We start from the raw sequence: 144,179 nt of genomic DNA on the forward strand, positions 1-144,179 counted from the left end.
CTCTCCATGTGACCAAACCATTTCAAAGCACCTTCTTCTGCTCTCTCAACCACACTCTTTTTACCACATTTCTCTCTTACCCTTTCATTACTTACTCAGTCAAACCACCTAACACCACATATTGTCCTCAAACATGTCATTTCCAGCACATCCACCCTCCCAACTCTATCTATACCCCACGCCTCACTGTTCCTTCAAACCTACCAATTTTTGCTTTCCAAGAGAAAGTTCTCGTCTTCCACACAGTTTTCAGCACTCCCAGAAGTTTCGCCCCCTACCCCACCCTATGATTCACTTCACTTCCATGGTTCCATCTGCTGCCAGATCCACTCCCAGATATCTAAAACACTTTACTTCCTCCAGTTTTTCTCCATTCAAACTTACCTCCCAATTGACTTGACCCTCAACCCTACTGTACCTAATAACCTTACTCTTATTCACATTTAGTCTCAACTTTCTTCTTTCACACACTTTATCAACCTCAGTCACCAGCTTTTATAGTTTCTCACATGAATCAGCCACCAGTGCTGTATCATCAGCGAACAACAACTGACTCACTTCCCAAGCTCTCTCATCCACATCAGACTGCATATTTGCCCCTCTTTCCAGAACTCTTGCGTTCACCTCCCTAACAACCCGATCCATAAACAAATTAAACAACCATGGAGACATCACACACCCCTGCCGCAAACCAACATTCACTGAGAACCAATCACTTTCCTCTCTTCCTACACGTACACATGCTTTACATCCTCGATAAAAACTTTGCACTGCTTCTAACAACTTGCCTCCCACACCATATATTCTTAATACCTTCCACAGAGCATCTCTATCAACTCTATCATATGCCTTCTTCAGATCCATAAATGCTACATACAAATCCATTTGCTTTTCTAAGTATTTCTCACATACATTCTTCAAAGCAAACACCTGATCCACACATCCTCTACCACTTCTGAAACCACACTGCTCTTCCCCAATCTGATGCTCTGTACATGCCTTCACCCTCTCAATCAATACCCTACCAGGAATACTCAACAGACTTATACCTCTGTAATTTGAGCACTCACTCTTATCCCCTTTGCCTTTGTACAATGGCACTATGCATGCATTCCGCCAATCCTCAGGCACTTCACCATGAATCATACATACATTAAATAACCTTACCAACCAGTCAACAATACAGTCACCCCCTTTTTTAATAAATTCCACTGCAATACCATCCACACCTGCTGCCTTGCCGGCTTTCATCTTCCGCAAAGCTTTTACTACCTCTTCTCTGTTTACCAAATCATTTTCCCTAACCCTCTCACTTTGCACACCACCTCAACCAAAACACCCTGTATCTGCCACTCTATCATCAAATACATTCAACAAACCTTCAAAATACTCACTCCATCTCCTTCTCACATTACCACTACTTGTTATCACCTCCCCATTTGCCCCGGGGGCTTCACTGAAGTTCCCATTTGCTCCCTTGTCTTATGCACTTTATTTACCTCCTTCCAAAACATCTTTTTATTCTCCCTAGAATTTAATGATACTCTCTCACCCCAACTCTCATTTGCCCTCTTTTTCACCTGTTTCATCTTTCTCTTGACCTCCTGCCTCTTTCTTTTATACATCTCCTGCCTCTTTCTTTTATACATCTCCCACTCATTTGTATTTTTTCCCTGCAAAAATCGTCCAAATGCCTCTCTCTTCTCTTTCACTAATAATCATACTTCTTTATCCCACTACTCACTACCCTTTCTAATCAACCCACCTCCCATGCTTCTCATGCCACAAGCATCTTTTGCACAAGCCATCACTGCTTTCGTAAATACATCCCATTCCTCCCCACTCCCCTTACCTCCTTTGTTCTCACCTTTTTCCATTCTGTACTCAGTCTCTCCTGGTACTTCCTCACACAAGTCTCCTTCCCAAGCTCACTTACTCTCACCACTCTCTTCACCCCAACATTCTCTCTTCTTTTCTGAAACCCCTACAAATCTTCACCTTCACCTCCACAAGATAATGATCAGACATCCCTCCAGTTGCACCTCTCAGGACGTTAACATCCAAAAGCCTCTCTTTAACACGTAATCCAATAACGCTCTCTGGCCGTCTCTCCTCCTTACATACGTATACTTATGTATATCTCACTTTTTAAACCAGGTATTCCCAATCACCAGTACTTTTTCAGCACATAAATCTACAAGCTCTTCACCATTTCCATTTACAACACTGAACACCCCATGTATACCAATTATTCCCTCAACTGCCACATTACTCACCTTTGCATTCAAATCACCCATCACTATAACCCGGTCTTGTGCATCAAAACCAATAACACACTCATTCAGCTGCTCCCAAAACACTTGCGTCTCATGATCTTTCTTCTCATACCCAGGTGAATATGCACCAATAATCACCCATCTCTCTCCATCCACTTTCAGTTTTACCCATATCAATCTAGAATTTACTTTCTTACACTCTATCACATACTCCCACAACTCCTGATTCAGGAGTAGTGCTACTCCTTCCCTTGCTCTTGTCCTCTCACTGACCCCTGACTTTACTCCCAAGACATTCCCAAACCACTCTTCCCCTTTACCCTTTAGCTTCGTTTCACTCAGAGCCCAAAACATCCAGGTTCCTTTCCTCAAACATACTACCTATCTCTCCTTTTTTCTCATCTTGGTTACATCCACACACATTTAGACACCCCATCTTCTGTTTCCCCTTTTAGAAAGTTAAAATATATATATATATATATATATATATATATATATATATATATATATATATATATATATATATATATATATTTTTTTTTTTTTTTTTTTTTTTTTTTTTTTTTTTTTTTTTGCCGCTGTCTCCCGCGTTTCCGAGGTAGCGCAAGGAAACAGACAAAAGAAATGGCCCAACCCACCCCATACACATGTATATACATACGTCCACACACGCAAATATACATACCTACACAGCTTTCCATGGTTTACCCCAGACGCTTCACATGCCTTGATTCAATCCACTGACAGCACGTCAACCCCGGTATACCACATCGCTCAAATTCACTCTATTCCTTGCCCTCCTTTCACCCTCCTGCATGTTCAGGCCCCGATCACACAAAATCTTTTTCACTCCATCTTTCCATCTCCAATTTGGTCTCCCTCTTCTCCTCGTTCCCTCCACCTCCGACACATATATTCTCTTGGTCAATCTTTCCTCTCATTCTCTCCATGTGCCCGAACCATTTCAAAACACCCTCTTCTGCTCTCTCAACCACGCTCTTTTTATTTCCACACATCTCTCTTACCCTTACGTTACTTACTCGATCAAACCACCTCACACCACACATTGTCCTCAAACATCTCATTTCCAGCACATCCATCCTCCTGCGCACAACTCTATCCATAGCCCACGCCTCGCAACCATACAACATTGTTGGAAGCACTATTCCTTCAAACATACCCATTTTTTGCTTTCCGAGATACTGTTCTCGACTTCCACACATTCTTCAAGGCTCCCAGAATTTTCGCCCCCTCCCCCACCCTATGATCCACTTCCGCTTCCATGGTTCCATCCACTGCCAGATCCACTCCCAAATATCTAAAACACTTTACTTCCTCCAGTTTTTCTCCATTCAAACTCACCTCCCAATTGACTTGACCCTCAATCCTACTGTACCTAATAACCTTGCTCTTATTCACATTTACTCTTAACTTTCTTCTTTCACACACTTTACCAAACTCAGTCACCAGCTTCTGCAGTTTCTCACATGAATCAGCCACCAGCGCTGTATCATCAGCGAACAACAACTGACTCACTTCCCAAGCTCTCTCATCCACAACAGACTTCATACTTGCCCCTCTTTCCAAAACTCTTGCATTCACCTCCCTAACAACCCCATCCATAAACAAATTAAACAACCATGGAGACATCACACACCCCTGCCGCAAACCTACATTCACTGAGAACCAATCACTTTCCTCTCTTCCTACACGTACACATGCCTTACATCCTCGATAAAAACTTTTCACTGCTTCTAACAACTTGCCTCCCACACCATATATTCTTAATACCTTCCACAGAGCATCTCTATCAACTCTATCATATGCCTTCTCCAGATCCATAAATGCTACATACATATCCATTTGTTTTTCTAAGTATTTCTCACATACATTCTTCAAAGCAAACACCTGATCCACACATCCTCTACCACTTCTGAAACCACACTGCTATATATATATATATATATATATATATATATATATATATATATATATATATATATATATATATAAATTGATGAGAACTACTATTGACGTTTGTGTAAATAAATTATACATTTCCTTTTTCCATAGCCAGAGGTTGAACCAGTATATGACATTCATTTTTCATTTCATTTCAAGCTAGAAGTTTCAGTTTTCTAAATTGTTTCTTACATTTTTCATATGTATATATATGTATGTGTGTGTGTGTGTATATGTGCGTTTGTGTGTGTATGTGTGTGTATGTGTATATATATATATATATATATATATATATATATATATATATATATATATATATATATATATATATATATATATATAATTTGTTTATGGATGGGGTTGTTAGGGAGGTAAATGCAAGAGTTTTGGAAAGAGGGGCAAGTATGAAGTCTGTTGGGGATGAGAGAGCTTGGGAAGTGAGTCAGTTGTTGTTCGCTGATGATACAGCGCTGGTGGCTGATTCATGTGAGAAACTGCAGAAGCTGGTGACTGAGTTTGGTAAAGTGTGTGGAAGAAGAAAGTTAAGAGTAACTGTGAATAAGAGCAAGGTTATTAGGTACAGTAGGGTTGAGGGTCAAGTCAATTGGGAGGTGAGTTTGAATGGAGAAAAACTGGAGGAAGTGAAGTGTTTTAGATATCTGGGAGTGGATCTGGCAGCGGATGGAACCATGGAAGCGGAAGTGGATCATAGGGTGGGGGAGGGGGCAAAAATTCTGGGGGCCTTGAAGAATGTGTGGAAGTCGAGAACATTATCTCGGAAAGCAAAAATGGGTATGTTTGAAGGAATAGTGGTTCCAACAATGTTGTATGGTTGCGAGGCGTGGGCTATGGATAGAGTTGTGCGCAGGAGGATGGATGTGCTGGAAATGAGATGTTTGAGGACAATGTGTGGTGTGAGGTGGTTTGATCGAGTGAGTAACATAAGGGTAAGAGAGATGTGTGGAAATAAAAAGAGCGTGGTTGAGAGAGCAGAAGAGGGTGTTTTGAAGTGGTTTGGGCACATGGAGAGGATGAGTGAGGAATGATTGACCAAGAGGATATATGTGTCGGAGGTGGAGGGAACAAGGAGAAGAGGGAGACCAAATTGGAGGTGGAAAGATGGAGTGAAAAAGATTTTGTGTGATCGGGGCCTGAACATGCAGGAGGGTGAAAGGAGGGCAAGGAATAGAGTGAATTGGAGCGATGTGGTATACCGGGGTTGACGTGCTGTCAGTGGATTGAATCAAGGCATGTGAAGCGTCTGGGGTAAGCTATGGAAAGCTGTGTAGGTATGTATATTTGCGTGTGTGGACGTATGTATATACATGTGTATGGGGGGGGGTTGGGCCATTTCTTTCGTCTGTTTCCTTGCGCTACCTCGCAAATGCGGGAGACAGCGACAAAGTATAATAAAAATATAAAAAAAAATATATATATATATTATCCCTGGGGATAGGGGTGAAAGAATACTTCCCACGCATTCCTCGCGTGTCATAGAAAGCGACTAGAGAGGACGGGAGCGGGGGGCCAGAAATCCTCCCCTCCTTGTACTTTTTTAACTTTCTAAAATGGGAAACAGAAGGAGTCACGCGGGGAGTGCTCATCCTCCTCGAAGGCTCAGAGTGGGGTGCCTAAATGTGTGTGGATGTAACCAAGATGTGAAAAAAGGAGAGATAGGTAGTATGTTTGAGGAAAGGAACCTGGATGTTTTGGCTCTGAGTGAAACGAAGCTCAAGGATAAAGGGGAAGAGTGGTTTGGGAAGGTCTTGGGAGTAAAGTCAGGGGTTAGTGAGAAGACAAGAGCGAGGGAAGGAGTAGCAATACTCCTGAAACAGGAGTTGTGGGAGTATGTGATAGAATGTAAGAAAGTAAATTCTCGATTAATATGGGTAAAACTGAAAGTTGATGGAGAGAGATGGGTGATTATTGGTGCATATGCACCTGGGCATGAGAAGAAAGATCATGAGAGGCAAGTGTTTTGGGAGCAGCTGAATGAGTGTGTTAGTGGTTTTGATGCACGAGACTGGGTTATAGTGATGGGTGATTTGAATGCAAAGGTGAGTAATGTGGCAGTTGAGGGAATAATTGGTATACATGGGGTGTTCAGTGTTGTAAATGGAAATGGTGAAGAGCTTGTAGATTTATGTGCTGAAAAAGGACTGATGATTGGGAATACCTGGTTTAAAAAGTGAGATATACATAAGTATACTTATGTAACTTGGAGAGATGGCCAGAGAGCGTTATTGGATTACGTGTTAATTGACAGGTGCGCGAAAGAGAGACTTTTGGATGTTAATGTGCTGAGAGGTGCAACTGGAGGGATGTCTGATCATTATCTTGTGGAGGCAAAGGTGAAGATTTGTATGGGTTTTCAGAAAAGAAGAGTGAATGTTGGGGTGAAGAGGGTGGTGAGAGTAAGTGAGCTTGGGAAGGAGACTTGTGTGAGGAAGTACCAGGAGAGACTGAGTACAGAATGGAAAAAGGTGAGAACAATGGAAGTAAGGGGAGTGGGGGAGGAATGGGATGTATTTAGGGAATCAGTGATGGATTGCGCAAAAGATGCTTGTGGCATGAGAAGAGTGGGAGATGGGTTGATTAGAAAGGGTAGTGAGTGGTGGGATGAAGAAGTAAGAGTATTAGTGAAAGAGAAGAGAGAGGCATTTGGACGATTTTTGCAGGGAAAAAATGCAATTGAGTGGGAGATGTATAAAAGAAAGAGACAGGAGGTCAAGAGAAAGGTGCAAGAGGTGAAAAAAAGGGCAAATGAGAGTTGGGGTGAGAGAGTATCATTAAATTTTAGGGAGAATAAAAAGATGTTCTGGAAGGAGGTAAACAAAGTGCGTAAGACAAGGGAGCAAATGGGAACTTCAGTGAAGGGGCAAATGGGGAGGTGATAACAAGTAGTGGTGATGTGAGAAGGAGATGGAGTGAGTATTTTGAAGGTTTGTTGAATGTGTTTGATGATAGAGTGGCAGATATAGGGTGTTTTGGTCGAGGTGGTGTGCAAAGTGAGAGGGTTAGGGAAAATGATTTGGTAAACAGAGAAGAGGTAGTAAAAGCTTTGCGGAAGATGAAAGCCGGCAAGGCAGCAGGTTTGGATGGTATTGCAGTGGAATTTATTAAAAAAGGGGGTGACTGTATTGTTGACTGGTTGGTAAGGTTATTTAATGTATATATGACTCATGGTGAGGTGCCTGAGGATTGGCGGAATGCGTGCATAGTGCCATTGTACAAAGGCAAAGGGGATAAGAGTGAGTGCTCAAATTACAGAGGTATAAGTTTGTTGAGTATTCCTGGTAAATTATATGGGAGGGTATTGATTGAGAGGGTGAAGGCATGTACAGAGCATCAGATTGGGGAAGAGCAGTGTGGTTTCAGAAGTGGTAGAGGATGTGTGGATCAGGTGTTTGCTTTGAAGAATGTATGTGAGAAATACTTAGAAAAACAAATGGATTTGTATGTAGCATTTATGGATCTGGAGAAGGAATATGATAGAGTTGATAGAGATGCTCTGTGGAAGGTATTAAGAATATATGGTGTGGGAGGCAAGTTGTTAGAAGCAGTGAAAAGTTTTTATCGAGGATATAAGGCATGTGTACGTGTAGGAAGAGAGGAAAGTGATTGGTTCTCAGTGAATGTAGGTTTGCGGCAGGGGTGTGTGATGTCTCTATGGTTGTTTAATTTGTTTATGGATGTGGTTGTTAGGGAGGTGAATGCAAGAGTTTTGGAAAGAGGGGCAAGTATGAAGTCTGTTGGGGATCAGAGAGCTTGGGAAGTGAGTCAGTTGTTGTTTGCTGATGATACAGTGCTGGTGGCTGATTCATGTGAGAAACTGTAGAAGCTGGTGACTGAGTTTGGTAAAGTGTGTGAAAGAAGAAAGTTAAGAGTAAATGTGAATAAGAGCAAGGTTATTAGGTACAGTAGGGTTGAGGGTCAAGTCAATTGGGAGGTGAGTTTGAATGGAGAAAAACTGGAGGAAGTAAAGTGTTTTAGATATCTGGGAGTGGATTTGGCAGCGGATGGAACCATGGAAGCGGAAGTGGATCATAGGGTGGGGGAGGGGGCGAAAATTCTGGGAGCCTTGAAGAATGTGTGGAAGTCGAGAACATTATCTCGGAAAGCAAAAATGGGATGTTTGAAGGAATAGTGGTTCCAACAATGTTGTATGGTTGCGAGGTGTGGGCTATGGATAGAGTGGTGCGCAGGAGGATGGATGTGCTGGAAATGAGATGTTTGAGGACAATGTGTGGTGTGAGGTGGTTTGATCGAGTAAGTAACGTAAGGGTAAGAGAGATGTGTGGAAATAAAAAGAGCGTGGTTGAGAGAGCAGAAGAGGGTGTTTTGAAATGGTTTGGGCACATGGAGAGAATGAGTGAGGAAAGGTTGACCAAGAGGATATATGTGTCGGAGGTGGAGGGAACGAGGAGAAGAGGGAGACCAAATTGGAGGTGGAAAGATGGAGTGAAAAAGATTTTGTGTGATCGGAGCCTGAACATGCAGGAGGGTGAAAGGAGGGCAAGGAATAGAGTGAATTGGAGCGATGTGGTATACCGGGGTTGACGTGCTGTCAGTGGATTGAATCAGGGCATGTGAAGCGTCTGGGGTAAACCATGGAAAGCTGTGTAGGTATGTATATTTGCATGTGTGGACGTATGTATATACATGTGTATGGGGGTCGGTTGGGCTATTTCTTTCGTCTGTTTCCTTGCGCTACCTCGCAAACGCGGGAGACAGCGACAAAGCAAAAAAACAAAAAAAAAATATATATATATATATGCATGTACAGAGCATCAGATTGGGGAAGAGCAGTGTGGTTTCAGAAGTGGTAGAGGATGTGTGGATCAGGTGTTTGCTTTGAAGAATGTATGTGAGAAATACTTAGAAAAGCAAATGGATTTGTAAGTAGCATTTATGGATCTGGAGAAGGCATATGATAGAGTTGATAGAGATGCTCTGTGGAAGGTATTAAGAATATATGGTGTGGGTTGCAAGTTGTTAGAAGCAGTGAAAGGTTTTTATCGAGGATGTAAGGCATGTGTACGTGTACGGAGAGAGGAAAGGGATTGGTTCTCAGTGAATGTAGGTTTGCGGCAGGGGTGTGTGATGTCTCCATGGTTGTTTAATTTGTTTATGGATGTGGTTGTTAGGGAGGTGAATGCAAGAGTTTTGGAAAGAGGGGCAAGAATGAAGTCTGTTGTGGATGAGAGAGCTTGGGAAGTGAGTCAGGTGTTGTTCGCTGATGATACAGCGCTGGTGGCTGATTCATGTGAGAAACTGCAGAAGCTGGTGACTGAGTTTGGTAAAGCGTGTAAAAGGAGAAAGGTAAGAGTAAATGTGAATAAGAGCAAGGTTATTAGGTACAGTAGGGTTGAGGGTCAAGTCAATTGGGAGGTAAGTTTGAAAGGAGAAAAACTGGAGGAAGTGAAGTGTTTTAGATATCTAGGAGTGGATCTGGCAGCAGGATGGAACCATGGAAGCGGAAGTAAATCATAGGGTGGGGGAGGGGGCGAAAATCCTGGGAGCCTTGAAGAATGTGTCGAAGTCGAGAACATTATCTCGGAAAGCAGAAATGGGTGTTTGAAGGAATAGTGGTTCCAACAATGTTGTTTGGTTGTGAGGCGTGGTTTATGGATAGAGTTGTGTGCAGGAGGGTGGATGTGCTGGAAATGAGATGTTTGAGGACAATGTGTGGTGTGAGGTGGTTTGATCGAGCAAGTAATGTAAGGGTAAGAGAGATGTGTGGAAATAAAAAGAGAGTGGTTGAGAGAGCAGAAGAGGGTGTTTTGAAGTGGTTTGGGCACATGGAGAGAATGAGTGAGGAAAGATTGACCAAGAGGATATATGTGTCGGAGGTGGAGGGAACGAGGAGAAGTGGGAGACCAAATTGGAGGTGGAAAGATGGAGTGAAAAAGATTTTGAGTGATCGGGGCCTGAACATACAGGAGCGTGAAAGGCGGGCAAGGAATAGAGTGAATTGGATCGATGTGGTATACCGGGGTTGACGTGCTGTCTGTGGATTGAATCGGGCATGTGAAGCATCTGGGGTAAACCATGGAAAGCTGTGTGGGGCCTGGATGTGGAAAGGGAGCTGTGGTTTCAGGCATTATTGCATGACAGCTAGAGACTGAGTGTGAACGAATGAGGCCTTTGTTGTCTTTTCCTAGCGCTACCCCACACACATGACAGGGGAGGGGGACGGTATTCCATGTGTGGTGAGGTGGCAATGGGAATGAATAAAGGCAGACAGTATGAATTGTGTGCATGGGTATATATGTATGTGTCTGTGTGTATATATATTTGTACATTGAGATGTATAGGTATGTATATTTGCGTGTGTGGACATGTGTGTATATACATGTGTATGGGGGTGGGTTTGGCCATTTCTTTCGTCTTTTTCCTTTCGCTACCTTGCAAACGCGGGAGACAGCGCCAAAGCAAAATAAATAATAAATAAATAAATAAATATATATATATATATATATATATATATATATATATATATATATATATATATATATATATATATATATACATATATATATATATATATATTCTTAATACCTTCCACAGAGCATCTCTATCAACTCTATCATATGCCTTCTCCAGATCCATAAATGCTACATACAAATCCATTTGCTTTTCTAAGTCTTTCTCACATACATTCTTCAAAGCAAACACCTGATCCACACATCCTCTACCACTTCTGAAACCACACTGCTCTTCCCCAATCTGATGCTCTGTACATGCCTTCACCCTCTCAATCAATACCCTCCCATACTGATTTGCCAGGAATACTCAACAAACTTATACCTCTGTAATTTGAGCACTCACTCTTATTCCCTTTGCCTTTGTACAATGGCACTATGCACACATTCCGCCAATCCTCAGGCACCTCACCATGAGTCATACATACATTAAATAACCTTACCAACCAGTCAACAATACAGTCACCCCCTTTTTTAATAAATTCCACTGCAATACCATCCAAACCTGCTGCCTTGCCGGCTTTCATCTTCCGTAAAGCTTTTACTACCTCTTCTCTGTTTACCAAATCATTTTCCCTAACCCTCGCACTTTGCACACCACCTCGACCAAAACACCCTATATCTGCCACTCTATCATCAAACACATTCAACAAATCTTCAAAATACTCACTCCATCTCCTTCTCACATCACCACTACTTGTTATCAACTCCCCATTTGCGCCCTTCACTGAAGTTCCCATTTGCTCCCTTGTCTTACGCACTTTATTTACCTCCTTCCAGAACATCTTTTTATTCTCCCTAAAATTTAATGATTCTCTATATGGTGTGGGAGGGCAAGTTGTTAGAAGCAGTGAAAAGTTTTTATCGAGGATGTAAGGCATGTGTACGTGTAGGAAGAGAGGAAAGTGATTGGTTCTCAGTGAATGTAGGTTTGCGGCAGGGGTGTGTGATGTCTCCATGGTTGTTTAATTTGTTTATGGATGGGATTGTTAGGGAGGTGAATGCAAGAGTTTTGGAAAGAGGGGCAAGGATGAAGTCTGTTGGGGATGAGAGAGCTTGGGAAGTGAGTCAGTTGTTGTTCGCTGATGATACAGCGCTGGTGGCTGATTCATGTGAGAAACTGCAGAAGCTGGTGACTGAGTTTGGTAAAGTGTGTGAAAGAAGAAAGTTAAGAGTAAATGTGAATAAGAGCAAGGTTATTAGGTACAGTAGGGTTGAGGGTCAAGTCAATTGGGAGGTGAGTTTGAATGGAGAAAAACTGGAGGAAGTGAAGTGTTTTAGATATCTGGGAGTGGATCTGGCAGCGGATGGAAACATGGAAGCGGAAGTGGATCATAGGGTGGGGGAGGGGGGCGAAAATTCTGGGAGCCTTGAAGAATGTGTGGAAGTCGAGAACATTATCTCGGAAAGCAAAAATGGGTATGTTTGAAGGAATAGTGGTTCCAACAATGTTGTATGTTTGCGAGGCGTGGACTATGGATAGAGTTGTGCGCAGGAGGATGGATGTGCTGGAAATGAGATGTTTGAGGACAATGTGTGGTGTGAGGTGGTTTGATCGAGTAAGTAACGTAAGGGTAAGAGAGATGTGTGGAAATAAAAAGAGCGTGGTTGAGAGAGCAGAAGAGGGTGTTTTGAAATGGTTTGGTCACATGGAGAGAATGAGTGAGGAAAGATTGACCAAGAGGATATATGTGTCGGAGGTGGAGGGAACGAGGAGAAGAGGGAGACCAAATTGGAGGTGGAAAGATGGAGTGAAAAAGATTTTGTGTGATCGGGGCCTGAACATGCAGGAGGGTGAAAGGAGGGCAAGGAATAGAGTGAATTGGAGCGATGTGGTATACCGGGGTTGACGTGCTGTCAGTGGATTGAATCAAGGCATGTGAAGCGTCTGGGGTAAACCATGGAAAGCTGTGTAGGTATGTATATTTGCGTGTGTGGACGTATGTATATACATGTGTATGGGGGTGGGTTGGGCCATTTCTTTCGTCTGTTTCCTTGCGCTACCTCGCAAACGCGGGAGACAGCGACAAAGCAAAAAAAAAAAAAAAATATATATATATATATATATATATATATATATATATATATATATATATATATATATATATATATATAGATTTTTTTTATAGATATATAGATATATAGATATCTAAAAAAAAAAAAAATATATATATATATATATACATATATATATATGTATATATATATTTTTTTTTCATACTATTTGCCATTTCCCGCATTAGCAAGGTAGCGTTAAGAACATAGAACTGGCCCTTAGAGGGAATATCCTCATCTGACCCCCTTCTCTGTTCCTTCTTTTGGAAAATTAAAAAAAACAAGAAAGGGGAGGATTTCCAGCCACCCGCTCCCTCCCCTTTTAGTCGCCTTCTACGACACGCAGGGAATACTTGGGATGTATTCTTTCTCCCCTATCCCCAGGGATAATATATATATATATATATATATATATATATATATATATATATATATATATATATATATATATATATATATATATACATATATTGGAAAGGATCACAATTTTTTCACCACTGCATGTCTAAGAGTCGAACCTGGATCATATATATGTCAGTGGCATCGTATCCACTGCTCCATGATCAACTATGAGCCACCTGTCCTCATTCATATTCATTGTCCATTTTCCTCACGCCTTCATCCGTTTTCTCTAATGAGGTGGGTGTCGCCCGCCCACACCCGGGTCTCGCCTAAGCCTTTTTCCGTAACCCTAAAGCCACTACGATAATGTCCATAAAACATGTAATGTCTACATTCATATAGACGTTAATCTAGCAGCCCCCCCCCCCACACACCCACCTTTTTTGGGGGGGGGAGGGGTTAGTAAAGAATAAACTCTCACAAAGGCGAGTGAGTGAGTGAGTGAGTGAGTGAGGGTTACCTGACCTCATTAAGTCGACAGCTGGAGCATATATATATATATATATATATATATATATATATATATATATATATATATAGGTGTGTGTGTGTGTGTGTGTGTGTGTGTGTGTGTGTCTGTGTGTGTGTGTGTGTGTGTGTGTGTGTGTGACTTCCCACTCCAATGGAAGTGGATGTGATGTTTTGATTTGCACACACTTATGATGGAAGTGCTAAGGGAAGGGCATAAGGGTAATTTGAGGGTTGATAGTCTTATCTGTGTCATTACCCAATCAACAAGCGGCACTAAAGGTCAAGTGTAATTAGCACTTAACTGAGCTGAACTTCCTGGAAGAAGGCACTAACTACAGGACTCCTGGAGTGGTTAGACCATTCACTTGTGGCTGTTATACCCCCTATATATATATATATATATATATATATATATATATATATATATATATATATATATATATATATATATTTTTTTTTTTTTTTTTTTATACTATTCGCTATTTCCCGCGATAGCGAGGTAGCGTTAAGAACAGAGGACTGGGCCTTTGAGGGAATATCCTCACCTGGACCTCTCCTCTGTTCCTTCTTCTGGAAAAAAAAAAAACGAGAGGGGAGGATTTCCAGCCCCCCGCTCCCTTCCCTTTTAGTCGCCTTCTACGACACGCAGGGAATACGTGGAAAGTATTCTTTCTCCCCTATCCCCAGGGAATATATATATATATATATATATATATATATATATATATTTTTTTTCTTTCAAACTATTCGCCATTTCCCGCATTAGCGAGGTAATGTTAAGAACAGAGGACTGGGCCTTTGAGGGAATATCCTCACCTGGCCCCCTTCTCTGTCCCCTCTTTTGGAAAATAAAAGAAAAAAAAAACGAGAGGGGAGGATTTCCAGCCCCCCGCTCTCTCCCCTTTTAGTCGCCTTCTACGACACGCAGGGAATACGTGGGAAGTATTCTTTCTCCCCAATCCCCAGGGATATAATCTACAATTCAACAATCATCACCTCTCACTTGTGAACATAAGTATGATATAAGAATTAAGAGACAAAGGGAAATGCTCAATAAATTTAAGAATGAGTTTATAATTCTCATAAATATGAAAGACTGCTGAGGCCTTTCAGATAAGAACAGCAACACCCTGAAAAGACTATACCTAATGGACCTCAACAAAAGATGCACTTACAATGTGCCCTACTGTACTGAATAATTTAATAATAACCCAATTGCAGTCCCAGGCAAGCAAATTTTTGTTGACTTTCTTTTCCTACATTTTTGTGCATGTCAGGTATACTGCACATGGAACATTACATATTTACAATCCCTGATGGCTTACAGCACAGCAAGAGATGTGGCTGTTACCTGATGTCATTATATCTAGGAAATGGGGCCTTGTGTACATCAAATATAATTGATGAAGAACCTGTTACCTTTCATTAATTCTACTGAAATTCTCCATATTAATACTGAACCTTGAAAATAATATAAGGATGTACCACAAACTTTGGATACCGTTTTGAAACTATATATAACTAAGAACTGAAATCAGTTTTCTAATCTTCTCCCAAAGTCTCATAATGTTCTTCAATTATTTAATACATGTTTCATGACATTCCTACACTTTTTTACAGTTTAAAAGACTTTGTAATAATTTCTACATATGCATGTTTAACAGCATGAAAACTAACAAACTCTTTGTGTAAAAATGTCCTATAAGAGCAACGAAACACCATACTCTAAGAGGCAACAGAGACAGCATGATCAACAAATAGTCTCTGGACTTCTGAAAGTATGAGACAATGGTGCAAGATGCTCAAGGGATGATTCATTTGCTTTCTTACAATTGAGAGATTTGTGCATTTCCTAAAATTAGCTATCTATGGCTCTGACTTCAACATATAAATTATATTTTGTATGTTTTGGATAAAAAAGGTCAATGCAAGAGAAACAAAATGCAAATGCATCTAATAATGAAAAACTGAATTAAATACAAACTGGATTTCTTATAAGAATCTTTGTTTGCTATCATACACTTTAAATTTCTGTAAATATGATAATGAATGAAGGAATATACTTTAATCAACACTGTTTGATTTTTTCTGAAAATACTAATTAACTTTAATATACAGTAAAACCTCTAAATACTATCAGAAAAGGACGGTTCATTCATGTGTTGCAGGAAGCCAGCTAACTTGAATTATGTTCATACAATAAATATAGTTTACCAAATCACACTATTCTGAATCCCTTAGTGTGGAGAACTCCCAGTAGTGGCAGGAATGTATGCAAATACCTTGTCAGAATGAAAAGCAGTCAACCACAAAGTGGAGATGTGCACAAGGTAAAAAAGTATCTCCCTGGATGGGCCCAATGAATTTTGAAAAGATCAATGCACCCCATGTTGTCCAGATAAAGTTGGCAGGTGTGAACTGGGCAAATTTCCTTATAATCATGATAGCCCCACATATTAGTTTTTCTACTAAAATATGAAAGAAATAAAATATTTATTTTAGCAAATAACAGGAAATGTTGCTAACAATCAATATATTACAATATCATGACAGCAGGGCTACCAATGTGAGGTAGACCAATGGGCATTTCCCAAAATCCTTCATCCATGGCGTCATATTGTTTCACACAAAAAGTGGAAAGATACTTTTCTTCCTGTATGTACAAACACAGAACAACAGAAGATGAGTCCACATAAATTTATCATTCAAAAGATAACAAAGTGACATGCCTTATAACATCTATTTCCTTCCACACAAGGCAGCTATTGTTATAGCATGATTTGTTTTAGACCCTTAAAGACAAAGATTACATTTTACAGTTAATATATAAGAACAAAATTGATATATATCTAGGTAAGATTAATATGAATGAATCAAGACTAACTGAACAGGCATGTATTCATCCATGCTTGGCTATGAAAACTTTGGCATGAATTCTGAAACATATTTTGTCAAGCCTCTTCAGCTATTATAGTTTTAAGAGGTTTTACTGTGAACCTACAAAAGGCAGAACTAAAGAGGATTCTCAGTAAGTCCAATAAATTCTTGGCTCTCCTGCAGGTGAGAGAATATACAAACACTGACAACTATGTCTCTTCCATTTATGAAACTCTAATTCAAATCACAAAATAAAAAGGAAACCTATATAAACATATTCATCAAATGTAGATTCTTAAACCTAAATGTGCATGCTGGTCCAACAGCCTGTAATTAATTAATTAGTTGAAGCCACAACTTTAAAAGTAATTATAACATAAAATAACAAGGAAGCAACCATATATTCATGGTTTCAGAACAATGAGGCTTAAAAAGCTAAAGCTGAGGCCCAATATAATCCTATCAACATTACCCCATTAATGCTACTTTGACACCTTTTTAAACTTATTTCCCTAAAGCAACTCTCTACAACTTTGATGTCAATTCATTGTAACAACTATCACAAACTCTAACAGACTTTTTGTTAGCCTCTAATGGTGCCTGCTTACTAGAGCAATCATTACAAAATATTTGCCGACAGTTACGACAGTGATGGCGTCATATATATATATATATATATATATATATATATATATATATATATATATATATATATATATATATATATATGTATAGATATATATATGTATGGAAAGGGAGCTATGGTTTCGGTGCAATATACATGACAGCTAGAGACTGAGTGTGAATGAATGTGGCCTTTGTTGTCTTTTCCTAGCGCTACCTCGCGCACATGAGGGGGGAAGGGGTTGGTATTTCATGTGTGGCGGTGTGGCGATGGGAATGAATAAAGGCAGACTATGACTTATGTACATGTGTATATATGTATATGTCTGTGTGTGTATATATATGTATATGTTGAGATGTATAGGTATGTATATTTGCGTGTGTGGACGTGTATGTATATACATGTGCATGTGAGTGGGTTGGGCCATTCTTTCGTCTGTTTCCTTGCGCTACCTCGCTAACGCGAGAGACAGCGACAAAGCAAAATACTAATGATAGATATATACACAGGCCCCACAAAACTTTCCATGGTTTACACCAGACGCTTCACATGCCCTGGTTCAATCCATTGACAGCACATCAACCCCAGTATACCACATCATTGTAATTCACTCTTTTCCTTTTGCACCTTTCACCCTCCTGCATGTTCAGGCCCCAATCGCTCAGAATCTTTTTCCCTCCATCCTTCCACCTCCAATTTGGTCTCCCACACATTCCCAAGAGGGTGAAAGGCATGCAAGGAATAGAGTGAATTGGAATGATGTGGTATACCAGGGCCAACGTGCTGTCAATGGATTGAATCAGGCCATGTGAAGCGTCTGGGGTAAATCATGGAAAGTTGTGTGGGGCCTGGATGTGGAAAGGGAGCTGTGTTTTCAGTGCATTATTACATGACAGCTAGAGACTGAGTGTGAAAGAATGTGGCCTTTGTTGTCTTTTCCTAACGCAACCTCGCGCACATGATGGGGGAGGGGGTTGGTATTTCATGTGTGGCGGGGTGGCGATGGAAATGAATTAGGGCAGACAGTATGTATTATGTACGTGTGTATATATGTATATGTTTGTGTGTGTATATATATGTATACATTGAGATGTACAGGTATGTATATTTGCGTGTGTGGACGTGTAGGTATATACATGTGTAAGTGGGTGGGTTGGGCCATTCTTTCGTCTGTTTCCTTACGCTACCTCACTAATGCAGGAGACAGCGACAAAGCAAAATGAATAAATAGATATATATCCCTGGGGATAGGGGAGAAAGAATACTTCCCACGTATTCCCTGCGTGTCGTAGAAGGCGACTGAAAGGGGAGGGAGTGGGTGGCTGGAAATCCTCCCCTTTTGCTTTTTTTTTTAATTTTCCAAAAGAAGGAACAGAGAAAGGGGCCAGGTGAGGATATTCCCTCAAAGGCTCAGTCCTCTGATCTTAACACTACCTCACTAACACGGGAAATGGCGAATAGTATGAAAGAAATATATATTTTTTTTTTTTTTTTTTTTTTAGCTTTGTCGCTGTCTCCCGCGTTTGCGAGGTAGCGCAAGGAAACAGACGAAAGAAATGGCCCAACCCCCCCCCATACACATGTATATACATACGTCCACACACGCAAATATACATACCTACACAGCTTTCCATAGCTTACCCCAGACGCTTCACATGCCTTGATTCAATCCACTGACAGCACGTCAACCCCGGTATACCACATCGCTCCAATCCACTCTATTCCTTGCCCTCCTTTCACCCTCCTGCATGTTCAGGCCCCGATCACACAAAATCTTTTTCACTCCATCTTTCCACCTCCAATTTGGTCTCCCTCTTCTCCTTGCTCCCTCCACCTCCGACACATATATCCTCTTGGTCAATCTTTCCTCACTCATCCTCTCCATGTGCCCAAACCACTTCAAAACACCCTCTTCTGCTCTCTCAACCACGCTCTTTTTATTTCCACACATCTCTCTTACCCTTACGTTACTCACTCGATCAAACCACCTCACACCACACATTGTCCTCAAACATCTCATTTCCAGCACATCCATCCTCCTGCGCACAACTCTATCCATAGCCCACGCCTCGCAACCATACAACATTGTTGGAACCACTATTCCTTCAAACATACCCATTTTTGCTTTCCGAGATAATGTTCTCGACTTCCACATATTCTTCAAGGCCCCCAGAATTTTCGCCCCCTCCCCCACCCTATGATCCACTTCCGCTTCCATGGTTCCATCCGCTGCCAGATCCACTCCCAGATATATATATATATATGTATTATCCCTGGGGATAGGGGAGAAAGAATACTTCCCACGTATTCCCTGCGTGTCGTAGAAGGCGACTAAAAGGGAAGGGAGCGGGGGGGCTGGAAATCTTCCCCTCATTTTTTCTTTAATTTTCCAAAGGAAGGAACAGAGAAGGGGGCCGGGTGAGGATGTTTCCTCAGAGGCCCAGTCCTCTGTTCTTAATGCTACCTCGCTGAGGCGGGAAATGGCGAATAGCATGAAAAAAAGAAATGAAAAAACTGGAGGAAGTGAAGTGTTTTAGATATCTGGGAGTGGATCTGGCAGCGGATGGAACCATGGAAGTGGAAGTGGATCATAGGGTGGGGGAGGGGGCGAAAATTCTGGGAGCCTTGAAGAATGTGTGGAAATCGAGAACATTATCTCGGAAAGCAAAAATGGGTATGTTTGAAGGAATAGTGGTTCCAACAATATTGTATGGTTGCGAGGCGTGGACTATGGATAGAGTTGTGCGCAGGAGGATGGATGTGCTGGAAATGAGATGTTTGAGGACAATGTGTGGTGTGAGGTGGTTTGATCGAGTAAGTAACGTAAGGGTAAGAGAGATGTGTGGAAATAAAAAGAGCGTGGTTGAGAGAGCAGAAGAGGGTGTTTTGAAATGGTTTGGGCACATGGAGAGAATGAGTGAGGAAAGATTGACCAAGAGGATATATGTGTCGGAGGTGGAGGGAACGAGGAGAAGAGGGAGACCAAATTGGAGGTGGAAAGATGGAGTGAAAAAGATTTTGTGTGATCAGGGCCTGAACATGCAGGAGGGTGAAAGGAGGGCAAGGAATAGAGTGAATTGGAGCGATGTGGTATACCGGGGTTGACGTGCTGTCAGTGGATTGAATCAGGGCATGTGAAGCGTCTGGGGTAAACCATGGAAAGCTGTGTAGGTGTGTATATTTGCGTGTGTGGACGTATGTATATACATGTGTATGGGGGTGGGTTGGGCCATTTATTTATATTTATTATATTTATTATATATTTATATATATACACACATATATATTCTTTTCCATGTACGCTCACCTTTTCCATCATGAGTAAGGTAGTGTCAAGAACAGATGACAGAGCCTTGGACTCTTAGGGGGAAAATTCCTCACTTGGTTCCTTGCTCTGTTCCAGCTTTTGGAAAGTGATACAGGAAGAGTGGATTTCTAGCCATCATCTTCTACCCCTCTTAGATGTCTTTTGCAACATGCAAGGAATATGTGGACAGCATTCTTTCATTCCTATCCCAAGAGATGCTTTTTGGAAGGTCTTAAGAATAAATGGTGTGGGAGGTAAGCTGTTGGAAGCAGTGAAAAGTTTTTGTCAATGATGCAAATCATGTGTATGAGTAGGAAGAGTGACTGGATTCCATTGAAGGTCGGTCTGTGGTAGGGGTGTGTGATGTCTCCATGGTTGTTAAATTTGTTTATTGATGGAGTGGATAGGGAGGTAAATGCAAGAGTTTAGGAGAGAGGGGTGAGTATGCAGTCCAATTGGGATGAGAGGGCCTGGGAAGTAAGTCCATTTTTGTTTGCCGATGATGCAGCACTGGAGGCTAATTCGAGTGAGAAACTGCAGAAGTTGGTGACTGAGTTTGGAAATGTGTTTGAAAGGAGAAAGTTGAGAATGAATGTGAATAAGAGCAAGGTTATTAGGTTCAGCAGGGTTGAGGGACAAGTTAGTTGGGATGTAAGTTTGAGTGGAGAAAAACTGGAGGAAGTGAGGTGTTTTAGATATCTGGGAGTAGACTTAGCAGAGAATGGAATCATGGAAGTTAATCACAGGGTGGGGGAGGGGGCAAAGGTTCTGGGAACAATGAAGAATGTGTGGAAAGAGAGAACATTATCTCATAGAGCAAAAATGGGTATGTTTGAAGGAATGCTAGTTCCAACAATATTATAAGATTGTAAGGCTTGGATTATGGATAGGGTTGTACGGATGAGTTTGAATATTTGAAATAAAATGTTTGAGGACAATATGTAGTGTGAGCTATTTGATTAAGTAATGAAAGGGTAAGAGAGATGTGTGGAAATAAAAAAAGTGTGGTTGAGAGAGAAGAAGAGGTTGTGTTGAAATGGTTTGGACATATGGAGAGAATGAGTGTGGAAAGATTGACAAAGAAGATTTATGTGTCAGAGGTGGAGAGAACAAGGAGAAGTGGAAAACCAAATTGGAGGTAAGGATGGAGTAAAAAAGATTTTGAGTGATCGGGGCTTGAACATACAGGAGGGTGAGAGACATGCAAGGAATAGAGTGAATTGGAATGATGTGGTATATTGTGGCTGACGTGATGTCAGTGGACTGAGCCACAGCATGTGAAACATCTGGAGCAAACCATGGAAAGGTCTTTGGGGCCTGGATTCGATAGGGATCTGTGGTTTTGGTACATTACACATGACAGCTAGAGACTGAGTGTGAATGAATGCTTTTTTTTTCTGGTTTTCCTAGCACTACCTTGCTGAAGCAGGGGGTAGCAATGTTATTTCCTGTGGAGCTGGGTGGCACCATGTGTGTGTGTAGGTGTGTGTGTTTGTTTGTGTATACACATACATCATTCTCCAGGAGTCACTTTTATCCTTGTAAGGCTCCTGCAGCTCCTAGGAAGCTGGCCGCATTTAGTGTCATAAAGAGTTGTGATGTTGTGTGTGCGTGTCTGTGCAAAGTGTGCAGGGCAATTGAGTGGAAAGTTCATGGTGTTATCTTTGTGGTAATTGCTTCATGGGCATGAAGGGCCTTGGGATATGTTGAAACATTGTGCGTAATGTTGTAGTGATGGTTGATGTCTAGAGCATTAAGTGGTAGAGGATGACTCTTGTTTGGATGTAGTCTAGTTTCTTGCAGTTTAAGACTGAGTTAGGAGGTTGGTTGCTTTCTGATTATCAGATTATTTTGAGTATATATGCATTTGTCAGTGTCATATTTGTTAGGGGTGGGGAATCTGTAAGTAGGGGTAAAAGAAGTGTCAGGCATAGGTAAGCTTTTTATTTCTACTTGGTGGTTGTTAGTGAGTTATAAAGTAGTTAGGGTGGGAGCAGTCATGTGCTGTTGCATAGAAATGAGTATGAAGCATATCGAAGATGAGATTCTCTGGGAGGATCTTTGTTTCATTATACAGGTGTGGAGTGTTTGTGGTTGTTTGGCAGAAAGTGATTGTTCTAAACACTATTTTGTGTGTTGTTTCCACCCTTGTTATATTTGGTTTTGTAAGAGTGGGAAACCAGACATGTGAGGCATAATTTGAATGGAGGTGAATGAATTGTTTCATAGCAGTCATTCACATCACAGAGGTATATCAAGAAACTCATTTCTTCTTAGAAGAAAAATTCTCCCCTGGCTCTTCCCGTAAAGGGTGGTCCAGTACTGTAACAGAATGTAAGAAAGTTAATGGATTTGCACTTCAAAAGAGAAAAGGTGCATTTTTTTATATCTTCTGTATTTTTATAACTAGATTTAGTGATATTATGTTGTTTATGTTCTCAAAATGGGATGAACACAAGTGGATCATTGTCTCAAGTAATTGTTTTAACAAGTAATGTATATCCTTTACAATAATATTTGTTAATACAATAAGTAAACTGTCCCATGTGTGGATGCAGTTAAGCTGTGAACTCCTATACCACTTATATTGTGATATAAACATTACTCATACATATTATACCAAACTGAAAATATCATGTGGGTAAGAATCTCATTGCAATAATGAACTGTTGCAGGGACAATAAATCATCCATGATGGATTTATTGTCCCATGTGTGGATGCCAATTAAGCTGTGAACTCCTATACCACTTATATTGTGATATAAACATTACTCATACATATTATACCAAACTGAAAATATCATGTGGGTAAGAATCTCATTGCAATAATGAACTGTTGCAGGGACAATAAATCATCCATGATGGATTTATCAAACACATTTTCAGTCTTTTGAGGAATATCCAAGGATTTTTCTTCTGAACTTGTATCTTTCCATGAAATGAAGTTCTTTGAAGCATTCATGGGAGTTTGAGTGGCAACAAACCAATCTGTAACAGCAAGCAAGTCCAGTTGAGGAAATTGTCTCAATCTTGCTCTTTCTCAAACTTTATACTAATGTGATAACTCTTTGTGATTACTATTTGTGTGTGTAGGGGAGAGAGTTTTACACTTGTGTTGCCCCAACTCTTGACCATGTAAACATGTACCTTGTCTTTACTCCACTGTATGTGCACACACAAGCACACACACTCACTCCAGCCTAAGATGAATACCCATTTATCAACCACCTCTGAAGGGAAGATGAACACCTGAGTTGGGTGAAGGCCTACTGCCATGTCCAGAATTTGAACCCATGTGGGTCTGGGCTCTCCCATGCTGACTCATGGTCAGTGATGCTAACCACTACATCACAGAGGCCTGTGGTGCTTAACTCAGTTCCATTCTGCACTAATGTGGCCCATAAAAGCTTAAAGAAAATTTAAAACACAGAGTATAGAATTTGCTGAACTAAACTCAATGTGGATTTGAGCCTGATGCAGGTAGTATCCTCATCCTGATCTTGTTTTTGAATTTGAGCAAAGAAATCATGTGAAGTTCTTAAGGTGGCCAGCTACGGTCATCTTTAATATGAATTATTACTGGAATCATTAGGTTTCATATGGTTCCCCTTCAGGAGCACATAATGCACTTTCAGATGGGCATCTCATGCCCATTGACAACTCTCCTTTTTTTGGCATAACATGACTTTTACACTGCATCTGTACCTCTGAAAAGCTTTTTTCATCTGTTTTCCATGAACCTTAATTACTTGATTGTTATTACCTCTTTGTATAATATGGGAAGAGAATTTTATAATGATGAGACCTATTTCTTGAATTTTCTTTATCATCAAAAAGCTTTTGATTACGAGAGTACTTTGTGCAAATGTTACCTACTTTGAATGTAATCCTTTGCCTTTGGAGTATCTTACTCTTTGAGTTTTACTCTTTTACAGTAAACTTAAACTGTAATAATGTTTCGTCATTGAGTTTATGTCTAATTCATCAGTTGTGAAAGATCCAATCTGATGGTTGGTTGGTTGTTTAGGCTTCAGGCCAACGTAAGGTACACCCACCAACTGAAAAATCTTTAACACCTTCTTCAGGGGTTAATTATAATTCTAAGACCACTTACACTCTCATGATACATGTGGCCCATGCCAGTTGAAACATTTATAGTCCAAAAACATTCAAAATTTGAATGAATGCACATTTAAGATGTCCATCAAAATGGAACATGTTGATCCAAAGGTTGCCACTCCTTTGTCAGTTTGTTACCATAGCCCACACCACTGCTTCATCATTCAGTTCAGGATGGTAGTGCTGCATGCCCTTATTCTGTCCCTATGATGACTTTCAGCAAGCATTCAAGTGACACTGCTGAGTGTACTTGTGCAAAGACCACTTATTTCATGCTTACTGTTACACAGAAAGTTGAAAATCTAAAGAAATTAGATAAGTGAAAGTTTGTGTATACCCTGTGGGACATTATGTTGCTTTTGACACAATCTTATACAGTATTGACAAGCAGCAAAAGAAAGTTTTAAAACTCTTATACTACGGTATGCAGAATAATTTACAAAGCTAGATCAGTTGACTTTAGTAAGCTGTGTACATGTATTTAAAGCAACATTGCTGTACATGTTTGTGTGTTTGGTTGGAGTGTTTTGAAGGATGGCATTTGGGCACTTGAGAGGGCATTGGAGTCAGACATACAATATTGAAAAAAATGCGCAGAATATATCAAACCTAGTATCCATTTCTTATGGCAACTGTGAAGGCTGGAAACGTTTAAGTGAAAAGACACAAACAGCAGAAGTATTGCAGTATGCAGTGGGTATGGAAAGTAAAATGATGCAGTGAACTGAAAGACCTACCAAGATGAAGCATATGTGGTCTATCACATTATGAATAAAGAGATTATCACCATTGTATTGAACCCCACTGAAGAAATTCATGATGACAGGAATAGTAAAAGTGAAGAACCATAGGAGAAGATCAGAAAGTACCTGCAGGTAAAACTGGGAAATCCATACATAAGATTCTTGAAACAGAAGAGTTTCATTGTCTGAAAAAAAATAAGTGTGTATGATATCCAAGGGAAACTGTTGTTGTAGAAGCCAAACTTTATGCAGCAAATGACCCCCATGAAATCTTTAAGAAGGCTTTAAAGCATTGTACATACCTATAAACTCCAACTCCAACCTTTTCACAGAGCCTATTGCTTTACATGATGCTACCAAACTAGAGTTATGCTTTAGTGAACCTCTATGCACATCAACACAGTTCCTGTACTGTGGATGAAATGCAAGAACTGCTCTCTTACTTTCTTTTAGCCTCAACCTAAGTTGTGCTTGATGCTATCCCAGCACTTCATCTATTTAATCACTATATTCCACTTAGTCCACACTGCACTTGTTAGAAGCAGACAAGGAAACATTTTGGGTAAGTACAATAAATGTATGTTTCTTAAATGCTTTCTATAGCATATCTATACATATATTGCATACAAATAACATTTAAAACTATTTTGGGTATACAAAAACATAGGTAAAAAATATCAGTGTCTTAATATAGGCCCACTGGAAAGATTGGTATCTGAAATATATAAAAAAAAATCCATAATCTGAACACTGCTCAGTTCAAATGAGTTTGGACTCGAGATCTTTTACTGGATTGTATCACTTTAAAAGAGTCCTTAAATAATGTAAGGCTACAAGATTCAGAATAATGAAGTTCACTGAATAACTTTATTTTGTAATGAGTTCCAGATTTATTTCATTTATGTATTATACATAATCACTGTTTCCCACGTCAGCGAGGTAGCGCCAGGAAACAGATTAAGAATGGCCCATCCACTCACATACACATTTTTTTTTTTTTTTTTTTTTTTTTTTACTTTGTCGCTGTCTCCCGCGTTTGCGAGGTAGCGCAAGGAAACAGACGAAAGAAATGGCCCAACCCCCCCCATACACATGTATATACATATGTCCACACACGCAAATATACATACCTACACAGCTTTCCATGGTTTACCCCAGACGCTTCACATGCCTTGCTTCAATCCACTGACAGCACGTCAACCCCGGTATACCACATCGCTCCAATTCACTCTATTCCTTGCCCTCCTTTCACCCTCCTGCATGTTCAGGCCCCGATCACACAAAATCTTTTTCACTCCATCTTTCCACCTCCAATTTGGTCTCCCTCTTCTCCTCGTTCCCTCCACCTCCGACACATATATCCTCTTGGTCAATCTTTCCTCACTCATTCTCTCCATGTGTCCAAACCACTTCAAAACACCCTCTTCTGCTCTCTCAACCACGCTCTTTTTATTTCCACACATCTCTCTTACCCTTACGTTACTCACTCGATCAAACCACCTCACACCACACATTGTCCTCAAACATCTCATTTCCAGCACATCCATCCTCCTGTGCATAACTCTATCCATAGCCCACGCCTCGCAACCATACAACATTGTTGGAACCACTATTCCTTCAAACATACCCATTTTTGCTTTCCGAGATAATGTTCTCGACTTCCACACATTCTTCAAGGCCCCCAGAATTTTCGCTCCCTCCCCCACCCTATGATCCACTTCCGCTTCCATGGTTCCATCCGCTGACAGATCCACTCCCAGATATCTAAAACACTTCACTTCCTCCAGTTTTTCTCCATTCAAACTCACCTCCCAATTGACTTGACCCTCAACCCTACTGTACCTAATAACCTTGCTCTTATTCACATTTACTCTTAACTTTCTTCTTCCACACACTTTACCAAACTCAGTCACCAGCTTCTGCAGTTTCTCACATGAATCAGCCACCAGCGCTGTATCATCAGCGAACAACAACTGACTCACTTCCCAAGCTCTCTCATCCCCAACAGACTTCATACTTGCCCCTCTTTCCAAAACTCTTGCATTTACCTCCCTAACAACCCCATCCATAAACAAATTAAACAACCATGGAGACATCACACACCCCTGCCGCAAACCTACATTCACTGAGAACCAATCACTTTCCTCTCTTCCTACACGTACACATATATATACATAAACACCCACATACGCACATATACATACTCATATGCAGACAGTTACATACATACACATGCACATATTCATGCTTGCTTTCATCCATTCCTGCCACTACCCCTCCCCACAGGAAAACAGCATTGCTGTCCCCTGCTTCAGTGAGGTAGTGCCAAAAATAGACAAAAAGGCTACATTCATTCATAATCACTCTCTAGCTGTCATGTGTAATCCACCAAAACCACAGCTCCCTATCCATATCCAGGCCCCATAGACCTTTCCGTGGTTTACCCCAGATGCTTCTCATTCCCTGGTTCAGTCCATTGACAGCATGTCGACCCTTTTATACCATATCATTCCTATTAACTCTATTCCTTGCATGCCTCTAACCCTCCTGTATATTCAGGCCCCGACTGCTCAAAATCTTTTTCACTCCATCCTTTCACCTCTAATTTGGTCTCCCGTTTCTCCTTGTTCCCTCCACCTCGGACACATATATCCCCTTTGTAGATCTTTCCTCACTCATTCTCTTCACATGTCCAAACCATCAACCATCTCAGCACACCCTCTTCTGCTCTCTCAACCATACCCTTTTTATCTCCACGCAACTTTCTTACCCTTACAGTACTTACTTGATCAAACCACCTCACACCACATATTGTCCTCAAACATTTCCTTTCCAACACATCCACCTTCCTTTACAACCCTATCTATAGCCCATGCCTTGCAACCATATAACATTGTTGGAGCAACTATTCCTTCAAACATACCCATTTTTGCTCTCCGAAATAGCATTCTCTCCTTCCACACTCCCAGAACCTTTGCCCCCTCCCCAACCCTGTGACTCACTTCTGCTTCCATGGTTCCGTCTGCTGCTAAGTCCGCTCCCAGATATCTAAAACACTTCACTTCCTCAAATTTTTCTCCATTCAAACTTACATCTCAATTAACTTGTCCCTCAACCCTACTGAACCTAATAATCTTGCTCTTATTCACAGTTACTCTCAACTTTTTCCTTTCACACACTTTCCCAAACTCAGCCATCAACCTCTGCAGTTTCTCACACGAATCAGCCACTAGAGCTGTATCATCGACGAACAACAACTGACTCATTTCCCAGGCCCTCTCATTCAAAACAGACTGCATACTTGCCCCTCTCTCCATAACTCTTGCATTTGCCTCCCTAACCACCCCATCCTTTAACAAATTAAACAACCATGGAGACATCACACACCTCTATTGCAGACCGACATTCAGTAGGAACCAATTACTCTCCTCTCTTCGTACTTGTACACATGCTCTACATCCTTGGTAAAACTTTTCACTGCTTCTAGTAACTTACCTACCACACCATATACTCTTAAAACCTTCCACAATGCATCTCTATAAACCCTATCATATGCCTTCTCCAGATCCATAAATGCTGCTTACAAACCCATTTGTGTTTCTAAGTATTTCTCACATCAATTCTTCAAAGCAAACGCCTGATCCACACATCCTCTACCACTTCTGAAACCATACTGCTTTTCCCCAAGCTGATGCTCTGTACATGCCTTTACCCTCTCAGTCAATACTCTCCCATGTAATTTCCCAGGAATACTCATCAAACTTATGCCTCTGTGGTTTGCACACTCACCTTTATCCCCTTTGCCTTTGTATACTTATAATTGGTTGTTATGTGTTCAGAACCTGTTTTTCATTAGAACCTATTCTAACCAATATATTCTGTCTGCAGCACACCTGAAACGTTGGCCAATCGTGACCGTTGTCAAGTGGGTCAGATTTCTCTGTATGATGGTCCACTGGGTCAGTTTGGTGAAGGTGGCAAGTATGGTGACCTCTTCTGTGCAGCTCTGCGGAACTATGGCATGCTATGTATTGGTCTCTACAGGTGAGTAGGCACCACAATTCCCCACCTGCACCTCACTGACTTTGAATCCATTGCTACTCCTTGTATGTACAAAGGGCTGGCAGTGTCGGCCATTGCTACTCCAATTTGTGTGTGAGGAGTAACAGGGAATAAGGCTTAAACCATATACTATGTTGTTGGGACTCATTTTTCTTTAGTTTCACAACAAAGATAAATGAACCCAAAGACAATGATATTAAAGGTTTTAAGTCATGCTCATGTTACCTCTACCTTTATTCACAGAGTAATTTTCCTTCCTCCCTCCTTCCTGTACTTATATATCAGCTTTTATGCACTTCATCACCCTTCTACTATATTCAGTAATGATTAAGAGCAGACCTCTTAATAAAGAGAGCCTTTTGCATCATCAGGATATGGTTTGTTAAAATAAGCTATTGTAATGTATCACAACAGTGTGTATGCACCTGGCTTGTTAAAATCCTGTAATAATTTATTCAAGCCTGCTAAAGTAGGCTTTGTAAAGTATGTAAACCTGCTTTTAAACACACAGCTTATGAGACATTTCTGCACTTCCTGTACAGTAGCATGGCCAGTGGGCAAGCTTGTAAACTGTTTTCGAGGTGCGGCAGGAACTCTTGTTTAATGAAATATTATTTTCGTTATGCTCGTGAGATATGAAATTGATTTACAGAACACTCCGTATGGTTCCTCAATCTGCCGTTGGTTTGGACTGCAGATTCCGCGACACATCAAGTTCGTGTGATGCTTCATCCAAGCGGTATGTGATAACCAATCCACCAGATGACTTCACGCTGCTGCCTACCGACCAGGTGTTTGTTCTTATGCAGTTTGACCCTGGCCTGGAGTACAAGCCTAACCGGGGAGACATGACCAAAGAAGATAACTCCTGACTCCTCCTCTGTAGCGCCCTCACTGATGGACCCTACTCCTACATCTAAAGAGTCCAGCGCTGCACCAACACCACACCAACACCGCAACACATCACCTGCTCATCAGCTGCTGCTGCCGACCGCCCACTGCTCCCAGAGTGCAGCAGCGTGCGGCAGCTGCCCTGTGCTGTGCCTCAGCCGTCCTCCCCATTACAGTTCCCTCACCTGATCTCCTCTCAGTACAGATCCACATCCCTCGTAGCCGCCCCGTCTCCTATAGTGGATTTTTGGTCTGTTGTGTTTCGGATGGTCCCAGCACAAGGAGAGGTGTTGTACACCTCACTACACAAGCAGGTGGCCCATGTGTGCTTTGTCACTTTTAGTTCATATGTGTTCATACTGTTTTTGTGTATGTTCATTTCAGTTATGAGAATGAAATAAAACAAATTTTATGATCATCATCTTTGAAATGTACATATTGATGCTTGAAAGATCATTCTTTGTGTGTTATCTCTATGTTTGTGTGGGATCGCGGACTTTCGAGATAGGGAAATTCACAGTTGTAATAGGATGTTCCAACTATGCAAAGTTGCTACCGTGACTCACTCGCTAGTGTCCCAGGTGGTTTGGGCGTAGCTCCATTGTCAACCCTGAGTTTAGTTGCCCATTGTAAGTCAGCCTGCACATGCCCGGCTCACAGACACATCGGCCAATGTCGCCGTACAAGTCACACCTGCAGCAAGTGCTCACATATTCAGGGTCCTTCAAACTCTCTTGGACACTTGTCACAGACCAGTTTGAATTACAGCAGGAATTTCAAAGGTGTTCAAACTTGCCTTGCATAGAAGTAGACACCTAGTACCTGGTCTTTTGACATGAAAGGTCCAGGTCTGTTTGAGAGTGAGGATGCTACAATAGAAAGTTAAATATTAAGCAGATCTTCTTAATGATGTATTTTCTTTAGTCATCTGTGCAAAACTATTGATAGTAAAACTGGTTCTATTGAATTTGTAACTATTCTTTCTGTCTTTCTTTTTTGTTTTCATAAGATATAGCTTTCTTTTATCATTTAGTATATATGATTTTGGGGTACTCTTGATTTTAAAAGTCATTGACAGTTTTTTCTCAGAGTATCAAAATTCTGGCACAGAGGACAACCACATTTTCACAAGCACCGTATTGCCAGGGATAGTTGTTCAGTGAGATATAGGCCCAGAAATGTATTTACCTGCGATTTGTTTAGAGAAGAGTTTGAAAAAGATATTACATGTTATAGTTTTTTACTTAGTTGTGTAAAATTACAAAGTTTACAAAATAATACATCAGTGTGAACAAAGTTCTTAGTCCTGCAAGTTAAAGTTGTCAAAAGGTGTAAAGAACTGCATTTCACAAATCAAAATTGTTGTTGGTGCCATGTCCGTGGAGCACTAAGGTGCTGGGTTCCACAGCCCCAGTGAGGTCAAATGTGGCCAGCAATACCTACCCCCAGCAAGGCAGCAGCAGTAGGAACTAAGAGCCTTACACACACTAGACATGCTGCAAACTCAATGTTTGAAAATTTTACAAAAAAATGAAACAGGTCATACCAGTGCAAAATGCTCTAGGCCTCAAGTGGCCATGTTAAACTAACCCATGGGTGTACATATGTTGGCTTTGTCCACTAATGTTTTGCAAATATCAGTGCACCCATGGTCTCTATTGGGGCCTAGTCCACTGTGGCTTACTGGTATGTGGCCTCTCAGGTTCTTTTTTGTGGTGGCCATGTCCACTGGGGGCTCACCACAGCTGGGGATTGGAAGACCTGATATTCTGCTGAGCCACATTGACTCATGTGATCATATCCTAGTTTGTATGGTATGCCATTCCACATTTCTGATGTTTACAATATCCTGTTTTGATCCACAGTGTGTGATGATGTATAATCTTTGTTCCTACATCCAGTAACCATGGGAACTTGGCCCATAATGACCCTTATTGTTGGTGGTTAAGACCACTGATTAATGCTTGAGTGTTCATATTCACCAGAGTGTTGTTTATATCTACTCATGCATATTTTCTTGAGTCCTGATAAGGTGTGCTGCACTGAATTACCTATGAACACAGACAGTTGCTCAGCTAAGATGTGGAGCTAAGCTTCCATCACATGCTGAAGTGGAGTAAATAGTGCGCAAGCTGACCCCAGGGGCTCACTAAGCACAGCTCCAGTTGCAACCGTGTTGTTATTGCCTTACAAATGCCAAGAGCTTAATAAGTTTTCATCTTTATTCAATCATGGCTTATCTTTTCATAATATCACGGATCAATAGATGGTGCAGGGGTATGTCAGCTAACTGGTTAAAAGGTGGGAACAAGTGATCAAAAGTGATAGTTTAGAGTTTATATACCCCACAGTGTTATAAAGCAAAAATATATTCAAATTTAATACCTCATCATTATTTTATCAGTGCAACTGTTTATTAGAGCAACGTAATGTAAGTGGAGCACAGGCTTTGGAAATTGCTCAGAAATCCAAACAAACATCACCAGGTGACTGTCAGAATTGTCAGACAACTGCCCAGACTGCCAGCCAACTGACTGCACTATGCCCTAGCTGTTTGCCTGCCTCACACCTACCAGGCTATGTGAGGGTAAGGTCAGGACATGATAGAAGGGGAGTTCTTTTACAAGTGGGCACTTCTCTAAGGACCCAAGCTTGTTGTTTTGCATAATTTTGAAAGACAGATGGTGAACACTCATAATGGAAATTGCTTTCTTAACAAGGTACTGACTCTGCCCCTTTTTAGACCTTTAATGGTCATGCAGTAAAATGCCTAGATTGAACTAAGCTGGAAAATTTACCCAGTAGATTCATAATGAAATGTGATATGTAATATAGATCCAGGTGTCATATACTGCATGATAATTGTGCTTCTTTTGAAAAAGTTTATAAAAATCACTGTGTACTATTCATCCTTGTATTTCATCTTCATGTTACTGATTTTTTTTTATATATATTTTGTGTCCACTTGAGTTTCCCTACCTTCTGCTCTGGCCTCATCAGTGCATAATAGTGACCATATGACCTAATTTTTCCTTAGAATCACACTGTATAATACTCATTATCTTGTCAGCAAAACATAGAGATGAGCCTTAAACACTGAACCCTAAAGTTAAAATTAGGTCATTTGGGTTACAGTGGGTTTTCTGTCATGAAGGAAAAATATTTGGAATCATGCACCATTGGATATCCGTGTACCATAATGACTCTGATGAGACGGTGATCATGAACTTAAGTTGCCCATTCTGTTAGGGTCATTTTCTTTATTATGAATCTTAAAGGTGAGTGATATAGAGGGTATTTACAGATCATGATTAACACTCTCATCAATTTTCATACTTCTTTGTTCTGAATCAGTCGTAATGCAACTGGTATCTCTTACCTTGGGCTCTGATCTGCTTTAACCTCAGATCTGTTCACCTAACTGCTCTGTTTGAGCTCTCTTGTCTTACTTGGTCTTTGCTCTGCAAACCTGCCTTACTGAGTCTCATTTATTTGCAGAAGCAATAAGGCAAAAAAGTTAAAAGATTTTCAGGATTGCTTGTTATGCAAACTGGCCGTAGTGATAATGCAGCAATCTAAACGCAACATGAATTTCAGATTATTGTAAGCTGCTCTACATGTGATAAATGCCATAAAGCGGAGGAACCTCTTCCGAGGTTCGGGGTGTAAATCTGTGTGTGCTATTCCTTTTTTGTTACAAAGAATAGTTATGTAGGTTCTTAAAATCCGAATACCTCCTGACACACTAAAAGGAGTAATTAACAAAACATCAAGATCTGGGTTTTAGTGGGGTTGATATTTTCTAATGAGATTTACAACCTGGACCTGAGATGGTTCTTCTTAAGTACTACCATCCAGTAACTTGGGCCATTTGTTCTAACCTAGTTGTGACATATTAAGTGCTCTGATAAAAGAGGAAAGGATTGGTTATTTCCAGTGAGAAATGCTTGTCAGATCATAAGGTCACTGGTATGTTTGTTTTGAGTCACATGGGTGTTAGGACCTTTAGCCTTATTGTGGGTGTACCTGTTACCTCAGGCCACCACAGAGAACTCATGGATTGGACAAGGTTAAAATTGCCAGCATAATATCAAAATGCATTCAATGAAGAATATATTAGACCAATGCAACATACCTTAGTTGAGATTGGTGTCATGTTATCCTTATGGTCTGCATTTTTGTATTTTCAAAGATTTTCTGATTGCCAGTTTTAGCCTGGCCCATGGTCATTGTTGCTTGCCAATCTCTGGTGTCCTGGAGCCATGCCTACAAACCCATTACTGCACCCACTGGTCATTCAAAGATTGTCACATATAAAAACACTGTAAATTCTAGTTTTATATGATTGAACTAATATATGCAAGCTCCTAAATATCAGATCATTATCATGAAGTGCAGCTTTACAGAGTTCATTCCAAAAATAATACCAGTATAATCATGAAGTTATGCTTTTAATTTGAAGACATTATGCCCTATATGAGTTTTTAGCAAGTAAGTGTGGGTATTACTTGCTTAATTTAGTTCATTACTTTATTCTCTTTCAGGAAAACAGATACTAAACAATTTGTGGTAATCCATAATTTGAAGCTTCTTCATTTTCAGAAATAATGGAATAAACTATTACTATTAATTCACACATGATATTGGTTTAGGTAAAATGCTAAGAAATTCAGTTTTAAAAAGTCAAAGCATAAAATGTAAACAGAACTAACAAGTGAAATAATTATGTGGGTCTGGTTTTGCAGTGGATAGGACATCAGATTTGGGAAATGTTGTGTTGATATTTGTTTAATGTAAGGATTACACTACTGGTTCAGAACTGTTTTTATTTGAATATTTGAACAGCAATAGAATAAATGCACCTCTGTTGTTCTGACTTTCGAACTGACCTTATTGAATCTATACTTAGACTATCAGCAATTATTATCTGCACCCATTGATATTCAGGTAAGGTGGCCACATTAAGAAGATGTAAACTCTTCACTCATAATACTTCTTACACCAATATTCTTTTAGAAAACTCAGTGGCAACAGTTGACATTCCTTGAACATTTCTGCATTTTGGTGTAGCCATAGCAGAAATGAGGCATTTCCATTTCATTCTTATTAGTTTCCCACTTTAGTGAGGTATTGCCAGGAACAGATAAAGAATACGCCTCATTCACTCATGTCCATTCTTCAGTTGTTGTGTGTAATGTACCGAAATCACAGCCTCCTGTCCACAACCAGTCACTACTGACCTTTCCATGGTTTTCCCCAGCTGCTTCATATGCTCTCGTTCAGTCCATTGACAGCATGTCACCCCCTGTATACCACATTGCTTTAGCTCACCCTGACCCATGCATCCCTTTCACCCTCCTGTATGTTCAGATCCCGAGCACTTAATACCTTTTTCACTCCATCCTTCTATCTCCAGTTTGACCTTCCACTTCTGCTTTTCTCCTCCACTTCTGACACATATATCCTCTTTGTCAACTTCACATCACTCATTTTCTCTTATATCTAACCACTTCAGCTCACCCTCTTCTCCACTTTCAACCATGATCTTCTTATTACCACACCTCTCTCTTACCCTCTAAATTACATATTTGATCAAACATACTCACACCACTTATTGTCCTCATATAGTTCATGTTAAGCACATCCACACATTTGATCTATAGCTCATGACACATCCATACAACAATGTTGGAACTACTATACCTTTGAATATTTTTGCCCTCCCTGATAATGACACCTTTCCACACATGCTCCCAGAACCTTTGTCATATCACCCACTTTATGACTCATTTCTGCTTCCATGGTTCCATTTGCTGCCATGTCCACTCCTAGTTATATAAAACACTCCACATCCATCAAATTTTCTCAGTTTAAACTCGCACCCCAACTAACCTGATCCCCTGCTAAACTTAACATGTGCTTTATAAGTCCTCTCAGATAAACAAAGTTATGGAAATATGGCAAATATTGAGTGTCCTAACTATTTACATAACGGATGGAGTACCAAGTAGGAAAAGTGTTGAATAAAATAGTTAAGGAGTAAGAGAATGGAGAAAAGAAAGAAAATGTGGCATAAGAGAAGGCAGAAAATAAAGTGTGGTATATGTAAATGTTGTAAAAAAAAAACAGAATACCATGAATTAGAGCCATGATATAAACAAAGAAAGTCACCATCAGTCAGCAAAAAGCAGTTTTAAGATTCGAAAACTTATTTTCAAACTTAAACTGGGTTAAATGAGAATATTAGTAGCCTTTGACATTCATCCAAATCTCATTTGAAAAGTTTATCACATGGAAAACTCACTACATAATGAACTACAGCATCTCTACCACTGTCAGTGACTACATAATGGTTGTTTGCAAGTGGCAAACATAAACAAATTACCACTATGCAAGTTAAATTCCCTAGTTGTCATTTCATGTGTGGCGGGGTGGCGACAGGAATGAATAAGGGCAGACAGTATGAATTATGTACATGTGTATACATGTATATGTCTGTGTGTGTATATATATAAAGATTGACCAAGAGGATATATGTGTCGGAGGTGGAGGGAGCAAGGAGAAGAGGGAGACCAAATTGGAGGTGGAAAGATGGAGTGAAAAAGATTTTGTGTGATCGGGGCCTGAACATGCAGGAGGGTGCAAGGAGGGCAAGGAATAGAGTGAATTGGAGCGATGTTGTATACCGGGGTTGACGTGCTGTCAGTGGATTGAATCAAGGCATGTGAAGCGTCTGGGATAAACCATGGAAAGCTGTGTAGGTATGTATATTTGCATGTGTGGACGTATGTATATACATGTGTATGGGGGGGGTTGGGCCATTTCTTTCGTCTGTTTCCTTGCGCTACCTCGCAAACGCGGGAGACAGCGACAAAGTATAAAAAAAAAAAAAAATATATGTATACGTTGAGATGTATAGGTACATATATATGCATGTGTGGATGTTTATGTATATACATGTGTATGTGGGTGGGTTGGGCCATTCTTTTGTCTGCTTCCTTGCGCTACCTCGCTTATGCGGGAGACAGCGACAAAGTCAGGGGTTAGTAAGAGGACAAGAGCAAGGGAAGGAGTAGCACTACTCCTGAAACAGGCGTGGTGGGAGTATGGGATAGAGTGTAAGAAAGTAAACTCTAGATTGATATGGGTACAACTGAAAGTGGATGGAGAGAGATGGGTTGGTGTATATGCACCTGGGCATGAGAAGAAAGATCATGAGAGGCAAGTGTTTTGGGAGCAGCTGAGTGAGTGTGTTAGTAGTTTTGATGCACGAGACTGGGTTATAGTGATGGGTGATTTGAATACAAAGGTGAGTAATGTGGCAGTTGAGGGAATAATTGCTGTACATAGGGTGTTCAGTGTTGTAAATGGAAATGGTGAAGAGCTTGTAGATTTATGTGCTGAAAAAGGACTGGTGATTGGGAATACCTGGTTCAAAAAGAGAGATATACATAAGTATACGTATGTAAGTAGGAGAGATGGCCAGAGAGCATTATTGGAGTACGTGTTAATTGATAGGTGCACGAAAGAGAGACTTTTGGATGTTAATGTGCTGAAAGGTGCAACTGGAAGGATGTCTGATCATTATCTTGTGGAGGCGAAGGTGAAGATTTGTAGAGGTTTTCAGAAAAGAAGAGAGAATGTTGGGGTGAAGAGAGTGGTGAACTTGGGAAGGAGACTTGTGAGAGGAAGTACCAGGAGAAAATGAGTACAGAATGGAAAAAGGTGAGAACAAAGGACATAAGGGGAGTGGGGGAGGAATGGGTTGTATTTAGGGAAGCAGTGATGGCTTGCGCAAAAGATGCTTGTGGCAGATAAGAAAGGGTAGTGAGTGGCGGGATGAAGAAGTAAGATTGTTAGTGAAAGAGAAGAGAGAGGCATATGGACGATTCTTGTACGGAAATAATGCAAATGAGTGGGAGATGTATAAAAGAAAGAGGCAGGAGGTCAAGAGAAAAGTGCAAGAGGTGAAAAAGAGGGCAAATGAGAGTTGGGGTGAGAGAGTACCATTAAATTTTAGGGAGAATAAAAAGATGTTTTGGAAGGACGTAAATAAAGTGTGTAAGAAAAGGGAATCAATGGGAACTTCAGTGAAGGGGGCAATTGGGGAGGTGATAACAAGTAGTGGTGATGTGAGGAGATGGAGTGAGTATTTTGAAGGTTTGTTGAATGTGTTTGATGATAGAGTGGCAGGCATAGGGTGTTTTGGTCGAGGTGGTGTGCAAAGTGAGAGGGTTAGGGAGAATGATTTGGTAAGCAGAGAAGAGGTAGTAAAAGCTTTACGAAAGATGAAAGCCGGCATGGCAGCGGGTTTGGATGGTAATTGCAGTGGAATTTATTAAAAAAGGGGGTGACACTATTGTTGACTGGTTGGTAAGGTTATTTAATGTATGTATGACTCATGGTGAGGTGCCAAAGGATTGGCGGAATGCTTGCATAGTGCCATTGTACAAAGGCAAAGGGGATAAAAATGAGTGCTCAAATTACAGAGGTATAAGTTTGTTAAGTATTCCTGGGAAATTATATGGGAGGGTATTAACTGAGAGGGTGAAGGCATGTACAGAACATCAGATTGGGGAAGAGCAGTGTGGTTTCAGAAGTGGTAGAGGATGTGTGGATCAGGTGTTTGCTTTGAAGAATGTATGTGAGAAATACTTAGAAAAGCAAATGGATTTGTATGTAGCATTTATGGATCTGGAGAAGGTATATGACAGAGTTGATAGAGATGCTCTGTGGAAGGTATTAAGAATATATGGTGTGGGAGGCAAGTTGTTAGAAGCAGTGAAAAGTTTTTATCGAGAATGTAAGGCATGTGTACGTGTAGGAAGAGAGGAAAGTGATTGGTTCTCAGTGAATGTTGGTTTGCGGCAGGGGTGGGTGATATCTCCATGGTTGTTTAATTTGTTTATGGATGGGGTTGTTAGGGAGATGAATGCAAGAGTTTTGGAAAGGGAGCAAGTATGCAGTCTGTTCTGGATCAGATAGTTTGGGAAGTGAGTCAGTCGTTGTTTCCTGATGATACAGCACTGGGGGCTGATTCATGTGAGGAACTGCAGAAGATGGTGACTGAGTTTGGTAAAGTGTGTGAAAGAAGAAAGCTGAGAGTAAATGTGAATAAGAGCAAGGTTATTAGGTACTGTAGGGTTGATGGACAAGTCAACTGGGAGGTAAGTTTGAATGGAGAAAAACTGGAGGAAGTGAAGTGTTTTAGATATCTGGGAGTGGATTTGGCAGTGGATGGAACCATGGAAGTGGAAGTGAGTCATAGGGTTGGGGGAGGGGGTGAAAGTTCTGAGAGCGTTGAAGAATGTGTGGAAGTCGAGAACATTATCTCGGAAAGCAAAAATGGGTATGTTTGAAGGAATAGTGGTTCCAACAATGTTATATGGTTGTGAGGCATGGACTTTAGATTGAGTTGTGTGGAAGAGGGTGGATGTGCTGGAAATGAGATGTTTGAGGACAATATGTGGTGTGAGGTGGTTTGATCGAGTAAGTAATGAAAGGGTAAGAGAGATGTGTGGTAATAAAAAGAGTGTGGTTGAGAGAGCAGAAGAGGGTGTTTTGAAATGGTTTGGTCACATGGAGAGAATGAGTGAGGAAAGATTGACCAAGAGGATATATGTGTCGGAGGTGGAGGGAACGAGGAGAAGTTGGAGACCAAATTGGAGGTGGAAAGATGGAGTGAAAAAGATTTTGAGTGATCGGGGCCTGAACACGCAGGAGGGAGAAAGGCGTGCAAGGAATAGAGTGAATTAGAATGATGTGATATACCGGGGTCGACGTGCTGTCAATGGACTGAACCAGGGCATGTGAAGCATCTGGGGTAAACCATGGAAAGTTCTGTGGGGGCCTGGTTGTGGAAAAGGAGCTGTGGTTTCAGTGCATTATTACATGACAGCTAGAGACTGAGTGTGAATGAATGTGGCCTTTGTGTCTTTTCCTAGCGCTACCTCGCACACATGAGGGGGGAGGGGGTTTTTATTTCATGTGTGGCGGGGTGGCGATTGGAATGAATAAAGGCAGACAGTAGAGCTAGTAGATTTATGTGCTGAAAAAGGATTCGTGATTGGGAATACCTGGTTTAAGAAGAGAGATATACATAAGTATACGTATGTAAGTAGGAGAGATGGCCAGAGAGCGTTATTGGATTACGTGTTAATTGATAGGCGTGCAAAAGAGAGACTTTTGGATGTTAATGTGCTGAGAGGTGCAACTGGAAGGATGTCTGACCATTATCTTGTGGAGCCAAAAGTAAAGATTTGTAGAGGTTTTCAGAAAAGAAGAAATATGTTGGGGTGAAGAGAGTGGTGAGAGTAAGTGAGCTTGGGAAGGAGACTTGTGTGAGGAAGTACCAGGAGAGACTGAGTACAGAATGGAAAAAAGTGAAAACAAAGGACGTAAGGGGAGTGGGGGAGGAATGGGATGTATTTAGGGAAGCAGTGATGGCTTGTGCAAAAGATGCTTGTGGCATGAGAAGCATGGGAGGTGGGCAGTTTAGGAAGGGTGGTGAGTGGTGCGATGAAGAAGTAAGATTATTAGTGAAAGAGAAGAGAGAGGCATTTGGATGATTTTTGCAGGGAAATAATGCAAATGAGTGGGAGATGCATAAAAGAAAGAGGCAGGAGGTCAAGAGAAAGGTGCAAGAGGTGAAAAAGAGGGCAAATGAGAGTTGGGATGAGAGAGTATCATTAAATTATAAGAATAAAAAGATGTTTTGAAAGGAGGTAAATAAAGTACATAAGACAAGGGAACAAATGGGAACATTAGTGAAGGGTGCTAATGGGGAGGTGATAACAAGTAGTGGTGATATGACAAGGAGATGGAGTGAGTATTTTGAAGGATTGTTGAATGTGTTTGATGATAGAGTGGCAGATATGGGGTGTTTTGGTCGAGGTGGTGTGCAAACTGAGAGGGTTAGGGAGAATGATTTGGTAAAGAGAGAAGAGGTAGTAAAAGCTTTGCGGAAAATGAAAGCCGGCAAGGCAGTGGGTTTGGATGGTAATTGCAGTGGAATTTATTAAAAAGGGGGTGACACTATTGTTGACTGGTTGGTAAGGTTATTTAATGTATGTATGACTCATGGTGAGGTGCCTAAGGATTGGCGGAATGCTTGCATAGTGCCATTGTACAAAGGCAAAGGGGATAAAAGTGAGTGCTCAAATTACAGAGGTATAAGTTTGTTAAGTATTCCTGGGAAATTATATGGGAGGGTATTAACTGAGAGGGTGAAGGCATGTACAGAACATCAGATCGGGGAAGAGCAGTGTGGTTTCAGAAGTGGTAGAGGATGTGTGGATCAGGTGTTTGCTTTGAAGAATGTATGTGAGAAATACTTAGAAAAGCAAATGGATTTGTATGTAGCATTTATGGATCTGGAGAAGGTATATGACAGAGTTGATAGAGATGCTCTGTGGAAGGTATTAAGAATATATGGTGTGGGAGGCAAGTTGTTAGAAGCAGTGAAAAGTTTTTATCGAGAATGTAAGGCATGTGTACGTGTAGAAGAGAGGAAAGTGATTGGTTCTCAGTGAATGTTGTTTGCGGCAGGGGTGGGTGATATCTCCATGGTTGTTTAATTTGTTTATGGATGGGGTTGTTAGGGAGATGAATGCAAGAGTTTTGGAAAGGGAGCAAGTATGCAGTCTGTTCTGGATCAGAGAGCTTGGGAAGTGAGTCAGTCGTTGTTTCCTGATGATACAGCACTGGGGGCTGATTCATGTGAGGAACTGCAGAAGATGGTGACTGAGTTTGGTAAAGTGTGTGAAAGAAGAAAGCTGAGAGTAAATGTGAATAAGAGCAAGGTTATTAGGTACTGTAGGGTTGAGGGACAAGTCAACTGGGAGGTAAGTTTGAATGGAGAAAAACTGGAGGAAGTGAAGTGTTTTAGATATCTGGGAGTGGATTTGGCAGCGGATGGAACCATGGAAGTGGAAGTGAGTCATAGGGTTGGGGGAGGGGGGTGAAAGTTCTGAGAGCGTTGAAGAATGTGTGGAAGTCGAGAACATTATCTCGGAAAGCAAAAATGGGTATGTTTGAAGGAATAGTGGTTCCAACAATGTTATATGGTTGCGAGGCGTGGGCTATAGATAGAGTTCTGTGGAAGAGGGTGGATGCGTGGAAATGAGATGTTTGAGGACAATATGTGGTGTGAGGTGGTTTGATCGAGTAAGTAATGAAAGGGTAAGAGAGATGTGTGGTAATAAAAAGAGTGTGGTTGAGAGAGCAGAAGAGGGTGTTTTGAAATGGTTTGGTCACATGGAGAGAATGAGTGAGGAAAGATTGACAAAGAGGATATATGTGTCAGAGGTGGAGGGAATGAGGAGAAGTTGGAGACCAAATTGGAGGTGGAAAGATGAGTGAAAAAGATTTTGAGTGATCGGGGCCTGAACATGCAGGAGGGAGAAAGGCGTGCAAGGAATAGAGTGAATTAGGAATGATGTGATATACCGGGGTCGACGTGCTGTCAATGGACTGAACCAGGGCATGTGAAGCATCTGGGGTAAACCATGGAAAGTTCTGTGGGGGCCTGGTTGTGGAAAAGGAGCTGTGGTTTCGGTGCATTATTACATGACAGCTAGAGACTGAGTGTGAATGAATGTGGCCTTTGTGTCTTTTCCTAGCGCTACCTCGCACACATGAGGGGGGAGGGGGTTTTTATTTCATGTGTGGCGGGGTGGCGATTGGAATGAATAAAGGCAGACAGTAGAGCTAGTAGATTTATGTGCTGAAAAAGGATTGGTGATTGGGAATACCTGGTTTAAAAAGAGAGATATACATAAGTATACATATGTAAGTAGGAGAGATTGCCAGAGAGCGTTATTGGATTACGTGTTAATTGATAGGCGTGCAAAAGAGAGACTTTTGGATGTTAATGTGCTGAGAGGTGCAACTGGAAGGATGTCTGACCATTATCTTGTGGAGCCAAAAGTAAAGATTTGTAGAGGTTTTCAGAAAAGAAGAAATATGTTGGGGTGAAGAGAGTGGTGAGAGTAAGTGAGCTTGGGAAGGAGACTTGTGTGAGGAAGTACCAGGAGAGACTGAGTACAGAATGGAAAAAAGTGAAAACAAAGGACGTAAGGGGAGTGGGGGAGGAATGGGATGTATTTAGGGAAGCAGTGATGGCTTGTGCAAAAGATGCTTGTGGCATGAGAAGCATGGGAGGTGGGCAGATTAGGAAGGGTGGTGAGTGGTGCGATGAAGAAGTAAGATTATTAGTGAAAGAGAAGAGAGAGGCATTTGGATGATTTTTGCAGGGAAATAATGCAAATGAGTGGGAGATGCATAAAAGAAAGAGGCAGGAGGTCAAGAGAAAGGTGCAAGAGGTGAAAAAGAGGGCAAATGAGAGTTGGGATGAGAGAGTATCATTAAATTATAAGAATAAAAAGATGTTTTGAAAGGAGGTAAATAAAGTGCATAAGACAAGGGAACAAATGGGAACATTAGTGAAGGGTGCTAATGGGGAGGTGATAACAAGTAGTGGTGATGTGACAAGGAGATGGAGTGAGTATTTTGAAGGATTGTTGAATGTGTTTGATGATAGAGTGGCAGATATGGGGTGTTTTGGTCGAGGTGGTGTGCAAACTGAGAGGGTTAGGGAGAATGATTTGGTAAAGAGAGAAGAGGTAGTAAAAGCTTTGCGGAAAATGAAAGCCGGCAAGGCAGTGGGTTTGGATGGTATTGCAGTGGAATTTATTGAAAAAGGGAGTGAGTGGTTGGTAAGATTATTTGATGTATGTATGACTCATGGTGAGGTGCCTGAGGATTGGCGGAATGCATGCATAGTGCCATTGTACAAAGGCAAAGGGGATAAAAGTGAGTGCTCAAATTACAGAGGTATAAGTTTGTTGAGTATTCCTGGGAAATTATATGGGAGGGTATTGATTGAGAGGGTGAAGGCATGTACAGAGCATCAGATTGGGGAAGAGCAGTGTGGTTTCAGAAGTGGTAGAGGATGTGTGGATCAGGTGTTTGCTTTCAAGAACGTATGTGAGAAATACTTAAAGCAAATGGATTTGTATTTAGCATTTATTGATCTGGAGAAGGCATATGATAGAGTTGACAGAGATGCTTTGTGGAAGGTATTGAAAATATATGGTGTGGGAGGCGAGTTGTTAGAAGCAGTGAAAAGTTTTTATCGAGGAGGTAAGGCATGTGTACGTGTAGAAAGAGAGGAAAGTGATTGGTTCTCAGTGAATGTTGTTTGCGGCAAGGGTGTGTGATGTCTCCATGGTTGTTTAATTTGTTTATGGATGGGGTTGTTAGAGAGGTGAATGCAAAAATTTTGGAAAGAGGGGCAAGTATGCAGTCTGTTGTGGATGAGAGAGCTTGGGAAGTGAGTCAGTTGTTGTTCACTGATGATACAGCGCTGGTGGCTGATTCATGTGAGAAACTGCAGAAGAGGGTGACTGAGTTTGGTAAAGTGTGTGAAAGAAGAAAGCTGAGAGTAAATGTGAATAAGAGCAAGGTTATTAGGTACAGTAGAGTAGAGGGACAAGTCAATTGGGAGGTAAGTTTGAATGGAGAAAAACTGGAGGAAGTAAAGTGTTTTAGATATCTGGGAGTGGATTTGGCAGCGGATGGAACCATGGAAGCGAAAGTGAATCATAGGGTTGGGGAGGGGGGCGAAAGTTCTGGGAGCGTTAAAGAATGTGTGGAAGTCGAGAACATTATCTTGGAAAGCAAAAATGGTTATGTTTGATGGAATAGTGGTTCCAACAATGATATATGGTTGCGAGGCGTGGGCTATAGATAGAATTCTGCGGAAGAGGGTGGATGCGTTGGAAATGAGATGTTTGAGGACAATATGTGGTGTGAGGTGGTTTGATTGAATAAGTAATGAAAGGGTAAGAGAGATGTGTTGGTAATAAAAAGAGTGTGGTTGAGAGAGCAGAAGAGGGTGTTTTGAAATGGTTTGGTCACATGGAGAGAATGAGTGAGGAAAGATTGACAAAGAGGATATATGTGTCAGAGGTGGAGGGAATGAGGAGAAGTGGGAGACCAAATTGGAGGTGGAAAGATGAAGTGAAAAAGATTTTGAGTGATCGGGGCCTGAACATGCAGGAGGGTGAAAGGCGTGCAAGGAATAGAGTGAATTGGAACGATGTGGTATACCGGGGTCGACGTACTGTCAATGGATTGAACCAGGGCATGTGAAGCATCTGGGGTAAACCATGGAAGGTTCCGTGGGGCCTGGATATGGAAAGGGAGCTGTGGTTTCGGTGCATTATGCATGACAGCTAGAGACTGAGTGTGAACAAATGTGGCCTTTGTTGTCTTTTCCTAGTGCTACCTCACGCACAAGTGGGGGATGGGGGTTTTTATTTCATGTGTGGCGGGGTGGCGATGGGAATGAATAAGGGCAGACAGTATGAATTATGTACATGTGTATATATGTATATGTCTGTGTGTGTATATATATGTATATGTTGAGATGTATAGGTATGTATATGTGTGTGGGTGGACGTGTATGTATATACATGTGTATATGGGTGGGTTGGGCCATTCTTTCGTCTGTTTCCTTGTGCTAATGCGGGAGACAGCAACAAAGTATAATAGAAATAAATAAAATATATGTATGTGTATATAATAAAGGATGATAAATAAATAAATAGATAAATATTTACACATACATATACACACATATATATATACGTAAATACACATGTACATATTCATACTTGTTTGCCAATATCCATTCCTGGCACCACTCTGCCCCACAGGAAACAGCATTGCCACCCCCTGCATCAGTGAGGTAGCACCAGGGAACAGATGAAGAAAGGCCCCATCCGCTCACATCCTTTCTCTAGCTGTCATGTGTAATGCAACAAAACCATAGCTTCCTATCCACATCCAGGCCCCACAGACTTTTCTGTGATTTACCCCACACGTTTCACATGCCCTGGTTCAATCCATTGCAGTCCATTGACAGCATGTCGACCCCAGTATACCACATCAATCCAATTCATTTTGTACTGTGTACGCCTTTCACCCTCCTACATGTTTAGACCCTGATTGCCCAAAATCTTTTTCAATCCATCCTTCCACTTCCAATTTGGTCTTGCCTCTCCTTGTTCCCTCCACTTCTGACACATATATTCTTTTTGTCAACCTTTCCACACCTATTCTCTACAGTGTCCAAACCATTTCAACACACTCTCTTCTGCTTTCTCAACCACAATCTTTTTATTGCCACACATCTCTCTTACCTTTCATTACTTATTCGATTAAACCACTTCACACCACATATTGTCCTCAAGCATTTCATTTCCAACACATCCAGCATCCTCTGCACAACCCCATCTATAGCCCATTTCTTGCAACCATATAATATCACTGAAATTACTATTCCTTCAAACATACCTATTTTTCCTCTCCAAGATAACATTCTCCCTTCCACATGCTCATTGCTCACAGAACTTTTGTCCCCTTCTGCACCCTGTGACTCACTTCCACTTGCATGGATCCATTCCCTGCCAAGTCCACTCCCACATGTCTACAGCACTTCACTCCTCCAATTATTCTCCATTCCAACTTACATCCCAACTAACTTGTCCCTCAACCCTGCTGAACCTAATAACCTTGCTATTATTCACAGTTACTCTCAATTTCCTTTCCACACATTCTTTCAAACTTAGTCACCAACTAATGTAGTTTCCCACTTGAATTAGCCACCAGTGCTATATCATCTGTGAACTTAACTGACTCACTTCCCAGGCCCTCTTATCCCCCACAGACTGCATACTCATCCCTCTCTCCAAAACTTACATTTACCTCCCTCACCACCCCATCCATAAAAAACTAAACAAGCTTGGTGATATCACACACCCTTGCTGCAGACTGCCCTTTACTGGGAACCAATCACTCTCTTTCTACTTGTACACACACATTACACTCATGATAAAAACTCACTTCTCTCAACTTACCTCCAGCACTATGTATTCTTAATACCTTCCACAAATCATCCCTGTCATCCCTATCGTATGCTTTCAGATCCATGAATGTCATATCCAAATCCATCTGTTCTTCTAAGTATTTCTCACACACATTCTTCAGAACAAAGACCTGATCCACACATCCTCTACCACTTCTGAAACCAAACTGCTCCTCCCCAATCTGATGCTCTGTACATGCCATCACCCTCTCAATCAATACCTTCCCATATCATTTTCCAGGTATACTTAACAAACTTGCCTATGTAGTTTGAACACTCAACTTTATCCCCTTTTGGCTTTTGTATAGAGGCACTGTACATGCATTCCTCCAATCATCAGGCACTTCACCATGATCCATGAATACAATGAATACCCTTACCAAGCAGTCAACAACACAGCCACCCCTTTATTAAAAAATGCAATAACATTTGATTCTCCCACCTTGCCACATTTCTTCATCTGCAAGGCTTTCCTCACCTCTTCTCTTCTCACCAAACCACTCTCTCTGTCTCTCTCACTTCACATACCAGTCCGACTGAAACACCCTACATCTGCCACTCAGATCATCAAACACATTCGACAGTGCTTCAAAATACTCTCTCCATCACTACCTGTTATCACTTCCCCTTTTGCTCCATTCGCTTATGTCCCCATATGTTCTCCTGTCTTTCATACATTATTTACCTCCTTCCAAAACATCTTTTTATCCTACCTAAAGTCTAATGATACTCTATCATCTTAACTTTCATTTGCCCTCTTTTTCAACCCTTGCACCTTCCTCTTGACCTTCTGCCATTTTCTCTTATATAACTCCCACTCATTTGCTCCCCTTCCTTGTAAGTACTGCCTAAATGCCTCCTTTTCTCTTTCATTAGCAGCTTTACTTCATCCATTCACTCATTGCCCTTTTTTAATCTGCCCACCCCCCACCTTTCTCATGCCATATGCATCTGTTGCACAAGCCATCACTGCTTCCTTAAATACCTTCCATTCCTCACTCATTCCCTTTCCTTTATTTGCTCTCTCCTTTTGCCATTCTACACTCAATCTCTCCTGGTATTTCTTCACACAAATTTCCTTTCCAAGCTTACTTACTCACCATTTTCTTCTCCCAGACATTGTCTCTTCTTTTTCGAAAACCTCTACAAATCTTCACCCTCACTTCCACAAGATAGTGATCAGACATCCCACCAGTTGCCCCTATCAGGACATTTACATCCAAAAGTCTCTCTTTTATCATACACCTATCAATTAATACATAATCTAATAATGCCGATTGAACATCTCTCTTACTCACATACCTATACTTGTGTATAGGTATTCCCAATTATGTGTTATTTTTAGCACACAACTACACAATTCCACTTCCATTCATAACTTTAAATACTGCATGTACACCAATTGTACCCTCAATTGTCACATTACTTATCTTAGCATTTAAATCACCCATCGCTAATACCCAGTCTCGTGCACCAAAACTGCTGACACACACACTCAACTCCTTCCAAAACACTTGCCTCATGATCTTTCTTCTCATGGCTGGGTGCATAAGCACTTATAATCACCCATCTCTCACCATCCACTTTCAGTTTTTCCCACGTCCATCTAAAAGTTGCTTTCTTACATATTATCACACACTCCCACAACTCCTGCTTCAGGAGTAGTGCTCCTCCTTCCTTAGCTCTTGGCCTATTACCAACCCCTGACTTTACTCCTAGGACATATCCAAACCATTCTTCCCCTTTATTTATTTTTATCTATTATACTGATCACCATTTCCTGCGTTAACGAGGTGGCGCCAGGAAACAGACAATGGTAGACACACACACACACACACACACAGAAGCCACTGCTCCCTATCCACATGCAGGCACCAAAGACCTCTCTATGGTTTACCCCAGACATTTCACATGCCCTAGTTCAGTTCACTGACAGCACATTGACCCCATTATACCACATCATTCTAATTCGCTCTATTCCATGCACGCCTTTCACCCTCACATATGTTAAGGCCCCAGTCACTCAAAATCTCTTTCACTCCATCCTTCCATCTCCAATTTGGCCTTGTTCTCTTTGTTCCCTCCACTTCTGACATATGTATCCTCTTTGTCAGTCTTTCCACACTCATTCTCTCCATATGTCCAAACCATCTCAACACACCATCTTCTTCTCTCTTAACCACACTTTTATTACCACACCTCTCTTTTACCCTTTTGTTACTTACTCAGTCAAACCACTTCACATCACATATTGTCCTCAAACATTTCATTTCCAACATATTCACCCACCTTCGCACGACCCTATCAATACCCCATGCTTTGCAGCCATATAATATTGTTGTAACTATTATTCCTTCAAACATAACCATTTTTTATCTCCTAGATAACGTTTTATCTTTCCACACATTCTTCTTCACTCCCAGAACATTTGCCCCTTAATCCATCCTATGACTCGCTTCCATTTTCATGGTTCCACTCTGCCCAGTCCACTCCCAGATATATAAAACACTTCACTTCCTCCAATTTTTCTCATTCGAACTTATATCACATCTAACTTGTCCCTTAACCCAGCTGAATCTGATAACCATGCTTTTATTCACATTTACGCTCAACTTTTTCATTTCACTCAAATCAGCCACCAGTGTTGTATCAACAGTGAACAACTGAGTCACTTCCCAGGCCCTCATGCCCTACAGACTGCATACTCATCCCTCTCTCCAAAGCTTTCGCATTCACTTCCCTCACCCCTCTGCCCATAAAGAAATTAAACAAGCATGGTGATATCAAACACCCTTGCCGCAAACCAACCTTCCCTGGGAACTAATCGCACCTCTCTCTGTACTTCTGCACATACCTTACACCCTTGATAAAAAGTTCTCACTGCTTTTAGCAGCTAACCTCCTTCCAAATAGCATCTCTGTCCACCCTTCACATGCCTTCTCTAGATCAATAAATGCCACTTACAAATCCATCTTTTTTTCAAAGTATTTATCATACACATTCATCAAAGCAAACACCTTATTCACACATCCTGTACCACTTCTGAAACCTCACTGCTCCTCCCTAATCTGATGCTCTGTACATTCCTTCACCCTCACAATCAATACCATCCCATACAATTTTCCATGTACACTGAACAAGCTCATGCCCCTGTCTGTAGTTTAACGCCTTTTTGTGTTAAGGATGATTTCATGGCCACATTCATTCTCACTATTCATGTAACTCATTGGGTAACTCAGGATAGGGTGGGGGGGCAGTGCAAGGATGGTGGGGTCAGGGGAAGGGATGGTTGCTTAGGGGTTAGGGGTCTTGGGGTAGGTACCATGTAGGAGTTCTTGTCTCTGGGAGGGGCAGGTGGTGTGGGTATGGGGAGGGGAGAATCGTGCAGGATTTTGATGGTTTGTGGTAGAAGAGGGCTGTGCAAAGCATGTGGATCGAGGAGGGAAGGGCTGTTCAGGGGTGAGGGTTGGGGAGAGGAGGGTTGTGCAAGAGTTAGGGGTCTTAGAGAAGGGTTGGACCATGAAAAAGTGGGGCTTAATGGAGGGAAGAACCAAGTCAAGCGGGGTGTGTGGGTGGGGAGGAAAAGGGTCGTGCAGGGTGTGGGTGGATCTGGGATTGATGGTTTGGGAGGAGAGGGCCTTGGAGGGGTTTGGGTTCTTGGAAAGGGAGAGCCATTGAGGGGGTTAGGGATCTGGATAGGGGAGGGCAGTACAAGGTGGGTTGGGATAGAGGACGGCTGTCCAGGGGATGGGGATTTGGGTTCTTGGGAGAGGGATAGCATTCGAGCCATGCAGGGGGTTAGAGGAGGGCTGTTTAGGGAGTGGGGGTCTGGAGAATGTTGTACAGCGGGTGTGGCTCTGTTGACGGGAGGGCCGTGTTGATGGGATTCAGGGGGAGGAAATGGTCTTGCAGTGGGTAGTAGGCACTACGGAAGGTGAAGGCAGCGCAAGGGGTGTAGGTTGGGAGAAGGGAGGGTTGTGCAGTGATAGGTATAATTGGAGGAGAGGGTTATGTGGGGGTTGGGGAAGAGGAGTGATGTGTTGTGGGTAGGGGTTCAGGGAGGCGAGGACCATGCATGGAGGTTATACAGTGGACTGTCAGGCCACTAAAATACCCCTAATAATCGAAGCTTCTAAGCCAGTTTCACGACCAGCTATAAGCCAACTGAAGAAGCTGGAGTAAAGATAATGGTAAGCATAACTTTGGTATTCATATGAGTAGCTACGTCCATGTTTATCTTCGTTCTTGGCCAATGTAGAAATGAAATTAAAGATCAACTGTTCAAATAATCAGAAGTTGTGAAGATGCTTCTTATAAGACATCTTCAAGTTTCTACATTATTTCTGCCCTTTTCTCAACTCAAAAGGCTTACGATTAACCTTGAAGCATGGATGGTTCACAGAAAGATACTTACGATAAAGAAAATATATGAATTGTAAGACAACGTACAAGCAGACCATGAATTCACTTTCAAGCTGAACAGATAGCACAGATATCAATTACATTGCTAGTCTATTGTAGTGAAATGACATATAAAACTGTCGGGATTAGTGTTTTCTAGGAGTCGAGGCTACGCTGTACTGAAGTTGGAGTAATAATCTTGGGGGGTGGAGTAGTGAAGAAACGATGGTAAATTTATAAGACAATAAAGTCATGGGTAAATTAGATATAAAGGAATATTGTGAAAGCATGAATAGTTCTGAGATCAAGGAGACCTTGTCAGGCTTGCAAGTGGTGAAGTCATAAGACTTAGTTTAATGGCACGCGTTATCAACAGTGGAGAAAATAAGGAGCATTAGATAGTAGGCATTAAGAATATGAGGAGGGAGTCTCTAAAAACACTATGCTTGACTTGACCTCTGCCAGTGGCCTGTTAAGGGTGAGGCATAAAGGCTTAAGAAGCGGCGCTGGAATTCTTTAGTTATACGACTCTGTTGCCCTGGCCTCCTCCCCTTTGAGGGATTTCCAATTGGAACAGGCGTCAAAGGTATTGATAGATGGAGGAAATAAATGCTAACAAAGCAAGGCAGGCAAGACAAAGGAAGATGAAGCAAGGAGTCAGACAATGGGTAACTTGTCAGCTCATGGGATAATGAAATGAATTCATTGTTGCAATGGCGACGGTGAGATGGGAGACATGATGTCGTGGGGTTATGATGTATAAAGGATAAGAAATTCACTGGAACAGTAAAATTACCAGGACAATGGAATTAGAACAGTGAAGTAATAATAGTGATGGTAACATTGTCACGGATACTATATATATACAAACTTCTTATGCTGAGGTAATAAATAGCATTATTGTCTAAGGAACTTTACTAAGTTTTTATTACTTCACAAATAAGAGGATAAGCTAAAGCAATGTTAAAAAATGAAACCTCATGAGGGATACCCATTTGCAATAAAAGGTGGATCTCCAGTACAAGTATCTAAATGTGAGTGGATGAACAGCGGGATTGACTGTGGACCGCCTGCCGCAATCAGGTTTCCAACCAAAGTGGTCGACCCTGGGCGGTCAGGAACGCTAACTCTTCCGTCATAGAGATCCATTTACGAATTCTGCCAAAATGGTGCACGAACTTCCAGTGTAAATTTCACGCAATAGAGCTCTGTGCCTTTCTCAGTTACTCCTGTGGTTTTTTTTGCCAATGTCCTGCCCTTACGATGGCATGCATAAAGTGGCCAACTTCCATAACTTCATCTGTGGCATTGGTAAGTACAATAAATGAATGTTTTATAAATGTTTCACACACACACACACACACACACACACACACATATATATATATATATATATATATATATATATATATATATATATATATATATATATATATATATATATATATTGCGATAACATTTAGAAATTGGAATACCCACCCGGAGAGATCAGTATGCAGAACACGAATATAAAAAAAATGACCAATGTTTGGTCTCAAGGAGTTTAGACCAGATAATCTACATATTTTCATCCTATCAAATTCAGAAGTGACCTTAACTTGAAAAAAGATAGTTTACACACCTACGAAAATAATTTTCCGTAGAGATGATAAGCAAGGATTGAAAATCAGGTAGCTAACAGAAAATGATGCAGCATTGACAGAAACTATAAGCAGTATTATGCGCCGGTATTATACGATGGAAATAATTGAATGCTATATATAAGTTGATAATGAGGAATGAAACATCGCAAGAAATGACTTTGACGTGCTGATGAAGTGATTTCGCTTTGTTCATTACATCCAGAAACTTCAGGGCTTCGTTATTACAAGGAGTTTTCAGTATCATCAGATTTCATATTAAGATTATCTGTAGACATTTTTCCAACAGCACTGAAATTAACTCTAAGGCTAGTTAAATGGTGGGTGTTTTTAAGTATTTCGAAATAAATGGCTTTAGTTTTACATATCTATTGCGCGTTTATCATTCAGGTATCCCTCCTGTTCTATGTAACAGTGAGCAGGGTTGATTTATGCTTTATGCGCACTAATCTGTCGCTCAGGCTCCCCCTCGCAATCTTGATCTAAATAAGGAGTCTAATTAGTTATATGTTAACAAGGGATGAATAAAGGATTTTTTTTTTTGTCTTTCTCCTTAATTATCCGCTTTGAAATGCCCGCGCCAAAAATTCCTGTGTCTCTCTGGTGGCGAGACTGCAAACTACACGTAAACAAGGATCACCAGCAATTAAGTTCGCCATTTACCATCCTGCCTGTATCCTTTTAACATCAGATTGTCGGTAAGTTATGAAAAGTTCATCTGTATGTTTACTGTGGAAATATGTTATCTGCAATACTGGGCATAATATTAATTGAGTCTCTAATAGGTTTCAGAGATATTTGTGCAAGTCATTTTTTTTATACTCGGTTAGAGCGCACCCACAGTTATTAACACGATATTTTTATCATTACAGCTGTGGCGGATTATGTATGTCTCACATTGCGCGGCCTACGGGCCTGCACATACTGTATGTGATTTGAGAATTATATAAGTGGATACTGTAAGCGAATCTCAAGCTTGAGACAAAACAGCTTCATTCATCATGGCGTCCCAAAAAGGAGCTATCCTACAGAAGAGCAGAAACGAGGAAGAAAAAGGGAAGAGAGAGTCTCTTCCAGGAGAAGGCATGTATTTTTTTCTCTTTTTAATTCCATCATTCCCATTAGGCTAGATCGCCAGCAATAGTGTTTTGTTTTGGAGGATAATTAAGATGAAAACTGCTAACCGCGTAGTTAAACGAGTGTACAAAGTAGCTAAGATAGCCCACGTTCTAAGGTTCTTTGCTGCTTGATAGATGGTAAAAAGGAAGAAATCCGAAAATTTAACAGCTGTGCAGTTAGACAATGAATTCGCTGGCTAATTCAGAGTTTAGTTTCACAGTCCCCACCTAGCTTCCTGTATGCATATTCAGAAAGTCCTCTAAAGTTGGCTGTTGAGTGAGTGAGTGGGATGTAAAACATGTATTTCGCTGTTGAGTGAGTGAGTGGGATGTAAAACATGTATTTCGAATTCAGTACTGTTTTTCCCTCTAAAACTAATCCGATTTCTTGCAGCTGCTTATCTGTACATACATGCTGTTGAATAATAGTTGCTACATACATCTGTTAAATAATAGTTGCTACAAGAGAATTTTAATGCTGATGAAATATAGTTTGTGAAATCAGGCTCGCTGGACTCGAAGCATGTTTTACTTCATTATTCCATTTTGTCCTCAGGCTCCCCGACCTCCATGTTCCTTTCATTTCTGACATCTATAGCCTCTTAGTCAGCCTCTTTTCACACATCCTCTCTATATCAAATAATTTCACCACACTGCTCAGCATACGGAAATATGCTCATGACAACAACATCCTCTCTATGACACTTCATATCATTTTAACGTTATTTTTCATACTTTTCCATTTAGTGCCCATTAGTTGCATCCATGCTGCTTTTTTGCCTTCTCTTTCCTTACACTCCTTAATGCACCTAGATACCTGGGCATACTCAACCGTACATACTATGGTTCACTTCAGCTCCTATGTTTCATGCATTTCATTTGCTGGCTTTTCCATTCTTAGGTGTCTAAAACATCCCACTCCCACCAGGTTTTCTCCAAGCAAATTCACACTCATCGAATTATTTCTCTCCCATGTAGAATCTCATTACCTTATTATTACTCGTGTCAATTCTCATCCTCCTCCTCTCACACACTTCAAACTCAGACACCACCTCCTGCAGCTTCTCACTTAAGTCTGCCACAATAACAATTTTATCTGCAAACAGCAAGTGATTCACCTTCCTGACCTCTTACTATCAACGTTCAAAGTATCTGTTGCTTTCTACAAAACCCTTACATTTACCACCCATACCACCCTACCCATAAACAGATCAAATAACGTGGTGATATTACACACCCATGATGCAAACCTACCATCACCTTAATCAGTTCACCATTTCTTCCAGTTCACTAACACTCCTTACCCTCATGATAAAGAAAATCCCTCACTCCATATAGCATCTTTCCTCCCACACAGTATATTGATATGAATTGTGCAACTTTTCACATATCTCAATCAACCCTATCATGCGCTTTCTTCATTTACATGAATGCAACATATAAACCCTTTTCTTTCTCGAAGCGTTTCTCACGCAAACTCCTCAAAACAAATACTTGGTTTGCGTGTCATTTACTGCCACTCCTGAAGCCACATTTTTCCTCTCCAGTTTAGTACTCTGTGCGTGCCACCACCCTCTTAGTCACCACTCACCCATACAACCTACCAATGGTAGTACACTCAACAAACTTTCAACCTCTGTAATTTGGACTTTCATTTTTGTCCCCTTTGTCTTAATTTGTACAGTAACAAAATAAAGACATTCTGCCAGCACTCAGGCAAAATACCTTGAGGCATTCATACACTGAAAGTTGCAACTAACCATTCAGCAATAATGAAAAGGAATTCAAATGACTTTGTTAAGAAATTCAATTTTAGTCCCATGCCCTCCAGCACTTTACCACACATCATATACAAGACTTTTACCACCTCTTCTCTTTTCACCAAACTGTTTGCCATGACTCGTTCCATGAACTTCCACATCTCAAACACCCTACATCTTCCACCCTGTCATCTAACATTCACCATTCCTCCAAGATACTCTCCATTTCCTCTTTGCCTCATCTTTGCCTGTTACCACTTCCTGATAAACTGCCTTCCGAAAGTGAATTACTTGTTAAGTTTGACCTAGTAATGGAACAACACTGATGAGTTAGAATGGGCAAATTTTATGCTTATTGCATTGGAAAACATCCAAAATGAGCTGATTGAAGCAATCACCAGCAGATTGTGTGAAATACTTTAAACACACAAAGGAATCTGGGTACTTTTTCACTCTTGGAGTGTGCACCAAATGTCAGCCATTAGGAACAGATGTGTGATAATAAAAGACTGTCATAATAGAAGATACCAGAAATTAAAAAGTATTTCTCGGGATTTCTGGAAATGCAAGAAACATCCTGTTACAGTTTAACAAACATTTTAGAGAATAGAGAACTATGTCTGTCTCATATTAAAATATTTCATGTTAATGCATGGTGTATATGCAACATAATTTCAGAGTTAGACACCTGCACCAAAATGAAATAATGATATTATTGGTATTTTTGAATTGTGGTTAGATATCAAAAACAGAGATATCTTCGCAGAATTTATAATTCCAGGACACACGTTATTTAAGTCTATTAACTATGTGGGTGTTGCAACAACACTGAAAATAACTTTTTGTTGACTAGAGGGTTCAGCTACAGCAACACCCATTTAGATTTTGCACTTGAGGTAGAAAAATGATGACTAGTAAGAAATGCCCATTTTTGTGTACTCACCTCCTTTCCCTTATTTGCACAACATGGGAAGCTCCATACTTGCAGTGTCCCATCTCTTTACACCATTATGCAACCCTTCAAACCCCAGCATTTACTTCATTCCATTCATCCATTTCCTGATATTGTATAAGCACTTTCATACATCACTTCAAACAAGTTCCCTTCTCTGACTCTTGCCATGGCCTTGTGGTTGCTTTGTCTTTGAAAGATGCTAAAAGATAGTGCAACCAAACGCCACAAGAAGAAATGATAAAAAAGATGTCGAATGTCAGACAAGTGTCAGAGTAATGGATGAATGGAACAGATTCATCCATCTGATATTAGAAGTGCTGACAGCATATGAAAGTTTAAAAAGTTGCTCAAGAAAATGTTTTCTATGAGTTAAGGCATTATAAAATTAGATCCTTCTCATACAGCAGAGATAGGGAAAACAGGCAACTGTCAACAAACATAGACACACACAAAAAAATATCAAACTAACATCAGAATGACAGTACCAGTGCACAGTCTCATTCCTCATGTAATTCATATTTATCCAGTTTCCAATGTTATTTATGTCCAGTATGTAATGTGAGGCATGGACGTCCACTCTTACAAAATTGCTCCACAAATTTCAAAAATATGTACTTGCTATGTTAATTCTTGGTGAGCTCAGTTTCTCTTTGAAAGAACATGATTTTAAGACTATGAACATAGAGGAATATGCTCATTTAATTAGAGTGAGCAGTTGGAGAACATTGAGAACATGTGAGAAATGGAAAAAGAAAAATGAATATAATAAGAGCAGATTATGAATACATACATATGTTGGTTAACATTGTAGGGTAAACCATAATTGACTGAAGAATATATGGAAGTGAGGATTGGTACAGAATTATCATTGATAAAGTCACAGAAGTTAGTCTAAAGGTAATAAATTGGTGTTATATCAAATGGAACTGATTGTGATGCCATGACTGAAATCTGCTTTATCAGGAAGTGGTCAAGTAAATGCTTAATGACAAATAAACTACAAATACAATTTATAATCATAAGAAAATAACAGTTTGAAAAATGCACCTGTGACAAATATGAAAAAAAGTGTAACATACTTGAAAGGATAAAGCAAACATTATCCAGTATCACAAAGCTATAGGCATTGTGTCATGATCTGTGACCATCCTCCACCTCATACATCACTGCCAAGATAACTATTAGGGCCTACCCATTTATAGATTATATAAAAGTAGTCAGATATAGATATGGTAACACTCTTAATTTTGTAAAATCATTGTAAATGTAATATAGATACATTCTGTATTCTAAACATATTTCATGATAGAAAAGTTTTGTTGAATCTTGATTTAGTATTGTATTTCCATTCTCCCTTGACTCTCATAAAACATCTCCAGGACTGTACCTGGACTCTGAAGGTATTATAAGCTGCTGTCTTTGAAAAAGTAAGGTCATCTTTCCAAGTTGCATTTGCTCTCCCCCTGTTGTATTTGTTTTTTCATCATTTTCAGTATTTTTGCTAATGTTTATTGTAACTATTACAACTATTGAAGATCTAAAACAGCACAAAAACAGTGAAAAGTCATTTAATCATAACAAGGTCACATTACTAATGATATTTGACATTCATAGTGCCTCATCTCTTGAACATTCTATACCATCATACAACTTAAACTTCTGTATGCTAACATTAACCCTGTCCTTTGTCATATTCCAGTTATCCATCACTTGTACTATAAAAGCACTTCTTGACATCTTTTTTTATGTATTTTTTTATGATAAGTTTCCTGTTTGATTTTCTTTGGTTTTTCTATCCATTTATATCTTGAGGAACTGTTCATTTCCCATATTATCAGTTTGTTTAGAGTAACTTAAGGCCTCTAGCCTTCCCTTTAATTAAGCTCCTTTAAATTTGGTACTATCTCCTTTGCCATCCTCTCGGCATTCTTTATTGGCTCTGATTTTTAGCTGGTGACCAAACTTGAGAAGCTTAGTCAAGTTTTGGCCACATGTAGGATATGAACAGCTTGTTAGTTTCCTTATCCATATACTTGAAAAGTATTGTAATATTTTTGAAAAGATAGTTTATCTAAATGTTCTCTTGATGTGGTACTCTGGTGACAAATTAGGGACGTTGTCAACCCCCCCTCTTCTCCTCCTCCACAGAATCCTAAGGCTTATTTTCTGATAGAGAATAATCATATTGAAGCCTTCTTTCACTTCATCCCATGCTTATTACATCCATTTGCTCGCATTGAATTTTATCAACTATGTATCAGACCAGTTTTGGAGTATGTGTAGGTCCCCATGTAAGTTGATGCAGTCCTCTCTGCATTTTAGTTCCCTGATAACCTTTGCATCATCTGCAAAGATATTTAGGTAGGAGTCTGTAGCTTCAGGCAAATCACATAGATAAAGAAGAGTAATGGTCCAAAAGCAGAACCCTGTTGCATTCCATTGGTCACCTTGACCCATTTGGAGAAAGCTCCCCTGAGATGAGTCTTTTGTTCCCCCTTGAGTCCTTTGTTCCCTTCCATTGAAGGAGTATCCTCCTTATTCTTGTTAGGTAATCCACCTCTCTTAATAGGCCTCCCATTTATTACAGTGTTAAATGCTTTCTGGCAGTCAAGACACAAAATATCCACCCAGCCTTTCCTTTTGTCCAAGGCTGAAGTCCAGCCTCATAGAAATGTAAGATGGTTGTTACACATGACCTTTTCATGAAACTGCTGTCTCTCACCTTTGTAATTTCTCCTAAATTTCTTGTGTAGAGAGTCACCCATATGTTTTCTAATTATCTGTTAGAAAGTCACCAATATGTTTCCTAATTATATTTTCTAGAACCTTACAGACCACAGTTGTCAGTAAGACTGGTCCTGTTCACTGTCTTATTATGAATAGGTATGATTTTCATTTTTTCCATTTCTTTAGCACCCTGCCTCCCTCTTATGACACACTGAACAGTATTTCAAGAAGTTTATCTCTCATATCTGCTTACATTTTCAGCACATATGGTGAAGTTTCATGGGGACTGTGAGCCTTGCTTGCGTTGAGACCTTTTAGTGTTCTATAAATGTCTTTTTTAGATACCTCACTGTTATCTGAAACCTCCTCCCCATTCCATCTCTGATATTGGAGCTGTAATGTCTTCCACTGTGAAAGCATGTTTGAATTTGTCATGCAGTTCCTCACAGATCCTAATGTTCTCAACAGTTCTTCCCTCTGAATCCCTTAACTTTATTAAGCTTCCCTTTGACTGACAATTGACTCCTGATGAACATATGAAAAAGTTTTGAATTTTCTCCTGCCTTCTCCACAATATTCTTTTCACAGTTTCTTTATTCTTCCTTTCTTACGATGGTGTAGTCATTCCTTGCTCTCTTATACTCTGCAAATGTAGGATAGCTGGAGTGCCTTCTTTATCTTTGCCACTTCACATTTTGAAGCTCCTTTGCTTTTTGATATCTTTTACTTAATTCTTTCCTCTTCCATAATTTTTCCCATGTATTTAAGACTAGAGGTACCCATGTTCCTGCTCCTTCATTGTAAATTTCTTAGAACCTTTCACCACATTAGACCCTTGGTTCTAGGCTGCTGAACTCCATTTCCCAATCTGTGTTACCATAGAGATGGTTGAGATTGAGGTTTTGTTTCTAGTCCTACCTGTGCTATTTAAATATCCTCATGTATCACATAGTCAAACTTATATGGGAGGGTATTGATTGAGAGGGTGAAGGCATGTACAGAGCATCAAATTGGGGAAGAGCAGTGTGGTTTCGGAAGTGGTAGAGGATGTGTGGATCAGGTGTTTGCTTTGAAGAATGTATGTGAGAAATACTTAGAAAAGCAAATGGATTTGTATGTAGCATTTATGGATCTGGAGAAGGCATATGATAGAGTTGATAGAGATGCTCTGTGGAAGGTATTAAGAATATATGGTGTGGGAGGCAAGTTGTTAGAAGCAGTGAAAAGTTTTTATCGAGGATGTAAGGCATGTGTACGTGTAGGAAGAGAGGAAAGTGATTGGTTCTCAGTGAATGTTGGTTTGCGGCAGGGGTAAGTGATGTCTCCATGATTGTTTAATTTGTTTATGGATGGGGTTGTTAGGGAGGTGAATGCAAGAGTGTTGGAGAGAAGGGCTAGTATGCAGTCCGTTGTGGATGAGAGGGCTTGGGAAGTGAGTCTGTTGTTCGCTGATGATACAGCGCTGGTGGCTGATTTGTGTGAGAAACTGCAGAAGTTGGTGACTGAGTTTGGTAAAGTGTGTGAAAGAAGAAAGCTGAGAGTAAATGTGAATAAGAGCAAGGTTATTAGGTACAGCACGGTTGAGGGACAAGTCAATTGGGAGGTAAGTTTGAATGGAGAAAAACTGGAGGAAGTGAAGTGTTTTAGATATCTGGGAGTGGATTTGGCAGCGGATGGAACCATGGAAGCGGAAGTGAGTTACAGGGTGGGGGAGGGGGCGAAAGTTCTGGGAGTGTTGAAAAATATGTGGAAGGCAAGAACATTATCTCGGAAAGCAAAAATGGGTATGTTTGAAGGAATAGTGGTTCCAACAAAGTTACATAGTTGCGAAGCGTGGGCTATAGATGGGGTTGTTCGGAGGAGGGTGGATGTGTTGGAAATGAGATGTTTGAGGACAATATGTGGTGTGAGGTGGTTTGGTTGAGTAAGTAATGAAAGGGTAAGAGAGATGTGTTGGTAATGAAAAGAGTGTGGTTGAGAGAGCAGAAGAGGGTGTTTTGAAATGGTTTGGTCACATGGAGAGAATGAGTGAGGAAAGATTGACAAAGAGGATATATGTGTCAGAGGTGAAGGGAATGAGGATAAGTGGGAGACCAAATTGGAGGTGGAAAGATGGAGTGAAAAAGATTTTGAGCGATCTGGGCCTGAACATGCAGGAGGGTGAAAGGCGTGCAAGGAATAGAGTGAATTGGAACGATGTGGTACGCCAGGGTTGACGTGCTGTCAGTGGATTGAACCAGGGCATGTGAAGCGTCTGGGGTAAACCATGGAAAGTTTTGTAGGGCGTGGATGTTGAAAGGGAGCTGTGGTTTCGGTGCATTGTACATGACAGCTAGAGGCAGTGTGAACGAATGGGGCCTTTATTGTCTTTTCCTAGTGCTACCTCACACGCATGCTGGGGGAGGGGGGCGTCATTTCATGTGTGGCGGGGTGGCGACAGGAATGAATAAAGGCAGCAAGTATGAATTGTGTACATGTTTATATATGTATATGTCTGTGTATGTATATATATATGTATGCGTTGAGGTGTATAGGTATGTATATGTGCGTGTGTGGACATTTATATTTATACATGTGTGTGCGGGTGGGTTAGGCCATTCTTTCGTCTGTTTCCTTGCACTACCTCGCTAATGTGGGAGACAGCGACAAAGTATAATAATAAAATGAATAATGATAATAATGAGAGAGAGAGAGAGAGAGAGAGAGAGAGAGAGAGAGAGAGAGAGAGAGAGAGAGAGAGAGAGAGAGATACTAGCAAAACAAGCAAAACTGGGCAAAACAGTTGAGATTGTATCTTTATTGAGCTTTGTTTCCACAACTCCAACAGTGTCAAGTTCACTTATGTAGGATTCTTGAATTTCAACACTTTACCAATTCCCCATAATCCTTCAACATTTGACTGCTTACTTTCAGTCTGACGTTATCTTCAAACACTCCTGCCCTCTCTGCAGTGCTGGCGGGACAGTCCCATTCTCTTGTGTCATGTGTCTCAAGTATTTTTTGTCTTGTGACTGTACATCTTTGCTTTTCCTTCTCTCAGTATTTATCATAATTGATGAATACCCCACTGAATTCCACCATGTCTTTAAGTTAATTACCTTTCCTTATACCTCCTAACTGTATGACTCCCAATTAAGTCAACTGTAACCATATCTGGTTGACCCCCCACGTTTTCATTTTAATGACCAGTTCTCCTTTCTTGCATCACCAAAATTGCCTCCAGTAATCTTTTGATAAGCATTTCTTCTTTCCCTATCTTCCTTATCTGGTGTATGATCTTTCAGACCAAAAATAATCTGATTTATATCTATTGACCTCCAGCTTTATGAAACTTTAATTTTGATGCCACCCGCTTTTCTGTTTGATTCTTCAGTTTTTTTTTTTTTTTTTCACCCTGTGTCTCTGACTTGTTTAGAAGTGGTGACCAAACTTGAGAACTATATTCTAGTTTCAGCCTAAGTTATGTAGGATATGAACAAAATGCTAGATATTTCCTTAGTCATCTACTTAAAAGCTGTGGTCATATTTGCCAATAGACAGTTTGTCTCCTTATCTGTTCATCTCATGTGGGACTCTGGTGACAGATTAGGATGATGTCAGCTCCCAAAACCTTAGTTTCTCACACAGAATTCTAGAGCTTATCTCCAGCTGGATGATGTTCATCATGAGGCCTTCTTTCACTGTCCCATTTATCATTCCCACTTTGGAGTCTGTTTAGGTGCCTTTGTTAGTTGATGCATTTGCCCTTGTTTTTCACTTTGCTCATGACCTTTGCATCATTTGCAAACATATTCGAGTAGGGGTTCGGGTTCCCCCCGTTCACTTATTCCTGCCTGGCGATCCATCTGAATCAGCTTCCCTGGCAGTAGTGTCACATACTTTCTGGCAGTCATTTTCACCAAAAGCGGGTAGTGTAAATGATACTAGTTGCAGTGAGTAGCCTGAACGATACACTCACTTGTCCCAGTAAGTAGCATGAAGGATGCATTTACTTTGTGCAGCGAGTAGCCTGAATGATACATTCACTTGTAGTGAGTAGCCTGAATGATAAATTCTTTTGTTGCAGCTGGTGGTCTGATTGGTACATTCACTTGTAGTGAGTAGCCTGAATGATAAATTCTTTTGTTGCAGCTGGTGGTCTGATTGGTACATTCACTTGTAGTGAGTAGCCTGAATGATACGTTCACTTGTAAATGAGTAGCCTCAATTATACATTCACTTTATGTGGCGAGTACCCTGAATTGATGTGGCGAATAGCGCGAAGATAGCTTCATTTGTTGCAGCGGGTAGCATGAATGTTACGCTGTTGCTGCAAGTAGCGTGAATGATATTCATTTGTTGCCGTAAGAATTCCAAGTGGTAAGGGTATTTGTTGGTGCTGACACCTTACGCGGCAGTTTCACTTAGAGTGATTAAGTAGCCAAGAAATTAACACTGTTCTTTGAAAACAGTTTGGAGTATTTGTTTTTACGGTAAAGCACCCGTTTACCGTAGTCTTGATATTATTATGTTGATTGCAGTCTATATTTTCATATACCGTTGTTAGTAAATGCGGGTATAGAGACATGAAACGAACATTCTCCAAATAAGCAATTATTTGATTTGTAGATGTAAGCGTTGCTTGTAAAATTTAGTTATGTTTATACGTTGGCCGTTAGTAGCTTTTGTCAGTATGTACACTTCATCAGCGTGTGGATGTTGTTTTTTGCAGTGCTGATGTTATTTGGATCTAAACTGATCTTGTGTTTTTATTATACGAACATGATTTAGTGAGACCTTGTTGAGCGACTAATGCACTACCACTCAAAGTCTAATAATAATAATGATAATAATAATAATAATAATAATAATAGTAATAATAATAATAATAATAATAATAATAATAGCTTCACTGTTCATATAAAATGAAACTTTTGTTGTTCCCATACCATGGTGAAGAAACACCGTCCTTAGAAAATCTTTAATGGATTACAAACTACAAAGTATTTAAAAACACTTTAAGCCTAGCTTGACTCATGGCCAACTTTGTTATATTTGATGGCTGCCTTGTACTTTTCATTCACTTCACAATCTTGGAGTGACCTTTTGTAGTGGCTGTTCTCGCCGTACAAAAAGAAATAATAACATTGAAAATAATGGGTCAAGACAATTTGATATATTTGTCAATTAGTAGATTGAACCATGGCATTGAGGCTGATACCGAAAATGCTCGCATGTCAGTTGAGGGCACGGATGCACTGGGCACGGAAGAATAACCCAGGAGCATATATCCATATTTTTCATCTCCATTATCACGAACGTAACAGGACATTGATCTATCTGAAGTGTTGCTGAACCAAAGAACACACGAAATGTGTCATTGCCCTAGGGAAGCCATATCAATATATGCCTCAGCGACATGGTTGTCGTGATAGTTCGTCACAGTGTGAGGAATCCAGGCTTTTCTTTTTACCGTCACTACCAGGCAATTTGGTACTCCATCCTGTAGTTATGTAGTGTACAACTGATTCCACGGTTACACACGAATCTTAGTTTTCACTTTGCCAGGCACTCTGTGAATGAGACCGACTCTTCTGAATAAAAGTCGCATATCATAACCGAGATCATGGCGTCATAGACGAAGTTCATGGTGGTATTAACGACTTACAGCAAGTCTAACTATTAAAACAAAAATGTCGGGGAAACCGTGCTGCTTAGGAGAAACCACTTATGACTTCACCCTAGCAAGAAAACTTTAACATTCAACACAACTTTTTGTTAGTACGACCCACTAAGAAACTTGCCTCTCAAGATTTAAGCAGACTTGTAGTGCATTATGCATCATATTTGATTACAGTTGCTCATGGGGCAGAGTCGAAAGCATGCCCTTATTCGAGGTGGACTATCCTCAAGTCCTAGGTTGTCTACTGCTCTAAGGCCACCATACCCTGTGAGGCAAGTCAGGGGCATCGTGAAATCTTTGAAGAAAACCTCACTAGGGCATTACTTGTGTCACTTTACCTTGTCAGGAAGACTGGGTTTGGTGGCACCTTATCCAACCCACCACTGTAATACATTGCTTAACATGATGAAGGTTGCATAAAACGTTCCTCAATGTATAAAGGTGAAAGTTCCACGTAAGCTGTTAACTCGCATTGTATCCATCTGTTTAACCCAAGGCAAAATTCTTGAAATAGTCTGTTGCTAGCGCTCGTAATATCTGGAGGTGTGTCTGCACTACGTAATTTCACTGGTTGCATATTATTATCATAAAGCATTAAGGCTGACAAATTTTTTCACAGTCCTTCTGAGCCATTTCATAACTGTGATCATAACGCGTGTTTAGACCTGAATAAGTATTTGCAAGAAGCCAAAGAAGTGGTTTTACATGTATTGTAATATCAGGTATACTGTGAAATGATGATAATTGATCTTAGCAGCGTTGCTTTACGTATCTCTGATTGCCTTTGGAGAACCTTAGGGTGCACCTACTCACGTTTCCTTTTGTATATGACTATATAGCTAGTTCTAGTCAACAGTCTTCCAGTCATTATGTTGACATTAATATTTGCGATTCTGTCCCTAGTCTTGAACATGTAATTATTTGTATTTTTTAGATGAACTGTTTTTGTTTTCACGTAACATTTTACATATTCATGAGAAGGCCTTTTAATGTGGGGTGTATTTATTTGTGTGAATGTGTGTGTCTTTTTGACAAGCCTATCAGTGTATTTTGGATATCTCTAATTTTTGTTTTTGTGTAATTGCGTATTACAATCTGTGTTTGTACAGTACGGGAAGGCAGGTCGTCACATTTTCCCACCTACGACACAAGATTTGAAACGTATGCTGCCAGCATTTGCAGTATCATTAGATTTATGTCATTCATCCACTAGTGTAAAAGTACTTCTGTATGTCCTTCATAAGATGTTCCTTGTTTATTTTCATGTTATGGCTTCTGGTTGTCCTATCTTTGTATCTTTCGAAGAACACCGTTGGTTTAAAAACTTGCAGGTTGCGATCGCATCTCTCTCGCTACTTAGTTTCCTATGCCTTTCAAATACTGATTGGCTCTACTGTCGCCTGTTCCTGCCCCTTAGTTGATCCTGTAGCTTTTTATGGAACCACGTATCTGAGTTTGTTTGTTTTTACCTTTGTTTTTACAGTTAAAGGTACCAATGTTAGTAGTACCCCGTTCTGGATTTCACAGAACCATCCTTAACTGTGATCTGGCTACTGATCTTCATTTGCCATTTCATGTTTGTTTTTTTCTTTTTATATTATCGTGTGTTTGAGTTAGGTTTACCTTCAGATGTTTTTATGTCCATAAGAATAACATGATAACTTTTTCCGAACGGTGTATCTTATCTAATATCTCAATTTCCATGTTATTATGTTGAAAGACAAGGTAAAGTAATGGAGATGTATCAGTCCCTTTAATTTAAGTCTACTCTTACTAATACATGAAATTTTCCTTTATACGCTCCAAGAACTTGTCTCCATGGCTCTCAATGTCCACCAGAATCTAAACTCTGTCTTTCTCTTCATTATTGATATCTTCCATTTTTAGAGCTTTTATCATTTATGGGGAGTGCTTGCGCCAGTTTCATGTGCACTTCTGATCCTTCATTGTCATCTCCATATTTGTTCTGATTAAGATTCTTTAGAGGATCATGAATTATCATCAGCTGTATGCAATTCTGTCTTTGAATGTTTTTCTCCAGTTTGTGCTAAAATGAAATACTGTCCTTTTTTAAGAAGGCCAGTCATCTCCGTAGTTCTTTTATTTTCTCCTGTTATGTATTTCTTCGGACACATTAAGTAAGATCTCTTCTCTTTAATAAGTATTGTCTGTGTTCCAATAATATCAAGTTTGTTGTTTTTCCCTTATACGGGACTTGAACTCTCGCTATTTTCTATTTATTACCATTACTTCCGCATCTGTGCATATTATTTTCATTATAACATTCGATTGGTTTAACATTCTTGACTTCCTTGAGGTTGTAGCGGGGTTACCCTGCTCTATAGTCTTTTGACGATGTCCATTTTTGCCGTTTGACTTTATTCCATACCTTTTCCTCGTTCTCCGCTCGGATGAATGTCCTCAACGTTTTTACTTTCTTCCAAGTTTCTTATCCTACCTCCTACTCTAAAAACTCAAAACTGAAGGTAATCATTCCTGGGCTTCCCCTTATGTCATTATATCTTCTTTGTTCCTCTTATCTCAGGAATTGCACCAGGCATATCATTAGTATCTAGGAGTCTTTTGATCAGAATTGGCTCCATCTCCACCCTTTTCTGTTTAGCGAGAATATGGTTTTCTTCCTCTTGAGATATTAGCAATTACTTGAATCTGCCGCTCACATTACCAGTGTTCTTATTGTAGATGCTCCCCACTAGTCTGTTAGGTCCTCCATGTCTTGATTTTTCTCAAGATTATTCATCTTGAATACGCTACACCTTTTTAAACCTTCCGTGGAACAGTGCGCATACTTCCCTCATTGTTCCATCTTTAATAGTATATATATATATATATATATATATATATATATATATATATATATATACCTCGCAAACGCGGGAGATAGCGACAAAGCAAAATATATATATATATATATATATATATATATATATACTATTTGCAGCTTAACTTTATCTATTAGCTCCTCTGTGTCATTATATTTTTCTTTTTACGTTGAAGGCCGAGCCTTAATTGAACTATGAAGAAAATGAAAGGGGGAAAAGGATAGACATAGGACAGTATTTACGAATTTTTGAGGAAGTGAAAAAGCCTGTCTTTTAAAAAGTGCCAAGTCATAGTTATTGGGGAAGACTAAACAGATTAGAGTTTCAAAGCTTCGAGGTGTAAGGGAAGAAACAGTTATCAAGACGACCCATCATGGAGTTGCCAACGACCACACAGTAATCATGTGACGCAGGAGCTTGCCGAGTACTGGAGTATTGCATGATCAAGTTTTTGGTGGTAGCACACAAGCAGCCAGCTTTCGGGAGCAAAAAAACAAAATATTACGTATAAAAGAGGGAATATGAGCAAACATTGCGCCAGGCCGTGGGCAAGTTTTGAAGTTGGCTTGGTAGAGTTAATAAGTCGGGCCGCTTTCACTCAGATCTGTCTAGTAAGGTTGCAGAGCTGAAACCACCCCAGATGTGAGAGCAGTACCCCATACAGTGACGGAACAATCCCTTGTGTATATGGAGCAAAAATTTGGAAGAAAAGAAATTTTGACATCTAAACAGGACTCCCAGGACAGACTTAGCTATATTCGTAATGTGGTGTTTCCAAGGTACCGTAGATGTTACAGTACTGCTATATTCATTAAGTTGAAAGATGGAATTACGGAACCGTCGAAGGAGACAGGAAAGTTGTGAATTATTTTTGATAGAGAGATGGGTGTTAGAGGCGTTAAACTTCACCAGGTTTCGTCTAACCCGAGTCTGAGTTTATCGAGGAAGTTGTGGCGAGACGAGATGCAGATCCGGTGAGAGAAGTAGTAGCAAGATTGAAGGATGTGTGCATTTGGTTATTTGTAGAAGAAAGGAATTCGTTTGCGGAAAGGAGAAGAAGTGTAGGAGACGGGTCAGTATCTTGGGACACCACTGTTGATGGAGAAAGGGCGAGAGAGAGAGAGAGGTTAATTTGTCAACTGCCACGGAGGGAGATCAACGGAAAGGAAGCTGGATATGAGGGAGGGAAGCCAAGAGAGAGGCGCTTAGAGATGAGACTTCGATGCCACACCCAGTCAAAAGCTTTGGATATGTCAAGGGCAACTAGATCGTATACTCCAGAGTCTTCCTGGGATGATGACCAGACATTAGTAAGTTAAGAAGGAATATCACCAATGGATCTCGCGTGACGCAAGCCATACTTGGTGACCTGAGAGGAAACTGTAAAATTCATGATTTCTAAAGATGTGGGAGTCGAGAAGGGGTTCAGAAACTTTGGAAATGGTAGGTTTCAAAGTATCAGGAAGATAGAGGGGTTAGAACGGTCATCCTTCGTAGGGATGGGATGTACCAACGCCTGCTTCCAAGGAGAAGGAAACGTTTTGGTTCGTAAACGAACGGAAGAGACGAGCAAGGACAGGTGCAAGTTCAGAGGAACACTATATCAGTACACGGGGATGAGTGCTATCAGGACCATATGCCTTGCTTGTGTCCAGAAAGAGAATTTGTTTTTCGGACAGTTCTTGAAGAGGTTACGGGAAGGTGCATAGGATTAGTAAGAGGAGCATCAGGGAGTGATGGAACGTTAGAATCATACAAGGTGGAGTTGGAGGAGAAGCGGGAGCTAGAGTTGCTTTGTCTATAGGAAGAGTGAAGGAAAGGTACAGCGATATAAGTTGTTAGCGATGCCCTTATAGATCAGAAAGATTCATCATTGGATGAAGAAGAGAGGTTGTCGCACTTTTGACAAAGGAACGCTTTGCCTTCCGGATAACGTGCTTGCAATGATTACGTGTAGTGATAAACAAATGCTGATTTGGAGTCAAAGGCAGGGGAGTTCCTCTAAGCCTAAGATGCCCCATCCCTTGCCTGAATGGCCTCAGAACAGGAACGGTTGAATCATGGAAGAAGTGTTGAAGGCATAGGGGATAGATGCTTCTATTCCCTCAACAACAATAACCACCTTTGTTATGCGTTTGGCAGAAACAGAGGCATCACCATATAAGAGAGAGTGTCCCCAATTTTTGTAAGTTATTCCAGTCAGCTTTGTGGAGGTGCCAATATTTACGTTTAGGAGGGGCTGCTGGAGAGGGAGGTGCCGTTAGAACAGATACATTTATGAGTGCGTGTTTGGGTGAACCAGTTAGAGGCGAGATGGTGCCGCTACAGCGTGAAATGTTAGAGGTGAAAAACAGATCCAGAATAGTAGAAGAATGATCGCAGCGGACAGGAATATGACGGGTGAGGTGGGTGATGATTTGCTCTGCATCATGGAGAACGTGAGGGGCTTCAGTCTCACCGCTATCCGCATGGGAGGAAGTCAAGCATTCCTCATTGTGAAAGTTGAAATTCCCTTGGTAGAAGATCTCACTGTGAGGGTGAGGGGATGTCATGGCCTCATGGCAAGAGTTTAGGTAGTCGAAGAAAGATGTTATAGATATGTAGGAGGAGAGCAGCGTTAAGCGTGACAAAGGAAACCTGATGTAGTTGGGGGACAGACTTTGAGCCAGGTAAGATTTAAGGGCCCACATGCAGCAGACTCCGGCGTTGTGGTCCAGGTCCAGCATGGCGGCAGCATACACATCCAGTTCAGGTGAGCGAGCGAGCGAGCGTCGCCCGGCCTGTCGGGTTGGGTTATGACATCAGCGTTAATATTAAGCTCAAGGTCGATATGGACCTGACTTCTATTTCTTTCTTGGAAAAACACATCTCTTCTTATGACTCGGGATTCCAGGTAGAACTGGTTAGTTCCGGGGTTGGTGTCGTCTTACCCGTGTTGATAACTCGTGAAATGATATTTTGACAGGAAGCTGCAGTGCATCATGCGTCACCCGGATGGCGTTCCATTCGCACGTGTGGGCAGGACAGCCAGGGCAGTGACAACTTGCGGGCAGGACAGCCAGGGCAGTGGCAACGTGATGGTAGGACAGCCAGGGCAGTGGCAACGTGTGGGCTTGACAGCCAGGGCATTGGCAACGTGTGGGCATGACAGCCAGGGCAGTGGCAACGTGATGGTAGGACAGCCAGGGCAGTGGCAACGTGTGGGCTTGACAGCCAGGGCATTGGCAACGTGTGGGTAGGACAGCCAGGGCAGTGGCAACGTGTGAGTAGGACAGCCAGGGCAGTGGCAACGTGTGAGTAGGACAGCCAGGGCAGTGGCAACGTGTGGGCAGGACAGACAGGGCAGTGACAACGTGTGGGTAGGACAGCTAGGGCAGTGGCAAGACTGGAAAGGTCACAAGAATTTATATGTAGAAAATCAAAGCTTCCAAGTGTGTGTGTATATATATATATATATATATATATATATATATATATATATATATATATATATATATATATATATCATTACCTTTTTGTACATAAGGAGGGAGCTTTAGTATTTTGGTGTTTATATCTTGTATTCTGATATATGTGTGGTACAGTAGATCCATGGATTGCCCAGTGTGACCGTATCTGCTTTCAATACTTTCTCGTTTCCTTCGTCCACTGCTCAGACTCCAGTCCTTCCTGTCTCCTGCTGAGCTTCATGTTTGCTCCCGGGGTTTCGTGTCTGTGTACCAGATAGAAGTTATGGATGTGTTGACATCCTCATTATGATGACCCATCTTAGTTTGCATCCCGCAGCTGCTTGCACCTCCCTGTCTTCATGTGTTATGTGTGTCACTCCGATTTCTCTGTTTTCCTTGACGTTTTCTCACTTTCTGTTCAACTCTGAATTTTATTGCTGCTTCCTTGGCCTATCTGTATGTGTGAACGTGTATGTGTGTGTGTGTGTGTGTGTCTTCGTCTGGTCATGTATTAACTGTGACCTTGAGCGTACAGGTTTGACTGCTTTTGCCAGTATTCAGCGACTGTGCTTGTATCCATGCACGTGTGTTTGTGTGTATGTTATCATGTCCATGCATTTTCTTTTTGAATACATTAGTTGCGATTTCAGGTTTGGATTTATATTCGTGCCTTTACAGGTGTGTGTGGTGTGTGCGTGCGTGTGTGTGTGTGAAACCCTATTTGTAGTGTGCAAGGAGGGAGTTTTACACTTCTTGGGCCCCATCTCTACTCTTTTTTTTTTTTTTTTTTTTTTGCCATCATACAACTTTGATTAAATGTATGCTGTCAGCAGACCGTCTTCAGTCATTGTTTCATTCATCCACCACTCTTATACCGTAAGATTACTTCTTTACATCTTTGTTGACAAGGCTCTTTCCTAATTTCATGTTATGTCCTGTGGTCGTTCTGTCCCTACGTCTCGTCAGTAACTTTCTCCATTGTGTACCTCGTCGAGCTGTTTCAAAACGGGAAAGGTGTTGGTGAGGTCAACCCTCACACTTCTCTCGTCCAGTGTGAGCAGATTTAAATAAGCCTCTCTAGCCTTTCCCTGTGATGACTTAGCTCTCTTAATTCTGGTCCCATATTTAGTATCCTCCTTTGGGCCGTCTCTATTAACTCTGCTTCTTTAAGTGGATGTGCAATTTTGTTTTTTCGACTTGTATGTGCTTAGGGGTTGGGAACGTTTGGGGGTCATTGTGCTAAACTCACTGAAACCATCCCCTTCCCTGTGCCCCTTGTCGTAGTGTTTCGAGAGCTTTTCCCGTACCTGACGTGGAATATTGAAGTATTACTGGAATCCCTTTTGGAAACTATGAATGTCGCTTATATCTTCGCCATTTTTAGTTTTCTTGATCTGATGCTATGTATTTTTTTTTTTTTTTTTGAAGTGAAAAATGCATTACAATAACTTGAGGTAGTTTTTTTTCTATAGTTTTTTTTGGTTATTGTCTGTACAAATAGCCGTTAGTAGGGATTTCTTCAAAAGTTTTAAGTATAATGTTACTCCGAGGCAAGCAAGCGGCAAGCGCTGATCGAGTATGGATGTCGAAAAAGTTGAGATATATTGATATGAAGTTGCGATTTGAATCGGCAAGTATAAGTTGTTTTAATGATTTTTGGAAGAGTTTTGTGATACGTACGAGAACCCGACTAGAGGTTCATCAAGAAATCATGGAATTTCTATAGCCAGATCACGCGCAGATAAATGAAAAACACATAACGCTTTACAGCAATTCACTGTTTTGAACTATTCATTTCTTGTCCGCGTTAGTTCAGAGGTGTACAGTCTAATTCGGTAACATGACTTTCGTTTTATCTTTAGATTTCCGGGAAACTATTTTGATACTGAGTGGGAAGGTTGTGTCGGCAATATAGGAGGTATGAAGAGGGGAAAATGGCGGGGATTGATAGTTAAACCACTGAAAAACGCCATTCCACCGTTCAGCTTGTGGTAGTCAGGGAGGGAGGGAGTGATGGTGGAGAGGAATGGTATGGTAGCCAGGGAGGGAGGAAGTGATGTTGGTTTGGAAGAGTCTTGACCCTGAGGAAGGGAGAGAGAGAGAGAGAATCGTGGTGGTGAGGGAGGGTTTAATGGCCGCCTGCATGAGCGAGCAGTCAAGGGCTCGACTCTGGTCGTTGTAATTCAAATGTTACTTACCCACGATTTTGTTCGATTTTTTTTTTATTATATCCTTGTGTTGGTGGCTGTACAATAAAGTAACATTCAAGTTCGCTTTTTGATTATGCTTTGAACAGCTTAATCCTCAGTATCTTAATTCCTAGTGGTGAATGTGCCCATTGTTACTTCTTACATGGTGATGCATCGGTGTATTCTGCACATTCTAGCTTTGCATCTTCACAAATCTTCTCTGTTGGTTCATTGTAGGATGTAGACACGTCTGATGGTTTCTTTCCATGACGCTCAGCTGCTCGAACTTTTCACTGCATTCCCATAGATTTTCCTGTGGCCATTCATGTATTATTATTATGTGTCGGTGTTCATGTATTTTCCTTCAGACCTCATCTGTGCTCACCCTTTTCATTGCGCTGGTTGTCCTCTGCAGTGCGTCGTAGTACGCTTTCTTGTATATCTTCGTCTGTGTCAGATGTCGTTAATGTGAACAGCGCAGAAGCTAAACACTGTTCCATGAGGCACTCATGATCATTATCATCTTTTGACAGTGTCAAGTGCTACTACCTGGATTGTTTTTTTTTTAATGTGTTAATCCATTATTCTTATTCTACCCCTTGTCTGTCCTGCTTCGCTACATTTTTCGGAGAAGAATCTTGATAGCGTTTACTTTGTCAGATGTCTAACGAGCGAAAGTCAGGTTAAACAGTAGTCATGCATTCATGTATAGGGTTCTGGCGGAGCAGCAGTTACACCTCGGAAGTTCTGGAACTCTCTACCATTGCATGTTTCTCCCTGTCACTATGACCTGCCACAGTTGAAAGGACAGTTTTTTTTTTTTTTCACTTCCTCCATAATTCATGAATACTTTTCCTTGTCAGTTTGTTTCCCCTCTCATAATTCTCAATATTGTAAGTATAGTGAATCGAGCCTTCTACGTGGGGGGGGGGGGGGACTTTCAAATCTTTGCTTACGTTCTCTACTGGGTATGCGTTGCCATACTCAGTTGCTTTGAGAGAGTAATTGAGAAATACTGTATCATTCTTCAACATCAGGAATAATGTAAGCACGGTAAGAGGAGAGGCTGGAACTCAAGTTTATCATGAGTATTGTCTTTTATCACAAAATGTGAAGGGATGCGTGTCTTTGGTGATGGATGGGATGCATGACATACTCATGTCCGTTCTACCTTATGACTTTCCTACAGGATATTCCTTCAGGCTTATTAATCCTGCAAGGTATTTTTTTTTTCTAACTACTTCTGATGGTGTGTGCCGGAGGAGTGGAGGTTTAGAACCTTTGCTTTGCTCTCCTTTTCTTGTACTGCTTACAAGGGGGGCATTTTCTCTCTGTTTTCGTAGCGTTAAGGCCAGGCCATCTCGCTTGGACCTTGGGTCTGCGTATCTACGTAATGCACTACTTTCGTATAACCTTAATAGAGTTGATGTATGATTTCTTCATTCTTAGTCACAGCATCTCGTTTTTTTTTTTTTTTTTTTTTTTTCACAGACCACTCTGGCCTTGGCCTCTCTGTCTCCCAGTCCTCCTCTCATGGAAGAGTGATTTCCTGAGGTTGATTCTCCCCTAGGTAAGGTTAGGTCATCAAGTGTTCTCCCTGGGTTAATGTCAGGTGTAGTATCTCCAGTTCCGTTGCTCCACTTGCTCTCTCTCTCTCTCTCTCTCTCTCTCTCTCTCTCTCTCTCTCTCTCTCTCTCTGTGTGTGTGTGTGTGTGTGTGGGATTGGACTTACCAAGGACTTTTTTCTTACACTGTGGATATTGTATAGGGAGTCTTGAGGAACCTGTCTTATCAACAATTTACGAAATGAGCAGAGAATTCCCCCTTGAGTGCAGTGTTGGTGCTGTCAATGTGAAGCATTACAAAGCTGAATTCCTACTTTGGGGAGACTCGTGTAAATTGCCTTCATCACATGTGAGATTGAGAGGGACACCAACAGTGATTTAGTATATTCCATGGCCCAAGACTGGTGAAGATTTTGGAGGAAACATAAAAGAAAACGAAAAAAAAAATTGTGATGACACAAAGATTAATTATAAGGTTGCTTTCGTCAGGCTACACGATCTTTTTATGAAGTTCACATCACCAGCTCATAAGCTCAATACCGCCCGGGTCACATGTTGCTCTGAGTAGATTTGTGGCATCCCTTGCGTCCTTCCCCCTTGCTTTCCGTGTGTGATCGAACTCAAGAAATTGTTCTACGGGGAGAGAGCCTGCCTTTTTCTTTACTATGAAGGAGGAATCGAGAAAGCGGCAAGTTACAGGTTCTCTCAAATGCATTGGTGTCAGTTTAAGTGCCAGGATTATGAGAGCGGAATCTGACTTTAGAAATACAACGGTAAACGCGTGAGCAATGACGACAAGACGCAGTAGGTTGTTGCAAGTTCAAGAACGTATCAGGAAATGTGAGAAAATTTTCCTGGCGGGAACTAAGTCTTCCTCTGTGATGCTGCATACAGTATGCTCCTGGGACGTGGTATTAAGGCTGACCGACTCGGGGACGAATGTTCGTCAGAAAAAGTTGGTCGAAGTGCACAGCAGGACCCATTGCAAATCGAAGCTCTATTATGCTATCAGTTTCAAGCGAACATCTTGCAGTCTGGAAGCACTGGTGACGAAAACAAGACCTCGGAGTAAGTGTAAATGCTAGTGGCTGACGCTCGTAGGGAGAGAGAGAGAGAGAGAAACTTGTCTTGCCTTTTAAAGTGACGTTCGTGGAAATTATTCGATCACTGGCTCCATTGGCCGCGCTGAACCTGATTCGTCTGAATTAATTTGGTACACTGGGCTCGCTGGACGAGATTCATTGGGCTGAATTTGTTGCATTAGATGTATTCTATCAAGGGTCGCTAGACCTGGCTCGTGTGTGATCCCCAAGGTCAGGGGTTACCAAACTTTTGAATCTGTCGATTGCATCACAGACTCTGTAAATAATGATTATATATATATATATATATATATATATATATATATATATATATATATATATATATATATACATATATATATATATATACATTATATATATTGCGCAAGCCATCACTGCTTCCCTAAATACATCCCATTCCTCCCCCACTCCCCTTACGTCATTTACTCTCACCTTTTTCCATTCTGCACTCAATCTCTCCTGGTATTTCCTCACACAAGTCTTCTTTCCAAGCTCACTTACTCTCACCACTCTCTTCACCCCAATATTCTTTCTTTTTTTCTGAAAACCTCTACAAATCATCACCTTCGCCTCCACAAGATAATGATCAGACATCTCTCCAGTTGCCCCTCTCAGCACATTAACATCCAAAAGTCTCTCTTTCACGCGCCTATCAATCAACACGTAATCCAATAACGCTCTCTGGCCATCTCTCCTATTTACATACGTACACTTATGTATAACTCTCTTTTTAAACCAGGTATTCCCAATCACCAGTCATTTTTCAGCACATAAGTCTACAAGCTCTTCACCATTTCCATTTACAACACTGAACACCTCATGTACACCCGTTATACCCTCAACTGCCACATTACTCACCTTTGCATTCAAATCACTCATCACTATAACCCGGTCTCGTGCATCAAAGCTGCTAACACACTCACTCAGCTGCTCCCAGAATACTTGCCTCTCATGATCTTTCTTCTCATGACCAGGTGCATAGGCACCAATAATCACCATCTCTCTCCATCCACTTTTAGTTTGCGGAAGATGAAAGCCGACAAGGCGGCGGGTTTGGATGGTATTGCAGTGGAATTTATTAAAAAAGGGGGTGACTGCTGTTGACTGGTTGGTGAGAATATTCAATGGATGTATGGTTCATGGTGAAGTTTCTGAGGATTGGCGGAATACATGCATAGTGCCATTGTATAAAGTCAAAAGGGATAAAGGTGAGTGTTCAAATGACAGAGGTATAGGTTTGTTGAGTATTCCTGGGAAATTATATGGGAGGGTATTGATTGAGAGGGTGAAAGCATGTACAGAGCATCAGATTGGGAAGAGCAGTGTGGTTTCAGAAGTGGTAGTGGGTGTGTGTATCAGGTGCTTGCTTTGAATAATGTATGTGAGAAATACTTAGAAAAGCAAATGGATTTGTATGTAGCATTTATGGATCTGGAGTAGGCATATGATGGAGTTGATAGAGATGCTCTGTGGAAGGTATTAAGAATATATGGTGTGGGAGGAAAGTTGCTAGAAGCAGTGAGAAGTTTTTATCGAGGATGTAAGGCGTGTGAACGAGTAGGAAGAGAGGTTTGCGGCAGGGGTGCGTGTTGTCTCCATGGTTGTTTAATTTATTTATGGATGGGGTTGTTAGGGAGGTAAATGCAAGAATTTTGGAAAGAGGGGCAAGTATGCAGTCTGTTGTGGATTAGAGGGCTTGGGAAGTGAGTCAGTTGTTCGCTGATGATACAACGTTGATGGCTGATTCGGGTGAGAAACTGCAGTTGCCATTTCATGTGTGGCGGGGTGGCGACGGGAATGGATGAAGGCAGCAAGTATGAATATGTACGTGTGTATATGTATATGTCCGTGTATATATATGTATGTATACGTTGAAATGTATAGGTATGTATATGTGCGTGTGTTGTCGTTTATGTATATACATATGAAAATGGGTGGGTTGGGCCATTCTTTCGTGTTTACTTGCGCTATCTTGCTAACGCGGGAGACAGCGACAAAGTATGATAATATATATATATATATATATATATATATATATATATATATATATATATATATATATATATATATATACGAATTTTGTGCATATGAACACCCACTTTCATATCGTTCTAGACAACCAAGCAAAGGTCTTGGGTTCGAGTCCTGGCTGTTGTTTAGTTAATTTTTTTTACCCTAGACATTTATAGGGCTCTTGCACATTTCCATTGGCCCTTGCGTGTCTATAACGACCACTTATCATTACTCTAGGTCATTAATCTCGTTACACAACCCGTTAGATAAGGGCTGTAGGCCAGCTTCCTCAGACCAGATTAAGTAACAGCGGTTCGTTGCACCTGACATACCAGGATCAAGAGTCTTGCTCCGTGGCCAAGACTCATCATGAGGTGGGTTGCGTTAGGCAGACCTCGCACTCCTTAAGCGAGCTTCGTCGGACTAGACTGGCATCATAATAGTTGCAGTCGACTCGCTGTATCAGCCGTGTTAAACCGACCACGTTGGTTCATACCGGTGAGACCAGGCTGTCATACTGGTAATTTCAGACTAATTAGTGTCGAATTGGTAGACCAGACTTTCTGGAGTATGTTTCGTGGAACATACTGGCTTGATCGCTCGTTTAGAAGAGTCTTCAAACTAGAACCAGACTTGATTTATTATTATACCTGGCAGACTTTGTCTGGCTAGTATTGTTTGATCGGAGTAGAGACAGGGCTTGTGACATTAGACGCTTGACGGCGGGCTTAGACCAGGCTTATTGGAAAAGACACTTGACGCAAGGCTTGTGTCAGACTTCAGAATCTCCAAAGGAGCTGTAGCAGATCAGACTTCGTGTAAAGTAAATGATCGATGAACGTTTCTGTGTATGGCATCTCCAGTGCTGCTCTAATACCGACTGTCGTCGCTGCATAGCTCTGTTCATCTCCTCACCAAACTAAAAAACAAAAGATACAAAGATGAGCAGCAAAGGGTTCATTCATATAAGAATAGTTTCCAGCAGTTTTATTGCTTGTTACCAATGAATAGAAGAGTTATGTGCCATAATGGTATTCTAAGGATTCAGAATACCCACATGTAACAATTGTTTCCTAGATTGTGTAGCGACCACAGAGAAACTATCTAGAAAACTCATCCCCACAGATGAGTTGGTCACGGGTAAACACCGATGTGGCAGTGCAAAGATGGTGGGGGTGTCTTTCCACCACCACAGTCGCTCGCTACTTACCCTTGTCTTCCACAACGGCTTGTCCCAGCACCATAGTGTCTTACAGCACTCGATACAGGGTTGTGACTCTGTCGTGACATCGCATTCAAGATGCTATGCTGTGACACTGTATACACTATATTGAGAGTTTGCTGTAAGATCACTCGTAACATCAACACATCTGTTGAACGCCTCAGGGACCTTGAATCTCCAGACTTATGATGTTATGTGGCTCAAGATCTGTCTCCCTACTTCCACACTTTTCCTCTGTTTCGCCTATTGCACTACCAGTTCTACAAATTTTATATCATCCTTCGACTATCCATACTGCCCTCCTTTGACTTCCCTCCCTCACTTTGCTCCTTCATATCTAGCCTCGTCTTTGGCCGATCTATCTGTGGTTTTTGATGGATCAGCCTCCCCCCTTTTTTCCATCAACAGCGGTGTCCCTCAAGGTACTTTCCTGTTCCCTGCACTTTTTCGCCCTTTTTTTAACGATTTCCTTCCCACAAATAATCAAACACTGCGTTCATCCACATCTTTCAATTCTGCTCCCACTTTCGTTCGATCATCATCTCGTCTTGACACAGCTTCCTCAATAAACTCAGGCTAGGACAGGATATCTTATTGGGGGTACACAAAATCTTGTTAAGTTTAATGCCTCCAGACTCAGTTTCTACCCATCTTTATCGAAAACTCCTCACAACTGTCGTTTGTCTTTTGACGCTTCTGTAATTCCACCTCTTGACTCTGTGAACATAATTGGTATTACTGTAACATCCACTCTTTCTTGGGAACCCCACATTACAGGAATAGCTAAGTCGAAACTTCTCTTCTAAACAGTTGCTTCGTTTACACAAGGGATTGATTCGTCCTTGTATGGAGTACTGCTCTCACATTTGAGATGGTTCTAGCTCTGCATCCTTACTTGACAGAGTTGAATTGAAAGCTATCCGACTTATGAATTTTCTCAAGCTAACTTCCAGACTTGACCCTCTTGCCTTGTGCCGCAATGTTGGTTCACCTTCCCTCTTTTATAGTTATTGTTTTGGTCTTGCTCCCGAGAGCTGGCTGCTTCTGTGCCCCCACCACTAGCTACGCCACGCACTACTCGTCAAGCTGCTGCTTCGCATGATTGTGTGGCCATCAGCAGCTCAAGAGTGGGCCGTTTTGATACCTGCTTCTTTCCATACACGTCCAATCTTTGGAACTCTATCCTCTCATGCCTTTCCCAATAGCTATAACCTGTCGTATTTCAAAAGACAGGTTTTTCACTTTCTCAGAATTTCGTAAATACTTTCCCTTGTCTTTTCTTTTTCCGTTACATAATTCTCTTTATATTTCAATTAAGGCTCGGCCTTGATGTTGACGTTTGTCTGTGACTGGAGCCTTCAACATAAAAAAAACTTATTGTTTTGGTCTTGCTCCCGAGAGCTGGCTGCTTCTGTGCCCCCACCACTAGCTACGCCACGCACTACTCGTCAAGCTGCTGCTTCGCATGATTGTGTGGCCATCAGCAGCTCAAGAGTGGGCCGTTTTGATACCTGCTTCTTTCCATACACGTCCAATCTTTGGAACTCTATCCTCTCATGCCTTTCCCAATAGCTATAACCTGTCGTATTTCAAAAGACAGGTTTTTCACTTTCTCAGAATTTCGTAAATACTTTCCCTTGTCTTTTCTTTTTCCGTTACATAATTCTCTTTATATTTCAATTAAGGCTCGGCCTTGATGTTGACGTTTGTCTGTGACTGGAGCCTTCAACATAAAAAAAACTTATGTTGCGACACATTCACACCATTATGTTGTGACACTCTTGACACTATGCTGTGGCGTTACTCTGATACTCTGATGTAACACCACATTCGAGACATTGTATTCTGATTCACTCGCGGCACTCTGCTGTGACCCTCGTGACTCTGTATTGTGACATCACACTTGTGACGCTGCTGTGAACTACAGACGTTGTTTTGACACCTACATTCTCGGCACTAGTAACGCCATGTTGTAACACTACGCTCGCGTCAATAGTTACGCCAAGTTGTGACATCACTCTGTAACATTACAGTGACACCATATTAGCACACGCGACGTCACACGCCTTACAGTGTTGACACCATATCTTTTTCCAGTGTTTTGACACCATACCGGCCATACCTCTCACTGTGGTGACACCACACCTCTTACAGTGCTGTGACACCAAATCCCTATGTATTGTGACTTTGTACCGCCGTACACTGTTCTGACACCAAACCCCTTACAGTGCTGTAACGCCTTAATCCTGACAGTGTTGACACCAAACCCCTAAGCATTGTGACACCATACACCCTTACAGTGCTGACACCAAACCCCTAAGCATTGTGACACCATACACCCTTACAGTGCTGACACCAAACCCCTAAGCATTGTGACACCATACACCCTTACAGTGCTGACACCTAACCCCTAAGCATTGTGACACCATACACCCTTACAGTGCTGACACCAAACCCCTAAGCATTGTGACACCATACACCCTTACAGTGCTGACACCTAACCCTTTGCAGTGTTGTGACACCACACCCCTCCCCTTACACTTACGACACTTCGCCCGTTACACAGTTTGGACACCATGTCCTTTGTATAATGATGCGACACCATACTCCTTGGAAGTGTTATGACACCACTTCCTTTTCAGTGTCGTGACACAAAACATCTTACAATGTTGTGACACGACAGCCTTTACAATATTGTGACAGTACCCCTAACAGTGTTATTACCCCACACACCTTCCAGTTGTGTGACATCACTTTTGCAACACTGTGCTCTGTTACCGGACCACCCATGACACTTGTAACACCACATTTGTGACACTTGTGGCTGCACACAAGTCTTGAGAAGATGTGATAATGGTGTGACCTCACACTCGACGTTACCCTGTGATACCACACTTGTGTCAGCATGATGTGACACCACACTCGTGACGCTTCTGATGCCTGTCTGTGGCAGCACTTCTGTCACACTGTAGTGGACCACACTCCTGAAGTTATGTTGTGACACTGCACTTGTGACACTAGACACACTCACCACACTCATGACGCTGTGTTGTGGTACTTCACACTCGATGGTGTGTTGTGAAACCACACACGTAATACTGTGTTGTGACACAGCTTGTGACGCTATTTTGTAATACCACTTGTGGCACTGTGTTGTGACACCACGCTAGTGACACGGTGTTGTGACACCACACTAGTGACACTGTGCTGTGGTACAAAAGGTGCAAAGAATGCAGTGTGAGGGGGAGGCATGAGGTGTGTAGGGTGTAGTTTGAGGGGGAGGCACGAGATGTGAAGGGTGTAGTGTGAGGGGGGAGGCACGAGATGTGAAGGGTGTAGTGTGAGGGGGAGGCACGAGATGTGAAGGGTGTAGTGTGAGGGGGGAGGCACGAGATGTGAAGGGTGTAGTGTGAGGGGGAGGCACGAGATGTGAAGGGTGTAGTGTGAGGGGGAGGCACGAGATGTGAAGGGTGTAGTGTGAGGGGGAGGCACGAGATGTGAAGGGTGTAGTGTGAGGGGGGAGGCACGAGATGTGAAGGGTGTAGTGTGAGGGGGGAGGCACGAGATGTGAAGGGTGTAGTGTGAGGGGGAGGCACGAGATGTGAAGGGTGTAGTGTGAGGGGGAGGCACGAGATGTGAAGGGTGTAGTTTGAGGGGGAGGCACGAGATGTGAAGGGTGTAGTGTGAGGGGGAGGCACGAGATGTGAAGGGTGTAGTGTGAGGGGGAGGCACGAGATGTGAAGGGTGTAGTGTGAGGGGGAGGCACGAGATGTGAAGGGTGTAGTGTGAGGGGGGAGGCACGAGATGTGAAGGGTGTAGTGTGAGGGGGAGGCACGAGATGTGAAGGGTGTAGTGTGAGGGGGAGGCACGAGATGTGAAGGGTGTAGTGTGAGGGGGAGGCATTAGATGTGAAGGGTGTAGTGTGAGGGGGAGGCACGAGATGTGAAGGGTGTAGTGTGAGGGGGAGGCACGAGATGTGAAGGGTGTAGTGTGAGGGGGAGGCATGAGATGTGAAGGGTGTAGTGTGAGGGGGAGGCACGAGATGTGAAGGGTGTAGTGTGAGGGGGGAGGCATGAGGTGTGAAGGGTGTAGTGTGAGGGGGAGGCATGAGATGTGAAGGGTGTAGTGTGAGGGGGGAGGCACGAGATGTGAAGGGTGTAGTGTGAGGGGGAGGCACGAGATGTGAAGGGTGTAGTGTGAGGGGGAGGCATGAGATGTGAAGGGTGTAGTGTGAGGGGGAGGCACGAGATGTGAAGGGTGTAGTGTGAGGGGGAGGCACGAGATGTGAAGGGTGTAGTGTGAGGGGGAGGCACGAGATGTGAAGGGTGTAGTGTGAGGGGGAGGCACGAGATGTGAAGGGTGTAGTGTGAGGGGGAGGCACGAGATGTGAAGGGTGTAGTGTGAGGGGGGAGGCACGAGATGTGATGGGTGTAGTGTGAGGGGGAGGCACGAGATGTGAAGGGTGTAGTGTGAGGGGGGAGGCACGAGATGTGAAGGGTGTAGTGTGAGGGGGAGGCATGAGATGTGAAGGGTGTAGTGTGAGGGGGAGGCACGAGATGTGAAGGGTGTAGTGTGAGGGGGAGGCACGAGATGTGAAGGGTGTAGTGTGAGGGGGAGGCACGAGATGTGAGGGGGGAGGTGTGAGGGGTAGACCCCTCTTCCCCTACCACTACTCCCAGAACTTAGTGTCCTCCCCCACCACCACTGCCAGGACCCCACCCGCTCCCCTAGCACGTCCAGACCCAAGCCTCCTCCCTTACCACCACCTCCACATCCCTACCTCCTCCAGGTCTCTGAGAATCCCCCTCCCTCACCTCTTGTCATGGCTAGTTATTGTAGAAATGTAATTAAGAACACATCACTCTGGCTTGCTGAATTGGAGAACAGATTATTACACAAGTTTCCTTCCTGTGAATGAACAGCCGTCATTTGTTTTTTCCAAAATTGGCCTTGAATTTGACATAATACTGGTGTTGATTTCTCTTCATCTTGTACTTTGGTGTATTTGTTGATGTGACATAGATTAGTATGTCAGCAAAATACCAGTTCTTAACTTTTTTTCCCCCTCAGAGTTCTTACTTTTTTTTTTTCCCCCTCCGCAGTTTTAACTTTTTTCATGTAAAGGTGAAATCGAAACCCTTGACCCGAAAGATTAAATCTCCAGTAGTGTCTGACAACATTGAAATGAGAGAGCTTGGAGGATATAAAGAGCGAGGCGATATGTGAAAGCTACACACACACACACTCGCCTGGCATTCTCAGTAACGCCACAGCATCTGCATCAGCTGACGCACACTACAGGAGTTGCAGGTATTTGCTCTGGTAGATCAATTTTCTGTCGCGAAGAAACGTCCACATATATTTCAAGCACACGTGTGCAGTGTGATGATCCGTCTCCCTCCTGATCACAGTACCGTTGGTGTCCTGGAGGTGCGTCGTGCAGGCTCACTGGGATAACTGCCATAAAGTCAGCTTGGCAGAAATAAGACACGAATATTGTGGGTATGGCAACAGTGTCACCTCAAGCCTTAAGACAACGCCAGAAAAATGACATCCGAGTCTCTGTACGTTCGACCCTAAACCTTTCTTTATAGTCACCTACAAGGCGTATGTATACAGGAAGAGGGAAAGACGATAGGAGTCAGAGAATGCCACAGCTTAGCTGTTCGAGGGAAGGAGGAGGTATCATAACGGTCAGTCCTCGAGTGGCTGGTCTCCACAGAGTGTCTGAGGGAAGCAGCTACTAAACGCATGCCTCATGTCCAGCCCGCGTGGGCGAGATCACATGTGGTCAGTTCACGAGGGCATTTGCCAAAATGAAATGCAGAAAGAGAGAGAGAGAGAGAGAGAGAGAGAGAGAGAGAGAGAGAGAGAGAGAGAGAGAGAGAGAGAGAGAGAGAGAGAGCGCAGCAGCAGCAGCACCAGCAACATGGTTTTCAGAAAGGTGTGGTTAAAGAGGTGTGATGTCAGGTGAATTAGTTAGACGAAAGACTTTTCATTCCACACTGGTTAACAGAAAGACGGAGGAAGAACCTGCCTGTGTGTGTGTGTGTGTGTGTGTGTGTGTGTGTGTGTTTGTGTGTGTGTGTAAGGTTTTGAAGATAGCATAAGAGAGAACAATGGGGCGAAGATTTGAGGGTTTGGAATGGGTGCCATTCTTGGGTATGGCCTGCACCAAGGATGGGTTTCCAGGAGGTTGAAAGATTCCAGGTTGTTAGACAGGCGAAAAAAAAAAAAGGCGAGCAGGGATCGGGGCTACTTCAAAGGCACACTTGCTTTATGACATGAGACGTTGAAGATGGGATCCACGGAATACAACGTACAATCAGTATATATATATATATATATATATATATATATATATATATATATATATATATATATATATATATATAAAAGTATCGGTGCACAATATGTGTTTCAAGCATTTTGACGCTGGAGTCACGGGATATATTGAGAAATGTGTGTGTGACCTGCTGGTGCGCCTTGGTATCCCTGATGTCAGACAGGTGCCACATTGGCTACAGGCGACATATATCCTGTCACATGTTTAGGAAATGTGTGTGTGTGTGTGTGTGTGTGTGTTCATGAATGATGTATATAATATTATATACACATTGAGATGTCGTCTGTAGCACCTGTGTCGGCATGTCCCCAACTTTCCCGTTGTGTGCTTTTGGGTGAACACACGAGAGGTCCCCCGGGCTGTAACGCCAACGTTGTGCTGCCCATCATGGAGCGCTACACACAGCTCCGCACCTTACCTGGGAGGTGTCCACTATCATCACCGGAATAACCATGACGTCGATGTAACCGACGGTGACTATGTCAGGTGAAATATCACAGTGTGTGTGTGTGTGTGTGTGGCTTGTTCCATGAGTCGAGTAATGAAGGTGTGAAGTATATAGCTCAGGTTTCACAGCGTTATAGCTGCGTGGTTCACTGCTGCTGCTAACCCTGCCCATCCCAGACCATCAATAACCCTGCCCATCCCACAGATCGTCACTAACCCTACCTATCCCACAGACCATCACTAACCCTGCCTATCCCACAGACCATCACTAACCCTGCCCATCTCAATGATTACAGGTCACCTTACTAACCTATGTGAACCATGTGCACTTCTCTTGGCCCTCGACCTGCTGGGTAGTACCTCTTCTGTGAAGGGCGATAGGTTATCCGTCAATGTGGCCAACTTCTCCGAATATGTCGTGGTGACTTGGTGTAGTACTGTACGCTCCTGCCACTGGTACTGTCAGTTGTAGGTCTTGCTGAAGGCTCTACCTTAGCACTTAAGGAATAAGATTGTGTAGTAATGTTGGTTATGTCAACAGGATGCGCGCGTTGATAGTGACGTTGGCATTGTGGGCAGTGGCCACGGGTCAGGAGTCGGGCAGTACCCTCTGCAACAATGGACAAAGCAAATGTGTGCCGTATTACCTCTGCAAAGATGGCAACATTATCACTGATGGAGCTGGACTCATTGATGTAAGGTATGTATGTAGCCGTACCCCGAAACCCACACCAGAACACAATTTTTTCGCTGTCAGTATATATGCTCTCTCTCTCTCTCTCTCTCTCTCTCTCTCTCTCTCTCTCTCTCTCTCTCTCTCTCTCTCTCTCTCTCTCTCTCTCTCTCTCTCTCTCTCATATATAGGGAGGCGTTTGCAAGAGTTTTAGAGAGAGGGGCAAGTATACGGTCTGTTGCGGATGTGAGGGCTTGGGAAGTGAGTCAGTTGTTGTTCGCTGGTTATACAGCGCTGGTGGCTGATTCAGGTGAGTTTGGTAAAGTGTGTGAAAGAAGAAAGCTGAGAGTAAATGTGAATAAGGGCAAGATTATTAGGTTCCGTAGAGTTGAGGGACAAGTAAATTGGGAGGTAAGTTTGAATGTATAAAAGCTGGAGGAATTGAAGTGTTGTAGATATCTGGGAGTGGATATAGCAGCGGATGGAACAGATGAAGCGGAAGGAGTCTCAGGGTGGGGGAGGGGGCGAAGGTTCTGGAAGCATTGAAGAATGTGTGGAAGGCAAGAACGTTATCTCGGAGAGCAAAAATGGGCATGTTGAAAGGAATAGTGTTTCCAACAATGTTATATGGTTGAGACATGGGCTGTAGATAGGGTTGTGTGGAGGAGGGTGTATTTGTTGAAAATGAGATGTTTGAGGACAATATGTGACGTGAGGTGGTTTGATCGAGTAAGTAGTGAAAGAGTAAGAGAGATGTTTGGTAATCGAAAGAGTGTGGTTGAGAGAGCAGAAGAGGGTGTATTGAAATGGTTTGGTCACATGAAGAGAATGAGTGAGGAAAGATTGACAAAGAGGATATATGTGTCAGAGGTGGAGGGAACGAGGAGAAGTGGGAGACCAAATTGGAGGTGGAAGGATGGAGTGAAAAAGATTTTGAGCGATCGGGGCCTGAACATACAGGAGGGTGAAAGGCGTGCAAGGAATAGAGTGAATTGGACCGATGTGGTATATTGGGGTCGACATGCTGTCAGTGGATGGAACTAGGGCATGTGAAGCGACATGGAAAGTTTTGTGGGGCCTGGATGTTGAAAGAGAGCTGTGATTTCGATGCATTACACATGAGAGCTAGAGACTGTGTGTGTGTGTGTGTGTGTGTGTGTGTGTGTGTGTGTGTGAAACAACAATTTCAAATGTTAATCATTTCTACGAGAATTTGAGCAAATGTTCGTTTTCTATTTTTTGGGTCAGGTTTGGAGGTAACGATGAAAAACAGAGAACATCTTCCGAATGCCCAAGGCTTTTGGACGTGTGTTGCAAGGCAGCCGAGACTACCCCACCCCCGCTGCCCGCTTACCAGCCGAAATGCGGGCGGCGCAACCTGCAAGGAGTCCACGCTCGCGTCCTCAACTTCAAGGTGAACAGATATTATATATTGAAAAGTTGACAGGTCAAATAGTGATTAGTTTTGATTAAGGTAGGAGTTGATGTATGCTTGCATGACCCCGTCTCTTAGCCTAAATATATATATATATATATATATATATATATATATATATATATATATATATATATATATATAATATTACGTTGATCGCTGTTTCCTGCGTCAGCGAAGTAGCGCCAGGAACATGAAGAAAGGCTGCATGCGATCACATGTCTGTGGCTAAGAGCACCCACCCTGTCATCTTCCTTATATCATACATACTGTTTACTTCCTTCCACCCTACTGGTACAGATCTCTCTACAGGTGAGCACTTGATTAACATCTCAATAGGCCTGTCTAAGGTTTATGAACATTATTTGAGATTAAATGTCGATATACCGCTTGGTACTTATCCTTCTACACCCTTCCTCCAGCCAGGCCACTCCAGTTGGCCACTGCTGCTGCTAACCCTGCCCATCCCAGACCATCAATAACCCTGCCCATCCCAGACCATCACTAACCCTGCCCATCCCACAGATCATCACTAATCTTGACCATACCACTGACTTTCACTAACCTTGCCCATCCCACAGACCATCACTAACCCTTCCCATCCCACAGACCATCACTAACCTTGCTCATCCCACTGACCACCACTAACCCTGCCCATCCCACTGACACATCACTAACCCCGCCCATCCCACAGACTAGCACTAACCCTGCCCATCTCTGACCACCACTAACCATACCCTGGTCGCTTTGACTGTCATGTGTAATGCACGTAAACCCACAGCTACTGAGAATACTCTTGTGGCTGCATCTGTTGATGGAATCTGCATTTCGATGAAAATAGGTATTTTTTATTTCTATTGGTGACTTGTCTGTCATGACACCAATCATGAGTACGTAGCATGTTATATCAGTCCCTAGTATCTCTCTCATAAGCCTTAGCAAGATGAGAGAGTGATATCTGCACTAGAATGGTCACGTGTGTTAAACATGTCCCATGTCAGTTTCATTAAGCACCATGAAGTTTGGACTAGTCAGTAAATGGCCGTCCAGACCCGTAATTACCGTCAGCAGTTCGTGGTACACAAGTGGATTCTAAGCTCGAGTATTTCTCTTGGACTACCCTTTTCTTTAACGGCTTTTGTAAGCTGCAAATGTAATTTATTGTATTTGTATTTTTTTATTTATTTTTTTTTTTTTTTGGCGGGGAGAGTCTAAAGTTGTTTTGGGGTTTGAAAGTTTGAAAGTTCCACGAACAGCTTTCACATTCCCGTCTTGCCATTCACGATATAAGAATGTGCCTTGCGTATTGTCAGCACCAAACGTTCAAATAGTCGTCCACGCCAGACATGCATGTTTACCTTGTTTTGTGTAGAGTCAAGGTACAGTCACGCAGGGTCTCGTCAAACTGATGAGAGGCACACCTCTTGGGGATTTCCGTCATCTTGTGTGTGATGTGTTGTGCGACGCCTTAACAACATTTCACTTTCTAAAGTTTGTTCCTTCAACATGTCATCATTTTATGATGAGATGCAACATTTTGCTTGAGACTTGACACAACTCGACAGTATGGGAGGAAACTAAGCTGCGGCCTTTGCTTCTTCCTTTATTCCCCCCCCCCCCCTATTTTTTTTTTCTTCCTTCTGTGGTTATGTATTATATACGCGTATAAAGACGAAGAACAAGTAATACAACGCCTTTCATAAATGTAAGGGTATGTAGGTTTGGAAATGCCAGTTAAGTGTGAAAACAAACACTGGGGATGTTACGACTGCAGACATCTTCCCTGCATGTCTTGATAGTCTAGGAAAACCTGGTTGTAACATTAAAGGGGGTTGGAGGAGGAGCTTGCGTTCAAGATGACGACGTGCTTGATAGTAGGATGACTAGTGATAGTTGATATGTTATTGCCAACTTACGCTCCGCCAAGAAATGACCCATGTCCTGAGCATACTGGTTTGCAGGTCCACAACTCATTCCACTATGCATTAATGATGTTTACAGGGGCTTATTGTGCATATACTTTAAACGTGTTGTGGCTTGGCAGACGTCAAATAGAGTCTTTGCCTAGAGGTTACCAAGTCCGTTTATTAAAGTGTCTTCATCACTGGGTCTACCATCTCATGGTGGTGTTGCCGATGTGAGGATGTTCAGTTAATAAACACAAGCAAACAGTTTTTATCTGACTGTCAAGTCTTATAAGGATAGTATCTACATAGCTACTTCATCCTTGTTCTTGTTCGCATACTATTGTGACACTAGCATTTCGATATCATCTCGCATCCGCGAAATTTGATATTACTTGCATAACACTAATGTAAGTTTATACTTGTCTTCATGTGTATGGAAATTTGGTTATTCAGATGACATAATTAGAATGATTAAGTTTATCAGTCCTAAGTATACACTTTATTTCTTCTTATGCTCTTTCACTGGCTTTCATATGTACAGAATAATCAAGCCCAATTCGGTGAATTCCCATGGATGACGGCCGTGCTGAGGGAAGAAACTGTGGCTGGGAATTTGACGAACGTGTATGTGTGTGGAGGTTCTCTGATCCATCCGTCCGTAGTGCTGACGGCCGCCCACTGTGTCGCCTCTTATGACGCTTCCATACTCAAGGTTCGTCTGGGAGAGTGGGACACGCAGCGTGCCTTCGAACTGTTGCCTCATCAAGACCGTAAAGTCAGCACAAAGGTAATCCACGAAAACTTTCAGTCCGGCGGTCTTCACAATGACTTCGCCCTCTTGATTCTGGATACCCCTGCTGATCTTGCGCCCAACGTGGACACCGTCTGTCTCCCAAAACAACTCAGTGATTTCCTTAGTAACGAGTGCTGGGCGACAGGCTGGGGCAAGGACAAGTTCGGCTCAGAAGGAGTATTCCAGAATGTACTGAAGAAGGTTCGGCTCAGTACTTGGAATCATAACAACTGTGAAACAGCTTTGAAGGGAAGTTTTCTTGGCCCTGATTTTGTCTTGCACACGTCCTTCATTTGTGCTGGAGGTAAAGCCAATGTGGACACCTGCGAGGGCGACGGTGGGTCCCCTCTAGTATGTGAAATTCCCGGTAACGAATACGTCCAAGCTGGCATAGTGGCATGGGGCATTGGCTGCGGACAGGCTGGCGTCCCAGGAGTATATGCTAATGTACCTTACGCCTTGGACTGGATCAAGACGAAAGCAGATGAGCAACTAAGACTTATTGGTCGCTACACACCAGATTACTGGTAATCTTATACACAGTTCCGCAGGTTTCACTGGAGTAAGATTGAGATTGTTAATTTATTTGTTTCATTGGTTTTATGTATAATGAAGTCTTACCATCCCCAGTCAAGTGAATTTCCTGTTACTGATGAAGGTGGAGATTATTTTATTTTTCTCTTTAAAGTCTGGTTCTTCACCCTCTTTCTCTTATTTTTGGGATTTGTGAAGCAATTCCAAATGTGTTTAACACTAAGGGCGTGGATGGCCTGAAGGTGTTCAAGATTTTCTGTTGGTGGTTATAACTTGACGTTGACTGCCCAGGTAACCCCAGCAGTCGATACGCTTAAAGCCCCAAATATACAACCAAGCAACGGTGTTTAAGACATCTGGCAAGATAAACGGAATGTAACGGTATCAGGAAGGGATCTTGCTGTCAGGAAGACTCCTGGACTCTGTTAGGATCCGGTCTTGGTCTTAATATGCTAGTAATCCGATCCGCGTGCAACATCCATTTATCAAAATTTATGTAAATAAATTTCAGAATGCAAGGAGAATGTCATTTATCCCACCAACTGTTTGCATGTTTCAGAAAATTTCCTTGTAAGGAATTTCAAAGTCCTGTTGGTAGTCTTGTGATGTTTCAGTATCTACGATATAATGTGACTGTTTCATTTCTTTTTCTTATATTGAAAACTTAGAGGGACACAGTAGGGATAACATAGTGACATAGGGATGTCAAACGAATGTGACACAGCAAACCCATCTGGTGCACGTGTAAACATGGATATATTTGAAAGGAGTTAGACATTATATATCTGTCACAGAATGACGGTTATTAAGCGAAAGAACAATGTGTTTAGGTGGTGAAGCTTATCTTTCTGAAGGTAGGAGATACAGCCATCTTGTATTTTAACTTTCTAAAAGAGGAAACAAGGAGGAATCATGCGGGGAGCGCTCATCCTCCTCGAAGGCTCAGATTGGGGTGTCAATGTGTGTGAATGTAACGGATGAGATAAAGGAGAGATAAGTAGTATGTTTGAGGAAAGGAACCTGGATGTTTTGGCTAAGTGAAACGAAGCTTAAGGGTAAAGGGGAAGAGTGTTTTGGGAATGTTTGAGGAGTAAAGTCAAGGGTTGGTGAGAGGCCAAGAGCAAAGGAAGGAGTAGCACTACTGAAACAGTTGTTGTGGGAGTATGTGATATAGAGTGTAAGAAAGTAAACTATATTAATATGGGTGAAACTGAAAGTGGATGGAGAGAGAGGGGTGATTATTGGTGCCAATGCACCTGGTCATGAGAAGAAAGGTCATGAAAGGCATCATCACAATCACAAATAGCCTCGTTAAGGTCCAGTTGTCTGTTGCTGTTTGAATTCCCATATCTTCCTTTGTGTTTACTTCACAAAGTAGGGCTTTAAAGACAAAATACAATTAAACATACATGACATATTAGCACAAAAGAAGAAAAAAAAAGCTCGAAAAACGTATAAAAATTTTTTATTTTTTTTTTTACAATTCAAGTTGGAAGGACGTCTGATTTAATAACTACAAGACCATTGTAATTTCATGTATCCCTTTTTTCTTTCTCAACGAGGAGTCGGCAGCAGAAGAGTGCCTGAAACCTCTACTTTGAGAATCATTCGAATTGTTTGTTAACTTTATCTGGTCTCTTGGATCTGCGATTTTGATCGTAAAATTCCCCGCTATAATTTACCTTTGGGCCATTCTCCTCTACAACCCTCGACCTCCCTTCTCTTCTCTCTCTCTCTGATTCATTGGCGAACAGTTCAGATCAGCAACACCATGAGATATTTTACATATGAAATTAAGAGACTGCTCACCTGCTGTCACAATCTCACCATATTAAATTCTTGATCATATCGAGCTTTTCGCGCTTTCGTCTGATATCTATATAAAAAAAACTTTACATCGAATGTCTGCGCCATGTCTTTACTGTAATTTCAGCGGATTATAAAGTGAAAACAGAATATGGTAGAAGACATCACAAGCTTTGAAGAAAACAGGCCAGACACCGCTGTTGAATAGGTCATTAGACTCCCAGGTCACACCAGCACTGACATCTTACCTAAGCAACGCGAGATCATGACCTAACTGGTGATGCGTTGCGCGGGAACTGACGACCCTCGCGGAGCTCTGTCCGTTTACAGACTGAGCCATGAAGAAGTAGTTCCATTCCCGGTGTAAATTAGAACTCCCCCATGACTTCACGTCTTTATGGTAAACGTAAATTACGTTTGCGTAATGCATCATCATTCGTTATAACGTCAAGGCTTAATTAAGACTTCTTAGGATTTGTTTCTTGGTCATTCGCTGCCTGTATACGCGCAGCTGTGTCTCGGAGGAGGTGAGCGGTGTTCTAGAAAGAGTATGCTACTTCACCTGTTTCGTTTGAATATGGAAATCATGCAAATATCAGGCAAAAATACAAAAGAAAAAAAGATTCAGGGATTTAATTGAATGATTTGAAAATTTAGCATTTGCCCGACTAACTTAGCCATTTACTAAAATGAGTTGAAAATTTGATTTAATTATATGCCTGATTTCAGGATTTGCTGGGAACACACACACACACACACACACACACACACATTATATATATATATATATATATATATATATATATATATATATATATATATATATATATCCCCAGATGTGAATATTACACGAAAATGCACTTGGGAACTTATTGTGTTTCATTCCCCGTGGACTCGTAGGAATATATATATATATATATATATATATATATATATATATATATATATATATATATATATATATATATATATATTTATATATAGTGTGTGTGTGAGGTGAAGTGGTTTGATTGAGTAATGAAAGGGTACGAGAGATGTGTGTCAGAGGTGGAGGGAGGAGGGAAACCAGGTTGGGTATGAAAGGATTGAGTGAAAAAGATTCATAGCATATGACACCTGAACATGTAGGTGGGTGAAAGGCGTGGAAAGGATAGAGTGAATTGGAACAATATGATATTCTGGGGTCGACGTGTTGCCTGGACTGAACCGGGGCATGTGAAGCGTATCAGGTAAATCATGGAAAGGTCTGTGGGGTTTGGTTGTGGATAGGCAGCTGTGGTTTCAGTGCATTAAACATAACAGATAAAACATGGTTGTGGGCAGATGTGGCCTTTCTTCGTCTGTTGACGGACGGACGAGATAACCTCTCATACCGAGGCTCATGACCGTCCTCATGTCATAACCCTCATTCTTCCTCGTATCCTCCGAATGCGAGGGCTAACATCAGGTGTTAAGGATGCAGGCCGTCCTATGACATCCGTATGGATAGCTAGGCAAGTCGGTATCTCGGGGAAGGAGGCAGCAGATGGTCTTGCCAAGACCGGTTGTAACAAGGCCTCACCTGACTTCATTGTTCCTCGAACACTTCAGCGACTGAGGACCCAGAATCGCCGCAAGCAGAGAGAAGCTTGAGGAGCAGTCAATCCCCTGGACTCCCCGCCCACATGGTACGATATCCTCCGTCAACTCCCGGACCTCTCGTATGTCTATGGGAAAGGGACGTGATTGCTGCCCGTATCATCATCGGGCACGACTTTGCTTTGGAGATTGGCATCCCCGCCTCCCGCAAGCAACGCGCTTGTGCATTATGCAGAAGACCTGACAGCCGCACCCTTGTCCACAACCTTCTAAGATGTCCCCACACACAACGGTTCCGTGACGTCTGCTGGAGGACCACCACTCCACGACCCCCATCTGACGATGATCCCACCGATACTGACCAGATATTATGTACACAACATTGATGATGTGTTGAAGGAATGTCCTTCCTTCCTTAGGCTTTAGTAAGCCCAATTGTTATATTTATTCGTGACACTTGCCAGGTGCTTCTGGTAGTATATGTACAGGGGTACCTTGTGGTAGCACTAGGATCCCGTTCCTGAATCAAGGAATAAAGTATCAAAACTGAATTGAATTCTTCCATGATCATCCCATGAAGTGGGATTGTATTGGATCTTGTTTCACTGTAAGTAGTGAGTGTTCGGCCGCCAATCATTTTGTTGAGGGCACAATTTTGTGTAGTTTGGAGCGTCATTTTATTTGCTTTTTGTTTGGACGAAAGACCAGACAGGTGAGCTGTAGTTTACAGTGGAGTGGATGAATTGGTTGTAGAGGAAGGAATCTTCATGTCCAAATCTTGCACCAGTTCTGAGGACATTTAGTTTGTGTGCTGCTTTTTTGTTTATATTAATGGAAGTGAATGTCAGGTGTGTTTCGTAAGTGACACCTAAGAAAGGTTAGCGTATTATCCTTTGGGAGCATCGTCCATTTAAGGTAAATGGAGATTGTGAGCTGGTTACATGTCTAGTTGGGGTTTAAAAGAGTGAGCGAAGATTTCTGCAAAGATGCAGACATTCTGTGAAGGTGAGTTATTTTTCCAGTTGTGTAGTGTATGTCTGATGTTGCTTCTGTGTTGTCACGGAGTTGTGTTGTGATTATGAGGTCGTTGACCTGGGGAAGGACGTCCCGTTGTACTGTTGTATGCTAGTAACATATGCTGCCCGGTATTGAAATGATCTTCAGCTTGTCGGCAAATCGTATTTTACGGAAGGAAAATTAAGTCGAAATCATCCAAAAAACAGATAATTGATATAAAAAAAAAAGGCTGAGCGAGTTTTTTCAGAGAGAGAGAGAGAGAGAGAGAGAGAGAGAGAGAGAGCTTGTTCTATCAAGGTGACCCTGTCATGTTGCCCGGTCCTACCCGGAGCAGTTGTGGTGAACCTGGTGGGGTTCATACTGGTAATGGTGGTGGTGATGAACATGGTGCTCAGGCAGTTATGAACATGGTGGGGGGGGGGTGTATGTTGTGCTGGTGGAGGGGGTGAGCATGGTGGAGATGATCGTGTTGGTGGTAGTGTTGTTCAAGATGGTGGGGGTTGACGTGCGCGGTGGTGGTGGTGAACTTGTTGGGAGTGGTGGACGTACGTGGTGTTGGTGCAAGCAGTCAGTAGTGGTAAACATGGAGGGGGTTAGGAACATCACTGGAATGGTGAACATGGAGGTGGTCATGAACACCATTGTGGTGGTGAACATGGAGGGGTGTTATGAACACCACGGTGTTGGTGAACATGGTACTGAACAGTAGACCGCCGATCATGATGGTAGTATACTTAAATCTAACAATGTTTGTTCTCCCAAGCTTGGAGTAAACAAACTGTTCTGAGGAGGGTGGCCGTACGAGCCCACACCACACAGTGGGACCTAGGGTTACGTGGCAGGGTGGAAGACTGGCTGGCAGCAGCGTCAGGACAACCTCACTACGTCGCCGTTTCTCTAACAAAAGGGGAAGCGTTTTAGACTCGAGTCTCATGATCAGGTTAGCTGAGTTTCATACACTATTAATGTTTTGTATCGACTGTTTATTAAATACTGGTATTGATAAATGTTTTATGGGTTACAAGTGATGTCTGGCTGGCTGGGGACGTGACTCCCTTTCCTCCATCTGCTTAAGTTAGCTCAACTCCACTCGGTAGATAGCGTAGGGAGGTTAAAGTGGAGAAATAGAAGGTAGATGTAGAGTGTGTAAGGTAATATGGTGGTGTAACAAGAGTATGAATGCAGTTGTTCTCATCGGTCGTAGTAATTATCACATGAGTATGCATGCAGTGGTTCTCATTGGCCTTTGTGTATAACAGAGGAGTATGCAGTGGTTCTGAGGGGGTTTAGTAAGTAAGAGTACACTGGCCCCAGTTAATAACAGAATAGTAGTTTTCATTGACCCTGGTGAAGAACAGAAGAATATACGGTGGTTCTCATTGTACCCATAGCATAACAGAGGAGTATAAAGTGATTCCCACTGTCTCCTGTGTATAACAAATCTTTCGCGTCAATTGATGCTGTGGTTTTCTACCACTAACGTCCATATCATTGACGCGTGTAGGAATAGGGAGCACTGCTAGGCCAGGACCCCTGTGATATTCGGCTCGACGTATGCACATACGGAGTGCAGCAGTTACCATTCATTTTAAGAAGGATGGAGTTTATTCCCCGTATGACGAATGAACTATGGAGAAATGTGAAGGGGGTCACATTCACTTGTTTAACACCGTTAGTAACATTAGTACACATTTGATTTTATATTAATATCTCGTTTACGTCAACAGATTTTGTGTTTACATAGTGTTCTTTCTGCCGTAGTTAACCTACAGATCCGGACAACGACCGGAACTTAAGGGTCTGGATAAAGGTTAGGTCATCATATTCAATGGTTGTAACGTCGTGCTCAAGGGGGATTAAACAATGTGCGTGTCAGACCCTGCTTATGCACAGTAGGGTTCTCACCTGCCTGTTGCTTGTTATCACGAATAATTTATTGTCATTTTCGTGTATTTCATCAGGAATAATGATGCAACAAATACGTTAGAATGTATCTCTAAGATAGAGGTTATTACACGAGTAATTGTTGCACTTTGCACAAAATACTGTTCACAGGATAATGTCCCGAAGGAAAAGTGCGGAATGAATAATAGATTTCCATTTAGAATTTATTATTATAAATATTCGACATATTGATACAGTAGTGGAATACATTCCAGCTGGGTCAGGGAGTTTACTGTAACGACGATTGGAAACCAGGATAGTTGTTAGGCATGCTTGATAGATGCTCCTATATTACCCGTCCCCTTTACTGCCTCAGGCCAGATTATGTATGTCTAACTCCCAATAACCAGAGACTGTTGGGTAGAGAACTCGACTCTTAAGAGGCAGTAAAATACTCTCCACTTGACCAGTCACAAGATATCCACTGACTAAGGACGGTCGACCAGATTTCATTATACATAAAACCAATGAAACAGAAATAAATGAACAAGACCTCAGATATACTGCTGTTAAAACCTGAGGAATTATGTTAGCATTACCAGTAACCTGGTGTTTAGCGACCAATGTGTCTTAGTTCCTCATCTACTTTCGTCTTAATCCAGTCCACGGCATAAGGTACATTGGCGTATACTCCTGGGATACCATCCTCTCCACAGCCAATGCCCCATGCCACTATGCCAGCTTGGATGTAATCGTTATTAGGAAGTTTACATACTAAGGGTGAACCACCGTCGCCCTGGCACGTGTCCACACCGGGTTCGCCTCCAGCACAAAGGAAGGACGCGTCCAGAATAAAGTCTCCGCCAAGTTTGGTTTTTCTTAAAGCTTGCTGACATGCGCCATGTTCCCAAGTTCTAGGATTAATTTCCTTCAGCACGTTCTGGAATACTCCTTCCTTGCCGAACTTGTCTTTGCCCCAGCCTGTCGCCCAGCAGTCGTTGATATTGTAGTTTGGAGCCGTTTCAGGAAGACAGATGGTATCCACGTTGGGCACAAGATCAGCAGGTTCATCCAGGATCAAGAGGGCAAAGTCATTGTGGAGATTGTCGCTTATAAACTGCTCATGGATTACCACTTTGGTGACGCCTCGGTCCTGGTGAGGGTAGAGTTCGTAGGTGCGTTGTGTGTCCCACTCTCCCAGACGAATCTTGAGAATATTAGCGTTGTGTGAGGCGACACAGTGGGCGGCCGTCAGCACTATGGAAGGATGGATCAGCGAACCACCACAGACGTACAAGTTGACTGCCTTTTCGGCCACAATTTCTTCCCTCAGCACGGCCGCCATCCACGGGAATTCACCAAACTGGGCTTGATTTTCCTGTATTCATAGATGTAAAAAAGTTAGACAAAGATGAGAAATATACTTCATGTAAACGTATTCGATTGGTATACAGTATTAGCAATTACCTAAAAAGCGGTACAATAGGAAAGTTCTCAAATGGATGATGTGAATAGTTACCTGTTTATGCTCTTACAAGGAGTGACTTACATACTTGGGGACCCATCTTAAACATCTATCCTACAACCTCTTGATATTATGTATTCTTTCTTCAGTCATCACCTCATCATTCATTTTTTTAATCCATTTAACACTTAAACTATGAGCATACATTTTCATATTTTTGTTGAGTTTTTACCTCATTTCGTATAATGTCCTCTGGTTGTTTTATCCGTCCATTTCTTGACGGAAAGTTCGCAGTCTTCGTCATCAACTTGTTGTAAACTCTTAAAAGATGTGGTTATCCTAACTCACTTTTGTGCCTTCTAAGGAGGGCTTATATAAGGACTCTTATTCTTTTGTTTAAGGACTCTTATCCTTTGCCTGTAACCCAGCTGTTTTGAGTCTGATACTTTCTGTGTTGCTCTCCTCCTAACCTTCTTTGGCTTTTTTTTTTTATATTTCTTTATTTTCGTGGTGAGTAAACTTGAGAAGCGTGTTTTAGTTTAGTGATGTGTTGGATGATAACAGATGGCATGAACGTGAATGCAGTCCCAGTGTTCGCTTACAGGTCTTTGGTATACTAAAGCTATTCTCGTAACATGGGACTCTGGCGACGCGTTAGGGACGATATCAGCCCCCAAGTCTCCCTGATTCACAGAATCCTGCAACATATTTCCTGATGGGTGATCATCGCACTAAGGCCATGTTTCCATAAAACGTATCCTTATTACGTGACATTGCTTAATTTGAGCTGCATCATCTGCGTATCAGACCAACGTTGGAGTCTGAAAGTTCCCCTGTGGATTGATACACACACACACACACACGCACACGCACACACACATACTTGGTCGCTGTTTCCCCCGTTAGCAAGATAACGCCAGGAACAAACGAAGACAAGGCCACATCCGCTCGCATCCATTTTCTCGCTGTCATGTGTAATACACCAAAAACCTTTCTATGGTTTACTTCGGACGTTCCACATGACCTGGTTCAGTCCATTGGCAGCTCGTCGACTCCAGTATACCACATCGTTCCAGTTTACTCTATCTTGTGCACGTCTTTCACCGTACTGCATGTTCATACTCCGATTGCTTAAAATAATTTTCACTCCATCCTTCCATCTCCAGTTTCGCCTCCTTGTTCCCTCCACTTTTGACAAATATATACTATTATTATACTTAATTGCTGTTTCCCGCGTCAGCAAGGTAGCGCCAGGAAACAGACGAAGAATGGTCCATCCACTCATATATATATATATATATATATATATATATATATATATATATATATATATATATATATATATATATATGTGTGTGTGTGTGTGTGTGTGTGTGTACATTGAGATGTATAGGTTTGTATATTTGCGTGTGTGGACGTGTATGTATATACATGTGTATGGGGGTGGGTTGGGCCATTTCTTTCATCTGTTTCCTTGCGCTACCTCGCAAACGCGGGAGACAGCGACAAAGCAAAATATATATATATATATATATATATATATATATATATATATATATATATATATATATATATATATATATACACACGCCCATACACGCACATATACATACATATACATATCGACATATATACATACATACACATACACAGACATAAACATATATATACACGTACATATTCATACTTGCTCGCCTTCATCCATTTCTGGCGCCACCCCGCCCCACAGGAAACAGCAGTGTGCAGCCCTCCCCGTTATACACAGACAGAAACTATAATGACACTTGGTAAATGTTCAGTAAGTAATATGTATTAACCTTGAATCCCACATTCACGTCGATTCCATCTATGTTACGTCGCCCACATTTGGGTTCGTAAGGTGGCGGTGGAGGAGGGGTAGTTTCAGGTTTATTGCAGCACACGTCCAGGAGCTGTGGACATTCTGAGGTCGTTCGTGGGGCTTCACTGCCGCCGAACCTGATCGAAAAGAAGAAAAAAAAAGAATAACATTGTGAATTATTTAGTAGAAGAATAAAAGAAATAACATTGTGAATGATTAGTATGTAGGTATACGAGTTTGTCAGCTGAGAGAAGGTGTCCATCAGCGAGTACCTACAACGATATTTTGCCGCCTGTCATGGCTGTCGCGAAGACACGTACCTTATATCAATAAGTCCACTGCCATCGGTGATGATTTCACCCTCGGAGCAGAGGTAGTACGGCACACACTTGCCCAGTCCATTGTTGCATTCTTTAGAGGGTTCCTGAGCTGCGGCCACTGCCCACAACGTCACCGCTACGATCAACTTCCACATCCTGGTTGACACGATGAACTTGTAGCCACTACACACAGCTGCAAGACAGAGGAATGATGATAACAGCAAACCACTGGTTTCATCCGAGGTCGCCTGGAAAATAGAGAAGCTAGAAACATAGAGCTTAGTGTGGAGACACTGAGTCGGAAGGTTTTACTACAAGGGCACGAGTAATCAGCTGAGGAATTGAAGCGAGGTATCCACCTTCACTGACTTAAGTCGTGTTTATGGTGTTGCTTTCATGTGTTCCATAAGTCGGCGCCTATGTTAACAATCCTGCCTTCGGAAAAGTTCTTTCCTCTCATCCGAGGTCAAATGCTTATCCATGAGTCTGTATCCATCACTGCGAGTAACATTAGACCTTACTGGCTAGCGCTTAGGAGATTGTCGAAGCCTTTCATAATTTTGAGCACCTGTATCTTGACGGGTTTTTAAGGTTCTGTTTCTCGCTGGGAATCACCCCGGTAGCCACTCATTGTACTCTTTATGTGTGACAAAGTATTTTTTTGAAGTAAGGAAAGCAAAACGGATCAGTATTCAGTGTGAGGACACATCAGTGACATGCAATGAGAAAATCTTAGTTTCTAAGACGTGGATTCCATCGCTCTACATATGAAGCCCAAAAATTTGTTCAATTATTTCACTGCTTCTACGAATGGTTTTTTTGGTTTTAGGTCATCGGACATTATTACGCTTTATCCTCTATGTAATTCAGCATATTTTATACATAGCTTTTACTGGCAGTGTATAAGATTTTTCACATATCGATATTGATTGATATCTGTTTGAATCTTGCGAGCCCACTCATACTTGGTGATATCATAATAGATACCCAGTAAATTTTGTGTTTCACTCGAACGATGGCGTCTGAGACCGTGCTTGTATCGTTCATTTAACGATGACCCTGTGTCGCAAATGATGGCCAGCCTTGACTCGATTGGTGGTTTCCACCAATAATATATAGGGACTTATATTAGTACATTCATTTTTCTTTATACTGATGCTATCATCGGCAACCTTCCAGTTCTGTAGAACCTGAGCAGAACAGTATCAAGTGACTTACAGAAAAGTGCAATCAAGGGTTTTACTAGTCAATCTTTAGCTTCTCTTACTGTTCTCGTTTTGAAATTGTCAGGACCTGGGAAACCCCACCCCCACACTCCTTATATATATATATATATATATATATATATATATATATATATATATATATATATATATATATATATATATATATATATACATATATATATATATATATATATATATATATATATATATATATATATATATATATATATATATGATCTCGTAGTAAGTGCTAAAGAAGCCTTCAGCAGTGCTTACAACTGACTATACCACTGATGGCAGGAGCTTTGATCACAACACTCAGAGCAGCACCGTTATCACCCCGATATATTTGATGTTGGCCACACTAACGAATGATCAATAGAACTACATAACTGCGAAGTGGCAGAGCAGACCTCAAAGCAGGTTTTGGAAGTTGGGCAAGAGTAACAAGTGGCGTCCCGTAGGTGCTCAGTGCTGGGACCACTTCGAAATATTTATTTTTTTTTTTTGAATGTTCAGATTAATTTTCTGAAGGACTTTTAGTAATATCTAAATAATTTTGCAGTTGATGCCATGCTTGAGATACAGGGAACGACCGTCCAATACCGGAAAAACTTGGGTTAAGATCTGGATGTACTGCTTGGATGGGTCAAAGAAATAGGTGATGACCAGAAGGGGACACTATGACTGACTTATCACTTGAGAATCACATCTAAAAGATCGTGAGAGAGAGAGGCACACCTTCCTTGGTCGGCGCTGTACAAAGAACATCGACTAGGACACGTTGAGAGAGGTATTTACCACGTCCAGTTTCCCTATGGCAAAGATCGTATCCTTTGTTTGGTCTTTCCACCTGAAGAACATGCCTCTGCCGAAGAACATCCAGCCATATGCTGAAGCAATGGTGGCAGCATTACTACCAGTGATGAATAACGGGGGAGGAGGATTGAAGCCACTTGAATAATCCACACAGGAAGATAAAGAGGATCAGGAAACCATATGACCATGGGATGACTAAGGATCCTTCGTAACAGAAGATAAATACAAAACATGCAATGAGGTGTTATAAGTACAACGTGGACGGACATCAGGTGAATCAGGAAGAGCGTGTGGAATCGCGTCTTAGTCGCCGAGCTAAGTACAGGGAGGACGTGTGGAAAAAAGCTACCTGAAGAAGTTTTACCGAATGCTCAAGGAAATTGAAAGGCCTGTTTGATAAAAAGAACGCAACATGAAGTAATGGATTCCCAATAACTTAAAAGCTTCACCCATATACGAGGAAGCAGGAAAGTAAAGTAAAACAAAAAGCGTTGAACACACACACACACGAGTAAAAGGTCGTGATAAGTACACAGCAGGTACTTCCATTACAAACAGACTCTGGCGCACATATGCACTTGATGGCTGTCCTGAACGTAATGGCTGTCACCAGGTCAGGGCAAGGTTGAGTCTTCATTGTACGTCAAACGTTCAAAGTATATAGTACCAAGACTGGTGCTACTGTGGCTGTGTTGTCTTGTGCCGTGTTTCTGATGCCTTAACCCCAAGATCTGAGCCGTGTTTTCTGCCAGGCTTACGGTTCTCCTAACCTTCCCGTTGCGTCTTATAAGACACCGAAGCTACTGAGACCGATATGAATAAGTTCTTACAGCACAGACCTGTGTTTGAAATATGTTGCCGTATCTCCGTAACAGAGTAGATGGCTTAACAACAAATTGTACATTACCTCCTCCAACTGCAGTGTGGGACGGCGCTGTAAGTGTGCTTTTAATACACACTGAATCTCGGGAAAAATGACCGGATTCTTAGCTGCGCCTCGGTCTTTATAGCCGCCATTGGGGCCTCAGTATATTGTTGCCAGACACTCCTTGAAATTTCATCCTTCAAGTAAGCAGGCAGGATATTACGAGTGAGGGAGGAGAAAATTCACTGGTATTTTGATGACATGCGGATTAATGTCACAGTTGCACTAAAAAAAAACGAACTATATCAGAACTGCCATTATGGTCAATTCAAAGCCGTTGTAGGAGAGGTCTGTTGGCCATGGCCAATTGGTTGATATTTCTATGTCGAAGGGAATGGAGAACGACGGAGAGTTTCTTAACATTTTATTGTCCGGTGTAGCAAGGCAGAGTGTTGCCTTCTGTCCTGCCACAGTCTTCAGTCCTTACTGCGTGAGACTGTGTTCTTAACCATATTGTATAGTAACTAACCATGAGAGAGAGAGAGGGTGAAGGGGAGGTAGGGGGTCTGGAAGTAATGGTGGGGGAAGAGGTAGGGGGTCTGGGAGTGGTGGTGGAGGAGGAAGGGGTAGGGTTCTGGGGGTGATGGTGGAGGAGGAAGGGGTTGGGTTCTGGGTGTGGTGGAGGAGGAAGGGGTTGGGTTCTGGGAGTGGTGGTGGAGGAGGAAGGGGTTGGGTTCTGGGGGTGGTGGTGGAGGAGGAAGGGGTTGGGTTCTGGTAATGGTGGTGGGGAAGGGGTTGGGTTCTGGTAATGGTGGTGGGGAAGGGGTTGGGTTCTGGTAATGGTGGTGGGGAAGGGGTTGGGTTCTGGTAATGGTGGTTGGGGAAGGAAAGTGTGGTTCTAAGGACCACGGGCGAAGGTTTCGTATGCCGTGGTGTTCAGAAAACCCCACCACGTCACCACCACTGTTGGTGTCCCCAGTTCATGACGTCGTTAGAGTGGACTCTACACAGTGACATATATGTGGTGTCATAATGTCTCCCTAGTGTGGTGTCACACCTGTCACGAATATAGTGTCACACCTGTCACAACATAACGTCTGGAGACTGGAGTCACAACATTGTGTCATGTGTGTGGAGTCAAACCATAGTTTTACTGGTGGTGTCACCAGTGGTGTCACATCATAGTGTCACTAGTGGTGTCACATCATAGCGTCACTAGTGTGGTGTCATCAGTGTCACTAGTGTGGTGTCACATCATAGTGTCACTAGTGTGATGTCGCTACGTAGTGTCACTAGTGGTGTCACATCAGTGTCACTAGTGAGGTGTCATATCATAGTTTCACTGGTGAGGTGTCACATCATAGTATCACTGGTGAGGTGTCACATCATAGTGTCACTAGTGTGGTGTCACAACATCGTGTTCTAGTATGGTGTCACATCATAGTGTCACTAGTGAGGTGTCACATCATAGTGTCACTAGTGAGGTGTCATATAGTGTCACTAGTGAGGTGTCATATCATAGTGTCACTAGTGTGGTGTCACTACGTAGTGTCACTAGTGAGGTGTCACTAGTCTGGTGTCACTAGTGAGGTGTCACATCGTAGTATCACTAGTGAGGTGTTGTCATCGTGTCACTAGTGAGGTGTCACATCATAGTGTCACTAGTGTGGTGTCACTACGTAGTGTCACTAGTGGTGTCACATCATAATGTCACTAGTGAGGTGTCACATCATAGTGTCACTAGTGAGGTGTCATATCATAGTGTCACTAGTGTGGTGTTACTACGAGTGTCACTAGTGGTGTCACATCATAGTGTCACTAGTGAGGTGTCACATCATCGTGTCAATAGTGTAGTGTCACATCATAGTGTCACTGGTGTCTGGTGTCACTACGTAGCGTCACGAGTGTATCAGAAAATAGTGAACTTTTGATGTCATGCCACGCGTGTCTCGTGAAGGCTCTGGTCAGTTAGCGTGAAGTCTTAACAACGCCAGGGCTGATGTGTCAAAAACAATGTGTCACATGTACTGCCGAAACATCGTGAGAAGAAATTGAACACAACATAGTGTCACGAGTGTCACGAGTCACAGTGTGGTGTCACGAGTCACAGTGTGGTGTCACGAGTCACAGTGTGGTGTCATGAGTCACAGTGTGGTGTCACGAGTCACAGTGTGGTGTCACGAGTCACAGTATGGTGTCATGGCACAATACGAACAGTATTTGATAATCGTGACTTTTGGCAAGTCGTGGTGGAAGACAAGGTGAGGAGCGAGCGACTTCATGAGCCACTGGACCACCTCCCTCTGTATTGCCACATTGGTTTGTCCAGCCGCCCTACCTCCAACTCCCAGTTTTTGCTTGTAACCAACTCATCCCAGATAGTCTCTTGTGGTTTGTCGCGACTTACCAGGTAACCGTTGCTACAAGTGGGTATTCTGGAGCCACTGGAGACCATTGTGGCATATAATTGTTGTGTTTAGCAGTTGCTGGCAAATCAGCTGTTGGAAACTTTATGAATAACTAATCTTGTGTATATGTTTTTAAGTATGGTGAGGAGAAGAGCAGAGCAATGCTGGGGCGACAGTCATTAGAGCAGCACTGGAGTTGCCATGCACATCAGTGTTCATTGATCCCTTACCTCAAAATACGTGGCAGGGTGGAGGACTGGCTGGCAGCAGCGTCAGGTGCCAGGGAGGTGGTCCTCACTACGTCGCCGTTTCTCTAACAAAAGGGGAAGCGTTTTAGACGAGAGTCTCATGATCAGGTTAGCTGAGTTTCATACACTATTAATGTTTTGTATCGACTGTTTATTAAATACTGGTATTGATAAATGTTTTATGGGTGACAAGTGATGTCTGGCTGGCTCGGGACGTGACTCCCTTTCCTCCATCAGCTGAAGTTAGCTCAACTCCACTCGGTAGATAGCGTAGGGAGGTTAAAGTGGAGAAATAGAAGGTAGATGTAGAGTGCAGGATAGTATGGTGTAACTTAATTGGTTGTATGTACATGTAACGCTGTATCTTGCGCTGGTACTACACGTCCGATGTTTGTACTTTACTTTCAAGTCTTTTCTGATTTTTCATCGCGATTCTAAAGTTTGTGATGAACAGACCTCATAGTCTACCTATGATAAGGTGATAAACAGACCCCATAGTTGACCTAAGATAAGGTGATAACGGACCTCATAGTTGACCTATGATAAGATGATAAACAGACCTCATAGTTTACCTAAGATAAGGTGATAACGGACCTCATAGTTGACCTATGATAAGATGATAAACAGACCTCATAGTTTACCTAAGATAAGGTGATAACGGGCCTCATAGTGTACCTATGATAAGGTGATAAACGGACCTCATAGTTTACCTAAGATGAGGTGATAACAGACCTCATAGTTGACCTATGATAAGGTGATAACGGACCTCATAGTTGACCTATGATAAGGTGATAACGGACCTCATAGTTTACCTAAGATGAGGTGATAACGGGCCTCATAGTTTACCTAAGATGAGGTGATAACGGGGCTCATAGTTTGCCTAAGATGAGGTGATAACGGGGCTCATAGTTTACCTAAAATAACGTGGTCTTTTATGTCACCGTCTCTTCCTTATGTTCGTGTTAATACACAGGGTTGCTTACAGAGCAACACTCATGCTATGCATTACACGGGGTTTCCTGCAGAGCAATACATATGCATTACACAGGGTTGCCTACAGAACAGTGCTTATGTATATGAATTACATAGGGTTGCCTGTAGAAGAATATATGTATGACGCATTATGCATGGTTGCCTTCAAAATGACATATTACAAATCACTGATTCAAATTGAAGGATGAGTAGGAGTTAGTATATTCTTTACGTTTTCACATTATAATTAAAGAGATCCTGTAGTGAAATGAGCGTTGACTTGCACTTTAATATTTTACATGTTTGCAGATGAGACATTTGTCACATATAAACTTTCAGGGTTTGGAAGGTTTTTAAGATAAAAGTTCCTCATATATAGCTGTAAAGATGACAGATATGTTATAGTTGTGTGGAGTAGATTAGACCACGACGGAAGGCACCCCAGTGATGCACCGATGAGTCTGTTGTGCGTGTGAAGCCTGCCGAAGGTGGCGTCTCTTGTGTTTATGTGGCAACAGTTGAAGCCCCGGGCAGAAAGGTTCCCTGGTGGGGACTTAACGTCAGTCTCTACAAGTTTTCTTCACCATAAAAATCTTTTCACTATCTTAACGACGTAGCTTTTTTAAGACATAGTAAATATTTTATGGTCGTTGATGTGCTTATTATTTATATATATATATATTAAAAAAAAAAAGATGGAATCAACAAAAGCCACCAAAACTCTTGAGGACGCTGGCCATTTTCATCAATTCATTTGTCATGCATGATACTGTCTTGTGTTTACTTCTTCATTGAGGAGCCACTCGTTGTAAGAGGCCTTCATTTTTATTTTTCGTGATTGGAGTACAGGCTTGGAGCTGCAGTACCTCCGTAATAGAGGTACTGGGGTTTTATTCAGAAATGATCGGGTAACTCTCCTGCAACAGGCTGGAGAACATATCAGATTATAACCTTAAACGCAAAAGTTTGTCCAGTTGCATTCCAAGCACTTACAGATGTTTTCAGCCTCTTTTAGCTGCACAACAAAATGCCTAACGTTTGGAAACTTGCCAACATAATACCAATCCTGAGTCCCTCAAGAGCGCCGAACTTCCCTGCTCCTACCGCCCTATATCACCTTTGTCTTCTGTATTCAGACTCTTCGGAAAACTGATGCACAGGAGAATTATGCAAAATATCCCCCTACCATGTACACAACATGGCTTTAAACCTCAAACATTCTACGTTGCACAACACTACAGACAGACTTTTCACATCTCTTAGACGCTTTCATCCCACCACAACCCTCGTTCCGTATCATACTAACAACGAATATCATATGACTCCGTCCGTCGACACTGTTATCACCCAAATATTTGAAACCATCCATCAACAACAGGGACAAAAAGTGGTTGGCCAACGTCATCGGCGAAGGCCATGCCAGAATCGTTCGCAACGTCTTCACGTCTAAATCAAACTGCTGTGAAGTTCCCCAAGAAGCATTTCTTTCTCCAACCTTCTGTTTCCTCTTAAATGAAATTCCAGTATTTCCGGAAGGTCATCTCTCTTGCATCTTAACACCTGACACCAAGGTAGCAACAATAGATATGTAGCATTACTTAATTAGAGCATAGGGTCACCCTAATCAGAATTTATGTATCTCCACGGAAGTCTTCAGCCACTCTTATAATTTTCACGTGGACTCGAATGCAACATATGCCTTCTACTTATTACAAGATAATTTTCGTCCAAAATCGTTATTTACAGGATAATGTCTTGCAGCAGAGAAGCTGGAAAATAATGAAAATATTCCAATTATTATTTATTTACATAAATATACGACATATAGATACAGCACTGGAATACATTCCAGTTATGACTGTGAGTCAATTGCAACGATGATTGAGTCAGGGCAGTAGTTAGGTATACTTGACAGATGGTCCTACATTACTTTGTCTTTCCTGCTTCTGATTATATAGGCAGATATCTTACACGGGCATAAATGCTTCACATACAACAAGAGATTGGGTACAGAACTCGACTCTTAAGAGGCAGTAAAATACTCTCCACTTGACCAGTCACAAGATATCCACTGACTAAGGACGGTCGACCAGATTTCATTATACATAAAACCAATGAAACAGAAATAAATGAACAAGACCTCAGATATACTGCTGTTAAAACCTGAGGAATTATGTTAGCATTACCAGTAACCTGGTGTGTAGCGACCAATGTGTCTTAGTTCCTCATCTGCTTTCGTCTTAATCCAGCCCACGGCATAAGGTACATTGGCGTATACTCCTGGAACGCCATCCTCTCCACAGCCAATGCCCCATGCCACTATGCCAGCTTGGATGTAATCGTTATTAGGAAGTTTACATACTAAGGGTGAACCACCGTCTCCCTGGCACGTGTCCGCACCGGGTTCGCCTCCAGCACAAAGGAAGGACGAGTCCAGAATAAAGTCTCCGCCAAGTCTGGTTTTTCTTAAAGCTTGCTGACATGCGCCATGTTCCGAAGTTCTAAGGTTAATCTTCTTCAGCACGTTCTGGAATGCTCCTTCCTTGCCGAACTTGTCTTTGCCCCAGCCTGTCGCCCAGCAGTCGTTGATATTGTAGTTTGGAGCCGTTCCAGGAAGACAGATGGTATCCACGTTGGGCACAAGATCAGCAGGTTCATCCAGGATCAAGAGGGCAAAGTCATTGAAGAGAGGGCCGGCTAAATAGTCTTCATGGATTACTACTTTGGCGACGCCTCGGTCTTGGTGAGGGTAGAGTTCGTAGGTGCGTTGTGTGTCCCACTCTCCCAGACGAACCTTGAGAATATTAGCCTTGTGTGAGGCGACACAGTGGGCGGCCGTCAGCACTATGGAAGGATGGATCAGCGAACCACCACAGACGTACAAGTTGACTGCCTTTTCGGCCACAATTTCTTCCCTCAGCACGGCCGTCATCCACGGGAATTCACCAAACTGGGCTTGATTTTCCTGTGCACATAAAAGCAGGTATAAAAAACTTCTAAAAATGCGGATATAGAATGTATATTATGAACTTGGTAAGCCTGATTGACCGTTATCATAAGTACATGTGTACACATCACCAGAATGATACGTTCATATAGACAAGTATGTAATTTATTTAAATGTATATGTTTGACTGGCGTGCCTAATGAAATGTAACCACTAATATGCATTTCTCAAATTGGATGATGTTACTGTGTACGAGTGTATTTTTCCTATTTTGATTACCAATTTGTAGAATATGAGGACGGGTTTTACTCTCGTTGGGCCCTGTCTTTTGAACATTCTGCACCACTGTTCAAGCTTTTAAACTTCTGTATGTTGTTATTTCTTCCATTCATCCACCACACTCATGCTATATACGTAATTCTTTACATCTTTTTTTATTTATATTTCACTAAGTTCTAAGGCTGTTTTAATCCTACATATTTAGAAGAACTGTTTGCTGTCTACAGTATCAATTATTCAAAGGTTGTGATGATAACACCCTTCACTCTTATCTCTTTCATGATGGACAAATCTAAGGCTTCAAGCCTTTCATTTCAGCTTAACTTTTGATTCTGGTACCTTCTCTATTTGCTTCTGTCATTTAGTTCCTCGCATATCCTCATACTCTCCTCTACAGTCCTTCCCTCTGAAACCCTTATCCTGATTAACTGCTCGTAAGCTGACAATTTACTTTTGATTTAATGAGAAAGTTTGGAATTTTCTCCTAACTTGTCCACAAAACTCAGTTCCACTGTTCCTTCTTTCTCATCGTGTTCTTGCTCATTTATAGCTTGCAAATGCTGGCTGGCTGGAGGGTCTCCATTATCGCCACTGCATATCCCAAAGCTCCTTTTTCATTTTGACATGTTTTTATTAAACTATTCTTCCCTCTTTCTTAACCTTCCCTCTGTATATGAGGCTGGAGGTACCTGTGCCCCCTGACCCTTCATCGTCCATTTCACAGAACCTTCCGCCACAACGCCCTGATTCCTGGCTACTGAACTCCATATTCCAGCCTGTGTAACCAGAGACATTCATGAGGTTTGTGTTCTTTCCAAGGACAAATGTCTCGAGGTTTTCTCTCTCCTGTCCTTGTAAGATCCTGGTTTACCATATATATTCCATATGACAGCGAGAGAATGGATGTTTAGCGAATGAGGCCTTCGTGTGTCCCCCAGCGCTACCTCGGTGACACTGGCTACCAGTCCTGGTGTTACCCATGACGTCTTTCCTGAGGCTCATGCAGCCGAAGAATGTACTGCTTACAGTAACAGGGAAGTGTGGACTTCTTTGGAGTGAAAGGGTATTTGACGGGACTGTGCCCCCAGTGATACGGCTAAAGATGATTTTTCACTCGCAGTGTAACCTCATGCAGGCAGAGTCCGTAAACACACGCACCCATTTTATATATTACTTTCCGAGAGAAGTAACAAGGCAAGAAGCCAAGTGAGAAGTTTTCCCCGGTAACTGTCAGTCATCTGTTCTTGATGCTGCTACCTTGCTCACGCGGGGAATGCCGGAAAAAAAGTAATTATATATATATATATATATATATATATATATATATATATATATATATATATATATATATATATATATGTATTATATATATATATATATATATATATATATATATATATATATATATATATATATATATGTGTGTGTGTGTGTGTGTGTGTGTGTATGTGTGTGTGTGTCAGTCAGTCAAGAGGCGTTACTTGGACACCGCCTATATATGGATACGCTCTAAGTGAAAAATCATCTTCGGTGGGGTTGTATCATCATGGGACGGAAGAAAGGACACTTTCGTATAAGAACTTAATTTAGGGAGCTCTCCGTTTCACTGCTACTTCCTGTAACGCAGCTTTGGAGCTGCAGAAGCCCCGGGAAGGGGGTCCTAGGGTCATTTATTTTTTTTTCCAGTTAAGGACAAAAGCTTACATCAAGGCCTGACCTTAACTGAAATATGGAGAGAATTATGAAAGGGAAGTAAAAGAGACGAGGGGAAGTGTTTATAAATTTTGGAGGAAGTTGAAAACACTCTTTTAAGATCTGACAGGTCATAGTTATCGGGAAAGACATAAGAAGTTAGAGAGTATCAAAGCTTCAAGGTGTAGGGAAAGAAACAGTTATCAAAACGGCCCACCCTCGACTTACCAAAGGCCACACGGTAATCATGTGACACAATACCTTGCCAAGTATCTCCTGGTCTAGCAAAGAATACACGTAGACAGCTCAGTTCCCGTAATACAGCAACAGTAAAAGCATGTGATGACCTCTCATCTTTTCAGTAGATATAATTTACTAACCTGGAAGCCGAGGATGCGAGCGTGGACTCCCTGCAGGTTGCGTCGCCCACATTTTGGCTCGTATTCGGGGGGCGGAGGTGGGGTAGTCTCAGGTGCCTTGCAACACACGTCCAGGAACTGTGGGCATTCTGAGGTTGACCGCGTGGCTTCGCCGTTTCCAATCCTTGACGAAATAAAAACATATGTAGTTTTTTTTTTTTTCTAGAACAGTATGTGTTACCTAGATATATATGGTAAGTCATTTAAGAGAGTTGCCCTTTGGTGTTGGTGTCTGAGCATGAATACATACCTTATATCAATGAGTCCAGCTCCATCAGTGATAATGTTGCCTTCTCTGCAGAGGTAATACGGCACACATTTGCTTTTTCCATTGTTGCAGAGGGTACTGCCCGACTCCTGACCCGTGGCCACTGCCCACAATGCCAACGTCACTATCAACGCGCGCATCCTGTTGACATAACCAACATTACTACACAATCTTATTCCTTAAGTGCTAAGGTAGAGCCTTCAGCAGGACCTACAACTGACAGTACCAGTGGCAGGAGCGTACAGTACTACACCAAGTCACCACGACATATTCGGAGAAGTTGGCCACATTGACGGATAACCTATCGCCCTTCACAGAAGAGGTACTACCCAGCAGGTCGAGGGCCAAGAGAAGTGCACATGGTTCACATAGGTTAGTAAGGTGACCTGTAATCAATGAGATGGGAAGGGTCAGTGATGGTCAGTGGGATAGGCAGGGTTAGTGATGGTCTGTGGGATAGGTAGGGTTAGTGATGATCTGTGGGATGGGCAGGGTTATTGATGGTCTGGGATGGGCAGGGTTAGCAGCAGCAGTGGCCAACTGGAGCGGCCTGGCTGGAGGAAGGGTGTAGAAGGATAAGTACCAAGCGGTATATCGACATGTAATCTCAAATAATGTTCATAAATCTTTGACAGGCCTAGTGAGATGTTAATCAAGTGCTCACCTGTAGAGAGATCTGTACCAGTAGGGTGGAAGGAAGTAAACAGTATGTATGATATAAGGAAGATGACAGGGAGGGTGCTCTTAACCACAGACATCTCCATAACGAGCGTGGTCTGCAGACTATTGGGAAATATGATCAGGAAGCAGAAAGATAGATTCCTGGCATCCTGGCAGAAAGAATATCGTAAGTGGGAAGCTGTATGAATTCAGTGGTAAGTTCTCCTGTGTATCATATCTCCTGGACCTCTATGGTACAGAAAGCATCATCATGAGGAGGAAAGATGAGCGAGTTGACTGTGTGCTTTTGGAATGCTGGAGGGACTTTCATACCACGCCTCACAACAACCTGCCAATGAAGTTCTGTGTCCAGCCTGGTATTAGTGGTTGACTTTTTGGAGGCAATGAAAACTACATAAATGTAAGTATACACAAAATACGCCAGAGATGCCTTCTCAACGTGAAGAAGACTGTCTTCAAGTACACCAGTTTGGAAACTTTCGACGAGATATTTACTAAAGTACGTTGGATCCAAGTTAGAGTTGGCATCATTGGTTTGGTTTCTGCGCAAGAAGCAACTCACAGACCTGCCAGAGAAGACTGAACTATACGCTGAACGAATGATATGCCAAAGCTGAGGATGAATAACGGGAGGGATGGAAGTCCTGTGTGATCCCCACTAGACGCTAGAAGCATTAGGTGTGATGTTATCCACCAAGGGTCACTATAAATATGAACAAAGTCTTCACTGTAACGAGGAATAACACAGCTTGAGGTCATGAGTACAAGATGGACGAATGGAAGGACGTGAGAGAACGCTATATCGGCAGCCTCGCTTAACAATGTTGTGGAAAATGGTTTATGAGAAAGTACAACCGAATGATCTGGAAAACTCGAAAGACTGTTTGATAGTTAAATTAAGAAGGTAAAAGATGGATACTCAGAACGTCAAGCTACAATTTCTGATGAACAATTCGAACAATATGAAAACACACACACACACACACACACACACACACACGGAATAAAACCAGTCAGGAGAACGCAAGCCTAACTCTTATCTTCAGGATAAGACTTGGGCGTTTCTTCAGCAGGCGCAGAATATGAGTAAGATTTGGTTGTAAGATACCGGAGGAGCCCCTGTGGCACATAGAGGCGTGAAGTAAGCCGAGGACGCAGGCCAAGGGCGTCGGCGTCCAGACACCTGGACAGACGAGGTGTACCAATTATATGATTGATACTTTAGTGGTTAGATTATGAAAATTATTAAGAGAGATAACATGAAGAGGTGAGATTATCAGTGAAATAGAGAAAACATGAAGAGGTAAGAAGATTATCCATGAAATAGAGATAACATGAAGAGGTAAGAAGATTATCCGTGAATTAGAGATAACATGAAGAGGTAAGAAGATTATCCATGAAATAGTGTGATTATTAGTTTTACGTTACAGATAGGCATCCGCGCTGTCGTCAGTACCTGCCAAGTAATGGCGAGGCCAAGCATTTACCTCTGGCTATGTGAACGTGAGTAAAAAAGTCTGACAAAGCAATACGGATATAGGCTTATAAATGTCGTGGAAATGCCGGGAATGACGAAAGACCACAGTCGAACTCTTTTCGTCTGCTCATTTCCAGAATTTCCAACACAATGGAGTATGTCTGATACAGGCTACCACGGTCACACTGGTCTGGGAAAGGGAGAGCCGTGAATGGGGTGGGGGTTCGAGGTAGGGGAGGGTGGCAGGGGATCTTGGGAGAAGTGGTCAGGGTAGGGTAGAGCCGTGCGAGGGGGATCTGTGGAAAGGAGGTGGCGTGCAAGGACTGGGAAGGGGAGGGTAGTGCAAGGGATGGGATCGGAAGAGGGAGGGCGTTCATGGGGGTGAGGTTTGGGGGATGGGAGACTTGGGGAGAGGAAGCCAGTGCGGGGGGGGGGATGGGGATACCGATGGTCCTTTAGTGGATGGAGGAAAGGAGGGTCGAGCAGATGGGGTGTAGCGTTAGGGCAGGGGAGGGCCGTGTATGCTGTGGGGGTCTGGGCAGGAGAGGGGGTGGAGGGGGATCGGGTTTTGTAAGGGGGGGGGGGGTCGTATAATGGAGGAAGCGTTGGTGCGGACCTCGTCCAGCCGTTACCGCGCACAGACTAAGCGAAACTCCTAAGCCCAAAGTGACCAAAGCTTCCAGCTAGGTTTGTGGCCGGTCCGAAGTTAGTGCGCTACACTCACCAACCAAGGCTGGTGTTACTCTGGCTATGACGTGTGGTCTCAGTTGCCATAACCACAATACTTGCGCCTTGTTTTCTGCCAGGCTTACGGTTATCGTAACCTTCAACGTTGCGTCTGTAAGACACCGAAGCTACTGAGACTTATATGAAAAGTTCGAACAGCACAGACATGTGTTTGAAGTATGTGGCTATTTCTCCGTAACAAAGTAGTTGGCTTAATATAAGAGTGCACGTTACCTCCAAATCTTCTCGTGAGCGACGTCCGGGGTACCTGTGTGTTAACGCACAACCGCACTGAGAATGTCAGCTGTTGACTGCGACCTCTCTGCTACGCGCCTCTGTATTATATCCTTCATGACTCCCCTCCTCCCCCCCCTGCTCTGATTGTTGTCAGATACTACCGGAGGCTTTATCTTCGGGACTGAAGGGATGATTTCACGTGAAATGAAAACAAAATCATTCAAGCCAGTATTGTCGTAATGAACATATTCATGTTCCGTAATAAATCCACCAAATTGGAAGACGAAGAGATAATAAATCATATTAATCTGTCGATTCAAGGCCTTTTGGGGAGATCCGTTGCCCACGGCCAAATGATTGCCGTTAATAGGGATTATGATGACCAAGGGAAATACTGAACGACGGAAACTCTCGCAACACATAGCAGAGTGTTGCCTTCTGTCCTGCCACGTTTGTTCAGTCCTTACTGCATGAAACAGTGTGTTCTTAACCATAGTTGTATAGTCTAGCCATGAGAGAGGTGGTGAAGGGGAGGTAGGGGCCTGTAAGTGATGGTGGAGGAGGAGAAGCAGGTAGCGGTTTGGAAGGAGTGGTGGTGGGGGAGATGGTAGGGGTTTGGAAGGAGTGGTGGGGGAGAAGGTAGGGGTCTGGAGGGAGTGGTTGGGGAGAAGTTAGGGGTCTGGGAGGAGTGGTAGGGGAGAAGGTAGGGGTCTGGAAGGAAAGTGTGGTTCTGAGGACCACGGGCGAAGGTTTCGTATGTCGCGGTGTTCAGAAAACCCCACCACGTCACCACCACTGTTGGTGTCCCCAGTTCATGACGTCACTCCCGTCACCTGTGATCTAGTGTGTATGTGTGGTACACCGCCTGACTCCCGTGCTTCCCCTGACACTACACCCTTTAAACCTTGTGTCTCCCTTCTCGCTACATCCTACACACCTTAGGTCTCCCCCTCACACTACACCCCTTCACATAATGTGTCTCACCCTCTCTACGCCCTTCGCGCCATGTGTGTCACACCGTAGTAGCGTTTCAACATGATGTCAATAGTGTGATGTCACGGCATAGTCATGTCACGAATGTGGTGTCACAACAGTCTCACAAAATTGAAATTCACAAATCGTGTGTGGTGTCACAACAAATTCTCACTAGATTGGTGTCACTTACGTCCTGTCATAGCATAGTGTAACTTGTGTGGGGTCACAGTTGTGGTGTCACACAACCTACCTCCCTTAGTTTGGTGTCACATCACAGTGTCATAGTGTCATCATGCTGTCGCACTTGTGATGTCTTAACAGTGACCAGTGCGGTGTCACAGCATAGCGTGACGCGTGTGGCGTCACAACATAGCCATTGATTTGGTGTCGCAGCATAGTGTCACGTGTGTGGCGTCGCAGTTGTAATGTCATAACATGTCATGTGTTGTCAATACTGTCACGAGTGCGTAGTCGCAGCATAATGTCACTGTAGTGGCATGAGAGCGGTATGACAGTATGGTGTCATGGCACAATACGAACAGTATTTGATAATTTTGTCTTTTGGCAAGTCGTGCTGGAAGACAAGGTGAGGAGCGAGCGACTTCATGAGCCACTGGACCACCTCCCTCTGTATTGCCACATTGGTTTGTCCAGCCGCCCTACCTCCAACTCCCAGTTTTTGCCTGTAACCAACTCATCCCAGATAGTCTCTTGTGGTTTGTCGCGACTTACCAGGTAACCGTTGCTACATGTGGGTATTCTGAGGCCACTGGAGACCATTATGGCATATAATTATTCTGTTTAGCAGTTGCTGGCAATTCAGCTGCTGGAAACTGTTTATATATATATATATATATATATATATATATATATATATATATATATATATACCATACAAACCTCCAACAGCCAGGATCGAACCCGGGACCTCTGTGCCACAGGCGGGAATGCTACCGATAGGCTATGGGCCTGGCTAATAGGAAATAGATATTCGAATACTATGTACTCGAATACCCTTCGTCTCACGTTGGTGAGCAACGGTGTCTACACCGGTTATTTCCCAACAGGCGCACATAGCCAGCAGATGGCATTTTACCGAACCTAACTGTACAACGCGGAGGTATATGAATACGAATAAAGTGCATATGAACGCGCACCTTCATAGAACATATAAACCTCCAACAGCCAGGATCGAACCCGGGACCCCTGTGCCACAGGCGGGAATGCATTACTATCCAAACCCTCTGCCTTGCCGGCTTACATCCTCCGCAAAGCTTTCACTACCTCTTGTCTTGTTTACCAAACCATTCTCCCTGACCCTATCACTTCGCACAGCACCTCAACCAAAACACCATATATCTGCCACTCTTATCATCAGACACATTCAACAAACCTTCAAAATACTCCATCTCCTCACTTCACCACTACTTGTTATTACCTCCCCATTAGCCCCCTTCACCGATATTCCCTTTTGTTCTTTTGTCTTACGCACTTTGTTTACCTTATTCCAAAACATCTTTTTATTCTCCCTAAAACTTAACAATACTCTCTCACCCCAACTCTCATTTGCCCTCTTTTTCACTTCTTGCACCTTTCTCTTGACCTCCTGCCTCTTTCTTTTATACGTCTCCCAGTCATTTGCACTATTTCCCTGCAAAAATCGTCCAAATTCCTTTCTCTTCTCTTTCACTAACAATCTTACTTCTTCATCCCACCACTCACTACCCTTTCTAATCTGCCCACCTCCCACCTTTCTCATGCCATAGACATCTTTTGTGCAAGCCATCACTGCTTACGTCATATGCTTTCACCTTTCTCCATTCTTCACTCAATCTCTCCTGGTACTTCCTCACGCAAGTCTCCTTTCCAGGTTCACTCACTCTCACCACTCTCTTCACCCCAACATTCTCTTTTTTTCTGAAAACCTCTACAAATCTTCACCTTCACCTCCACAAGATAATGATCAGACATCACTCCAGTTGCTCCTCTAGGCACATTAACATCCAAAAGTCTCTCTTTCACGCGCCTATCACTGAACACGTAATCCAATAACGCTCTGACCATCTCTCCTACTTTCATACTTATACTTATGTATATCTCTCTTTTTAAACCAGGTATTCCCAATCTCCAGTCCTTTTTCAGCACACAAATCTAAAAGCTCTTCCATTTACAACGCTTAACACCACATGTACACCAGTTATTCCCTCAACTGCCACATTACTCGCCTTTGCATTCAAATCACCCATCACTACAACCCGGTCTCTTTCATCAAAGCTGCTAACACAATCATTCAGCTGCTCCCAGAACACTTGCTTCTCGTGATCTTTCTTCTCATGACCAGGTGCATAGGCTCCAATAATCACCCTTCTCTCTCCATCCATTTTCAGCTTTACCCATATCAATCTAGAGTTTACTTTGTTACACTCTATTACATACTCCCACAACTACTGCTTCAAGAGTAGTGCTACTCCTTCCTTTGCTCTTGTCCTCTCACCAACCCCTGACTTTACTCCCAAGACATTCCCAAACCACTCTTTCCCTTTACCCTTGAGGTTCGTTTCACTCAGAGGCAAAACATCCAAGTTCCTTTCCTCAACATACTACCCACCCCTTTTTCTCTCATCTTGGTTACATCCACACACATTTAGACACCCCAATCTGAGCCTTCGAGGAGGATGAGCACTCCCCGCACAACTCCTTCTGTTATCCCTGTTACGAGGAGGGGAGGGTTTCTAGCCCCCCGCTATATGTATATATATATATATATATATATATATATATATATATATATATATATATATATATATGGGAATCCTTTTTTATTTTTCTTTGTTTTTTTTTCAGTATAGTGACGGGAAGAGCAGAGCAGCAGAGCAATGCTGGGGCGACAGTCATTAGAGCAGCACTGGAGTTGCCATGCACATCAGTGTTCATTGATCCCTTACCTCAAAATACGGGGCAGGGTGGAGGACTGGCTGGCAGCAGCGTCAGGACAACCTCACTACGTCGCCGTTTCTCTAACAAAAGGGGAAGCGTTTTAGACGAGAGTCTCATGATCAGGTTAGCTGAGTTTCATACACTATTAATGTTTTGTATCGACTGTTTATTAAATACTGGTATTGATAAATGTTTTATGGGTTACAAGTGATGTCTGGCTGGCTCGGGACGTGACTCCCTTTCCTCCATCAGCTGAAGTTAGCTCAACTCCACTTGGTAGATAGCGTAGGGAGGTTAAAGTGGAGAAATAGAAGGTAGATGTAGAGTGTGTAAGGTAGTATGTCTTAGATTGATTAGTTGTATGTGCTTGTAGACTGTAGATGTATAGTGTCTAAGGTAGTATGTCGCAGGTTGATCGGTTGTATGTGCCTGTAGAAGGTAGATGTAGAGTGTAAGGCAGTATGGTGTAGGATTATTGGTAGCATGTGCTTGTGTCTCTGTATCGTCTTCCTGTAAACGTCTCCCCGGTTTGTGACGTGCTTTCAAGTCCTCTTTGATTTTTCCTTTGGTTTTTCAGACCTGAGATAAACGGAGGGGAAGTTAGATTATAAGTCAGTGTCTCATCTCACTGTTTGTGGCATTACACTGAATTTGCCTACAGAACATTACAAATGTTCATGGCATTGCACAGTGTTGTTGCCCTCATAACAATACATATGGTCGTGGCTTTAAATAGGGTTGTCTGTAGAACAATACACATAAGAGGCATTTTTTAATACTCTTGGTTGCTGATAGACCAACGCTTATGTTCGTGGCATCGCACAGGGTTGCCTGCAACGCAATACACGTTCCATATCACTTATTGAAGAACAGATAGGCTTTAGTATGTTCTATACACTTTCACATTGCAGTCAAAGAGCTCTTGTGATGTGTATCGAATTGCACTTCAATATTATAGATGTTTTTGGATGAGAAACATTTGTCAAATGTAATCTTTAGGAGTATGGAAAGTACTATAAGCAAGAGGTCCAAACATATATCTATGAAGAAGTCAGAAATGTTTTGTGGAGTAGATTAGACCACGACGGAAAGCACCCCAGTGATGCACCGATGAGTCTGTTGTGCGTGGGAAGCCTGCCGAAGGTGGCGTCTCTTGTGTTTATGTGACAACAGTTGAAGCCCCGGGCAGAAAGCTTCGCTGGTGGGGACTTGCGTCAGTCTCTACAAGTTTTCTTCATCTCTTTTGAAGGCGGGGTAAATGTTTTTACGGGCGTGGAGTCAGCCAAAGCCTTTAAAGTTGCTTTAGTCGCTGGTCATTTTCATCAAACATCGCTACAGACAAAGTTGTTCATTTCATCAGCTGATGTTTGTTTGTTGACGAGACAAAGGCGATGTCGTTGAAACGGGTATCAAGTGTTGAGCATGAGGTGTTGTAGGAAAAGTGTGAACGTTGTGCCAGTGTGTGTGTGTGTGTGTTGTGTGTGTGTGTGACTCATTGTAATTATCGCTCGGGAACAGGAACACTTCCTTTACAACTGGCCATCGTGACAACATTGTTGTTGGAATTTCCATTTCAAGCATAGGCATAATATATATATATATATATATATATATATATATATATATATATATATATATATATATATATATGAAAGGTAGCAGGTCAACACTGGTTCGTACCAACATACATGACAGTGAACTTGCAAAAAGACATGTACACCGATCATGGGAGTAAACATTAGGTTACCATAGATGATAAGTGTGGAATAATGTGAGTATGACACGTCTGGGGTGCTAACAGAAGACCCATCTGTGATACCTGATGTGTATTACACCTTCACGACGTACTTTATACACGTAGCAAAGTGTACCTTGTTATCATAATGTTTAATGAATTACTTTGCTTTTTCGTGTGACTTCGATCTATTGTAAAGTCAATTATTTTTTTCATTTAGTCGACAGAATAGAAAGATATCATCTGTATCAGGTACAGAATCATTTGGTGCTTTCCAGTAATGCGCCTTGAATTCTTATTTATGTTAATGAAGACAGTTGGAGTCATTAGTGAGAAGGAAAGTTTGATGTGTGTGTGTGTTGAGGGCAGCTGGAAGTGCCTTGTAGGTGGATCACTGGCATAAAGTGACAAACATAGGGCGACCTAGAGTGTTGTTGTTGTGACCTTAAGAAGGTTCTCACACGCCTTCAGGTATGGGTGTCCACGTAGGCTGACCCACCACCTGCTGTGGTCGTAGATCGCCTCTTTCCTGCTGAGGGGAAATTCGTGGACACTGTGATGGGGATTCCTCATGCCACACTAGTGCAGTTTATATGGGAGATGTATGTGTGTGTTGCATTGTACCATAGCTTTTGTGTGGGTAACAAGAAAAGGATGGAATGGAGTAATTGTCGTTGTGTGGCCGAAAGCTCGTTCGAAAGTGTGGACGTCACTGGGATTTACCGGCGCGGGGGGGGGTTTACCGCAGCTATTTTTGATGTGTTGGGAGATGTTGTGTCTGATAATGCCGCTTGGTCTGACGGCTGTACAGTGAGTTTTTTTTTTTATATATAGACAGCATCATGAGCGCGCCAGTTAAGGCTACGTCGCTTGGTTTTTAATGATGATGCAGCATTTTGTTTTCAGCGAACTAGTTCGTTGTAAGATTTTATATCGAGATATTCTGATGAAGACAGATGCTTATTTGCCACAGTGTCTGGTAATGACCAGACTGATATTTCCACAGCACTCATATCTACCACTCACCAGCGAGATCCCTAACCACTTTCTTAAATCGAGTGACCTTAATGAGGAAAGTTTCCATGGAGGAAAAAAAAAAAATGCGTTCATCTATATTCTAGAGCAAATTTCATATTGATGAGCCGAAAGTGCTAAGCTGTGTGGGTGTCAGACCCTGCTTATGCACAGTAGGGTTCTCAGCTGCCTGTTGCTTGTTATCACGAATAATTTATTGTCATTTTCGTGTATTTCATCAGGAATAATAATGCAACAAATACGTTAGAATGTATCTCTAAGGTTATTACACGAGTAATTGTTGCACTTTGCACAAAATACTGTTCACGGGATAATGTCCCGAAGGAAAAGTGCGGAATGAATAATAGTCTTCCATTTAGAATTTATTTATATAAATATTCGACATATTGATACAGTAGTGGAATACATTCCAGCTGGGTCAGGGAGTTTACTGTAACGACCATTGGAAACCAGGATAGTTGTTAGGCATGCTTGATAGATGGTCCTATATTACCCGTCCCCTTTACTGCCTCAGGTCTTGCATCCAGATTATGTATGTATAACTCCCAATAACCAGAGATTGTTGGGTAGAGAACTCGACTCTTAAGAGGCAGTAAAATATTCTCTACTTGACCAGTCACAAGATATCCACTGACTAAGGACGGTCGACCAGATTTCATTATACATAAAACCAATGAAACAGAAATAAATGAACAAGACCTCAGATATACTGCTGTTGAACCTGAGGAATTATGTTAGCATTACCAGTAACCTGGTGTGTAGCGACCAATGTGTCTTAGTTCCTCATCTGCTTTCGTCTTAATCCAGTCCACGGCATAAGGTACATTGGCGTATACTCCTGGGATACCATCCTCTCCACAGCCAATGCCCCATGCCACTATGCCAGGCTTGGACGTAATCGTTATTAGGAAGTTTACATACTAAGGGTGAACCACCGTCGCCTTTGCAAGTGTCCAAACCAGGTTCGCCTCCAGCACAAAGGAAGGACGAGTCCAGAATAAATTCATAGCCAAGTCTGGTTGTTCTCAATGCCGTCTGACAGTCTTGATGAGATTGAGTTTTAAGCTGAATCTTCTTCAGCACGTTCTGGAATACTCCTTCCTTGCCGAACTTGTCTTTGCCCCAGCCTGTCGCCCAGCAGTCATTCCCATTGTAGTTTGGAGCCGTTCCAGGAAGACAGATGGTATCCACGTTGGGCACAAGATCAGCAGGTTCATCCAGGATCAAGAGGGCAAAGTCATTGAAGAGAGGGCCGGCTAAATAGCCTTCATGGATTACTACTTTGGTGACGCCTCGGTCTTGGTGAGGGTAGAGTTCGTAGGTGCGTTGTGTGTCCCACTCTCCCAGACGAACCTTGAGAATATTAGCCTTGTGTGAGGCGACACAGTGGGCGGCCGTCAGCACTATGGAAGGATGGATCAGCGAACCACCACAGACGTACAAGTTGACTGCCTTTTCGGCCACAATTTCTTCCCTCAGCACGGCCGCCATCCACGGGAATTCACCAAACTGGGCTTGATTTTCCTGTATTCATAAAAACAGAAATAAGGTAAATTAACAAGGCGGAACTAAACTGTTTATATACAAAATAACTGACAAACCTTATTGGATTCTGCTATAGTTATATATACTTTGCTTATGTATATATGGAGAAAGCGTATGATAGGGTTAATAGAGATGCCTTGTGGAAGGTCTTAAGACTATTCGTTGTAGGAGGAAAGCTGGAAGCGTGAGGAATTTTTATTAAGGATGCAAGGCATGTGTACAAGTAGGAAGAGAGGAGAGTGAATGGTTCCAAGTAGCGCTTAATATGCGGCAGGGGGTGGGTGATGTCGCTATGATTGTTGGATTTTTTTTGTGGATGGGAGTGTGAGGGTGGTAAATGCGTCCTGGGTAAAGCATGGAAAGGTCTGTGGATAGGGAGCTGTGGTTTTGGTGCGTTACACATGACAGCTGGAAAATGGGTGTGAGTGGATGCCATCTTTCTTCGTCTGTTCTTGGCGCTAGCTCGCTAACGCGGGAAACTGCGATCAAGTGTTCGGTATATATATATATATATATATATATATATATATATATATATATATATATATATGTTTATAGAATTTATTGCAGTCTACTGCGTAAGCGAGGTAGCGCAAGGAAACAGATGAAAGAATGGCCCAACCCACCCACATACACGTTTATACATAAACTCCCACACACGCACTTATATATACCTATACATTTCAACGTATACATACACAGACATGTACATATATACACATGTACATATTCATACTTGCTGCCTTCATCCATTTTCGTCGCCACCCCGCCTCACATGAGGTAGCCCACACACACACACCGCGCATGGTAGTGCTAAGAAAAGACAACAAAGGCCACATTCGTTCACACTGAGTCAGTCTCAAGCTGTCATGTGTAATGCACCGAAACCCCATCTCCATTCTTCCCTGGCCTTTTGACACATCGATCTCTTTGTCAGTCTCCTATCACTCGTCCTCTCCACATGTCCATACCATATCAGCATATCCTAGTGAGCACCTTCAAGGTAAGGACCGAAAACCTGTACTTGAAGACTTGATGGAAATGCGTGGCACAAGATGTCTCTTTCCCAATACTACCGGTTTTGAAGTCTGGAAAAGTCTGAGGACTGCTGCCGGTTTTGATGACGTCATTAATGCTAGCCTTTGCTGTCGTCACTCTAGGTTACGATTGTGTGTCTCTGTTAAGTCTGGAACAGCCAACGACCTTGTGTAAAACATGTCAAACGAACATAAGCGAGGGAACGTTTCCAGCAAACGTACTAAAGATACGGTTAAGGAACACAGCCTTGTGCATGATATGACACACACACACACACACACACACACACACACACACACATTGTATATACATAGAGTATTTCCATATGCATATCTGGGAAAGATTAGGTATCTTTAGGGAAGAATTCTTAAAGATAAATCGTTCTATCGCTTTCTTTTGCATTCAAGATCCCAAGACACCTATACTGTCGGGACATGTCATATTCTAGGTCTTTAATCCACCCGTCTATCCCCGTCCACTCCAGAGTACCCAAAGCACGTCCACTTGCTCAGGGTGCACAAACCATCCTGTCTTTTCCTATCATTTCTGCGGACGATCGACACACAAACACAGACCGACTCCCTCCCGCATGGCGACAATTGGGGGATGGGGATTGGGGGTGGTACGAAACCTGGACTTCCTCCCCTCGGGTATCGCCGCTTTCCATGGGTGGGAAGTAAAAGCGGCCGTTTAGGATTTTCCCCGAGTGGCTCAATCATCCGTTCCCGATGGTACGCCATAGCACACAGCACAGGGGAAGTGGGTGAAGTTATGGGGAGGCCGAAGTTGCGAGCTCAGGAGCGTCTCCAGCGTGAAGTCGTACAGTTAAAGCCTCTTTACATGTAGCAGTTGGGCTCCAGACCAGAACAAAGCTGTGATCTGTATATTGGAACTAAAGCGATGAAGAGAAACGTTATTTACAGACATATTTAGATATTTGTGTGACTGGGTTCTCCAGGGTGGAGTAGATGTTAAGGCAGTACCAAGTATATGACGTTTAACATGAGAAATGGTTCAGTTAGTGCCATCAGAGGCGATGGATATGTTAGACAGTGCTTTAAGAAGGGAAATTTGAAGAAATTGGGCTCGAGAGAAGTTGAAGATTATGTAGGGTTCTGTTTCACTGGGAAAACTTATCCATATCTAAGCTTAAAGAAGTTTTCACAAGTCGCAGATCAAGTGAGAGAAGATATAGATGTTTCAGAAAGCTGATATACATTTGACTTATCAGTGTATAAATGTAGTTAATCATAGTTGACAAGAGATGCTATGAAAGTGTACATAAACCACAGACGCACTAGTGTTGTTGGAGAAGTAAGGAGAGGTTGATTCATCTCCAGTTACAGAGACGAATCTTGACCAGAGAGAAAGGGAAACCGGAAGACAGAAGCAGCTTGGAGACGGATCTTCCCACTCTGTTAATAGTCTTCGAAGTGGCAAGTGTTACAGTGCAGCATTGTATATGCAGCATAGATGAAGATATCACTAGTGGACCTCGCCTTGCAAAAGCCGTATAGGTGGCCAAAGAGAAGGGCCAAAGAAGTGCGATTCAGGGATCTTCAGAAACCAGAGATAGGAGAAGTCATGGTAGTTTGAATATAGTTGACGAAAGGGTTAAGATGATCAACCTCGAAGCCGAGGATGCGAGCGTTGACGCCCTCCGGGTTACGTTGTCCACATCTTGGCTTGTAAGTGTCGGGCTTCGGAGTGGTTGGGTTGGGTTCCAGCAGGGTGCAGCACACGTCCAGGTACTGCGGGCATTCGGAATTCGACTGCTTGCTGTCGGCGTTTCCGAACCTGTTTACCCCCAGGGAAAAAAAAGAATATTTATTTATGGGATCACATCAATTCATCTACATTTACCAGTGAAAGGAAGTCTTACTAAATGGGAACATAAATTTGGGTTTGGAGATTATATGTGCCTGGCTTTCCACAGTGTGACAGTTTAATGACCTTCCCAAAGTGTTGGTACCTAGTCTGATTATTTGTGATTACCACAAGACAAACACTGTTCGTTCCATTCCCTTCCTCGACTGGTCAAGTCAGTTTCCGCCGTGCCTGGAAGACAGAGAATTCTATGCACTTTTCCTAAAAGGTTAAGGCCATTCTTGATCGTTTTCCCCAGTGCTACACTTTTCATACATAGAGCATGTATGTCAGTCACTCATATGAACGCGTGACTACAGAGAGAAACAGCTGGATTGCATGACGCGAGTTTTTAACCGGAACTGACGTTCCTGTAGTCTTGCTGAAAGTCATTCACGTAGAGAACTTGTCAGTATGTTTCTGAAGTGTCAGACTTGCCAGCGCTGACCTGAGTGGAGCTTTGCAACCGAGTGTTTGAAGCAGCATGCGTGATGGCGAGACGTCACATATGCTGCTTATTTATCGTTCGCTCGCAACTGCTCTCTACCCGACTTCGGCTACTCACCGTCTACGCTAGCGATACCAGTCTCTTTATCTCGTATTTAAAGATATGCCAAGTGGTGAGAGGATGTGCGTGTACTGGGATGTCCAAGTATGTCAACAATCAGTTCCTAGAGTTGGAATTTAATGCTGAGTTGATCCAGGGGGGATGGTGTTGGAAGTACTTCCCTCCTCTGTATTGTGCAAAGTTGAGGATTGATTGATAGATTCAGACGCATAGGAGGAAAGTGGTCTTGCTCTGGAGGTTTTGACTAGAAGTGGTGTTATATGAAACGTCTGACCCGTCATGATAAAAGACAAATAGATTAAAAAAGATGACTTACCTAAAGATCAGAGTTTTGTTCTCTGTTCCCAGAGCCTCAAGATGAATCGACAAAATTACTAACAATGTCGGGAAAATCAACGAATTATTGTTGTAACTTTATATATACCGGTTGTGTGAGGTATACATACCCCCATACATGTACTGGCTAATAGACCGCCAGACTCGCATGATTCTGTCTCAAATGAAGTACGTAAAAGGTTCCTGAACGATGGATTGGTAGAAACGCTCGCTTCCCTCCGCAGTGTCGCCAGATTCTCCTTAATGCCCAAGACGGAGGAATAGTAAAAATCTCACAAGTTTCAGACGCCTCGCTGTGTTCACACGTATCCTGTGCCAGTTCTGAACGAACGGGGGGATCACGACTAGTCTTCCGCAACACCGAGCAACTTCGAGGTTTCTGGAAGATTCTTGTGGCTGAGGGAAATATAAAGTTAACAGCCGTCTCACTCCCACGAGGTCATTTCCATTTTGGCGGATATTTAGCCTTCTGGATTACGGAATTACCTTCCCTCATGAACTGGGTCTGGAATGAACTGGCGGACAGGCCTGTATCCTGTGTCCTCCTGCACTGGTAATACCACATGATATTCATCACCTCGAAAACGTATCGTCCAGATTTTAAACCACTGTAAATATACTTTTTGTGTAACTAGAGTCCAAGCACTCGAGACGCGGTGAACCAAAATGACATCTTAATGTAAGCTGAGAGACCTTAGGGTATACACAGACAGATCACATCCGGAGAGGTGGAGGATTTTGCCAGCTCTCCAGACAGGGGTGTGTCAACCTTGTTTCACCCAGAACCAAGTTAAGCACGGGAAGAAGAACGAGGGAATTTATAGCACAGCAAAGTATGAATCCCAGTCGGTGATGTGGCCTTAAATTTAAGCATGTTAGGGAGCTGATGGACTGATGAAATGCCACGTCTTTACAGATATTGTGGCTGCACCATTTCAAGGACATGGGGATCGAAAGAGAAGCACATTCAGTATTCTTAACCTTAGCGAAACTTGGTTACGTTATATTTTGCGTGAGAAAGGACTGGAGACAAACCTTATATCAATAAGTCCAGCTCCGTCGGTGATAATGTTGCCGTCTTTGCAGAGATAGTAAGGCACACATTTGCCTTGTCCACCGCTGCACAGAGTGTACGATGTGTCCTCTGACTGCGGGTTGCTGCGGACTCCACCCGTGTTGGTGTCTTCCGTCACAGGGTCGGCTGGGGCCTCAGTCTGGGGTGACCCACCGGAGTTGCTATTGCAGTTTGCATCCCACCAGAAGCAGCCATTCGCTTGTCGTCGTTCTCTGGGGTTGGCGGCAGAAGCCGCGACCAACAACAACAACAATGTCACCGTCGCTACCACGCCCCGCATCCTGGAAATGTACAACGTCCTCATGCAATGCACACAAGACCACTGACACAGAGAAGTCCGTCCAGGTAAACTGCGACTCGTCGAGTGTACCACATGGAGGAAGCATGTCACTGTGCGCCTCGTTAGTGTGGTAGAGTGTAGTGTGGTGGTGGTCCCGCCACCACAAACGCGTACAGAAGATGCCAGTAACACCGCTACGATGCTGGGAGGACAACCTTGTCTTGGTGTAGTGTGGTGATGAGAACTATTCACTTTTAATGGTGATAAGAGGGTCAGAGCAATGTAATGGTGATAAGGACAAAACACTTAATGGGAATGAGGAGGACAAAGCACTATTAATGGTGATAAGGGGGACAAAGCACTATTGATATTGATAAGGGGGACAAAGCACTATTGATATTGATAAGGGGGACAAAGCAGTGTATGTGACATTTCTGGGGTAAGGGTGTTACTGGTGATCAGGTGTAGGTAGTGTGTGTGTGTATCCACTTGGATGAAATGGTTTGATATGTGGCGACGCAAGTCACTGTTGTCATGGTTAGTAAGGCTAGAGTTGTGGGGTTGGCCCTGATGAGACTAGAGCTTGAGATTGGCCCTGCTGAGCCAAGGGTTGTGGGGTTGGCTCTGGTCAAGCTAGGGTAATTGGTTTGGCCGTAGTTAGGTTAGGGTTGTGGGGTTGGTCCTGATGTGGATAGGGTCTTGACAGTGGCCGTGGTGAGTCTAAGTTTGTGGGGTCTACCTGAGTGAAGTGCTGGGGGTTGGCCGTGGTTAGGATGGGATCGTGGGGTTAGCCCTTGTAAGGTTGGGGTTTGTCTCTTGTAAGGCTGGAGCTGGTCCTGGTGGGCCTTGGGTAGTATTGGTGGGACTGAGGTTGTGATGTTGACCCATGATCCTCACGCCCACCTTGGAATAAGAAGGCTGTAGTGAGCTGGTTTCGTGTGGCTTCCTTAACTACGCGCGGGCACTGGTCCGCCTAGTTGGCCAGGCTGGGTGTCCACACCGGGACTTCGCACGGCAGAGGCAGAGACGAAAGAGGAGACTCTCCTCCACAGCGCCGGCCCCCCTGCATCTATCTACGTGACTTGCTTCTGGCGTTGTTCCCGTAGCATAAGAGCTAATCAAAACGCCGTCCACACAACATACTAGGTGGCCACCTCTGTTTACATTATCCTCGCACACACACACACACACACCCACCAGGTAGCCACAGCCACCCCATCCACCCACCCACCCAGCAGGTAGCCACCCCAACCCACCCACCCATCCACACCAGGTGGGCAGCCCATGTTCGTGAGAGGATGGAGCCATGGGTTATACAAGCGTAATGGTGCAGTGTTGAGCCGGAGCAACCTGCCTCACACCTCCACACCTTGACTCCTTCACACGAGTATAACACATACCATGTGTATAACACACACACACACACACACACACACACACACACACACTATTCACGTGACTATGGGACTTGGTGTACACCAGTCCTGGCATAGCTTAAAGTGATGTGGTGCCATCAGTGTGGCATAGCTTAAAGTGATGTGGTGCCATCAGTGTGGCATAACTTAGTGATATGGTACCATCAGTGTGGCATAGCTTACAGTGATGTGGTGCCGTCAGTGTGGCATAACTTAGTGATATGGTACCATCAGTGTGGCATAGCTTACAGTGATGTGGTGCCGTCAGTGTGGCATAACTTAGTGATATGGTACCATCAGTGTGGCATAACTTAGTGATATGGTACCATCAGTGTGGCATAACTTAGTGATATGGTACCATCAGTGTGGCATAGCTTACAGTGATGTGGTGCCGTCAGTGTGGCATAGCTTAAAGTGATGTGGTGCCATCAGTGTGGCATAGCTTACAGTGATGTGGTGCCGTCAGTGTGGCATAACTTAGTGATATGGTACCATCAGTGTGGCATAGCTTACAGTGATGTGGTGCCGTCAGTGTGGCATAGCTTACAGTGATGTGGTGCCGTCAGTGTGGCATAGCTTAAAGTGATGTGGTGCCATCAGTGTGGCATAACTTAGTGATATGGTACCATCAGTGTGGCATAACTTAGTGATATGGTACCATCAGTGTGGCATAGCTTAAAGTGATGTGGTGCCATCAGTGTGGCATAACTTAGTGATATGGTACCATCAGTGTGGCATAGCTTACAGTGATGTGGTGCCGTCAGTGTGGCATAACTTAGTGATATGGTACCATCAGTGTGGCATAGCTTACAGTGATGTGGTGCCATCAGTGTGGCATAGCTTACAGTGATGTGGTGCCGTCAGTGTGGCATAACTTAGTGATATGGTACCATCAGTGTGGCATAGCTTACAGTGATGTGGTGCCGTCAGTGTGGCATAGCTTAAAGTGATGTGGTGCCATCAGTGTGGCATAGCTTACAGTGATGTGGTGCCATCAGTGTGGCATAGCTTACAGTGATGTGGTGCCGTCAGTGTGGCATAGCTTACAGTGATGTGGTGCCGTCAGTGTGGCATAACTTAGTGATATGGTACCATCAGTGTGGCATAGCTTACAGTGATGTGGTGCCGTCAGTGTGGCATAACTTAGTGATATGGTACCATCAGTGTGGCATAACTTAGTGATATGGTACCATCAGTGTGGCAATAGCTTACAGTGATGTGGTGCCGTCAGTGTGGCATAGCTTACAGTGATGTGGTGCCGTCAGTGTGGCATAACTTAGTGATATGGTACCATCAGTGTGGCATAACTTAGTGATATGGTACCATCAGTGTGGCATAGCTTAAAGTGATGTGGTGCCATCAGTGTGGCATAGCTTAAAGTGATGTGGTGCCATCAGTGTGGCATAGCTTAAAGTGATGTGGTGCCATCAGTGTGGCATAGCTTAAAGTGATGTGGTGCCATCAGTGTGGCATAGCTTACAGTGATGTGGTGCCGTCAGTGTGGCATAGCTTACAGTGATGTGGTGCCGTCAGTGTGGCATAACTTAGTGATATGGTACCATCAGTGTGGCATAACTTAGTGATATGGTACCATCAGTGTGGCATAGCTTAAAGTGATGTGGTGCCATCAGTGTGGCATAACTTAGTGATATGGTACCATCAGTGTGGCATAGCTTAAAGTGATGTGGTGCCATCAGTGTGGCATAACTTAGTGATATGGTACCATCAGTGTGGCATAACTTAGTGATATGGTACCATCAGTGTGGCATAGCTTAAAGTGATGTGGTGCCATCAGTGTGGCATAGCTTAAAGTGATGTGGTGCCATCAGTGTGGCATAGCTTAAAGTGATGTGGTGCCATCAGTGTGGCATAACTTAGTGATATGGTACCATCAGTGTGGCATAGCTTAAAGTGATGTGGTGCCATCAGTGTGGCATAGCTTAAAGTGATGTGGTGCCATCAGTGTGGCATAGCTTACAGTGATGTGGTGCCGTCAGTGTGGCATAGCTTACAGTGATGTGGTGCCGTCAGTGTGGCATAGCTTACAGTGATGTGGTGCCGTCAGTGTGGCATAGCTTACAGTGATGTGGTGCCGTCAGTGTGGCATAGCTTAAAGTGATGTGGTGCCATCAGTGTGGCATAGCTTACAGTGATGTGGTGCCGTCAGTGTGGCATAACTTAGTGATATGGTACCATCAGTGTGGCATAGCTTAAAGTGATGTGGTGCCATCAGTGTGGCATAACTTAGTGATATGGTACCATCAGTGTGGCATAGCTTAAAGTGATGTGGTGCCATCAGTGTGGCATAGCTTACAGTGATGTGGTGCCGTCAGTGTGGCATAACTTAGTGATATGGTACCATCAGTGTGGCATAACTTAGTGATATGGTACCATCAGTGTGGCATAGCTTACAGTGATGTGGTGCCGTCAGTGTGGCATAACTTAGTGATATGGTACCATCAGTGTGGCATAGCTTAAAGTGATGTGGTGCCGTCAGTGTGGCATAGCTTACAGTGATGTGGTGCCGTCAGTGTGGCATAGCTTAAAGTGATGTGGTGCCATCAGTGTGGCATAGCTTACAGTGATGTGGTGCCGTCAGTGTGGCATAGCTTAAAGTGATGTGGTGCCATCAGTGTGGCATAACTTAGTGATATGGTACCATCAGTGTGGCATAGCTTACAGTGATGTGGTGCCGTCAGTGTGGCATAACTTAGTGATATGGTACCATCAGTGTGGCATAGCTTAAAGTGATGTGGTGCCATCAGTGTGGCATAACTTAGTGATATGGTACCATCAGTGTGGCATAACTTAGTGATATGGTACCATCAGTGTGGCATAGCTTACAGTGATGTGGTGCCGTCAGTGTGGCATAACTTAGTGATATGGTACCATCAGTGTGGCATAGCTTACAGTGATGTGGTGCCATCAGTGTGGCATAACTTAGTGATATGGTACCATCAGTGTGGCATAACTTAGTGATATGGTACCATCAGTGTGGCATAACTTAGTGATATGGTACCATCAGTGTGGCATAGCTTAAAGTGATGTGGTGCCATCAGTGTGGCATAGCTTAAAGTGATGTGGTGCCATCAGTGTGGCATAGCTTAAAGTGATGTGGTGCCATCAGTGTGGCATAGCTTACAGTGATGTGGTGCCGTCAGTGTGGCATAACTTAGTGATATGGTACCATCAGTGTGGCATAACTTAGTGATATGGTACCATCAGTGTGGCATAACTTAGTGATATGGTACCATCAGTGTGGCATAACTTAGTGATATGGTACCATCAGTGTGGCATAACTTAGTGATATGGTACCATCAGTGTGGCATAGCTTAAAGTGATGTGGTGCCATCAGTGTGGCATAGCTTACAGTGATGTGGTGCCGTCAGTGTGGCATAGCTTAAAGTGATGTGGTGCCATCAGTGTGGCATAGCTTAAAGTGATGTGGTGCCATCAGTGTGGCATAACTTAGTGATATGGTACCATCAGTGTGGCATAACTTAGTGATATGGTACCATCAGTGTGGCATAGCTTACAGTGATGTGGTGCCGTCAGTGTGGCATAGCTTAAAGTGATGTGGTGCCGTCAGTGTGGCATAGTTTACAGTGATATGATGCCATCAGTGTGGCATAGCTTACAGTGATGTGGTGCCGTCAGTGTGGCATAGCTTACAGTGATGTGGTGCCGTCAGTGTGGCATAACTTAGTGATATGGTACCATCAGTGTGGCATAGCTTACAGTGATGTGGTGCCGTCAGTGTGGCATAACTTAGTGATATGGTACCATCAGTGTGGCATAGCTTAAAGTGATGTGGTGCCATCAGTGTGGCATAACTTAGTGATATGGTACCATCAGTGTGGCATAGCTCACAGTGATATGGTACCTTTAGTATGACACAATTTACCATGGTATAGTGACCAGTATGGCACAGCGAGTTGTGTTTGGTGTACTGGTATTATGATCGAAAGTACAGCGAGATTTGGGTTGTGTTAACGTCTCTAGGGAGGGATTGGGGTCTGGCTTACCGGGAGGGGTGTGGGGGATGAGGAGATGGGAAATTTTCCGAGAGAGGGATGGAGGCTTCCTGGAGAGGGATGGTGGCTTCTGCAAACGATGAGTGGGTTTACTAGGTAATGATAGAGACCTATTGGGTAGGGATAAGTGGTTTTCTGATGCTAAATAGGGTGGAAATGGAACGTAACATAACGTAAAGCAGTGACGTCACCAGGGGACGCTGTACAGGGACGTCACCAGGGGACACTGTACAGGGACGTCACCAGGGGACGCTGTACAGGGACGTCACCAGGGGACGCTGTACAGGGACGTCACCAGGGGACGCTGTACAGGGACGTCACCAGGGCACGCTGTACAGGGACGTCACCAGGGGACGCTGTACAGGGACGTCACCAGGGGACGCTGTACAGGGACGTCACCAGGGGACGCTGTACAGGGACGTCACCAGGGGACGCTGTACAGGGACGTCACCAGGGGACGCTGTACAGGGACGTCACCAGGGGACGCTGTACAGGGACGTCACCAGGGGACGCTGTACAGGGACGTCACCAGGGGACGCTGTACAGGGACGTCACCAGGGGACGCTGTACAGGGACGTCACCAGGGGACGCTGTACAGGGACCTCACCAGGGGACGCTGTACAGGGACCTCACCAGGGGACGCTGTACAGGGACCTCACCAGGGGACGCTGTACAGGGACCTCACCAGGGGACGCTGTACAGGGACCTCACCAGGGGACGCTGTACAGGGACCTCACCAGGGGACGCTGTACAGGGACCTCACCAGGGGACGCTGTACAGGGACCTCACCAGGGGACGCTGTACAGGGACCTCACCAGGGGACGCTGTACAGGGAACTCACCAGGGGACGCTGTACAGGGACCTCACCAGGGGACGCTGTACAGTGACGTCACCAGGGGACGCTGTACAGTGACGTCACCAGGGGACGCTGCACAGGGACGTCACCAGGGGACGCTGCACAGGGACGTCACCAGGGGACGCTGTACAGGGACGTCACCAGGGGACACTGTACAGGGACGTCACCAGGGGACACTGTACAGGGACGTCACCAGGGGACACTGTATAGGGACGTTACCAGGGGACACTGTACAGGGACGTCACCAGGGGACACTGTACAGGGACGTCACCAGGGGACACTGTACAGGGACGTCATCAGGGACACTGTATAGGGACGTTACCAGGGGACACTGTACAGGGACGTTACCAGGGGACACTGTACAGGGACGTCACCAGGGGACACTGTACAGGGACGTCACCAGGGGACACTGTACAGGGACGTCACCAGGGGACACTGTACAGGGACGTCACCAGGGGACACTGTACAGGGACGTCACCAGGGGACACTGTACAGGGACGTCACCAGGGGACACTGTGCAGGGACGTCATCAGGGGACACTGTATAGGGACGTTACCAGGGGACACTGTACAGGGACGTCATCAGGGGACACTGTATAGGGACGTTACCTGGGGACACTGTATAGGGACGTCACCAGGGGACACTCTACAGGGATGTCACCAGGGGACGATGTACAGGGACGTCACCAGGGGACACTGCAGGGACGTCACCAGGGGACACTGCAGGGACGTCACCAGGGGACACTGCAGGGACGTCACCAGGGGACACTGTACAGGGACGTCACCAGGGGACACTACAGGGACGTCACCAGGGGACACTACAGGGACGTCACCAGGGGACACTACAGGGACGTCACCAGGGGACACTGTACAGGGACGCCACTAGGGGGATCCTATGCACGAACATGATAAGGGAAGAATACATGTATGTATGTATACAGGGCTGAATGTATGTATCCTTTTGGAAAAAAAAAAAAAAAGAGGGGAGGATTTCCAACCCCCCCGCTCCCTTCCCTTTTAGTCGCCTTCTACGACACGCAGGGAATACGTGGGAAGTATTCTTTCTCCCCTATCCCCAGGGATAGAATGGACTGTGATGACACATATATGCCAGGGTAGTACTTGAACAATGTTATTGTTCAAGTGTGCGTTACATCCTATGTATGTATATCTTACGTCTGTTACATCCTACGACGTTTTGTGGAGTGGCGCACAGTCTGGCAGGATAATCAGTCAAAAGTTCGAATGTCACAGAAGAACGTCAACCATCCGGTAGATCTTGTGCCACACCCCTTACTCACGCGGACGCGTAACAACGTGTTTTGAAATCACGACTTGCTGGCTCAGTGTTTGTGTGAACATCTCTAAAAATTTCTGAAAAACCTTTTTTCTTTTTTTTTTTTCTAAAGAAATACAAAAGTGTATGGGTGTTAACGAATGACTGGCATGTGAAGACAATGGAAAAATATATAAACCTCATAAAATGGGATGTTTCACACGAGTTGTTTGCTCTTCCTGCACCAGCGGCTCAGAGCGCCACAAAAGTATGTGAAGGTTCGGGAGGGCTGGAGGACGTGCGTGCGAGTCACCCTCCTCCTCGTCCTCCTCCTCACAGGAGGACAACTTCTCCTCGTCCTCTTCTTCCTCACAGGAGGACAACTTCTCCTCGTCCTCCTTCTCCTCACAGGAGGACAGCTTGTCCCAGCAGATGAGACATTTCACATGGAGCTCAATGCTGTGTCAGTGCGTCATGCTGTGTGCTGATATATCACCAGGGTTTGAAATGTAAAGCGACAGACACCAAGAATACGAACTTATTATCTGATTCAGCGTTTGCCTCATCTCCTCGCCACCAACACTGCGATGATGAAACGATTTGGTAACTTGTATTTTTTTTTCTTCCTTACTTCCTCTCTCCAAACCAAATAACCTGGCAGTAAGGGTAGCATTGGAAGAGGCAGGATAACACTAAGAGGTAATAAGGTAACACTAAAGGTAACCCTGGAAGAGACATAGTAACCCTGTGAGAGGCAGGGTAGGACAGTTGCCTATCAGATCAAGCCGTGTGGACGCGGCCATAACTATTGTGCGAGAAGTTCCAGGCCAACTGTCATGTGGACTTCCAGCAAGACGGTGCACAAAAGGTAGGCCTAACCGGCTGTCCTCACACCGTGTAATGAAGCTTGTGTAGTGAACCAATTTGGTAACAGCCTACATAATGTTGACCCACTGGCGGGGGGTCTGACTAAAACCCTTTGTTACCTGAGTAGGCCTCTTGCGCTACCGCTTCACTGGATGAGCATGGGATGCACGATGAATTAGTTAGGGATACCGGCATAAATCACACAGTCATATATATCTACACGTGCCGTTTGTGTGATCAAGTTGAGGAGACAGTAGCAGCGAGCAGGGTGGGTGGTTGGGTGGGTTAACAGCGACCTTGGGTGGCACAGTACGGAGCAGAGTGGATTGGTGGGTTGATGGGTTACTGGTGACCCTGGGTGGGACAGTATGGAGCAGGGTGGGTCGGTGGGTTAGTAGTGACCCTGCATGACACAGGATAGAGCGAGTTGGGTGGGTTGGTGTCGACCGTGGGTGGCACAATTTGATGCGGGAGTTGTGGATGGGCGGGTGCGGTAGTGTGGACCGTGCTGGGTCACACGGCATGGAGAGGGTAGTGTGGATGGATGGGTTTTAGTGTGGAAGGACCGTGGGTGGCACATCGCGAGAGTTCAGGAACTACAGTGGATGTGGCGGCCGCACCACTGCCGTGGCTCCACCAAGGACAAGATCCAACCCAAGCCATTCTCCGGCAGACGCCACCAACACCCAGCCACCCTCCTCCGTTCTCCTCCCTTATGTTAATCTCATGTTAATCTCGTTTTATGAGCAACACTTGCCTACAGAGAGACGATTGCATCGACGCTATATTATGCGCTGGTAGCAATATCTGCTAACCTTTCCAAAACAGGAAGTGCAATGTAACAATTGCAAACGAACACAGTTCGATCTCTTCCACTTGTCTGTTATTCCCGTAGAGCACTGTATATGTGGAGCTGCTACCCAGGTTCACGACTGTATACTTCAGGAACCCAAGGCCTTCATAACACGTACGAGTGTTAATTGGATCCAGTTGTTATATATCGTGACAGGCGAGGATCAAGTGTCGCACCTAACTTAACAAGGACTTCGCATTGCTTCAAAAGAGTCACAGGACATTATCGGGCCGATGGCATTAGCTAGAAACGCGCGATTCCTTCGGTTGTTTGTGGGCGGCAGCTTATCATCCGGCATAATGAAGATGCTTCCTCCAGTCTTTCGATACTTTGTCCTCGCTCATCTTCTCTACTGTGTCCACACCGCTTCAGCACGTCCTCGTCAGCCGTCTCAGTCATACTCCACGTGTTACCACACATCTCTTGTATTGTCACAACCTTAGGCAGTCACCCTTACTCACACACCTATTGTTCTCAGACGATTCTTTTCAGACGCATCCATCACCTTTCATATTCTGGGCCCACGACACTACCATTAAACATACCCGTCTTTGCTTTCACAATAGTGACCTCTCCTTCCCCTACACCCCTCACCCTAACCCCCCCCCTCCTCCTCCCATCCCATCCCCAACCACCATTTGATTCAAGTCATCGTCCATAGTTCCAGCCACTGCCATGTTCAATCTCAAACCGATCACCCCACCAGCACACACACACACACACACACACATGCTACATACACTTCTTTACCTAACTTTTATTCACATTCACTGTTTCCCTCTTTCACGCACTCTTTCAAACTCAGACAGTAGCTTCTGCAGTTTCTTAAGTCCGCCACCAAAGCATTCCCTTTGCAGACAGGAGCCGACACACTTTCCGGGCTCCCCGCTCCCGTCACACCGTAGCCCCTCCCCGCTCCCTCACTACCCTAGACAGCCATGGTGATATCACATAACCTTGACACAGGCCACCCTCACCTGGAGTCACTCCCCCTCCTCCCTTCCTGTTCAAACATACACCCTACTCTCCCTTTAGCAACACCCGCACCATATATTCATTGCACCCTCCACAAGGCCTCCCAGTCAACCGTATCATACGCTTTTTCCAAGTTCATGAATGCCATTTACAGCTCCCTCTGCGAATGTATGAATGTATTTATGACGCACATTCGAAGCGAACATCTACTCCACACATTATATACCACTCCTGAAGCAACATTACTCCCCACCAACCTGATGCTTACATTCACTTTATTATGAATTAATTCCACATTTCTTAATACTCGACAAGCTTTTTATAACAATACAGTGTATGGGATCACACCCTGCAGCTTTTTACTCTATGCTCTAAGCCCCCGCACGACCAGTGCAGAAGAACATCACGCAATATTCAAAGCTAGAATCGATGTGTTCTTAAAATTCATGTCTCATGTGATTATTTGTGGTTTTACTTAGACTGATTTTCATCCCTCTGACCAGTTATGTTATATTGTCACGTCTGATCGTCAACACGGAGCTTGCCAGTCGTATTTTTGAGGTGTATCACATGAATGATGAAAAGTTATATTTACCAAATTCCTCTCGGCGTCACCGACTCCATATCTTCCTTTACACCAGAGAGTGACTTCTGTTGCACAACACCACAGTGACTGACGGTGACCAGCTGACTGTTCTCGGTTAACGAGCTGCCCTCACTGCGCTGCGGTGGTGACCACTCCGCCCGGTCTCCTGTCTGGGCCTGGCTTGACGCCGGCCGCCTAGCAGGCAATGCCAAGTGTAAACAATGACTCGAGAACAAGGGTTCGCTCCTTGAGCAGTTGACTGTTGCCTGTATTGTCACCCAACTTTCCTTTAACGTAATGATAACACGACGACTTAGACAACTATATTTAGTGTGAATGGTTTAATGATAACGAAATCAATTATTTGTGAAACAAACTAAACCAACCTCTGGGTGAACGCAGACTTTGACACAGAAATCATACTAATATGAAATTCCTGAACTCTACAGGAATACTAAACAGACAGTCCAGAAGGTATAGTTCTTATTTCATGGACGAAACGCACAGACACACAGCTTATACCACAACATTCGATCAGTTTTGCGACAACAGAAGCTGCTCTTAAGGCCATTCGAGTGGTGTTCATTGTTGCAGTATTCTCACTGGTGTTCGTTAACCTAAGACATGATACGAAATATAAAGAAAAACCTTTTAATTATTTGTTTAGTCGAGGAACTAAAACGTAATCCGAAATTACGTGAAACGTCACCAGGATCGGTCTTATCACTATAATGTTAAAAGAAAAAATAAAAGACTGCGCTACTGTTAGATGTTTTTATCGTGCCAACATTGAAAAATAGTGAAGAGGTGCCAGAGTTGAGGACTGGAGCTTCGAGTAAGAGATGTAGAAGGTTAGATAAAAGATCATTACACAAACGGTGGGATAATATTCTGCTGAGTATTGATGATGTTGCCGGCGGTTGAGATATTAGAGGACGGGTCTCGTAGCGGAGTGTACGATCGGCTCGATGGGTTGGTAATGTCGAACTGCAGTTCGGGGACGAGGGATCTCTTAGTGATTTAGTTTCAATTTTTTGCCGCAAAAAACAGCGAAATTATTGTGCGCTCCTGCCATATTATGTGGGAGGTGATGTACAAGAGGAAGCAGAATGCATAAAAGGTCGAGGAACTTGGCCCCAGTGAATGAAGTGGAAGTTACATTGTGAGAAAAAGGATGCAACATTTAGGCAGTACTGAATGAATTATTCAACACTTTACGCTGTGCGTTGAATGTTTACAGACATCGGACAACAGTGACTGGATCATGTATCAAGATATATAAAAGTGAAGTATCTGCAGTAGTGCGCTTGATGTGTTATATGGTGAAGTTATGGAATACGTTACATTCTGAGTTGTAATATAACCTTATCTGGATGGACGTGTCCTACCTGACAGACAAAGCCTGGTAAATTTCTTTTAGATGAACTAGGATGTTTGCTTGAGCCACGCGATCTTAATAGGATTGGCTTCACATATATTGTCTCTGAATTTGGAAAGACCAAATTATTTCCACATGATTAAGAATCTTTATTGTGCTGGGGTAGTCAAGAATGATTTTCATGGCTTCTTCATTCCTTCTTTCTGTTTCCTCAAGCCTTCCAGTCCTTCTGTTGGATGCTGGAGTAAGAGGAGGCGTAGCGTAATCAGTTGGAGATAGGATGCGCGCAGGTGGTGGTACCCAGCAGGAGGTGAGAGTGGTGGAGCAGCTTCTTCCCAGATTGTCGGATGTGGTCCAGATAGTGGTTGGAGGCAGCCGGGAGGACCAGTGAGCTGGGGACTCTCGACAGACAGTGTAAGAGAGAGACTGAGGATGTTATTGCTTCATCTGTCCCGCATTTTCTGTGGTTGTCCCTCTTGTGTGATGGATAAGGAGGATGACCAGGCAGGGGTGGCATGTATATTGAGTTTTGGAACAATGGAAAGTTAGGTTGATGTTCTTAAGTATATAGTTGCCTGTGTGTATATGAAGACAGTTTGAGGACAGTGGATTGCCAGGCCGCTGGGAACTGCGGCTTCAGAAGGTTGTACCTCTGGAGGTGCAAATGTGGCAGACTGAGAGCGGTTGTTTGACTGTCCTTCGTCAGTGAGAGGCGAGGGTTAGCCGCCAGGCCTTATGTGGAGGCGAGACGACTTTCCTTTGGGACGGCTCGAGTTCAGAGCTGTCCTACTTTGTTGTCTCTCTCTCTCTACACACACACTTACACACACAAAGTATATATATATATATATATATATATATATATATATATATATATATATATATATATATATATTATACTATTCGCCATTTCCCGCGTTAGCGAGGTAGCGTTAAGAACAGAGGACTGGGCCTTAGAGGGAATATCCTCACCTGGCCCCCTTCTCTGTTCCTTCTTTTTTGAAAAAAAAAAAAAAATATATATATATATATATATATATATATATATATATATATATATATATATATATATATATATTGTACATATACATACATATACGCATACACGGACATATTCATGTATACACATTTACATACTCACACTTGCGTGCCTTCTTCCATTCCTGGCGCCACCCCGCCACACAGTAAACGGCATCGCCACCCACTGCTAGGTAGCGCCAGGAAAACAGACAAAAAAGGCCACACTCAGTCACACTCGGTCTCTAGGTGTCATGTGTAATGCACCGAAACCACAGCTCCCTATCCACGTCCAGGCCCCACATACCTTTCCATTGTTTACTCGAGACTTTTCACATGCCTTGGTTCAGTCCATTGACAGTACGTCGACCA

The 144,179-nt window shown here is 42.8% G+C and overlaps 5 protein-coding genes across 52 annotated transcripts in view; 2 read left to right on the plus strand and 3 right to left on the minus strand.

Annotated features, from left to right (window-relative positions):
* slo (calcium-activated potassium channel slo) overlaps nucleotides 1–35,144 on the plus strand; it is a 1,069,848-nt gene extending 1,034,704 nt beyond the window's left edge. For 41 of the 48 annotated variants that reach the window (XM_071687050.1, XM_071687052.1, XM_071687045.1 and 38 more), the window contains 2 exons: nucleotides 29,211–29,366; nucleotides 30,037–35,144. In XM_071687050.1, the coding sequence (XP_071543151.1) occupies nucleotides 29,211–29,366; nucleotides 30,037–30,256 (376 nt within the window). In that variant the 3' untranslated portion in view covers nucleotides 30,257–35,144. The remainder of the gene's footprint in view (nucleotides 1–29,210; nucleotides 29,367–30,036) is intronic. The other 7 variants (XM_071687095.1, XM_071687094.1, XM_071687092.1 and 4 more) reach the window with 1 other exon arrangement.
* An 18,688-nt stretch (nucleotides 35,145–53,832) lies between these two features.
* LOC139762350 (phenoloxidase-activating factor 2-like) lies at nucleotides 53,833–92,505 on the plus strand. The gene is made up of 5 exons (XM_071687100.1): nucleotides 53,833–53,944; nucleotides 54,119–54,328; nucleotides 87,185–87,345; nucleotides 88,567–88,732; nucleotides 91,202–92,505. The coding sequence occupies exons 2-5, from the start codon at nucleotides 54,248–54,250 to the stop codon at nucleotides 91,982–91,984; spliced, it is 1,191 nt and encodes a 396-aa protein (XP_071543201.1). The 5' UTR covers nucleotides 53,833–53,944; nucleotides 54,119–54,247; the 3' UTR covers nucleotides 91,985–92,505.
* A 5,977-nt stretch (nucleotides 92,506–98,482) lies between these two features.
* LOC139762351 (phenoloxidase-activating factor 2-like) lies at nucleotides 98,483–104,957 on the minus strand. The gene is made up of 4 exons (XM_071687101.1): nucleotides 104,850–104,957; nucleotides 101,898–102,090; nucleotides 101,555–101,714; nucleotides 98,483–99,650 (listed from the first exon to the last, which is right to left on the minus strand). Exons 2-4 carry the CDS (start codon nucleotides 102,050–102,052, stop codon nucleotides 98,886–98,888), a joined length of 1,080 nt encoding a protein of 359 aa, XP_071543202.1. The 5' UTR covers nucleotides 102,053–102,090; nucleotides 104,850–104,957; the 3' UTR covers nucleotides 98,483–98,885.
* A 5,266-nt stretch (nucleotides 104,958–110,223) lies between these two features.
* Nucleotides 110,224–117,290, minus strand: LOC139762352 (phenoloxidase-activating factor 2-like). The gene is made up of 4 exons (XM_071687102.1): nucleotides 117,159–117,290; nucleotides 114,023–114,181; nucleotides 113,734–113,896; nucleotides 110,224–111,400 (listed from the first exon to the last, which is right to left on the minus strand). The coding sequence occupies exons 2-4, from the start codon at nucleotides 114,178–114,180 to the stop codon at nucleotides 110,618–110,620; spliced, it is 1,104 nt and encodes a 367-aa protein (XP_071543203.1). The 5' UTR covers nucleotide 114,181; nucleotides 117,159–117,290; the 3' UTR covers nucleotides 110,224–110,617.
* A 6,902-nt stretch (nucleotides 117,291–124,192) lies between these two features.
* Nucleotides 124,193–141,602, minus strand: LOC139762353 (phenoloxidase-activating factor 2-like). The gene is given in 5 exon segments (XM_071687103.1): nucleotides 124,193–124,727; nucleotides 124,729–125,367; nucleotides 128,055–128,223; nucleotides 130,232–130,552; nucleotides 141,422–141,602. Coding segments are annotated over 5 exon segments (1,302 nt in total). The 5' UTR covers nucleotides 141,451–141,602; the 3' UTR covers nucleotides 124,193–124,583.
* Between the last annotated feature and the right edge of the window lie 2,577 nt (nucleotides 141,603–144,179).

Source organism: Panulirus ornatus, chromosome 43 (genome assembly GCF_036320965.1).
Source record: "Panulirus ornatus isolate Po-2019 chromosome 43, ASM3632096v1, whole genome shotgun sequence".
Lineage (NCBI taxonomy): Eukaryota > Metazoa > Arthropoda > Malacostraca > Decapoda > Palinuridae > Panulirus > Panulirus ornatus.

Excerpts from the sequence above, each read along its gene's own strand:
- LOC139762350 (XM_071687100.1), top strand. The coding sequence starts at position 54,248 with ATGGCGTCCCAAAAAGGAGCTATCCTACAGAAGAGCAGAAACGAGGAA. Across the intron at positions 87,346-88,566 it reads GCTGGACTCATTGATGTAAG|GTTTGGAGGTAACGATGAAA; the intron begins GTATGTATGTAG and ends TTTTTGGGTCAG. Across the intron at positions 88,733-91,201 it reads CTCGCGTCCTCAACTTCAAG|AATAATCAAGCCCAATTCGG; the intron begins GTGAACAGATAT and ends TCATATGTACAG.
- LOC139762351 (XM_071687101.1), bottom strand. The coding sequence starts at position 102,052 with ATGTGGAAGTTGATCGTAGCGGTGACGTTGTGGGCAGTGGCCGCAGCT. Across the intron at positions 101,715-101,897 it reads AGTGGACTTATTGATATAAG|GTTCGGCGGCAGTGAAGCCC; the intron begins GTACGTGTCTTC and ends CTTTTCGATCAG. Across the intron at positions 99,651-101,554 it reads ACGTGAATGTGGGATTCAAG|GAAAATCAAGCCCAGTTTGG; the intron begins GTTAATACATAT and ends CTATGAATACAG.
- LOC139762352 (XM_071687102.1), bottom strand. The coding sequence starts at position 114,180 with ATGCGCGCGTTGATAGTGACGTTGGCATTGTGGGCAGTGGCCACGGGT. Across the intron at positions 113,897-114,022 it reads GCTGGACTCATTGATATAAG|GATTGGAAACGGCGAAGCCA; the intron begins GTATGTATTCAT and ends TATTTCGTCAAG. Across the intron at positions 111,401-113,733 it reads CTCGCATCCTCGGCTTCCAG|GAAAATCAAGCCCAGTTTGG; the intron begins GTTAGTAAATTA and ends TTATGTGCACAG.